This window comes from Stigmatopora nigra, chromosome 12 (genome assembly GCF_051989575.1).
Source record: "Stigmatopora nigra isolate UIUO_SnigA chromosome 12, RoL_Snig_1.1, whole genome shotgun sequence".
NCBI classification, from domain to species: Eukaryota; Metazoa; Chordata; class Actinopteri; order Syngnathiformes; family Syngnathidae; genus Stigmatopora; species Stigmatopora nigra.
In genome coordinates this window covers 2011306-2155484 of record NC_135519.1, presented here as the reverse complement: position 1 = coordinate 2155484, position 144179 = coordinate 2011306, and the positions used below count along the sequence as shown (strand labels likewise).

Here is a 144179-nt window from a genome sequence, read left to right as displayed (position 1 = left end):
AACATTTTTCTTTCCTGGAAAGAGAGACTCTAACCTCAATTAAATTATCCAGACGTAACAGAATTGGACAAATCAATCATGCTGCATTTTCCCATAAAACATCGTAATAGAATTGCCCATTTCCTGTTAGAAAACACATGCTATTAATAGTATATTTCCTTGATGCTGTCATTAATTGTTTGATTACATTCTTAATTTATCAAAAAGATGATGACATAGTGGCAGTGCTCTCCTAAAAAAAGATTTAACTATTTTCTTATAGCTTTAATTGTTGTATTTTGATCTCCTGAAAATATAACAGCAGCGTGGTATATAAATGCAAGTATAAATAAAATATTTCTCATTCAATTAACAGTATAATCTTTCATTTATCATTAGTCATTTAGTTTTCACACTGAAAAAAAAACAGTGTTTCCATTTTAATCCAGCATATGAAAGAAACATCTTCATTGACCAGGCCCTCATTTTTCTGCCCGTTTGTGTGTTGTCACTCCATGGCGGCTCGTCACTATGGCCGCTTATGATGTGACGGCCGTAAAAGCAAAGTAGACAAGTGTCATCGTTGACTTCTTTATCACAATCATTTTTTACTTCCACCTCCGAAGGTCTATTCGCTGCTTGTTTCACTCATGCGGACCTCCCTATGCGACCAAGCTTGTCTTCACCTTTTTCTCTCCTCTTCCATAGCAACAATGTATATGGCCGTGTGTGTATGTGTGTGTGTGTGCATCTTCCTCCAGCACTCTGCCACGCCCTGCCACCCTTCCACTCTCCCCCTAATCAGGGCCAGATGGAGGCAAGGATGGAGTGATGGAGGGAGGAGAGAGGAGGGGGCTCGGGTTTGGACCCGTCCTCGTCCCCCCACGGTTGGGAGCTGTCAGCCTTGCCGGGAGGGAGGAATTCTCAGCAATAAAAGCGGATTTATCACCACTGTACCAGAAAAAGAAAGGGGGGGATGAGATCAGAACGGCTGAGCCAAAAATAAACAAACAAAAAAAGAGTGACTGAAAAGAGGAGGTTGGAGATACGTTTTAGTGGGCTTGGTGGTTCCGACTGGATGGAGAGGGCCAAATGAACCTGCTCTAAAGCAGCGTGCTCAACGACGGCCAGCGTAATTGAAACCAGAATGTGCAGTATTTGATAAATTGCTTGACCCCGCAGGAATGTTCAGCCCATAAATTTTTACGGCATTTTGGACCACGCTGAGGTGTGTGCGACTCTCACAGTGTGCATGATTGTGCGCGCGTGTGGTTTATTACAACAAGAAGAAGTTGTGAGTCTCTCGTCGTTGTTATTCTCCAAAACATAATGGTCCTTAGTTGTATCTACTGCATACATGGACGTTAATAGAGAATTTTGCTCATAAATCTCACAAGAGTTATCTGACTGTATATGAAAAGGGGACTACATATTTTACACCAAGTACACTAATACACAGTACATTTTGAAAATGTTTGAAATAAAAAAACAGGAATATAATGATTGGTCTCTACTTATATGAACTTTACAGATTGTAAAATGAAACAAACATTGGATGATTTAACTAATCCTAAATATATTTTGTCCAAGTTAAAGAATTTAGATGTCAATTTTATAAATTAGAATGCATTTTTATGTAAAATTTCACATTTCTTTGTAACCTCAACTTTTTGTATTTCAACATTGAAAATTGAACATGCATTCATTTTCTGAACAATAATCCTCACTAGGGGCGTGAGGGGGGAGATGGGAGGAGGGGGTCTGGTGGTGGGGGTGCTGGAGCCTATCCCAGCTGCCTTCGGGCCTGTATCGGTGGCCAGCCGCAGGGCACAAACAGGCGGACAGCCATTCGCACTCACAACCATACTTAGGGGCTATTCAGTGTCAAATCAACCGACCATGCATGTCTTTGGAATGTGGGAGGAAACCAGAGTATCCAGAGAATACCCACGCAAGCCCGGGGAGAAATGCAAACAAAGAGGACCAACCTAGGATCGAACCCTTTGACCCAGATCTGTGAGGCCGACGCGCTAACCACTCAAACGTGGCCAGCCTAATTTTCAAATTATAACAGAAAAATAATAGAAAAATAATAGATATTAATCCAAACAAAATATAAAGAATGATTTAGATTGAAATAAATTAAAAATGAGTTGCCTCTTGTTGTAGAGGTTACCCGCTTGGCATCGGTGCAGGCAGGCTTGAGCTCGATTCCCACTGATGACAAAATGATTGTTAGTGCGAATGGCTGTTTTTCTTTCTGTGTGCCCTATGACTGACTGGCGACCAGTCTAGGGTGTAGTTTGTCTTTTGCCCAAAGTCAGCTGGGTCTAGGCTCTAGGAACCCTTTCAGCCCTTTCGGGGATGCGCTGTATGTATGTAAGATGAATGATTGAATGCAGTGTTCCCTCGCTACTTCGCGCTTCAGCTATCGCGGACTCAGAGCTCCGCGGATTTTTTTCAGGAAAAAAAAATATAAAAAATGTAAAGATATTAAGTTAAAATTATAAATTACATCATCTTACAAGAGGTGGAAACAAAATATTAAATAAGAATTAGTAATTGCATCAAAGAAATGGTCAATAACATGGTGAGAGTTCAGGAATCGCATTGATAACGTCATGGCTGTTTACAGGCGCATCTTCACCGCCCAAAAAAAACAATGTTCACAACTCCCAATAACGATGTTTCTTATGTGCAGAAAAACTGCAGAAGATCCTTCATCCGGACTACTATGATGTTTTTGCTTGGTGGAGCTTTTGTGCACGTGTTACACGTTTCTTTAAGCATTTTTGAAGGGGCACCCCTACTTTGCGGGAATGCACTTATTGCGGGGGGTTCCGGTCCCCATTAACCGCGATAAGCGAGGGAACACTGTAATTATTTATATAATATTCCATTTTAAAATAAAAATACCAAATTATTAAAAAGTATATATATACAGCATTTTAATAAAATTGAATTGAAATCAATACACAGAACAATTAAAAAAACTAGTATTGCCAGCAGAACTGGACGGCTTGAACACGCCCGTGCGAGCTCCCTATTTGGCTGTACGTGATTCCTATAAGCAGATGAGCCTGCGATGTTGAAAATATTGAGGTTGCTGAAGTTTTTTGAGCAATGTTTAGCTATCTGTTTTTCCGATTAATATATTCACTGCTCCAAAAAAGTCAAGAGAAAGACTGAAGTTTTCAAGTCTTTTCTCAATTTTTGTAAGCACCCCTCAAATCCTTGTGAATGCACGTATCCAAGTGTGAGTTAGCACACGCGTGTACGTCAACAGCTTGGCGGATCACGCCCAGAGGGCACCGCGAGGTCAGCGCAACGTAAACAGTCTGCCCCACCAGATTTACGATGTTTGCTGTCCGCTACGAGTGCGACAGCAAGAGCATTTCAGATTCTCACGTTCATAATTGCCTTTACCAGCTTTTCAATCATTCTCGCTGCAATGACATTGTGTATATCAGTTTTCAAAACAGTTTTTCAGTAACTGTTTCACGTTCACTTTAAAAGTTTAATTACTTGCTTGTCTTGGCATTTTGGGAACATTTAGAGAGATAAAATTTACTAACCATGAATTGATGGTATTTGGCAGCGTTAGTGGAAGAAAAGATGGTACCTCGAATAACAAATGCTTCTACAAACAAAATACTGAGGTTACACAAAACTAAATGTTTCCAGGGTACGAAAAGCTGTTCAAGTTATGAAACATAAAATGAAATATAAAATATTAATAAAAAATAAAGTATAATGGCACTTACTATATTATCGGTCAGGTGAGCGCAGGACACAAGAAGACGGAAAACCATGCACACTCACACCCATACCTACGGGAAATTTAGAGTATCCAATCAGCCTGCCATGCATGTTTAGGGAATGTGGGAGGAAACCGGAGTACCCGGAGGAAACATATGCAGGCCCTGGAACAACATGCAAACTCCACACAGGTTGACCGATCTAGACTTGAGCCCAGGACCACAGAGCTATGAGCCCAATGCGCTAACCACTCACGCCACTATATATTAGCGTCCTACTGGCGCGAGTGATTAGCACATCGGCCCCACAGCTTTGGGGTCCTGGGTTCAAATCCAGGTCATGTCCATCTGTGTAGAATTTGAATGTTCTCCCCGGTCCTGCGTGAGTTTCCTCTGGGTGCTCCGGTGTGCATGGTTGTCTGTCTCCTTGTGCTCTGTGATTGGCTGGCCATCGATTCAGCATGTCCCCTGCCTCTGACCTGAGTCAGCTGGGATGGGCTCAGCACCTCCCGCGACCCTAATGAAGATAAAGCGGTTCAGAAAATGAGATCAGAGGAGATATATATACATGAACATTGACTTATTCAACATATTTCGTAGTTTCATTGTTGGTTTGCAACTTCGCTTTTACACACATTTAGGTGCATGAACTTGAAATCCGACCTTATGTACTCATTAAAAAGAAAGGGAAAGGGTTAAAAGAAACAAAATACACTTCACATCTGGTCTGGCCCTCCGCAAGCTCCCACGTAGTTTCGTCACCCTGCCACGGCCTGTTGACAGTTGTTACCTATGCCCCATTGGGCCTTGGCTGCCTCGAGATAAAAACGACCTCTATCAGCACCAGACGCATAAATATTTTTCTCTCTCGTTTTCCAAAATAGCTTTTAATTGTACAAGTTTTATGAGTTGGATATTAAGTGCATATGTTTTACAAGACGTTTTGTCCTCTATTTCACCCTTATGTTTGGGCAAAGGTTTTGATTTACTCGTCTAGAACGAAGAGGAGCAAAATGTTAGTGAGTGGGGGAAAGGTACGCCAATGATGGAACATTTAAATCCGCACATCTCAGCCCTTGTTGCGCATCCACATACTACATGTCATTTTTACGAGTTGACGTTTAAAAAAGACATACTAAGCACTACAGTATGTTGTTTACCATTAATAATTGGCCAAAAATATCATAGCTGTTCAGTGAATATGAGATTGCCCTGCGATTGGCTGGCCAACAATTCAAGATGACCCCTGTCTAGTGCCCAAAGAAAGCTGGGAGAGGCTCCAGTATCTCCACGACATTTGTGAGGATAAGCATTTCAGAAAATGAATGATTGAATGATTATGAGATATCTTGGAAGAAACTGATTTGAGTTATGATCTGAAGGAGGATTGGTATTTTTGTGGTTGTTGTGGTGTCTCTTCATCAAACTGAAACTAAATACCATGTTCAAAACTAAAGATTTGAGTACTTTGGAACGTCTTTGAAGGAGAAAACAAAGTGACATAAGATAAATGGAAACACCTGCTTCGACTTTCTTAGAGTAACTGAGGATAAAGGTAATAAAATCAGATAATAACAACAATAACACCTGTTAGACCAGTGGGTTAAACAAGGACAAAATGTCAAAGGTAAAGCGAAAAAATAAAACATCTTTACAGCACTAATAAAAACCTATGACCTAGTGGTACTAAGATGGAAAAATATAATGATAATAAAAAATAATATTTTTTGTCAGTCTGGAATTTTTTGATTGACACTAACATTAACTTAGTCACAAGTCTCTCTGGGTCAATGGATACCAAAGATTTAGGCTATGGGAGGTCCCATAAACAAACAAAACAAATGTAAACAATTTCTAGATACAATTTTTAAAATACATTTCATCAAATTTAAAATGATTTGTATGTTTCTATTAAAACCGTCTTGTTTTATTGTTTTTGTGTGTGTGTTGCCCGACTCCAATTCAGGCAGCATGAGATTGATGCCCTACGACTAATTGGTGACCAGTCTGCGGTTTAGTCTTATGTGGGTCGAGGAGGGTCCTGGAGCCTATTCCAGAAAGAAGAAAATTCTGATTAGTTTACATTTTTATGTCATTATGACACATGAAGAATTTCAATTTCATGTTCTAACATAAATGTAATGTTTTCATGTGATAAGCAAAATGTTATTATTTGCGACGTCAACTGGATTGATCCAGATCAATTGGTCATTCACAATCGAATCGAAATCAATCAAAATGTAAATTATGGATCAACATTATCATCCTTCATACCCTTATTTTTGAAATGTGTCCACAATCAAAAACAAATCATTCAAATCACTTTTTATATTTATCGCTTTGTAAATATTATTTTTCATTCACTTTTTTTGTGAACCCTTTTTTCCTCATTAAGGTTGCAGGGGATGCTGGAGCCTATCCCAGCTGACTCAAGGCCAGCTGATTGCAGTGCACAAGGAGAAAAACAACCATTTACACTCATACCTACAACAAGAGGCATTTGCAATTTAGAGTGTCCAATCAGCCTACCATGCATGCTTTTGGAAAGTGGGAGGAAACCCTAGAGTACCCAGAGGAAACCCAGGCAGGCTGGGGGAGAACTTACAAACTCCACAAAGGTGGACCGACCTGGATTTGAACCCAGGCCCCTAGAGCTGTGAGGCTGACGCACTAACAACTCATCCGCTGGGCCACCTATGTAAATCTTACATTAAAATTATTCATGAATCATTGCTAAAACATTGTAGCAAAATAGTATTGTTTCTGAAGAATGAGCATTAAATCATCAAAAAGTAGGTTGATTTTACATGAGGTTTTAATGTTAAACTATTTATTAAAGCATTTCTTTTGATGTGGTAAGTTTCCCATTAGCGTGACATGCTAAATTGTTTAAGTTATTAACGATTGCATGTTGGGGATGTACAACTAGTTTTGGATTGGATGTTTATCGGTGTTCGATTATTTATTGCCTTGATCCACATAGCAAGTGTGTATCGGTATTCGATTATTGATGCCTCGTTGCACATAGCTTGAGACAGGAGATTTTTCTTCATCAGAGTAAAAGTTGGATTGAAGAAACAACAACTAATCACTGTAGTGATTATTTCTCTCTGTGTTTCAAGATCAGATGCGGGTGGCAACATTAGCACAAGAAATCTACCTCCAAAAATGATAAATTACATTTCACTTATAAATTGGAGTTGCTTGCTAATGAACTACGAAATTTTGCTCTTTTGTAAAACTGTGCAAAAATACTATGATCAATTTTATAAGAGAGCCATTAAAAGGTGAAGCAAGTGCCTGGTTTTGTTTTACTCAAAGTGGAAGTAAAACTTTACGGGGTAACATAAAACGTATCATTCATTTTGTGTTCTCATTTTTCCTGTCGTAGCAGCAATACGCTTACCATTTTAAAAAATCTTTCCGTATTAGCTTCTCCATTGCGACAAAGCGAAATCTTTCTATTCAAAATTCTTACGAGTTTTCCCCTTTTCTAATTGTTTTTCCATGTGCTCGTAGCCTCTCTGTGACCTCTTGCGCTCTTCGTTTTTTCCCGTTTCCTCTCCCGCACCCACGCCAATATCAGCCACATGTGTTTGGGTGACCAGAACTTTTCGGCAACATCGCCGTTCATCTTCATTAAAACTGACGTGACGTGGCCGGCGTGCCGCACGTTTTTGTTCCGTCGAAGACCTCTTAGATTGCTCTCTTGACTCTTCTTGTAGTTCACTCGTTCACGATGCTTTTGGATCGTCAAGTGATTTATCGGAAAATCGCATCGTTCGAGGGAAGCGCGAGTAATAACTCACAGTAAAAGATGCCAGATATCACTTTTATTTTAACTCAAGTGCTTTCAAGTGGGTTCTATAATCTTTGATTTCTGACTGCAGCCTTCAATTGCACTATTTCTTTGTTTACTGCTGAACATTGACTTTTAACGGCTTGATTTGAAATTGAGTAGTTTACAGTAAAATATATTTGTCACTACCAGTTTCTTCCAGTTCAAATGGATTGCATGCCTGTGTCGATGGCACTGAAAGAGGATCGTTCATTTTCAGCTCCTTCAGTAACTGAATAAAACAGTAAACATGTTTTCCAAGGTGATAGCCAGGGAAACGTTTTTTTCTTTTTTTCTTCTTCTTCTTTTGTTGCAACTGCAAATTTTGAGTATCACATTAATGTGTGGAGTTTGGATGTTCTCCCCGTCGGTTTTCTCTGGTCACGCCGTTTTCCGCATGGTAGGCTGATTGGACACTCTAAATTCCTTCACAGTAGGTTTGGTGTTCTTCGGATTCAATTCAGTATTCTTTGTCCTCCAAACACGAAAACCTGTGTTTCTACCAAAAGGTTATTTTTTGGCTTCATAGAATTGGATTGGATAACTTTATTCATCCCGTATTTGGGAAATTTCGTTCTCACAGTAGCAAGAGGGTGAGGATGCAAAAATAGGAAAGGCATTGAAGACGTAAATAGATAGGTAATAAGTAAGTTAATAAATAAATACATGAATAAATTTATAAATAAATAAGCATGTTGCTGATATATAAATATATAATTTCGAGACAAATTTTGAGATACGAGAAAGCCAGGTGACCAAGACATGAGAGGCTGTTTATGATTTTAGCGCTCTGTCTTTTTTGCTGCATCTCTTTCGTGTATAACAGATATCTACGAACACTGAGCGGAGCATTGCATTTTTTTTCCAGTGTTTTTTCCCCGTCACTCAGCGCAAATGGTAGAGCGATCGCGGAATAGGGCGGTCACGAGGAGTATATATTACTTCTCGTTGGGATGTGGTCGTGCGGTATTGTGAGGACATTTGTGTGAATCATGTTGGGATTATTTTGAAGGGAATACAAAAGCAAACATCTAGGTTGCATGTGAAAGTCAGTGTGGAGGCGGGGCAAATAGAGCCAACACGGGCAGGAAAGGTATCAAACTTTAATACGAAATTTGAATTAAGTTTAGTGTAAGGTTAGATTAAACTTATTTTTGAGTGAGTGCATCGTAATCCAAGTTCATCTAATTTTTTTTGGTATGACATATCGTGTTGGTTTTTTTTTCAGAGGGTTGATACAAATTAGTTTGTTTTTAGTTCATTTCAATGGGAAACATTCGTTCGAGTTACGAGAATATCGACATACGAGCTCAGTCCCGGAACGAATTAAGAATTATCTCAAGGTACCACTGTACTTGTACTTATTTTCCACTCTAATTTGGAAACAAATTATTTAAAATTATCTAATTATATCAGACAATGTGATTTTCTGTTTTTTTCCACATTCTGTCTCACATGGTTGAGGTTTACCCATGTTGACAATTACAGGTTTCTCTAATCTTTTCAATTAGAACTTGCACAATTGGTGGTTGGCTAAATAATTATTTTCCCCACTGTATCTATGTTGACTGCTAAATTATTCATTAAATTGACTACTACTTATTGATGTTGACTTCCAATCTATTTATTGATTATTTATTTCTCTGTTTGTGTGTTGTTAACTGGACACTACATGTTTTAAATCTGATTATACTTGTATAATGACAATAAAAGCATTCCATTTAATTTGAGGAAGTTGCTTTTGAGACTTTTTTGGCAGGTCAAAGTTGAAAAAAAGTAGGTATGGAAATATTTTTATGGGAGTTGCCTTTAAAAAGCATTGGGTAAAGCATTTCTGATGGAATTATGTGTTTGCAAAAACAAATAAAAGATTACATTTTGTGAACTTTAGTAGAGGAATGCGGTGTTTGATAAAGTGCAGAATAGACGATAAGCACAAGTCATAACGGAGAATCAACAAACCTTGATAGATGTGCATGCCCAAAACTTCCCACTTATAGTACATGGTTTCGTCAAGCAAACTGTTCCAATATCTAATGTCTCTTTGATGCCGTCATTTGGGGAGTTAACCATTTTTGCCAACAAAAGAAAAAAGTTCTTGCCGGTTTGGGGCTGAGAAAAAAATCCTACCATGTCATAAAATGAACAATTGGAAGGTTTTGGGGGTGCTTTTATAGTTTGTTGTAAATGGCTATATATACATAGGTTCTCACACACACACACACAAGTGTTGCAGGGGGTGTTGGAGCCTATCCCAACTAACTATGAGCAACAGGCGAGAGACACCCTGAAGTGGAGGCCAGCCAATCGCAGGGCACAACAGGGCACAAATAGCTCCCTAGCGGAGCAACCTCCAGGCACAACAACTCCTTCTAGTGCCCTTTAAACAAGCTGTTCAATCTCCCACCTCAGTGCGCCCACGATCAGGTTTCCTGGGAGAAATGTCTCCTCAGAGGCTCCATCATCCGTCAGTTCATAGAGCCTAGACAGGATATCGGGCTTAGGGTTCTTTGAACATGGGCGGTATGTGATAGTGGAGTCGAACTATGTTAGGAACATAGCCCAATGAGTCTGGCATGGGTTTAGAATTTTGGCGTCCCAAAGTTATTCAAGGTTCTTGTTGTCAGTGAGGATCTGGAAAGGTGCATCTGCTCCCTCCAGCCAGTGTCTCCTCAAGTGACGGCAAGCAGCTCCCGGTCATCAACGTGATAATTGGCCTCTGCTGAGCTGAGGCGGCGTGGGTAGACAACGCTGGGGTGCAGCCTCTGGTCGACCGTGGACGTCTGGGATACGACAGCCCCGACTCCAGAGCTTAACGCCTAGACTGCGACCACAAAAGGCAGATGAGTGTTAACATGAATAAGTACAGGAGTGCTCTTGAATGGGCATTTAAAACCAACAAATGCGGGCTTGGCCACCGCAGTCCAAAAACATGGTCGCTTGTCAGAGGTCAGCCTGGTAAGGGGCTCAGCCCTCATGCTATAGGTATGAATAAACCATCTGTAGAAATGAGCAAACCCGGGCAACCTTTAGTAAGTCACGTAGCAGTACAACCATGAAGTGTGTCCATAACTGTCTAGTTTTGTACCTATTCATCAAGTATCTGGATGCGACATTAGCATGGTACCAAGGCTGATATTTTAATGATTGACCTCAAGACCTTTGATATACCTTAAAAACTATTGGGATGTGCTGACATGGTAAACACTACGAACACATGTCTCAAGCCTACACGCATCTGGCTAGTCAGAGCACGTTTAACTCCTGCAATTGGCTGGCCACCAATTCAGAGTTTCCACCACCTCTGGCCTGAAGTCAGCTGGTATAGGCTCCAGCATCCCCCGCAACCCTAGTGAGGATAAAGCACTTCAGAAAAGGAGATAAGATGAGATGGGAATATCGCTTGTTCTTCAGTGCTGAGTGCCACCCAATTCACCTCCAAAGAAGAAGCGGAGCCCTGACTTTTGCCGTTTTTTATCCCCTTCTTCCACTTTCAGCATGAATTTCTACATTTTTATGAACTATTTTTAATAATTAATATGAAAAAATGTGAAGTACTGAAGCCACAAATGTTGAAGCTGCGAAATGGTCAGGGATCACAGTACCACGGTTTATGGCCAATCTATCTAATTCATTAAGGAAAGGGGTGATAGTGCAACTTTAAAATTATCACAGTGACTCCATTACCGAATATCAAATAGTGACCGCTATAGGATAAAACCCATTCCAGCCATACTATTGACATTCATTAACATTCATTTTCCGTACAACTTATTCTCACAAGGGTCGAAGAGGGCGATCGGGCATATCCCGGCCTACTACGGGCACAAAGAGACAGACAAGCAATAACAATATATCTAAAGGAAATTTAGAGTGTTCAAGCAGCATACTAGGCATGTTTTGGGGATGTGGGAGGGGAAAAAAACAGTGGAGCATTGGTTTTCAAATGTCCCAGACAGCGAGCAAATCGGAGTAAGAACAAACGAAAATTTCAGAGATTCAAGATTTTTTTTGCTTCTCGTTTTGAAAAAAAATCCAGAACTTGAATGCAGACAACTAGACCTGGAAAATACACAACTGTATCACTGTACCTGGTAGAAATCATTACAGGAGAATGTGCAAACTCCACACAGGAAGGTCCATGCATGGAAATCAACCCTTGATTTCAGAACTGTGAGGCCGACACTAACCACTACTCCGGCCCCAGATGTTTTTTTAAATTTAGATTAATTCGTTTTTTTCTGACAGACATTGCCATGAATGCAGTGAAGAGTCGAACTCTCCAAGAAATTCTTCAATGGGGCTTTGCCATATGCGCATTCTGAATTTCTTCCAGGTCGACACTTGATTTTTCTCCAAAGCTCAATGGCCCATAAAGCCCCTCCTCACCCAACCTACCATCTTCACGGCTCTGCCCCTGCGTGTTTTATGCAGCCTCCTTGTCTATAATACCATATAACACCAACACATTGGCTTTGATTGGTGCACATAAACATTGAATATGGCCACGGCGCACTTTTAACGGCAAGATGGGTCCAAGACTGAGCGCCACCGTTTAAGCTGCTCAAGACGTCAAGGACAGATAGAGACGCTCGCTTGGAGACTGACTAGATATTTTTTACAAGGCACGGTGAGATATAGCCGACAAAAGCTTTGTCCCATCGATCTTGTCTTATGTAATGAGAATGTGGCCTTTGACCTACTTTCATTTGAAATACAAGAAGACTGCCAGACTTGTTCCCGCACAAACAAACAACAGCTCCCCTGCAGCAAGTCCTTCAATGGTGGATTTCCCTTTTTAAAATAAAACTGACATTGAATTCCTAAACCTAAGTCTCAACCTTTGATTTAAATGTCATTCGTTCATTCATTCATTTTCTGAACTGCTTGAGCCTCACTAGGGTTGTTAGGGGTGCTGGAGCCTATCCCTGTGTGGACCGACCTGGATTTGAACCCAGGACCACAGGGCTGTTAGGCCGACTTGGTAAGCAGTCATGTGGCTGAGCCACCCAATTAAAATTTTAACCCTGGTTAAAAAAAGACATTGAAAACCAGAAGAAATATATATATATTTTATTGAAATTGATTAGAAATGCTAAGAATTTCCAACAGGGTGGAGTGCGAGTGGCAGCGGAGTGCACTGTAACATTAACTAATAAGTCGCCAGCTTTATAAGTTTTTTTTATATATTTATTTTTGAATTTCAAGAACACAACAGCATCCCTGTCAACCTCGACCAATTGGAATGGTTACTCTGGTACTTATAGGCCGTCACAATCAGTTCTCTCAGCCATACAGAGATATAATAAGTGTTGGTGAAACATTTGCTTTAACCAGCATCAGAATTAGAGTTGGTGACACCAAGGCCTTCTAGCCGGGGTACCGAAACATCACTGTTTTCACACCCTATGATTGGATAGTGAGAGAGTACTAGCCAGAGGTAGCAATTTGGAGTACAGTGCACAAGCAAATATATTTTTGTATTGATTTAACAGATGACTTGTTACCCCACAATGGATGAAAGAGGAGAAGAAATGCTGCACATCGACTGTAAAAACTATCTTTAAGAGAAGGTAGATAAAGGTTGGGCAACTTCCAAGGATTACCTGGGTTAACCTTAACTTGGTCACCCTCTCACAAAAGATTTGTCCACCGCTTTCAGTCCACTAACTACAAACTGTACCCCTGGCTCCCAGGCTCCATGGAACAAAGTAAATTCTATTGCTGTGGAGGGCTTGTTATTTGCCACAGATCAACATGTTTTTTGAAAAAAAAGTGGATTTCTCAATTTGACTTGTCTAACTAAGGCAGCAAAGCGACACCATAGCACTACAAGACAACAAATAATAGGAACAATGCTCTCCAAAACTTTTAGGGAAACCAGAATGGACCTACTGCTGTGCGAGCAAGTGAGTAAATCTAATAAATATATCAATAACAATGATAGACTGTCATTTTATTGACCAAGCAGGAACTTTCATTTCGGGGAATGACTGAAACGCACGGATAATCTGCACAACAGAGTAATTGAAATCTTCTTGAGGAAAGAAAGCAGGATGGATTTTGCGTACAAATAAAAATGATTTTATGGTGAGTCAAATTATTTTAATAAAGTATATTCCTAAAGAATATTTCAATTTTATTATGTTGTTTTTGATGTTTTTAGTACATGTCACAGCTGTAGCTCCATTAAAAGATTTATAGCCAAGAAATAGACACCGATGGTTGGATTGATTCAGACGGAGCACTATTGAAGAACTAGGTGTAAAATGCACAGCCCGCCACTGCAATTAATCCATTGATGGACAGAATCATTACCCATGACAAAGCGGCATACTGGACCTCATATTAACAAAAAGTTTTTGTTTGTTGTACTATAGTTAGTTTGATAAGTTACCTGCTTTATTTATGTATTTTGTGAATAAATTTTGTCTTTTTCTTCTCGGTGTTGGCCTTTTTTAAAAATTGTTATGAGTCCGTTTTTTAACTTTACACATAGTCTCATTCAAACACAATAGCTGCCCACTATCAATACTATATGGTGTTGGAATTGTATGAACAATCTCATCTCATTTCATCTTCTGAACCGCTTTAATCTCATTAGGATCGCAGGGGGTGCTGGAGCCTATCCCAACTGACTCCACAGGCGGGGGACACCCTGAATTGGTGGCCAGCCAATCGCAGGGCACAGGGAGACAGATAACCATGCACAGTCACATCCATACCTTGGGGCAATTTGCAGTGTCCAATCAGCCTACCATGCATGTTTTTGGAATGTGAGGAAACCGGAGTCCCAGTCGGAAACCTGGGGAGAACATGCAAACACCAGACAGGTGGACTGACCTGGAATTGAACCCAGAACCCCAAAGCTGTGAGGCCGACCTGCTAACCACTCACCCCATCTTGCCGCCCTTTATGAGCAATTGTTTTAGTTGTTAATGTTGTTTTTGGACTATATTGGGTAGTTATCGGATCAGCTTCACATATCTGAGGTCCTGGGTTCAAATGGTAGCTCCATCTCGGTGGGCGGTATAGCCTATCCCAGCTAATTACAAGCACCAGGCGAGGATACCCTGAATTGGTGTCCAGCCAAACGCAGGGCATAAGTAGACAGACAGGCTCACACTCTACTGCATAGGAGCAATTTAGAGTAGTCAACCAGCCTACCAAGTTTGATTTTTGGGGGATGGGGATGAAACCGGAGTACCCAGAGCAAATGCATACAATCCCAAAGAGAACCCCACACAGGAAAACCCGAACCTAGGATTAAAACCTCAATCTCAAAACTGTTAGGCTGAAAAAAATCTTCACCCAATTCTTAACTCATTGGCTGCCATTGATAGCACTAGACATCGAATCAATTTTAACATCCAGTCAAAATGAACTGGATATTCATTGTTGTCAATAGCATACAGAGGCAGAGTTCTTTTTATGTGGAAAAAATCTGAGGCAGCATCAGCCATCGCTACAATTTAAAGTCTTGCTGGTGAAAGGAAGGCAACCCTCACAGTCACTTGGAAGCCAAGACGTCCGTTGGTGCTCCTGCTGTTTTATGTCGCAGGGGAAACATCTTTATCAGTGTGTTATTCCACAACACAGCTTCCTTCGCTCTCATTGACTGACTACGCTAAATGCTCCATGCTCCATAAATAATGCCATGCAGAGCAGAACGCTGCTGCAGAGTCAAGTGGGCGTGACGTAAAAGAATGTAAAACCAGAAATATGTCATTGTCAAAGAAATAACCCAACGGAGATTGGAATACAAATAGTATAGCAACATATGGAGACAGATAGCTCACAAAGCTATCTTCTGTTTCTTCCACAATATTAATGACACAATATCATCTTCCCTACAGTTAATATATACTTCATATCATGTGTCTGACATGACATGACCTATTTTTTTAATACTAAGAGGGCCTCCCGGACAGGAGGCCTCGGCCCCCTCAGTGTTTACGTTCGGAGGTCTTGAGGCGGCCATGCTCAATGACGCCACTGTCAAAGCCAAAACTTTCCAAAACTTCAACCTTTAAGTCAACCTCTTTAAGACCTCGCAACATCCACTGTAAAACCGAAAATGGAAAGCCACAATTGAAACCTTACCATATTAAATTTAGAAAGCAGCTACTTTGAAATGAAAAAAAAACTTTGGGCAGACATAATAGAGGAAAGACATCTTGAATTCTGATTAAAAGTAATAATTTATTTTAGCAACATATAATTAGTATGAATAAAAAGAGAAAAAGAATGATATATATATATATATATATATATATATATATATATATATATATATATATATATATATATACTGACATATACTAATTATATGTTGCTAAAATAAATTATTATTTTTGCCTCGCAGTTCTGAGAGGGCTCAGTCCCAGGGTTTGGACCTTACTGTGTGGTGTTTGCATGTCGCCGCCTTGCATGGCTTTTCTTTGGGTACTCCCGTGCGGGAAATAGGAGTGAATAGGATTGAATAGGGTTAAAAATGAGAAAATAAATGGGCCAGTGAATGAAAGATATGTTGGAAACAAGATCAAATAGACTAGACTGCATTCTTTTGGACAGGTCCAGAGGAGAAAAAGGGACTATGCCGCTAAAGAACTGTAGAAGCAGGGCTGGCGAACAAGTTAGATACGAAAATATAAAAAAAACTTGTGAGTCAAAGAGCCACACCATAGTTACCTGCCAAAACTGACAAACACACACACACACACACACACATTTCTCTATTAAAATATTTCTAAACTATAGTCTAAATCAGGGGTGGACAAACTTTTCGGCCCGGGGGCCACATTGACTTAAAAAATTTGACAGATGGGGTCAGCACAAGATACGATACATATAGAAAAGTTGAATCCGTTAACAGCACATATAAAAGATAAACAGAAAAAAGGACTAAAGTATTAACATACTCCTCACTCATCAGTAAAGTAAAAAGTATAAAGTACTACAAAGTAGAGTAAAAAGGAATGTATCAAGAAATATTAAAATGTAATTTAAAAAAATTCTTTGGACAAGGTCGGCGGGCCGGATTAAAAAGCCTAACAGGCCGTATATGGCCCGCGGGCCGTAGTTTGCCCAAGTCAGGTCTAAATGTACGTGAAAACACTTTGTATAACAAACGGAAATACTTTTTTTTTTTTTTACCAGCAACAGTAGTCTCTCTCAATGCTTTTGATTGCAAATGCCAAATGAAGTTGGCATCCTTGCTGGTGCTAAAACACATTAGTAACCTAAAAAAAAAAAAAACTATATATATATATATATATATATATATATATATGTATATATAAAATAATGTACTTAGCATTGGTGCTGGGAGGAAAAAGGAAAAGAACAAAAAGGCTGTGAAAGCTAATACTAAGGAAGCATGTGCACCGACTTTTATGATGCATAAAGTTTGTGTGACGAGCATTGCTAGAGCTAGGTGCGTTCATGCGCCATTTAACTTGGGTCTAAACACTTGTGAATCGTGTCCGTCCTGTTTCGCGGATCTTTTGATGATGTTAAGCTTTGTTTCCATAGTAATTGCTTTTCTTTTGGCTGTACAAATATTTCTTTTTTGGGCCATCCTATTGTGAGAAACGGAGGGCAAAAAATGCAAATATACTCCTGGTGTACTAGCACGATCCACGCGTTAAGCCGAAACACTGTTGCTGGGAACTATATGGCGGAGGGGGCACGGATCTCATAAAGTCAAAATGTTATAGTTCAAGGATATTGTAATGCAATTACTAATAATAGTAATTTGTTCTAAAATGTGTTAAAGGACTTAAGTGACAACTTTTGAAGAGTTGTCCACGATAGTGACTTCATTTATTCATTTTCTGTACCGGTTATCCTCAGAAGGGTCGCGCCAAAGGTGCAAGAGAAACAGCTAACTACAGGCACTAGGCGGGAGACAACCGCAATCTTGAGAGGGTTAAATCAGCTGACAAAAAAATGTCATGATTATGATGAAGAACAACAATAACGTTCTTGAAAAAAGTAAGCCTCACCAAAGAAAAAAGGTAAAAAACAATCAAAAAATTAAAAAAAAAAACTGTAAATTTATTGAATAAAAAACAAACATTTTCCAAAACCTGAAACCTAACAATATCATGTTAATTTGAAAAAAACCCACTGTTTTTAACATGATTAAATTACAAAATGTAAGTATCAAATGATCAAAATGCAACAATCAATGTAATGCTGTCTAGTCGTCCTGTCCAACCTCTTTTGAGGTTTGCATTGAAAACATCTCAAGCAACACCGTCATCGGAAAATATTTTAATTTAAAACTATGTTGCCTATATTAACAATTACCATTCTCATTAAAGTTTTATCAGCAGGAATCACATAAACCTCCAAAATATTCCAACTTCTAATTTTTCACACTGACCTGATGTCACCAAAAATTGCTGACCCTGAACAATTTCAGGAGTGATGCAAAAACAATTAATGTAAACTTTTTTAATGCATAATTTTATGACTTTTCCCTAAATATTACAAAAATCTCCGAATGTTACACAAAAAAATGTGCTCACACAGACTTTACCTCACCATATGTTAATGCCCTAGAAACTAAACAACTTCCGCTTCATATTAGAGAAAAAAATAGCAACAAAATGACTGGGTCACAATAGAATAATCTATATTTTAACGTTCATCATTGTTTGATTTTAACCTTGTTATAGTTTAATTTAAATCTCATAATATTCATATTAATTTTTCTTTCTGAATTTTACATTGTATGACTTCTTGCATCTGACCATTGCTCACGGCACACCAGCGGTTGGGAAAAACAGGTCTTGTGTATGTTTATCGGCAGCAACGAAGGTAAACCCAACTGGAGGACGCACAGATGACGAGCGCACGTGTCGTCCAGCTTTTTGGAGACATGCCTCGCACTGTCAACCCCCGCCCCCGCCAACTCCATTGATCAGCGCCTGCCGAGATAATGCAATTAGAAACATCAATAAGGGCCGATCATTATGTGGCGACAGTGATAAATGAGCATGCGGGCGGGCGGCCTCCGCCTAGCCAACGATCTCCGCCAGGACCGGGAGGTAATCGAGTGGGGGACGTCGCCATGGAGACACCCCAAATGGCCTCGCTCCACTTTTTGGCCTTGTCCTTTTGTTTCAAAGGCAGCTGCCGTGCAGCCGCATAACCTTTGACCTCCACAGGGAATCTCTGGAAAAACTTGCTGTGATGGCGACGTGTCTATTGCTTTCCTACAAATATTTTCGCGTTAGAAAGTAAAAAAGTATAAAATTGTCGAATATTGCGTTAAAAAAATACATATTCTAGGATAGTTATAAGTTAGATTTGTTCTTTTTTTTCGAGAAAATGTATGTCTCTTCATTGAGCTATTATTAGCGCATCGGCCTCGCAGTTCAGGGGTTGTGGGTTTGAATTTTCTCCCTAAATGAAGTATACCTCTCTCTCAGTATATATATATATATATATATATATATATATATATATATATATATATATATATATATATATATATATATATATATATATATATATATATATATATATATATATATATATATATATATATATATATATATATATATATATATATATATATATATATATATATATATATATATATATATATATATATATATATATATATATGTACATACATATATATTTTTTTCTGTGAACATTTGAAGAATGTCCTCCAATGAAAAGGTTGTTTTCTTCTTTTTTTTAAATTAAAGCGTGATTAGCCCGCCTCACAGTTTTGAGACCGAGGCTCAATCTCCGGTGGGTTCCATTCTATCAGTGTGTAGTTGTTATGTGAGTGAGTTTTCTCCGGGTTCCTCATTTTCTTCCTACAACCCATCAACATGCAAGCTAGGGCTGTGGTCACCCTATTAATCTCTCCCTAGGTATGAATGTGAGCATGAATTGATGTTCGTCTCCCTGTGCCCTCCAATTGGCTGGAAACCATTTCAGGGTATACTCCGACCACTGTAGGCTCCAGCACCCTCATGACCTTTGAGTGTGAAATAAATGGCCAAAGATAGTCTTGCTCTGTATATTAATATGAATTATATGTTATAGTGGTGTAGAGGCTCACTTGCCTGACTTCGGTGCGGGCAGGGGCGGGCTCAACGGTATGATTGGGAGTGTGGATGGTTGTCTGTCTCTGTGTGCCCTATGACTGACTGGCGACCAGTCTAGGGTGAAGTCTGCCTTTCTGCTTTTCCTAACCCAAACCCTTTCGAGAATAGGCGGTATGGAAGCTGAATGAATCTCTATGTTATGGTTAAATTTGGGGTTGCTGAAGCCTATCCCAGATGACAATGGGAAAAAGGCAGATTACACCCTAGACTGGTCGCCAGTCAGCTGTAGGACATAAAGAGTGACAGACAACCATTCGAAATTATAACCATAACCCCACCCTCGGAAATCGAGCCCGCGCCAGAACCATTACACCACCAAACTATTTCACAATGGGCCTCAGTGGGTGCAGGTTTACATTCCAACCTCCACGAGAAAACGTTTCCACCAATCTGGTATTTTATAAGTGTAATCAGTGGACTGCAATCAGTTGCTTCTTGTTTCAGCACAAACCTCATTGGTTAAACTGTCTGTTAGTTTTTTCTCATCTCATCTCATTTACTGAATCGCTTTATCCTCATTAGCGTCTTGGGGTGTACTGCAGCCTATCCCAGCTGACTCCAGGCCAGAGCCGGGGTACACCCTGAATCGGTGGCCAGCCAATCACATGGCACAAGGAAACGGACAACCATGCAAACAGGCCCGGGGAGAACATGCAAAATCCACACAGGTGGATGTGACCTGGATTTGAACCAAGGATCTCAGAGCTTTGAGGCCGACTCGCCCCAACGGGTCGCTCTTTTAATTTTTTTTTTTTTAATAACCAAAAATAGTCCCTTTCCATTTAAATGGCAAATCGTAGTAATTGTAAAAAAAACTTGCTTCTTATGTTTTGAACAGTTTAATTGTGTTAGTACGTTTTCTTTCCCACTATAAATCTTCAGCGTGATCACAATTCACCGCCTAATCAAAATAATTTTAACTTATCTTATTTTTAAAATTTAAATGTCATAAAAACCACATAAATCTTAATATTTGGCGAGTACCTAATAATATGGGCACCGATCGCGCAGGCTGTATTCGTATAAACGATCACGCTATCGAACATGTGTTCAATGACAAACGGGAAAAATATTTCATACATTCATTCATTCATTTCCTGAACTGCTTCACCCCCTCTAGTGTTGCGGGGGGTGCTGGAGCCTATCAAAGCTCAACATCAGGGCAGAGGCGGTGGCCAGTCGAATGCAAGGCACACTTCATAGATGATGAGAATCCAAAACAAAAATTGCGTGTAAAATTCATTTTCACAAGTGTTGTGAGCTCCAAAGTCAATCCCATTTTGAAATGTAGGTCAGCAATGTGTGACGTAAAGAGGTTTACGACATTTCATTATGGGAAAATATTTATTCGATATTATTCAAAGACTTTATCTAACAATGAGTCAAATGCATCAAAAGCTGCATAAAAACGATCCATAAAAACCAACTACTACTCCTCATACAATTGAATTTATGGGAGTGTATTGCATTGAATTACAATAAAAAGTTATTAAAATGCTCCTGCAGAATTTATTTCACCATTTTTTGTGTCAATGACGATGCACTTTCCATCGTTTGAAATTATTTTTAATTAATTGATTTTAACTGCGAGAGTTGAATAAACGAATGGCAATTTCCCCCTCTTCAAATTAATTGAACAAATATCATTGTCAACCTAGCTAAATACTTCATTTCCAACTAATAACAAATCTAAAATATGTAGTTGATATATATAATTATACATATGAAACATTTATTATATATCTTATTCAATATTAGCTTTTTATGCAACTAAATTATTGTTTCATCATGAATCCAACGGTCAATATTAGCCTAATTCATCATATTATTACTAGATATTTTGACGACAGAGTTCGCGCTTGGATAGTGTCGTGACCCGCCTATAGAGGGCGCTCCAAGATGGCATTTTCCCTCCTCTTTGCTTCCATCCAGCACGAAATTGCTCTTTGGAGATACAAAATATGTTTGTATTAAAAAATATCAAATATTTTTTTTAATTCAGCAGGTTGCCAGAGTATTTGAATGTCTCCATGACGTTTTTTTTTCTTTTGGCCCCCTTTTTAGTCTGATAATATGATTGATACACGTTTAATGGTGCAGCCCGGCAGCTTGAGTGGTTAGCATGGTAGGTTTACAGCTCTGGGGGTCCTGGGTTAAAATCCAGGTCGGTCCACCTGTGTGGAGTTTGCATGGTCTCCCCTGGCTTGTGTGGGTTTTCTCTGGGTCCTCCAATTTCCTCCTTCATTACAAAAACATGCATGGTAGGCTGATTGGACACTTTAAATTGCCCCTATGTAAGAGTGTGAGGGTGGAATGGTTGATTGCCTCCTCATGCCCTGCAATCGTCTGGCCACCGATTCAGGGTGTCCCTCACCTCTGGCCCAAAGTCAGCTGGGATAGGTTCCAGCACTCCCAGCAAGCCTAGTGAGGATAAAACTGTTCAGAAAATGAATGAATGAATGTTTAGGGGTGGGTTTTGTGTTCTCTGAATTTATTTGGAAATATTGGAGATAAGGTGCCTTGCAGGTCTGAGATCGAGGGTTTTATCCTCGGTGGGTTTCTATCTTTCTGTGTTGAGTTTGCATGTTCTACATAGGCCTGTATGAGTTTTCTCTGGGTAATCTGATTACGTCCCAAATCCCAAAAACATGCTACATGGTAAGGCTGTTGGAATACTCTAAATTGCCCTCAGGTATGAGTGTGAGAATGAATGGTTGACTGTTCCGTGTGCCCTGCGATTGGCTGGTCACTTATTCAGGGTGTCTTCCGTCTTCTGCCTATAGATGGCTGGGATAGATTCCTTGTGAGTATAAGGGGTAATGTAATGAATGAAAGACAATGAAGAAAAAAAAATCCTAGGAAGAAATGACGTTTTGACACAAAAGTTGTTGGTTTTTCCAACAGCACAAACTACTCATGGAAGAAGGGTAATTTTATCAAAGTTGACATATTTTTTTATGTTCTTCTGGAATTATGTTGTGAAAAATATTTATAATTGTTTAATGACTCACAGTTCAATTAGGTTTTATTATTCAAGTATAACGGTTGGTTTTACGACAATTGTAGTAAACTCAGTGTGAAAGATCATTGTATGTCCCCCTAATTCCAACGGAGGGCTATTTTAGTTAGTTAGTTAAAAAGTTAGTTTGTTAAAAAATCCTATTGTGGCTAATTGCACCCGATGAGAAATTCACTGGATTTTTGGAAGGACTGCATTTTTAAATAAATAGTAGTTTTCTTAAAATACTGAAAAAAATGTTAAGCTTTTTTTGTCACTTTCGACTTTTTCAGCAATTTCTTTAAAGTAGTAATCATACAAAATTAAGTTTCTATTTTTCTAATCTACACCTTAGATTTATGTACATATATATAATCTATTTCTTTTTATTTATCCTATTTTTGAATTTGTGGTCATTATTCCAGAGCAACGTTGAGTGTGGTACAGACGTGAAGAAAGTGAGAAAAGTGTCAGGGTTGTACTTGATTCGAACTGGGACCGCTGGGGCAAAAGTATTCATAAAACACTGGTGAGATGGATGTCTTAATGACAACAAAGAATAAGAACTGTAAGATATAAGGTACAGTCACGGAGATGTAAATATTACAAATGTGAAGAGGGACAGCCAAGGACAGAGGTTTTGTCCCAAGCAGAGTACACCACCAAAATGGTGGGGCATATGTGTAAAAAAAATGTGGAAAAGAGCGTAAAGAAATCCAAAAAAGGAGAGCTTTCTTTTTTTAAAAACTCTATTAGAAACAACATAATATGCAGAACAATACAATAGCATTTACAATAGTAATTCGCAGTTCTTGTGAGAGTCCAGCATCATTTGACACATGATTTCCTCTTTTTCCGCTTGCTTCCCAAACAACTGGCTCCATATAAATTTTCATATTTTTCATGTCTTTCCCTCAGATGTGTTTAGATGGATCGTTCCTCTTTTTCAACCAGACACCAGTTTGTTTTTTTTTGGTTTCTTCTAGGTCCCGTCGGGTTACAGACATTGGCTTGACCTCGCTCGCCGTTGCCTCGCGGTCGTCCCAGAACACTTTTTAGCAGAGTGTCACAGGGAGCCTCAAAAGATTCCAAAACTGGCGGCCAAGGGGTGTTCCATTCCGTCTGGACTTTGGGGCCAAGGGTCCAGTTCACACCGGCGCCTCAAAGACCGGCCAAGTTATAATAAAGAAGTGGGAGGGGTGTCGGAAGTGCGCAGGAAGAGACGGTCGCCATGGTGGTCGGGATGGAGGGGAAACCCGTCCCCTTAAATCCGGACAGACACCGCTACGTGACGGGGACCTCCTGCTGGACCCGCCAGTCCTGAACACACAAACAAATTCAGATTAAAGGTGATTTTAAACTATTGTTTTATTCGAGGATTGGATGGTGAGGTTTCATTCAAATGATATGAGCACAAGAATAGGCTATATCCAGTTTTGTTTTCCAAAAATTTGTCATATTAACCAAAAGTTCACTTATGTGCTAAGTGCAACATTAACCTAATATTTCTACATTGAAATTAAACCTTGATAAAAAAGAAATATGAAAAAAAAAAAAAATTAACAGGAGAAAAGGTGCATTTTCCTCCGAAAATATAAACATTGTTAATAAATTGTTAATATTTTCTTATTTGTAAAATTCAAAATTTTGATTCTTACCTGAAATAGAAAACCTTGTTAAACGATTTAGTTTCAATAAAAAGAACAGTATAAATATAGTATATTCCTCCCCTTTCATCAAAATATTTTATAAGAATGGCTTTATTTCTTGAAGGTGTAGTGTAACATCAAGCTTATCAGCAAATCCCAAAAATACCAAGTGTCTACAAATTTAGTGTTTTCATTGGATGAAAAGAAAATTGGAGTTCACAGTTTTTCCCAGACAGCGACGATAACAAACATTGCATTAAACTCATTCATAAACTGCTAGTTTAAATGAATTGAACATCCATCGCGGTCACTGGCACTACAATTTCATCATTCATGCAAATTGTTCGCTGTGATGACATTACGCAGCTTTTTATTAACGAGACTTATGTATTAAAGGCACTGTCATTAAAGCTTTTTTAACAATGGAAGCCAATTTAGCGTCCAAATACACATGATCGACTTGATGCGATGTTGACTGTTTCACTTTGGAAAACCCTTTCCGTCTCCGGTGCCGAAACCTGGCATGTTATGCCACAATAAAAGAAAAAATCCATATTTTGAACACGCTTAACAAGGATCCAGTGAACGTGTTGAGTCAATGACATGAGTTGAGTTCCAATAAGGAACTCAAAGGAGCACAAATGGCTAATAAGGTTTTCCACTAATAAGTCAATCAATACACCCATTTTAAGGTATTCCGGTTTGGACTCCTATGGGGGCAATTCAACAGGAATGAGCATTCATGCGGACAATATAGGTCCCCTCCGGGACGCCCTTCATTAACAGTAAAAGTTCATCCAGCAGAAAAGGGAGAAAAGGGAAGTTGAGGGCGCGGAGGCGGGGCTTCGTCTTGACCCCTCGGCCTGGGGTCAACAATTTGTGCTTAATGATCGCGGCCTTGAATGACCGCGGAGCCTCAAAAGGATGAGATACAGAACAGAACTCCAGGGGCTTTACATACACTACTCAAGAGGCCACTACTGAACACAGAAGTAGTAAAAGAAAACAAGCAAAAACGTCATAAATTGAGCTTCAGCAAAAAAAATAATAAATAAAAAATGAAATTGCTAAATCTCCTCTCATCTAATTTTCTGAACTGCTTTATCCTCATTAGGGTCACAGAGTTGCTGACGCTTCTCCCAGCTGACTGCGGGCCAGAGGCAGGGGACAAAGGACAACCATGTACTCACACCCCTACCTCGGGGCAATTTAGAGTGTCCAATAGGCCTACCAAGCATGTTTTTGGAATGTGGAAGGAAACCAGAGTACCCAGAGGGAACCCACGGAGGCCCGGGAAAACATGCAAACTCCACACAGATGGACATGACCTGGATTTGAACCCAGGACCCCAGAGCTGTGAGGCCGACGCGCAAACTACTCGACCCACCGGGCTGCAATCACTAAATTAATAAATAAATTAAATAGCCAGCTCGGAAGTCGAGTAGTTAGTGTGTCGGCCTCACAGTTCGGAGGTCGAGGGTTCGATCACTGTGATACTGCATCCAAAAAACATGAAATGGAGGCTGGTGGAAAACTCTAAAATGCCAGTAGGTATGAGAGTGTGAATGGTTGTCCGTCTCCTTCCGTAGTACAATTGGCTGGCCACCGATTCATGGTGTCCTCCAACATTTGCCTGTAATTTAGCTGGGATAGGCTCCACCCCACGATCCTCGTGAGGATAAGCGGCACGGAAAATTAATGAAGGGTATCAGAAAATATATTACGATTGAAAAAAGTTTCAAAAAGATAAAGGAAAAATCAATTAAAATTGCATTACGACTAATTTCGCAGATGAAGAGAACCAAATTAGGTCCAGAATTGGACGCGGGCAGGGGTCGTGTGGCCGACTGCAAATGGGGCCAAAGGTGACATGCGAGTCACCTCGGCGCCATTCAAAAATTGGGGGGTGTCTGGGCTGTCGACTTCTGCTTGGTTTACTGGACTTCATGCATGCTGACAGGTGTATTGTTTCACAAGGAGGGGGATCCGAGTGGAACATCACTAAGCAACACTAATTGGCTTGAATGTCATCATGAAAAAGAAGAAGAGGAAGAAGCTAGGTCTCACAAAAAAAATGCTTCTAATACATAACGAAGCTTGTCCACCTCTCGATCATCATACACTATTAATTTAATTGCTCACAAAAGACTTTCATCGTTTAATTGACCTAGAAAAGATGTCACCAATCCAAGCTGATGAAGCTGTAAGCCCCCCCCTTTCTTCCTCCCTTTGGTCCGTTCCATCTTTCACTCCTCCTCCTCGTCATTTACTCTCGCTCTCCCTCTCCCTCCCTCCCTGCATGTTTTTTCCTCGTCTTCGCTCAGCCAGGATTCCTCTGGTGGCCCAATTACGGGATTGAGCAGGCAAATTGAGGCTGTTTAAAGCGAGGTCTACTGGGAAGGAGAGCAGCTGCTACCACCGAGGAAGAGAGGACATTCGGACACGCCCAACGCACAAAATATGACTGCCTTTCCGTAACGGCGTCTCCTCAACATCAGCTTCTTTGTTTTTCCTAAATTGCGGCACACTTGGCGTAGAGGTTAATGGCGTCCATTTTGGTAAACTGAATAAGTCAAATCCATTGGTCACACCTCCGCTGACGGCATATTTAATTTGGATCTACTCAATTAGGCCCTGCTAAGCTCCATAGCCTGCTGGCTACCTCCTCCTCATCCATTTTTTGCACTAGTTTGCGGTTCCCTCCCTGTGCCAGTAGTAATCCTATTATCACACACACGTATGTTCATATACATTGCACCCTCGCAAACATTTTATGTATCCGTATTTCCGGGACGCTCATGTGGGCCATTTCTGAAGATGAAACGGCCCTGGCGACTGCTCGCCATATGCTGTACAGTACGTCCCGGAATGACGTGGGAGTCTATTTGGCCCTGGGATGAGCGAGAAAGTGAGTAAGGGAGGGAGAAGGGATGATTTATATATATATAAAACTGACCGATTGAAGAGATCCATCAAATGGGGAAACGTTAGATAGAGGGAGAGCTAATGTCACCATCACCCACAAAACCATCAAAGTCCTCTTTTCTGTGTCCGAATTGAACAATTGTCCATCGAAAACGCTGAGTTTAATACGCTAGTCCAGGTGGCCACAATCCTTTCGCAAATAGTAGCGAGCTGGTAGCTAGCGTAACTAGCCCGGCACTGCCTGCCACTCTTCGTCATCCTGTGTTGATGTCGATGTATACAGGCCACAATCCTTTCGCAAATAGTAGCTAGCTGGTAGCTGGCGTAACTATTCTAAGGCTGTCTTCCATGGTTCGCAACTCTGTTGATGTCGATCGCCAGGCCACAACCCATTGGGTGTATTGACAAAAAAAACTATATATCCCAGCAGTCACTGCGTGGTACTTTATCTACGGGAAAATAGTAGAGTCGGGGGCTGCTTGCCGTAGTCCTATCGACTGATTTATTTTATTTTATCGTGATAAAGTTTTTTTTAGTATTGGTCCATATATAAAGCGCACTGGATTATAAGGCGCCCTGTCTATTTTGGAGAAAATGGAAGACTTTTATGTGCGCTTTATAGTCGTGAAAATGCGATAATCTATTTCATTTAAGTTAAATATAATGTTTATGTTATGTACGAACGTATTGCTGTCAAGTCTATATCCTGTCCTCTGTCTCTCTTCCTCCTCCGCGCACTCTGCACTACAGTCTGTCTGTACTGAATAATGTCCCATTTCAGTATTGAAGATCATAACGTGTAGATAGGTACATATCGGTAACTTTGACAGTAGGTGGTGAATTAGAACAAATACAATGATGTTTTTCCATGTAATATCCTGTTTTTGTCGTTTTTTTCAGAGGCTGGGAAAGGATTAATTTGTATTTAGTTATTTTATATAGCAAAAAATGATTTGAGATACGAGTAAATTGAGGTCGGTCCCGGAATGCATTAAGCGTATCTCAAGGTATTACTTAACGTTGACAGATAGAAAATTTACAAAGACACATCAATAACAATTCAGATGAATAATGAACTATAATAATAACTTATAAGCTTGTATACTTACATTCGCCTTGGTGTTGCGATTGGTTGACCCCGGGGTGGGGGCAGGGCTACATGTAGTGCCACTGACCTTCCATGCCCATGTTCATACCCATTCCGCCCATTGGTCCTGAGGAGCACAATATTCACATGTCAATGTGAAGTTACGTGTAAACAGCGAAAACCATGTTGCCGTGCTATGATATCAACATTTCGAAGTCGCCAACTCCTGACGATTGCAGCCATTATCCAATTATGTTATGTTACCACATTGTGGCGTTGTTTTACGCTTTAATTACGTAATTTTTCCAGATGTCTGTTCATATTTAAGGATCAAACCAATCACATTTGCGATATTATTTGTTGCCAGGGTCAGAAATCTGACTTGAGGCCTTCACAATCAGTTCTGCAGGCTCTGCTGCATATAACGAGCGTCGATAAAACTGTTGCTTTAACCAATCAGATTTTGAGTTGGCGACACCAATTCCTTCTCACAGGCGTAGGGATACGTCATTGCCTTCTCGTAGGTGTAGGGATACATCATCGTGTTCACAAACTATGATTGGCTAGTGATAGAGTGGACTAGCCATAGCTACCAAACTGTATCTGGAGCGAGCTGCACAAGCAAATATATTGTTGTGTTCATTTAATAGCAGTTTTGTCAACCCGTAATGGCTGAAGGAGGAGAAGAAATTGATTTGTTTGCAGATTTACTGGCAAAGCCATTTTCAAGACGGACTTTTACAAGAAAAGCTGGACATCATTAAGAAAGGCCGAACAACTCTGAAGCAAGCAAGCCTGTCACAACCGGGAACGAACATTTTCAGCACTAAATTGAATAAAAACTTGTGCCAGAAATACGAAAGGACAGGCTCGACTTTCGGAATTAGCTTTGATGGCGATAGAAAAGAAGGAGGAAAGAAAGGAGGATGGAATTTGTGTACATACAAAAAAAATTTGGTGAGTAAAATATGCGTATATTACTAAATAATATGTCAATTGTATGATGTGATAATTGATGCTTTTTTATGTGTCCCAGCTGTAGCTGAAGTAGAGGCTTTATTGTTAATAAATAGTTTTTGAGGGTTAGATTCAGACAGCACTGAAGGTGTCAGTTTGAAATTCACGGCCTGCCACTGTGTTACGCCATCATGTTCGAACAATGTCTCATAAGATTTTCGTATATAATGTCAATAGGCTTTCACATACTGTTAGCGTAAAGCACTATTAACATAAATGACAGTGCCATACGAGTATGTCATCCTGCTTTTTACGTCGTGATGAATTAGGGCTAGACTTAAAATTGGTGTCTTACACTTAAACTTCATGCTATTATGACCATCATGCCATTTCCCGAAGTTGACACCACCACCGTGCCCTTGGAGAAGTCCCCGTTTTTATAGCCAAAGCATGACGACAGGTGAATAGTGAGCATAACTAGAAAAAGATGAGCAAAAAAGCCTCACCAGGTGGTCTGATTCCCATGTGCTGTTGGCCGTCCATGACGAAGCCCCCCATTGGCTGACCATCTGGATTATAGGGAGCTCCTTGACTTACTGTGTGTGTACGAAAGAAACAAGAGAGAGGAGGGGGGGGGGGGGGGGGGGGTAGTGGTAAATTAGCACGTTTAATTAAGGCTTAGTCGCCGAAGCAGGATCATCTGTCGAACGCTGCACACACGAACAGCAGTGCCAGTGCTCCTTGTCTTCTTGACTTTTTACATCGATAAGCCCCTAGTGGGCTTTAATACATTAATGAGGTTTGACCACCACTCCACACACACTTCAGGTTCACACATTCCATTAAAAAATATATACACTGCAGGAGTTCATTAAGCGACTTTTTGTACAGTAACTGCCTGAGTAGCCGGTCTAGATTTTTTTCCAGCTTTGGACCAGAGATGCAGACATGAACAGTCGCTTTATGATAAAAGTAAAGAATTGTGGTGTGACTTTAAGAGTGTAGTTTTTCCATACATTTCTGTTATGTTCTTGTGTTTGATAATTTTTTAAAATTTCCTAACAGGTGTTAGTCTCATCTCATCTCCTTTTCTGGACTGCTTTATCCCCAATTGGGTCGCCGAGGGTGCTGAAGCCTATTTCAGTTGACATCGGGAGAGATCCAGAGTCGGGGGACACTTTGAATTTCCCAGCCAATCTCACAAGGAGACAAACAACCATTGACGCTCACACTCATACCTAGGGGCAATTTAGAGCGTCCAATCAGCCTACCAGAGGACCCGGAGAAAACCCACGCAGGCCCACTGGAGAACATGAAAACGCCACACAGGTGGACCGACCTGGATTTGAACTTAGGTCTCCCAGTGTGAGGCCGACGTGCTAACCACTCAGCCGAGCTGCTCACATCCTTGGGAAGGAGGCAGTGTACATCAATAACCGTCTGATATTGGTTGTCGGCTTTTTAATTTTCAGTTCCCAGGTTCCAACAAGTGTTATTTTAGTCTTCTGTTCGTGTGTTGTGTGGACTTTGTTTTCATGGAATTCAACTTATTTTTGGTGGGGAGTTTAGTTCGTGTTGCGGGATCCATTTGGCCAATAAGCCTTTGAAAATTCGGGCTTTGGTAGCAACCAGATAGTAAACAGCCAACTACACAAACGTGTTTTAAAATTTCAATAAGAATGAACCCTTGTTTAACCGCTTTTTAAAAGTGAAAACCTGGAACTATATTTTGATTACATGAAGTAGCATTTTCAGTGTAATACAAATTACGAGAAACTCCAAACAAAACAGTTTTGGGAGGAGTAGGAAACTCCTGACTTAATTAGTGAAAAACCTTAACATTCTGTCTCATATTAGCATTAGCAAGTAGCTGAGTACCAAGATTTATAAGAAGATAATGGCAATAATTGTGGGCTTATCTGAATGCAAAAATGACCAGAATTGTTGCTATATAATGGCAATAAGTTACAACTCAGTAAAAATACAAACAGATAATTTCAAATGCTGAAACGGAATATTCACCTTAACCCTAATATTGTTTGCATGGAATCCAGTACACTTGGATACATTTGCTGTTTCAACACTTTAACCGCCATTGCCCGCAAAAGACATCCTATCTATTGGTCTGTGAGGGGCTGGCATTGAATGATCACTACCAATTCACCCAGTTCAGATGGATTTTATGTATGTTGCATGTCATGAATTAGGGGCTGTACAAATAAGTGAAACCTGAGAATACTGGCTTCCATTGAGACGCCCTCATAGAAATCCACTTAGCTCCCACTGAGGCCGTCTGCAGGTCAACCCAAGCAGAAGCGAGAACTCAGCCCCTGTGGTTGTCTTTGAACTTTACTGCGGCCCCTAATACCGCCCTGACCTCTCACCCCTATTACAGGTTAAAAAAAATTTACAACAACCCAAACTAAGCCATGTAAAAGGGAATAACCACTCCCCAAAATAGCCCAAATGGGGGCCAGGGGGAATGTGGAAGGAGATGTGGAGCTAAAAAGACAAACAACAAAAATGTGTCAGAACCATTACTAGACTTGCCTGCACGGTTGGACTGGTCAATCATGGGCTGGACTATTCTCCTCCTGGCGTTGATGAACCTGGAGGAGGCAGAAGAAGAAGAAAGGGGGATTAAAAAACACTGCTAAAACAACCTTGAAATGCTTGTAAAAGAAAAGAAAAACATACACAGGTTGCTCTTTGAGTAAGGATCATGAAAAAATGGGACCCTAAACCCAACTAACTTGACTTCTAACCTGATTTTTAAAAAAAAAAGTCTGTTAAGCTCATTCCAAAAGAACAGGTGGTGCAGTAACTCATAACCAATAGAAAAAGAACAAAGAAACGTTTAGGGAAGGGGGAATCAGACCAATGGACTGATAGTCAAGTGGGGTTAAGCCGGGGTCTTTTAAAGGGCAAGGATTACAACATTTAGACCTTTCAATTGAGGGCATGCAATCAGTGAAAAAAGCTGAATAACATTAGTCGGTGAATAAATATCATGAAATGAAATTATAATGCAAGGATAGTATGGATTTTGAATGATGGTGGTGTACTGTTGTCATCATATACTTATATTGAATGAATGAAAAATATAAATTTTATTTTTTATTATTTTATGTTCTCGATACGTGGGTATAATTTTTGAATAATGCTTTTAAATGACCAAGTAAAACAAAAACTAGATTTCAAAAAGGTTAATATTCTTTTAACACATTTAAGTTAAAAAGGGAATGACTATAAATACTTTGGGAAAACTATCCACAGAACAGATAATTAAAAAATGCATTCATAAGGACTGAACCATTAACCATGAAAAGGGTTAATTCAACTGAAATTTAAAAAAAAATAATCATTTGACTTTTTTAAAACTCAGTTATTTTTTTTTTTGCTGTTTGCTTGTTCTTTGTCAGCTTCTTTCTAGCAAACACATGCATACACATGCATGCACACACACTGACCCGCTGTGACCTAACCCCTGGTGAATCCACCCTTTGACCAGTGTGATGACCCTGAGGAGAGCTAGGCCTCTCGGGGATTTGGGGACTTGATTTATGTGTTCCTGCTGTCGCCCCTGCCGGACTCTTGCATTTCACCTCTTTAAAGAGGTGCATTGGACAAAAATAAAGCAAACAAAAGTCCCCAAGAAAGACAACGGTTTAAAGGGCAGGACCCCCAAGAACTGCAGGAGAAGAGGCACAAAACAGGAGAAATGCATTTGACCCCTTCATTACCCGTCTCTAGTTTGGCTACAAAGTGCTGTGAGATTACAGAAATACAAACAAACAAACTAAATAAGAAACAACAACTGATGTGTTGTGAATGGTTATGCGTCACTTTTCCAAATCAGTAAGAAATCCTTTGGATATGGCACTTTGAATTATTGAGTTAATACAGTTTTTTTTTGTTTTATGCAATGAAATCAAACTTGGCTACTGCATTCCGCCCTCACAGAATGACAAAAACAAAAACATTATGGCAAGTTAGTGTCACCCATTTGTCTAGTATTTATAAATCAAATTCGGTAACAACTGTAACAATATTAAGTAATGTCAAGTTTATCTTCAAAAGACTCAAACAAATGTAGGAAATAACCTTAAAACGGCTGCTTTAACCCAAATCACACACTTGCTGAATCTTTTTTTAACATTTTTGTCGGTCTACCAACGATAAACATACCTGTCAAATTTCATGCATTTATGTAAAGTTGGCCTCTTGGGCTGAATTTTCAGACTAAAAGCTAGTTTCTATTCGAGAAATTAAGAAAATGATTTAAAATTAGTTTCAAAACAAAATGACAGACCTCATAAATTTCACGTTACTAATATATCACCTGCATGAGTTGTTGCAAATTAAACTGGGGAATTCTCTCTTGTTTTGGGTGTTTGAAGACAGCGAGAGAAGAATACAAAAATGCACTGACATGGCAGCGCACCATCAAATGAGAGAATGTCTGGAGTTTTATCACCAACACCCTCCTCCCCTCAACCAGACCTCCCTGGTGGGGGCCTGTTTCACTGGGGGTGATATGGGAGCGTTGAGGAGCATTCCTCCAACTCCTCTCCTCTGCAGGCCCTTTACAGAAGGTCAACCACAGGCCAACGATTGCTAACTGTTGACCCCGCCCCTCCAGCCCTCTCTCTGTATTTGTGTGTGTGTGTGTGTGCGTATACATTCGCTCATTCATTTTCTGACCCCGCTTATCTTCACAAGGGTTCAGGGGTGCTGGAGCCTATCCCAGCTGACTTTGGGAACCAGGGAGGAGACACCATCAATTGGTGGACAGCCAATAACAGGACACGAGGAGACAGAAAACCATTCACTATCATACTCATACCTAGAGAAAATTTAGAGTGTTCAACCAGCCTAGAATGCATTTTTTTGGAATGTAGGAGGAAACTGTGGTAACCGGAGAAAACCCATGCAAGTACGAGGAGAACACGCAAACTGCACATAGGAGGACTGACCTGGGATCGAACACAGGACCCTTAGAACTGTGATATGATTATTTTTGACCTCATACGATTTACTACAATGAACATATTATTATATTCGCTTGACTCCTCTAAGATAATTATATTTGCAGAAATGAGTGTAAAAATTGGGTAAAGATTTGGGAGGTAATCCAATGATTACAGTATAAATAAATGGAATCATATCTGATTTGACATTGGCTTCCGTCAGTTGGCAGAGCAATTCAACATATACATGTTTTTGTTGGCAAAAAACAGCTAGCGTGCCCAGTGATTTGCAAGTACAGTAACTTTAAACCTTATAAACAATGCATATGCTTTCAGGGGCGAACACGAATTGCATTATGAACCTATCTACACGTTTCTAATATGTCAAAAGTGCTTTGCATTAGCACCTATTCACCTACACATTCACAGAGCATTGGTGCTGCTGCCCTGGATTGCATTGTCAACCCATTGGGGGCAACTTAGGGTGCACTGCCTTGTCCAACAGCACTTCGACAATGGGTGGTGATGTCATATGTGGTGGTTTCATAAAGAGGACATTGTTGTCAGCAACATTATGTATTGGCACAGCCTTACTGGAGAGTACTTTTAGTATGTCACAACATTTCATCTTTGATCCTATGGCCATTTTTCTATAATTTTTGTAACATATTTTTCCAATGAAATGACAGCATTGAAATATTCAGCCAAAATTACATTTCTTTTAAAAATAATTTAAACCGCCTCATAGTTTAGGGATTTTCTCACCTGCCTTCGGTGTGGGCAAGTGTGGGATCGATTCCTGCATGTTGATGGTATGATTGGGCATGTATATGGTTGTCTCTCTCTGTGCTCTTTGGCTAACTTTTGCCCAATGTCTGCCGGGATAGGCACCAGCAACCCCCCGCAACTCTTGCGGTGCAGAAGATGAATGAATGAATTTGCCTTTCATATATTTAGCATCATATTTATTTGCCAGAAATTGCTGTCCTATCACTGATATTGAGATCTTCACGAACCTGAGAAAACAATTCAGAAAGTATCATACTAATAATTTACTAATATACAGTTCGTGATTTAATACTTTCTCAATGAGAATGGCTCGGCACATATTTAACATCTGAGCACAATATTTCTCCAGCCGATGGACTTCATTTCAGCTGAATAAAACCACATTTTACCAAATAGATAATACCATGATAGCATTAGAACATCACTATCCCTCATAATACTAACATGTCAATGAGAAATCCCCCTCCTTACATAAATCATCTCGTTTTAGACTCCACCATTACATCCCCTTTCCTTCCGGCATTTATTTGCTTCTTAGCTTTTATCACTCCTTATCGCACTCCCCTTCTCTGGTGGAAAGTGGCGACTCATACTGGACAACCAGCCACCTGAAACCCTCCCACTCCCCCATAACTCCCGTCCTCACTTCTCCTGCCAGCTTTCTGTCCCTGAGGTACCCATATCTGAGGCCAGATGCACCATGGGGCTTGGAACAAAAGAGAAAATGCCTCTCATAATAGCAGTCAGGGCACAGAGAAGCAGAATGGAAAGAAGAGGACGAAAGAGAAGGGAAAGGGAAAGCAGATGCTCTCACTGAGAGCGTTAGCAAGGCGAGAAACACTGAGAAGGCGAGGGGTAAATGGTAAGCTCCTCTTCACCTTCGCACGACCCCCCGGACACCATACATACCCAGTGTTAACAGCCTCCCAAAAGGCAACACGATGAGGCTCACTCATTTGGCCGTGCTATTTTGGGCAAGAATGGGGCAAGAGGGACACATATATGGGGTGATCCCAAATAAAAATGAAGCCCCATCGGTTCGCCATGGGAGCCAAGGGCCTGGCGTTTGGAGTCCCAGCGGGAGCACAGAAACACATATAGATACACATGCATGCACACACATGTCGTCCATGTGTTGCGCCACAACTGAGGATGGGAGACATTCTTTGTAGAAGGGCCTTCAGAACACAGAGAGACCTCAACGATTCAAGACTTTTAATTTGTGTACAAATTGAAGTCCACTTTTTTTGGGGGTGTGCGGGCGGAAGGCACGGACTGGGAGATTTTACTAGAAGTTAATTTTCAAGGCATGTACATTGGCATATCTTCATAAGTGTCTTCATCTATTTATTTTGGTAGCACAAATAAAAATGGAAAAATAGCAAAGCGAGTCATGGCTGTATCGATAGTTAAAATAAAACGACCACTCGGTTCTGAGGCATAGAGAAGCCAGGAAGTTCCAATTAGAAAGCCTCGGTGGAATATATTAATATATTTGCCTCGGTTTTTGTACAAGGAGGTTTGAATTTAGTCTAAGGGAATATTAAAACATATTTTTAAGTGTTTGGATAGTAATCTATGTTCATTTAAGTTTTCATTTAGTTTATGTTATGTTATGAGCAAATTGCCATGGAGTCTCTCTCCTGTCCTTTCTCTCTCTCTCGTCCACGCTACCGTCTGTCTGAATAATGTCACATTTTAGTATTAATGATCATAACATCTAGATAGGTATTTGTGAATTGTGAGTAGGCAGTGAATTAGAACAAATGAAAAGATGTCTTTCCATTGTAACATCCTGTTTTTGGTGTTTTTTTTCAGAGGGTGGGAACGGATTAATTTGTATTTAGTTCATTTCTATGGGAAATTTGATTTGAGATACGAGTAAATTGACATCTAAGCTCGATTCTGGAACACATTAAGCTCGTATCTCAAAGTATTACTGTAGGCCAAAAGATTTTTTATATGGCTTAATTTATTCACTTTAACATGATGGCGCTTAAATGATGGAAGTCCTCTCACCGTTCCATTTCTAATAAGCTATTTCACCAATCATCTTCCCACCTTTATTAAAGAGTGATACACAATATTATGGATTTGACCTAGTTAACTTTTTCCACACTGATAGATCCACAATCCATTTGGAGGGAGTGGGTTTGGCACCAATCAAATCAGATGGTTTGGTATAAGATTTTCAAAACAGATTGAACACCAAGGCCATCGCTGGCACTGAAACATGATCACTCAATACGATCCCTAACAGTTAGAGTGTTTTGGACATCTATCGCCATCAGTGGCGCTGAATGAGATAGAGTAAATGACATTATAGGTGGCGAAAACAACCACCTAATATTGACATAAGTCTGCTGAACTAGCACAATGTAATGAGACACTATAGATTTTCCAATGTCACAACACAAAGAAGTGATATTTGAACACAAAATCACAAAAAAGTTACGTGTCATGACTGTATCTTTCTTGAATTAAAGTTCATTCATTCATTTTCTGAAGCGCTTTTCTCACAAGGTTCACGGGTGGTGCTGAAGCCTATCCCAGCAAACTATGGGGACCTGACGGGGGACACCCTGAATTGGTGGCCAGCCAATCACAGGAAATAATTCATCTAAAATACAGTGATATTTTTATATTATTAACATTTATTGTTATTTCCTGGGGCATTTGAAACATGTAATAGAATTATTAGAGGTGTGATATTGAAGGAACAGTTGCTTTTCAATCCAGACCGATTTTAAAGCGATTTTTCACATCTGGTGTACAAAAAGACTGGAACTGATTTTGACTGCCGAGCTAATATCCTACTCTCATTACAAGACACATATAGTCTTCACTCACACACACATACGTACACTCAGGTGTACGCGCAACACACGTGAAATGGCCAATTAAAAGCAAGAAATTGTCTTTTTCATCAGCTGCCTCGTTGCTGTGACCGATCGGGAGGTAATTTAATAACGAGCTGGTGGAAAGATGCGGCTTGGAGATACAAAAGGTTACAAGGCAAGCTTTCATTTGAATTCAGCGTAGACACACACAAACACATTTAGCAAAACTTCTCTGGCCTATTTGGGGCGCACACCAACAGAGAGGCGCACTACGCATATTCAAAATCCAGAAGAGCAGGAATTAACTGGTCACTGCCAAGCACATGCCAGCTGTCAGTCAAGATGATTTAAGAGTATAGGTTGGGATATAGATTCTGAGTTATCATCGTCTTGTCAGCGCGTTGGTGACATGCATTGTTTGTTCCTCGAAACGCAATTAATTCCTTGCCTACAGGTCCTTCCAGTTCAACACACACACTTGATACATAAAAACTAACTTGTTAAACTTACGGAGAAAAAAGATGATTCATCAGCAGCATAACATGGTACATGGCATAATTTAAATCAAAGAGTTAAAAAGAAAAGCTTAGCTGTCACACTTAAATGGAAATAAATATGAACTGATATCAAACGTCAAAATCTGGGCTTGCACTGAATGATTATGTTTCAGTGCAATTGACAGCAATAAATATTCAATTCATTTAACGAGGAGGGCTAGGAGTCATGGTTTGCTCTCAATGGCACTGAATAAGTTAATTAAATGATCAGACAGTTTTGATCAAGACACTGATGGCGTTGTATTTGTTTTGCCACAGTAGTGACACTACCAACTCAGTGCTCCAAAAATGTAAATAGTACCGTATTTTCATGACTATAAGGCGCACCGCATTATAAGGCGCACCCTCAATGAATGACATTTTTTCCATATATAAGGCACACTGTATTATAAGGCGTACTGTCTATTTTGGAGAAAATTTAAGACTTTTAAGTGTGCCTTATAGTTGTGAAAATACGGTAATTGCTATTGACTTCCAGGTATGAAGCACTCACTACAAAGTCACCTCTAGAGCCAGCCATTGTTGATGTTTTGGATTTTTTTTAAATAAAATCTTGCAGTGGGGGAGAAGCTATATGATGGAAGATTTTGTAAACTAAGATGACATCTGCATCTTTAACCGTATTGTTTCAGTTCAGGCGTTTGTGTTTTTTTAATATCCGACAGTGGTGGTTTTTCGTTTTTGGTTTTCTGTTTTTTCCATATATAAAGCGCACTGAATTTTAAGGCGCACTGTCTATTTTGGAGAAAATTGAAGACTTTTAAGTGTGCCTTATAGTCGTGAAAATACGGTACCATGCAATTCAGCCAAACATACCAAAAGTTTTGTAAAAGTTTGTGAGGTTATGCAGTTTCTGGGTATGATGAAGGGTTAGGGTTAGGCTTTTGTCCCCAAAACTTTGAGGCCGACGCGCTAGCCACTCATCTGTCGGGCCGCTGCCTAGTAAATAGCTATTATTTATTTAGACAACTCGTCAGATAAACAAAATGACAAAAATGATAAGAACATGTAAATTGTTCAAGCTGCACACACAAAAACTCAAATATGAAAACATATCTTTTTTTGCACATTCTTTAACTTGTGTCGACATGCTTTCTGTGCTCTTAAACAATCAGGCGTTTGCCTTGCAGCGCCCCTTGAACAATCCCTCTATTGTAATTGGGGTACAACTGCTTTTCTCTATACCTGCCACCACCTATTTTGTCTCCTATATAATATAGTGTGTGCGAGTGTTGAATAAAAAAACCTCCCAAAAAGTTGCAACCAACATGTTGATGGTGTGTATGTGTATACAGTATGACAGTGACATAATGTTGTGGGTTTGTTTTCCGTGTAACCAAGACGACCCACGTTGGGCACTTGCCTAAATGCAATCAAGACGCATGTGTGTTTGCATGCGTTTCATGTGACAGCGGGCTGACATTTTCGGGGCGGCACATTCATTTGTTTAGCTTCCTGTTTGTTTTACAGAATATTTTCAAAACTCCTGGACATTTTTTTTGCCAATCCAAATGTATCAGCAAATGTCGTGGACAACGTAGTTTAAATGAATATACTATTTTTATAATATTATTTAAACAACATTTTTCAGAGTGGCAATTCTAATAAGAAAATAATAATGATTTATTAGTTCATTTATTTAATATTTTTACTAAATTATGTTTAATCTCCGTGCAGTTTATGGCTCAAGAGACAAGTGCCGAGGCCTCTAATAATTGCTTCACTTCTCTGAGGTCTCAGACACTCATGTCAACGGTCCCAAACTTACAGCCCCAAAGATTGAATCTTCTTTCTTTTTTTCATTATATTAATCAATACACTTCAGTCTAAGTACATACTACTCAATAACATATTCATCTTAAAGGAAAAGCATGTTAGGTGAAGGAACGTCAATTCTTGGAAAAATCCACTTGTCACTAACCTTTGCCATTTTGGAAAATATATCGGAATTATATAATATATATTCACTTTATGATTTAGCATGACCTTTGTGGCAGTGATCGATTGATTTTAACACTTTAAGGACGATTAAAGATTAGGTGCATTTGTAAATTATTTTGACGTTTTAACAACCGCTGATCAAATATGTTACAAAAATTTCAAATCACAGTATTTTCATGTTAAATAATGGTGTAAATAATATAACAGTTTCCCAATGGAAACAGTCCGACCCTCAAATTGATAATATCCTAATATTTTCATTATTCCCTATATTTTGAAGAAAATAATCTTTCAACATTTTGTGTTAGACCTTAAAGAGCCATATTTACTTTTTGTCTACAGCTGGTTGTTATGGACAGTGTTAGACAGAAAAGTGTCTGTGAATGTATGCAGTTGCCTAACTTCTCTCCTTCATATTGAAAACTAGCTTAGCTTTAATTTACTTGAATTCATTTGGACGATGGACTATTGCATCGGGGCACAAAGGACCAGTCGGTGGGTGTCGATGCATGTGTGTAAAATGGGGTGTGGGGGCGGGCAAAGGGATTAGGTGACCCCCACAGCAACTCTCACTTTTAAGCCCCTTTTAAATTTCACACTTTTCTTCTGTTTCTCTGCGCCGCATACAAGTAGTAATCCTCTGCTTCCAGTTAGCAGGAGTGCGATCCAACAGTGTGAAAGTTTGTGTGAGATGCTGTTCGCATGTCTAAACAAAGCCAGCAAGGCCTCTTTGACTAATAACAGCCTGGCATGAGCCCAGCCAGGTGACCCCCACCTCACCTCGCGACAAGTCTGCTTGTTAAATGTGTGCACTTTTATGTGTGTGCGTGTGTTAGAGGTTTACAAGCAACACACCGAAGTAGTTGACAACAAGCGTGATGATCTGCAGTAGTGGCATTGCTCATAACTCTAAAGATTGATGTAGAAACATTACTCACAGAGGGCCTGCTAAACAGTGCAGTTATTAATAGTGTAAGAAAAATGACAGTATTGGTATTAATACGCGGCTATGAATTGATATTCTTCACTTCATGGCTAGGCCATGAGCCGGCGGCTGGCTGGCAGTGAAAATGGAGGTAATTTATGAGCAGTGAGGCGAAGAATACATAAGAAACACACACACACACATACACACACACACACACATACACACACACACATACACACACACACACACACACACACACACACACACACTACAACATGGCATAGATGAAGAGCAATAAAATGAGTAAAGGTTTTAGGATAGAGATGGCAATTTGTTTAGGGTTGTTACATCTGGGTGTATGTGTTTTCCTTATATTTGTCAACACATATGGTTTTCCTATATTTTGAACAGGATTTTCATTTTTTTCAAATGATGTGGCATCCAAAAAAACAAAAACAAACAAACCAAAAAATAACATTGTAGCGTCTACAAATATAAGGCCAATTTCAGTAGTGATTTCAATGGATTATTGGGAAACGAGAGCATGAACACGACTACTGTAAGCCGTAGCCAACGGAAACATAACAAAAATGATGTGATCACACTTCCGCAAAATCATCTACCCCTCCCTCTCGATCTCCAGTGAGCCAAGTGGTACATTTAGGGATAGCATATAAAATCAGAAACTTTACAGATCAATGATGTTTCAAAACAAAAAAAGTGTATTGGTACGCATACATTTTTCATTTTCCATACCTTTTTTTGCAGGAAATTATGTATTAATTAAGTATTTTTAAATTTAAAAAATTGCCCATACACAGGCGTGTATATCCACCCCAACAAATGCACAAAATTAAACTAGTGCATTTTTTTCTGGTCTTTCTATCATAATGTATCACAAAACTATTGTTTGATCTTTCTTTTCTCCGTTTATGTGGCGCCACCCTTGACACCCAACCAATTATGATGTGGCCAATTGTAATTTTCGATTATCCATGCACGAAAAGGCAAGCACGCACAATGGAAAATATTCTAGTGTCAGTTCTCGTGTTTCTTAGTATTCGAAGCAGTTTTTCGCTCATTTTCACACTCAGGCAGTCCTCGTCTTCCTAGACACAACACGATACAAACGTTTGCAAAATTTACAATTTGTGGTTAAGCAAAAAGAATATTATACAGGATGACCCAAAAGATGCGTATCCATTAGTTTCGAAAACGTTTCCATTGGTGCGCATCTTTTTGGGTCACCTTGTATTACTTATTTTCATGTGGTCCAAGCTTTTATGTCCAGCTTCATGGCATGGACATTTTGAGGCCCCTTAAGGCCTGGTTGATACAACGGAACTTGTTATCACGATAATTGAAAAAAAAATCAGTCGATATTTATAATTATCACGATAACTATCACATCTTTTCCTTTGAATTTTTAAATTTCAAATGTCTGTGAATATGTAGATAAAATACTATCCTTGTTTTTTAATTAAAAATTTAACTGCATTACTTCAATATAAAATAAAAGAGAATATAGAATATGATGATTTAATAATTTAGTATTGTTGTTGTTCTGTTGTGCAATAAAGACAATACAACTCCCTAATTAGAATATATGAATCCTCCATGTGCACCTCTCTCTTGGTAACACTGCAAATTGATTAGCTGGTCATCATCATCATCTTCTTTATCTACTGAATGTTGGTCTAGAACTAGTGTTCACGTCGCATAAGCGACCCCCGTCGTTCTGATGTTCGGGTGGTGTAATTGTAGTTTAAATGTATCAAAAAATATTTGTATTATTATTGTTGACAAAAAAATTGATGATAATTAGCGTTATGGTTTTATTGGCCATATCTAGGCTCCACCCACAATTGTTGGAGGATAAGTGTGCGTGTGTATGTGTGTGCTTGTATGCTCAAGCGACCAAACTGAAAATAGTCCTACTCTCATTCCATGGCGCACAGAAACGTAGACGAAAGACCGAACCCAATGACCAGACTCACTGAACCAGTTGTTCTCGCATCGGTCTTGACAAACATTTCACGGTTTGCTACAATCATTGTTAGTTGTGGCCTGATAGTATCAGACAATTAGCATGGGATTCCCCGGGAGCTGATGTCAAATCCGGATAAGCCAGAAAAGACACGGTTGATTTAATGCAGTAAGATAGCAGAAATGTAAAAAAAAAAAAAAAAAAAAAAACAGCTCTGATTCTCTGTTGTGACGTCAATCTCATACAAGTCATTTACTGTCAACAGATCCTTAGTAAGCCGCCTGATGGTGTATAGCAAGGGCAGAAAACATGAGGCTTTCGAGCCGCATCTGGCTCTCGGCCAAGATGAATGAGGCCCTTTGCTTCTTATCATATTTTGTATATATTGTTCCTCTTTGCCTAGTTCCATGTTTTTCGTTTCATACAACTCTGGCCAAGTTGCATTTGACATGTTGAGGGCGGACACTTACCTTGAAATTAACATATTTTTGTTTCGTAAAAAGATGTGTTATGGTGAAGAATGTGGTTTTAATGGTGTGTTTTTTGGGTGTGTTTTGGCAGGTTTCTAAGTGGTTTGGGTCTTTGACTCTCACACCCTGGTATAGGTATAGAGGTTCACTCGCCTGACTTTGGTGTGGGCAGGCGTGAGCTCGATTCCTGCTGGTGACAATATGATTGTGACTGCAAATGGTTGTCTGTCTCTCTATGTGCCCTATGGTTGAATGGCAAGCAGTCTAGGGTGTAGTCTGCACGGTATGGAAGAAACATTAATTGAAAAGATCCTTGGTATGCAAAATTGATAAAATAAAAAAAAACATAAAATGAAGACCAATCAGTGAAGTACTGTTGTCCCTTACTGCTATTGAGCACACCATAATTTGAAAGACTGATGATGTGCGCCTTAAGTAGCCTCCGGTCGTTTTCTACTGGCTTTTTAGACGTTGCTAAAAGTGGCCTTATTGACCAAACAATGGCTCAAACGCCGCCTTTTAAAGGGCCATGATTAAATTGCGCACAGGAAGGAGAAACCCGATGACCCTTGTATTGATTTTTACATGCGTGTAGTGTTTTAGCACAACTTAAGGAAAATCTCTTCTGGTTGTATATGAGTATATGAGTGTGTGTTACTGTACAAATATCACTTTTTAGTGTGTGACTATGTTCTCGTCTGACGTTTCTTATAATTACTATAAAAAAGCAACAAACCACCAAGAGACAATGACAGTCAGAAATTCCCGACATGATAGACGGAATACCGGTATGAGTTGGGGATTGTTAATTAGACAATGCACAATTTGATCATGTAAGATCATGAAAGAATTCAGAGTGACGAGAACAACATTGGTCCTTTGCACGGCAAAAAAACTCTCAGTCAAGAGGGAAGTTCCCTCTATCATGTGCCAGGACTCTACAATTGCCATATTTTTTAAGGATCACTAAATAGATTTTACACTTACAGTATTCTCCACTGTAAAAAGAAAAAAATAGGTCAGCAATAAAACTCCGCCAAAAAATAAAACATAAAGCTCAGGAGTGATGTGAGAGGCATTTCTAATGGCTTTCAGTAGACGATGGGATCTTTTTAAGGGAAGTTACCCCTTTTGCATATATTGCAAGAAGAAAAAATAGAAATAAAAAGCATGGAATTAATTGAGAAGCTCATTTGACTGCCATTTACAGGGAAAGACGTCCCATCTATTTTGGCTAGGAGGGGGCGAATGAACAAATGTTCTGGGATCGGAAATGGATTGGATTTCAAATGAGTAAATGGCAGTGAAACTAGGACTTTAATGATTAAATACATAACTGATTAGCAAATGAATTGCCATCTATTTTGATAGTCAATAAACCATTTTGGGACATTGTCCACCTCAAAATTGCCCAATCCGGTTTTTTCTCCATTTTTATTTGCCTTTTAAAGCAGTGTATGTTCTAGTTTTAAGATTTATTTTACATTTTCAAAAATTCGAAATGAAACATGTAAATATTTTCTTTTACAATGTTACTGAATTATTTTTAAAGATATTTTATTCAATTCTTAATTAAGAAAAAACAGGGATTTGATAGTGAATCAAATAAACAAAAAATACTAAACGAAGGCCCGTTGGTTAAGTGATTAGCACGTCGCCCACACAGTTCTGGGATTGAGGGTCGATCCCAGGTGGGTCCTCACTGTGTAGAGTTTGCATGTTCTCCCCGGGATTGCGTGGGTCTCCTTTGGGTGCTCTGGTTTCCTCCCACATTCCAAAAACCTGCAGAGTAGGCTGGTATAACACTCTAAACTGCCCCTAGGTATGAGTGTGAGTGTGAATGGTTGTCTATCTCCTTGTGCCCTGTGGTTGACTGGCCACCAATTCAGAGTGTCTCTCATCTGGTGTTTGAATTCAGCTGGGATAGGCACCAGCACCCCCTTTGTGAGGATGAGCAGTCAGGAAAATGAATGAATATACTGTATCTCAGTCATTGCCATTGATTTCATTTGAAAATATTTTTTTCAACTAATTGGAAACATGATAATTATTTCATTAACTTTCTTTTTGTGGTCTTTTTTGAAGGCCCACCTATTCAGAGTTTGTGACAGAATTTAACAATGGATTGGACGTCTATCGCTGTCAGTGGCAGCTATTATTAAGGACATGGCAGTTAAATGTACCTCTCTTCCCTCCCTTCAAAGGAGGAACCTCCCCAGTGTGGCATCATACCGCCAATAATTCATGAGTGATCCTCGCCCCTCGCCGGCCTTTAGCATTTTTTATTTAATCCGCCGAGCTCCACTACTGCTGCTGGCTTATCAATAATGAATGTCGACGTGTGTTAACACGGACATGAGGAGCAAGAGTGCATGTGAGGGACATAGTGGGCCACCATGTGTCATTGCTAGAGTTCAAATTACTTAAAAAAATATTTGGAATATCATAATAAGCGCATATATATTTAGGTGTTCTCTATCTAGTGTTCCAACTCATGTTGATAATGATCTCATTTTTTTGTACTGTATTGTCATGACTTATTATCCCGGTAAACTGATTTCCAGGATGAGATAGTTCACTACAATTAAAGAGTACACGTGATAAATGTGGTTGTGTAAATGTGTAGAAAATGTATTCTTATTAAATTACAACATATGACAGTAATTCCAATCATTTCAACTGGGAAAATGAATTGAGAGACAAAATGAATATCCATTTCAATAGAGAAGGTTGGTAGTTAATGATCATGTCTACTCAGTCAGGGATGGTAATATATTTCTAATTCACTGAAACTTTGCATGTAGCAACCATTTTTCCGCCAAAGGCAGTTGACATTAAAGCACCACTGTATCCATAAATGTACTGGTTATCTTCACAAGGATTGCAGCAAAACAATTCTTATCTCCTTTTCTGAACCGCTTTATCCTCACTAAGGCCGCTGGGGGTGCTGGAGCCTATCCCTGCTAAATGGTAGCCAGCCAATCACACGGCACAAGGAGACAAACTACGATTCACGCACACACTCATACCCAGGGGCAATTTAGAGTGTCCAATCATGCTACCATGCATGTCTTTGGAATGTGGGAGGAAACCGAAGTGCAAAATAATTTATTATAAGGAACAAAAGAAATTGTCAAAAGTGTAATATTGTTATCTTGAGCATTTGTTCGAAAACACCAGTAAAAATAAGAGATGGGTCCAAAATAGTCTTCAAGCTTATCTATCAGTCATTCACTAATCCCAAGAAAGGCAAGGTTTTTATGGCAAATATTATGAAATAATGTATTGAAATTGAATTTATGATTCAAAACAATTTCCATCAGATATCCTGATCAAGGAAAATGTCACTGTGTCTTTTCTACATTGTGTGTTAGTGTGTATGAGTGGCAGCTAGGCAAATTGACACCAAATCAGTGGGTCAGGAGGTAACGTCGCCGGTGGGTTGCTATGGCAACACCCAATGGCAATAGAGTTTCCAGGACAGTGCAACAACATGACAGCGAAATGGCAGCTCTCTTTCCCCTCATGTAACCTCCTCACTCTACCGATGTTATTGTTTCGTTCAGCAGAGGAAAAATACGAACACAATTACAGCAACACATACATGTACTTCATCCAAAATATGTGGGGGCAGCAGGATCCGAGTGTGCTGGTTTTAACAGCTAATGCCTTATAGATTAACCACCCCTGCCCTCGCTCTGTCTCACACAAACACACACACGCACAAGCACCCCCCTTCTCCCAAAAGAACAGAGATTAACCTCCCACAAGTATGTTTAGGAGACACCCCCCCCCCCCCCCCCAAAAAAAAAAAAACAATACAAATAAAATACTGCAACATAAAAATAAGCATACCTGTCTGGGTTTTGGTGACAATTGAATTATTGGGTGGAGAACCATAGAGACAAAACATGAACTTTGCACCAAAATGGGTAGTTCAGTTTCATTTTTGATTCATTGAGACGTGATGATTGGCCCATCTTAAATTTTTATGTCAAGGTCCTTTTGTATAGATCTTGTTATGGTATGGTATATCATCCAGAGTCCAATGTCTATAGAAGAAAATTGGTGTTGTGGGCAGTTTGTGCCCTGACTTTTCAAAAATCTTTCCAAATAATTTCCAATTTAATAAATCACGGTTAGTCAATATTTCAATTAAGAGGCAATTTACCACCTGTTGGATCTGTAGGACACCTGATTCTGATTGGCAAATCTTTGGATGAATTGCATTGTAAGAGTCATTTTTTACTCTTTCAAAACAAAATGTGGAAACCCACAGTAACTCATGACTTTCCACTCATGGCAAAATAATTGTTGCCAACCCCTTGCAATTCAAATGGATGCATCTTTCTGACAGAAGAAGTAAAACATGATCTTTTTGGACAACTAAAATACAAAGATTCCCACCAGGATATTTGTTTTAATCAATATTTATGACGTTTATGGCATGTTCAGGCCCCAAAGAGGCAATTTAGGCAACCCAGATACTAGCTTTTAACTGTGCTAAAAGAATTGATCCCTGATTGATTTCAGTGAGGTCACCTGATGCCACAACCTCCCTGCGGTCCTTATTCCACCCCTTTGTGCGCGTGTGTGCATTGAATTCTCCATAGACTGCCAGGCATGTTAATCTGCTGCCTGTCTGTGGAACGTTTCCCGTTGAACAATGGTGGGCATCATGTTAACATCATTAGATGGAATAATCTGCTCTCCTCTCTCTTTATCTTCTCTTCATTTTTTTTTTCCGTCTCAATTTGGCTCTGCCTCTCTTTTTCCAGGATTCATTTTTACAGATCAAACAGGGGGCCACTCTTAGGCCAACCATGCTGGCCCTTTAATTATCTTTGGCTAATAACGTGGAGTATGTGCTGATAGGCATCTTTCTGATAAGACCGCACTAAGTAGAACCTCTTTCTACCTTTTCCCTCAATGCTACCTCAGGTTAAAAGCGTAATTTTGAGTTTGGCTTTGCACCCAATTAAAATAGAGGTTGCTTCAAGCTAAGCTAACCAGCTAGTGAGGAATCTTATGAATAATACGTAAATTTTCATGCAGAAGACTGCAAATCTTCAAAGAAACGTTGTGAACTGTCAACAAAATGAATGTGTAAGGTGGGGGGAAATGCAGCAATAACTTGGAAAAACACAAATTATATTCCCTTAAAAATGTGTAAAATTTTAAAAATCTGGGTAATTAGTTGATTAGGATTGGTGATCACAGAAAATACGACCAATCTCATATTCTATTGGTCAAATTTATTGCAAATATGTTTTTCCTGGTTGATAACACAACAATTTTAGTAACAGTGACTTTAACAGCTAAATGTAAAATGTGTACAATCAAGGATGTCTTAATTTTCTACAATCTTGGTGTCCTAGATATTTTGATTAAATATTTACATTGATGACTCAAAGTGTTGCATTTCATGTTTATTCTATGTAATTGGCCTCCACCCAAGGAAATGACCGTTGATGAATCATCTGTCCTACCAACCAGTGTTAAGAGACAACCTCTATCAATCTTTACCATTTCCCTAATGTCACAATGCTTATTTCTGTGGTTACTGTAAATGGTACCTGAGTATACATTATAGAATGCTTGGATCGGAGAAGGTGAACAAGCAGTGAACGTCCAAAATAGTAAAGTGATGTGCAGGACAAGAGTGTGACTAGTCCACATTTTCTTAAATTATCTTGTAACTTGTATGCTTTTGGTGAACCGCTTATGCTCACAAGGGTCACGAGGGGTGCTGGAGCCTATTCCAGCTAACTCCTGGAACCAGGCATGAAAAACCCTGAATCGGTGGCCGGCCAATTGCAAGGGCCCAAAGACACAGACAACCATTCACTCATACCTAGGGGATATTTAGAGTGTCCAACAAACCTACAATGATTTTTTTAGACGTGGGAGGAAACCACAGTACCCGAAGAAAACCAACACAAGGTCATGGATAACCTGCAAACTCCATACAGTGAGGACCGACCTGGAATTGAACACTCGACCCCAGAACTGTGAGGCCAACGTACTAACCACTTGGTGGCCGGGTCGCCTGCTTTTGCTGTGATGGCTGTAATTTCCCTTTAGCTACAAATGGTTATTTTGTGACTAGCCCTCCACTGCATACAGCAAGCAACTCTGACTCGATCTGGTATATTGGGTTGGTATTGCTTCAAAACAAATCACTAACAAAGCCTGGTGTACACTTCACTCTCATAGATTTTACCAATGGAGTCACAAAGCTTGAAGGAGCAGTAACAGTATATGAGTGGAGTAGAGTCAGATAGGAAATAAAAAATGGGAACATTTTTAGACATTTTAAGGCTGTGAATTCAAATTATTTAATTGCTTATTTTATAGACTTTTTTTAGGTCCCACGAATACCATAATGTAAAGAAAAAAAAAAGAAAAAAGTCATAATCTACGGCTACATTTTCCTGGATTAGCAAATGGCACAATTAAACATGGCAAAGAAAACATGAAATTGAATTTCCTCAGTTTAGAATATTCAGAAAATATAGGGGAATATGAAATATAAAAATAATCACCATCCTTACATTAAATGTAATTCTCCTAAATTGGACAATTTTGGTATGGTGTGGCCAGAAATTAGCTTCAACCTTTCAGAATAATGTATTTTTTGTATTTGGGAGAAATACAATCTAAAATCCAACAGTATGACAATTCCTTACCACCAATTAAAAGTTACTCATGAAAACATCAGATAAATTTAGGAAAAAGAAATGAAAAAGTGATTGGAACTCATTCTCGGCTATGATGCCAATCATTCGTATCCAACTCTCCTAGTTAAAAACAGATTGAATGTTGGTTAGCGTTAACATTGATTTCTAAATAATATAAAATCTGTGTGCTAATTACCACTGCTGACTGAGTACATGCCTGCTATTTTTTAAGGAATAATTTCAATTAGTTGTACAACTGTTAATTAATGCTAGTATTTGGAAAATGACTGCGGGCCATATCTGTTTAGATTGATCCACAGCAGTGTGAATCAGTAAATGCAGTGTTTCTGTGTCTGGGATAGGGTGGAGTCTGAGGTTTTATGAGTTGCATGCTGGAGTGGCAGCGTTAATTTCGATCACTGGGAGCCGGCATGGCCTGAGGGAAGGATACGATCCGCTAGTACGCGTGCAATGCTGAGCTTCACTTACCAGTTGTTGACTTGTAGGATAGTGAGGCCCGTATCTTGTGCCAGTTGCTTCTTTTGTTCCTCTGATGGGTACGGATGCTAAAAGAGAGAGAAAAGAAGCACAGTTAAGGCGACATCCTCTCAGGGGAATTACTAATTTGATATTAAAGCAAGAGTAGCCTTGCGTAGTAAGGCTTTTCATATTCATAGTTCAAGCAAATACATAAAAGCAGACTGGTAATTTACGCTCGTTAAAAGCTCTAGGTGAACACATGCATACGCATTGAGGCCCTGCCGTATAGATCATTCTTGATTAGAGAAAATCCATAATAAATTCCAACTTGTTTTTTCTCGGTTTTAGAAAAATCATTGAAGATGTTCGTTGTATAATCATCTTACCCTACGGTTGAAATCAATTATTAAAAGACTAAAATTAGTACGGTATTCACACCCATGATGAGTGTATGTAAATGGCTGCATGATTGGCTTTGGAGTATGAATGGACTCTGCCCTACCTAAAAAGTCATGAACTGATTTACGAAATTATAAATCACATTTATTTAAACTCAACTTTGAAATCAAGTTGATTAACTAATTCTTGAAATAAATTAGAATAGAATTACCAGTACTGAAGGAAAAATATTTCATATTATTACTTATTATATTAATTGTTCAAATGGACGAAAGTAAATGTAATTAATTATGGAATTGTACAATAGAAATGAGGAGAAATGGAAATATACACATGTAAATAAATAAAATACATGCAAACATTTTCAATGATATCGAATTATTTGATAAACTATGTACTAATTTCTTTAGTTTTGGGACTTCTGGCATATACTACAGATGAATCTTCCCTGTAAAAATGGAATGGGCTCCAATAACCGAAAATGGTGAATAATGAGTTAAAAAAGTGAAAACAAATGTGCTTCTCACAACAAAAAAATGATTTAATGTCTAGAATACTTTTAGTGATATTCTTTGTTCCTCTTTTAATGAGGGAATTAAGCGTATTCCGGGCAAAACTTGAGAAGTTGAACCGTCTACAAGAACCACGTTGCATTCTGCCATAGTATTCTGGGAAATAGTAGTCACTTCCTGGTCACGGCTGCATCTATCACCCCTTTCCCCTGATTGGCTCGCCATCAGAAGGCAGTGATTCCACATTAAGCCAGTTTTTCGTATTGACTCATGGAAGAGCAAATTCCTTGTTTCTCATTAAAAAAAAAGTTTTTCATGACATACTTGCTTTTCTTTTATTGAAGAAGTCACGTGTATTTCTGACTAAACTTGACAAGAAATGCTTTGCACTTCCATATTGCTTGCAACCAATTGGTCATCTCTTAATACTCTTGATTATCTCTTTATCATCAGATGGCCGAAAAAGTGGTTAGACTATGAGGTTGCCAAGACAGGCACTGTATGATGAATTTATTAAATTTAAATTACACAGGAGGTTCTTGCTTGAAAAGTTTGAAGTGTTCATATCCAACTAAAGTTTTTGAGTTTTTGTTTAACTGCTTCTATCCACAAAAAAAAAAAAAAACTGTGTCCAGGCACAATGTGAGCCGAACGCGACAATCAGACGTGTAAAATTGATGTGGCGCCAGCATGTATATTTCTATTCCTTTTACTCCTCCATGCCGCATAAAGAACAGCACTGTGTTTTTTTTGAAGGGAGGCAGACGCAGCAGAGGGGAGCTTCACTCCTTTCCCCCCCTTTTCTCCCAGCATTCCCCTTGTCCATGTGATGGGCTGTGGGGGAAGGAGGAAAGGGGGCAACACAGGGTGGCTAGTTCCATGTAGTAAGTTATAATTACATAGTTGTTTCTGGCCAAACTGCTGTCCCTTGTGTGTTTTCATACAAGAAAAATACATCATCATAGTTTGCCAACAAAAAAAAACAAATGCACCAGATGCAGAATAATAAGTCAGTAACAGAAACCCGTCTAGATCAGGGGTGGCGAACATGTGGCTCTTGAGCCTCATGCAGCTCGCGGCCAAAATGAATGCAGCTCTTTGATTTTTATCATATTTTGTATAGACTGTGCCTTTTTACCTTGTTTCATGTTTTTCGTATATATTATTTATTCTCTCTTAAAACATACTCAAATTCATCGAGGCACATTCAAACAAATAATAAATTGTATTTAAAAAATAGTTTAGCAGATTGGATTTTTATTATGCTGCTTTGTGGCTCTTTGACTCGCAGTTTAAAAATTTTGTTCTTTTTGTCTAACTTGTTCGCCACCCCTGTCTAGTTCATAACGAAGTGAATGATTATGTTTTGGTGGTACTGGTAGCGATATATGTCTTTGAAATATCACTACCAGCCCCCACAGTTCAAATAGAATTGCAGATTTAACAGATTTGCGAATGTTGCATGTGCAGACGATACTTTCAAAGTCATTAGCGAGTTTATAGAGACAAGTGCTTGCTTTCGAAAACTGTTAACCCAGAGAGGGTAATCAGATTTAAAAAATAGAATATATGAATGAGTGTACCTGGACTTCTGATTGTGTTTGCATGACCATAGCCCCAGTTTAGGGGTTTGAGGGTTTTTGGAAACGTGCCCAAGGACACTGCTTTAATTTTGAGATAGCTCTGTGTCCTGTTTACTTTTCTCATTAGATTATATGTATATGTATATCCTCACAGTGAGGGTCCACTTGTGTGGAGTTTGCATGTTTGCCTGCGTGGGTTTTTGGATAAGAAATTCTCCCTAGGTATGAGTGTGAGCATAAATGGTCCTTGTGCTCGCGATTGTCTGGCGACCACTTCAGGGTGTCCCTCGTCTTTGGCCCAAAGTCAGCTGGGATAGGCTCCAGCACCCCTGCGACCCTAGTAAGGACAAAGTGGTCCAGAAAATGAGATGAGATGAACCAGAAGCAAACTGTGCAGATAACATTAATCAATCTTAATTATTATATTTGAAATTATTATTTAAAATATATTATCATCGTCATTATCATCATCTTTATTATTAATGTTATTATGCATAATGTTGCAATGCCAAAAGTGCATCACTTGCCACAACGTCTGGTAGCCAGAGGGTGAAATGCACGAGTTAAATGTTCTGTATTCCCCTTTTCAACATAGCTCGTGGACCGGAAAATTGGAAAAAAACCAACAAACAAAAAAGTCTGACAGATTTGACCACAAAGTTATGTAATGACGTCAGATGTATCATTAGTCATAAAACAGTATTGTTTGAGCGTTTGCTGCACATCAACCCAATCCTACGCCAGCACAGAGACATTTCGCCACTAGCATGAAGGAGCTCGTCATGTGAGTCTGATACGACGTTCAGTCGGCAAGACAACGGGCGTCCAAGGCCCATGCGGAAGACTCGTGATTTATGGACAGTGAATTATGTTTATGGTGCTATTGACGGCAGTAGGCGTCCAATTCACTTTGACTGGGAGACACTGGTCAACAATTAATCTTTTGCCGCTGACATTCAGAAAGTCAAGTCAATATCGATTGGCTATCGACAGTGAAAAGATAAAAAAGCGGATAAAAAAGGAGAAAAAAGACACTAATTTGTGCACAAAAACAACTTGGCTTCCCTTTTGCTTTTGTAGAATGAACACCAATCTGTCACAACTGTGAAGTTTTAATAAGGTGTGTGATACTGTGTCTCCTAATGGCCTTTGGCTGGGATTCAGGGTGCCGAGAGAGTGAGAATCGGTTCTTGAAAGGAGCAGATGGAAAGTTTCTTCGCATCCTCCCCTCCTCCTCCTTACTCCCTCTGCTCTATCTTAATGATATGTCTTCTCCAAATATACAAGTGTTTTCATGAGAACTCGCAGCCTGCTTTCTGCGAGCATGTGTCTGCCAGGACAGAGAGGAGAGACGTGAGGGAGGGTTGTTTTCCCTCATCTTATCAGTCCCACTCGGTGCTGTTTTACGTGTTAATATAAGTAAGTCAGTCTTTACCAAACCCAACTACAACAGTGTTAAGCACGAACTTGGCAGATCCGGGAAAAACGATAAAGGGAAGGAAGACAAAATCTGCCGTTATTATTAGAAGTACAGACCCACATTGGGAGCCTAAATCCTGATTTCCTGCAAATTCAATGCATTATCCCCATTGAATTGTCTTTTTGTAGAATTTCTTCTGGAGGGAAAACTTTTTGGATGGATTTTGGTGTTAAGGTGAGGGATGTCCCGGTGCAAATTATTATTATTTTTTTTACTTCTGATCTGATTTTTTTCAAGATATGTTATGCCAATGCTGATCAGATGCCAGCATTTTCCATCCACTAAAATTCATGCCGAAAATAATGTAATCCTTAAATGATAAATAGTATTTTTAGTATATTTTTAGTATTTGAATTGCTGTTTACAATATGCTCTGTTACCATCATTATTTTCTAAAAAGACATTTTTCCTCTCAGTAGTCATCTTTGGCTAATGGTTTGATCTACTGCAGCCGAAAATCTTGATGGTAATGAAAATACACCCAACTAATGGATTGGATTCGGTCTTGTAACAAAATCCGATACGGTCTGATACTATAAAAATAATATTGAGCACCAATCCTGAGTATCGGTTCAGGACATGACTAGTTTATATGATGCTATCCTAATCTAATTTGTCCATATCCAGGATTAGACTCTGCAGTGCTGGCCCACATAATTTAAATATTCAGACAATTCCAATTCAAACATTCAGAAAATCCAATTAACCCTCCACTGATTGGTCAGTCAGAGCAAAATTATATATGAACAAAATCTGCAGTCACAAATATAATGAATAAGTCGACATTTTGGTGCATGTGATTGACTTGATTTAAATATATTTTCTCATGTTAGCTCCTATATACAGTGGTTATAAACTGCATAATGCAACAAATGTACATAAAGAAATTTCTGACTATTTCACTTAAACCATTGTTGCAGTTGACCTTAATGTATGAGAAACAATTCTGGCCACCAATGTTAAAAAGAATCACGATTCCACTGTCAGGAATTAGAGAGAGATCAGGCAAAACAACAATGAATGTACAATTAATCCAACAGGAAACAAATGTGAAACAAATGCAAAATACAAATTGTTTTGTTTGGGTCATGGCAGAGATAGCCCTCTCTTTAAAAAATACACAATCCCACTGTGTAAACATTCTAAAAGAAAAAAGAAAGCACACAACATTTAAATCTTACTGTAATAATTAAAACCAAGCAAAGGCGGCCATTTCTATAACAGTGCAATAAAACATGTTTCTCCCTGGAGGAAAGTATAACTCCCAAATAGTTCAGTAACTTTTTTGGTTGCAGTTCTAGTTCATAGTTTGAAGGATTATGTGACACATGTCTTCATGTGTTAGAGCAAACCCCACCTCCCTATCCAAGGTGCACTAAAAATACAAATTGACAAGAAACATGAGTGCTGATATTGCCAACGCCAGTCGACTTCACAAGGACATGTGATGTTGAAAATGGTGTACATGAACACCTTTTTATTTGCCAAATGCTATTTCCTAGGTTTTGAAGCTTCATCTTCATTTTGCTTTCTGGCTTATAAGTATTGTGAAAATATAAGACTGCATCTTTTCTATTTATAGCTCCTGTGGTGTGTGTGTGCTGGCTTAACATGGGACATTCGTTTTTTAAATTGTACGGGGACACTTGGTCATCTGATGTGATTTGCCCCCCAAAACAGAGATACTACACATTTATAAACAGGACAAGACATTGTGCTGCTTAGTGATGGTGTTCCTAAATTGCTTAGAAGGGGACAACAAAGACTAGGAAAGTTGAAAAATATTATAAAAACACCTGTAAAGTAACTTTACTTTCCACAGGTAAAAAAAAAAGTTAATTGTTTGAGTGCCATTGACAAAGAAGACATCCTTGAACTGGAATGTATGTATCTGTCCTTCTACTTAAGTACAATGTGTAAGTACTCTCCACACCTCTGTTAGTTGACAATGCTTAACTTCCTTATTATTTATGCGCATCACTCTTAACATGGCATGTTCGGGCCTGCGTGGGTTTCCTCCGGGTACTCCAGTTCCCTCCCACATTCCAAAAACATGAATGGTAGGCTGATTGGACACTCTAAATTTCCCCTAGGTATTGATGTGAGTGTGCCTGGTTGTCCATCTCCTTGTGCCCTGTGATCGGCTCGCCACCGATTCAGGGTGTTCCTAGCCTCTGACCCGCAGTCAGCTGGGATAGGCTCCAGCCCGCCCCTGCGACCCAAATGAGGATAAAGCGGTTCAGAAAATGAGATGAGACTCTTACTGTGCCATGGGTCTCACCCCTTTTACACAAGGCTGCCCCCGGAGTATCACCGTTGTGTTGACAAGAGCTAGCATGCTGCTAATGGGCGCCTTGGAAAAGCTTTTGTAAACAATCCACAAGCGGGACGTTGATTCCTGCTTGTTGACTTGGCAGGTGAGCGACAAGGGGAGCAGCGGGCCCGCTCCCAGACGGCTAATCCAGGGGGCCTTTTTTTGGCCCGAGGGTTAGATACACACACATACATACATGCACGCATTGAGAAACACACTGTTTACTGCAAGCGCTGCCAGGCCAGTATGAGGTTGACTTAAATATTTGGGGAGGTGAGCACATTGTTATGCCAAAACCTTGAGCAAGTGCAGACTTTCAAACACAAGCCAAGCACATTCCCCATTTGTTTCCTGTTCAGGCATTGTTGAGTGCTGCATGCTCTGTTAAGTAGTGCTGGGCGATTTTATAATTGAGACTGCAGATTAAGAAATTTAGTTAATCAGCTATCACGAATTAAATTGATAAAATATGGTGAAGATTGACCTTAGTCCTTTAGGAACCTTTTGTTCCTGAAAACCTGTTAGCAAAATGTTAATACACAATAGAAGGCTCCATTGATGTGCAAACAACAAGTAGAACCGTGTGACTACATTTAACTTTCCGGACAATCAATATTGACATACAAATGCTCCCACTTAGAAATCATGGTAAATGTCCACTGTGAGAGGCATAGTCTAGGAATAAAAACCAAGAAATCACAATCTACAATATTTTCTCACATATAATCAGTTTGAGCTACCTTCGAAGATTTTCTACTGGATCTAAGTCTAGAGCCAGAACCTTGATATGCCTCTTACAGAGCCACTCATTGGTTTTTCTGGCTGTGTTTTGGGTCATTGTCCTGTTGGAAGACCGAGTCATGACCAATGTTCAATGCTTTGAAACAGGGAAGAAGGTTGTCCACCAAAATCTCATACTTCATGGCCCCGGTCATCTTCTCCTTAATACAGTGTAGTTGTCCTCTTGCATGTGGTGAAAAACACCCCCGAAGCATGACGCTACCACCCCTATGTTTCAAAATAGGGATGGAGTTTTTGAGATGGTACTCGTCATTCTTCTTCCTCCAAACACAATAAGTGAGACTATGAAGCAAAAGTTATTTTAATTGGTCCCATCTGACTGCAAAACTTTCTTCCAAGACTTCTCTGTATCATCTAAATCAGCGATCTCAAACCGGTTCTTAAAAGGCTGCAGGGGGTGAAGGTTTTCATTCAAAACGAACAAGCGGACACCTTTTGCAAATGTAATCGGTTGATTGCAGCCAGGTGCTAATTATTTTAGAAAATTCCACATTGATCAAACTGGATCGGTTGAAACAAAGACCAGGACCCACTGAGGCCCTTTGCCGAATCGGTTCGAGACCCCTGAGCTAAATGGTCATTGGAAAATTTAAAACTGAACTTGACATGAGCTGGTTTAAGAAGGGGAAACTTTAGCGCCATGCATGATTTCAAACCATGATGTATTAGCGCACGTGTCAAAGTGGCGGCCCGGGGGCCAAATCTGGCCTTCGGCATCATTTTGTGTGGCCCGGGAAAGTAAATCATGTGTGCCGACTTTGGGTTTTAGGATCAAATAAAAATGAAGAGTATAGATGTATATCAAATTTCCTGATTTTGCCCTTTTTAAATCAATAATTGTAATTATAGTGGTTCATCCGCCTGACTTTGGTGCAGGCAGTCTGTGGCTCGTGGTTGTAAGAGTGAGTGATTGTCTGTCTTTCTGTGTGCCCTACGGCTGAATGGCGACCATTCGAGGGTGTAATGTGCCTTTCACCCGAAGACAGCTGGGTTAGACTCCAGCTATACCATCATCAATTTCGAGGATGGGCGGTACGTAAGATGAACGAAAAAATGCTCCAACAGTGGAACTTTTTTCACCACGCTGCTTGGAAATTTCTCTGTAGCACTTTCCAGCCTTGTAGAAGTTTACAATTTTGTCTCTGGTGTCTTTGGACAGATCTTTGGTCTTGGCCATGTTATAAGTTTGCATCTTACTGATTGTATGGAGTGGACAGGTTTCTTTAAGCAGCAAACACCCTTAAACAGGTGTGCATTTGATTCAGGATAATACAGGGAGTGGAGGCGGACTTTTAAAGGCAGACAAACAGATATTTGAGGGTCAGAGTTCTAGCTGATAGACGGGTGTTGAAATACTTATTTGTGGCTGTATCACACATTAAAATCATACATTGTGATTTCAGTTTTATTTATCTCTCTCACAGTGGACATACACCTACAATAAAAATATCAGTCCTTCTAAGTGGCATAGATTGCGATATAACAGGAGAAATGCAGCAGCATTTATATACCCTGCTACAATCATCATATTTGCTGCTCGATCACCCAGCCCTAGTTGTAAGACACTGAAGTAATAATTACAAGTTAGTACAAAATAAAATCTGAAGATAATTAAAAACTTGCTCTCAAGTAAAATTTGGGTGTCTAACTTCCAACAGACAGTATTTTACATTAGGATACATGTACTTTCACCTAAGTATTGGTTTTTGGCACTTTATACGAGGCTGGTAGCACGTGGCCACATCAATGGAACGAGGCAACCCAACAAATAAAGCAAAAGGAAAAGTGGCAATTAAAGAAAAAGAAAAGAGAGCAAACAAAACAAAATCTCAACCAACCTAATTTCCTCTGATTGGTGCCTGCTCCAATGGAGTATAACAAAAGAGATTTTAAAAAAAAAGAGCTTAAACGTCTCAGAGCTTGTAGCATGAATAATTCAACAATTGGCATTTTGTCTGAGTGTCTCTATCTCCTGGAGATAAAGGGAAAAACAGATGTTTTCATGCATTAATGAGGGCTTTTCCAATGAAAGAAGAAAAAAACCTGTTGGTTTAGGAAATTCTCTCTATGCTGCAGCCTTTTGGGAAACTAATGGTGTTAGCGGCATGTTTGAAGCGTAGCTCATTTTTGGGGAATTCATCATCATTGGATGCATTAGTCTTTTTGGAATCCTTGCTGATAAATATCATGCTTCATAATAGAAGGCTGGAAACAAGTACAAATACTCAACATACTGCAAATGGAAGTTCCAGCAGCATCCCAAAACCCCTACCAAAATGTTGTGATGTGTTGTTAAAAAGGAAAAAAGCAAACTTAATTTAATAAAAAAATATATAGGAGAATAAATAATATGTGTGAGAAGACAACACTGTACAGTTAACCTTGAATTTAATGGACTGCATGTTTTGTATAACAACAAAAGTAAACCCATTGGCAAAGAATGAGGTAAATTGAGCTTCACTTCTACAAGTACACAATGTACACAGCATAAGTATGTATTAAAGTACGGAGCGGATTCTAGCATGTACGCCAAGTCAAGTCAGCTTCCAAGACAAAAAAGTCAAGTCAAGTCTTGACAAAGCTCAACATTGGTTAGCGCTAGAAACGAGGGCGTGCTTCGTTAGCCGGGGCCAATACAAGTATATTGTCAGAGGCTGTCCGAATGTTTGGCGACAACTGCTGCCTCTTTATGGCGCGTCGGTGGGCCGCTCATTGGAGTTGCGCCTGATGAGCCGGGGCTAATTCAAGGGGTGATTATGTAGTTTGCTGGACCACTAAACCTCTTTAAGCCTTAATTACTGCCTATTTGAGCGAGGGGAGGCACTCCAAAAGGCATCGGTGAACAGCAGACACAGCTGTAGGTGTGCCGTTTCCACGGCCTCGGGGGGCCGGACTGCATGAAGGTGGGGGGGCTGGTAGGCAGCGATAAACAGCAGGATGTCACACAGAACAGCAGCCATCACTATGCTTAAAAAAATAAAATAACAAAGATCCCTTTGTGGCACCTCCTTTACATGGCGATTGCCAAACTGGATAATATATGTTCGCCTTGCCAGTTGGGTATAGAATCAAATTGTTGGAAGAGGTAATACCATTTTGATGGTTTACACAGGTGCAACAAAGAATAAAAAATGGACTTGCTGGATACATGTTACATTTAGTACTATATTGTTCAGGTTTATCTTGAGAATTGCATCAAGATATTTTAAGATCATGTAAAATATAATTTAACGTAATTTTTGGGGAAAACATTCAAATCAAACTTTCTATTAAAATGTTTTAAAAATTCAGTAACAAATAAAGTTGCAAAATGTCATGCAATGGACTGGAATTAAAAATCCAAGTGATATAAATATTACCACAATGAATTGAATGCCTCTTTAAGACAGTTTATCAAGTTTAGTCATTTTAAGACTGAGACCCAAAGGGGAACTCTGGAACAAAAGTTTATATGGCAATGATGCCAGAGCATTCAAAGTGTCATTAGTGTTATACAAACACCCTTTTTGTCAAAGTGTTAAATATAAATATATAATTGACAGGAGTACAATGGTAAAATGATTGCTGAAAAATGAAATAATCTTATAAAAAAACTCTACAGCCCAATCTTGGACATTCATTCATCTTCCGAATCGCTTAGACTCACAGAGGTCATGCAGGATGCTTAAGCCTATCCCAGTTGGACTACACCACAGTAGTACACTACACTACAGAAAGGTGGACTATACACTAGATTGGTCCCCAGTTAGTCAAAAGGCACACATAGAGACAGAGAACCATCTGCACTGACAATCACACTTCCCCCGAAAGGGAATCGATACTATGCTTCCCCACACCAAAGGCAGGCGAGTAAACCACTAGACCCTCAGTTATACAAATCACCATCAATTATTAAGGAACCTTCAATTTTGAAGTGATGCGTAGTTGGCAAAATTTCAACCTCTTTTAAATGTTCAACACATTGGCAAACATTCGCTGTTTGGCCTCCCAGGCTGGATGTCTCTTACTGTCAATGGCACTAAAAGAAGATGGTTTATTGCCATATTTTCCTGACTTCTGTCTTATTTGTAAGCAATTGTAGTGAAACGAAGCTGCCAGTGAAAGCTGATCCGCAGAGGAAGCAATTTGGGCGCTCTTTAATAACCTTGGTGATATTATTACGTTATTAGCATAATTACCCATTTGCCCCTGACGTTTTAATTAGAAACTCGGCTTTAGGGAAACCCTGAAAAGTAGGTGAGGTAATTTCACAATTGCTCCCTGATGCTCCAGAGGGCGAAGACATCCAAGTAGATCTTCTCACCTACCCCGGCCCTCTTTCATCTGTCTGTCTATATTTAGCTTTTAGCGAAGCTTTCTCACGCTACAACCTCCCTCTTTTATTTTCCTTCCATTTGCCTCCTCCTCTTGCTAAGTTTACGTTAAGTGCCCGAGCTCGGCCTTTCCTCTCGCTCTCTCTCCTCCTCATCTTCTCCATCAGTGCACCACTATGACAAATCAATGAGCTAATCCGCCGTAACAAACAAGTGAGCAGCATTTGCTTCACCTCCCAATTGCTGGGTGGAGGTGAAGCATGTGTGGCACATACAATAAGAATCAGGAAACGAGACAACTCGATTAAGCCAGAAAAATCAAAATAATAAGATCCGGATGAGGGCAAAGGAAGAAAATGATTTCCCTTTACGTTGGTTGCCTCTGAATTCCATCGTCATGACTTGGTGTTCATCTACATCTACTTCCTGCTTGACTGGAATTCTCTAACAACACTGAACAAACCAACAGAGAGTAATTTGTAAAAAGTACTGACAGAAAAATCTTGTAAAATAGGACAACCCTTCAACTGGAGCGCATGATCAAATATATAATTTTCAATCAAAAATAAAATTAGCCTGTAACGTGAGCTCTTAGCAGTCTCCATTTCATGAAACGAAATTAAATCAAGCTAAACAGCTTTGATTTTCAACTTTCAATCTGATGCTGGTATTGAAAAATGAAATTTAAAAGCTCAAATAGGGATTGTATCATTTTCTCATATCACCAACAGGACTTTGTCGGTGTAGATTATTGTCTGGGGTGTACTTGGAAACAATTTGAAGGAGTTGAGTGTTTCTGGTGTGCAATTTCAATTGTTTTACGGAGCAGTAAACATACAACAAATCACAGTGTGTGTTTTCCTGATTGGAGTGAATAGCTGATTTAAACATTAAAATGTTTTGAATAGCTTCACAAGTATAACTCAGATGACAATAGGATGATGAAACAACTTCCTTAAGGCAGAAGCAGTTTAGCAATGATTACACAGGGATTTATTATGATTGAACACATGCTGATAATTTTCCTTTTTTACTGTTTCCTCTAAACATTTGTTAAAGTTTATGAAATCGCACAGTAATCATGCTAAACTGCGTCAACTTTTTCTAAAGAGTAACCTGGATAAAAATATTTTTAAAAAACACAACAAAATCATGTTAGTCAAGTGAATAAAATTGATCGTAATTTTTCAACCCTTTTTGCGTGGTTTAAATTTAAAGTGTGCAATGAAGAGTTCATGTATGTGGCACATTCTGATTTTGACATGAATTATAGTGATTGTAGTGGACTAATGTATGCACAATTGCCTTTACAATTCATGGGGTAAAACAAACTAATAAAAAAACAACAACATTTAGCATGACGAGGAGGTTACACTGGTTAAAAGTTAGCAATTGAACGTAATGGCAATGCAACACAATCATTCACCGCCTAATCTTCCAGTTTAAATGGATTAGGCACCTGCCACTAGGGCATGACAAACACTCGCAAACACATAGTATACTAAGAGTGGGGCAGTGGCCTTATAAGTACAAGGTGCTGACTGCAGCCAGAAAAGAGATCCGACAAGCTCGCGGATCACCAAAACAGCCATAATGGATAGTGGCGAACAGCTAGCGTTAATGTGATTTCACACTAAAGCAGAGTTAATATATTGCTGGCTGAACACAACCACACACACACATACGCTAAGGCTATGATAAACTTTCTTCAAAGCCGCTGAACTTAATTTAAGCAGTTTAAATATAAAAATGCTGAGTTGATGAACAAAAGAAGCAAGAAAGTACAACATCCATCTTTTAATCAACTATGTTGTCGGTCAAAAAGAAAAGGGGTAAAATATCGGCAGGGATTTAGGATTTTTTGCAATCTTATTAATGCAATTCACACAATAGAAAACTCATTAATTTGATCTAATCTAATCTCATTTTATCATCTCATCAGATCTCAATTTCTGAACAACTTTATCCTCACTACTGTCATGGGGGTGCTGGAGCCTATCCCAGCTGTCATATAGGTGTGAAAATGCGGTACTGTCTGTACAGCGCATCTTTGAATAGTATTCTACAATCATTTGAATAGTGCTCAAAATTCCATAAAAAAAATATTAAGATTTCTCATCTCACGTTCTGAACTGCTTTATCCTCATTAGGGTTACAGGGGGTGCTGGAGCCAATCCCATGTGTCTCCGGGCCGGAGGCGGGGAATACCCTGAATCAGTGGCCAGCCAATTGCAAGGCAAAAGGAGACAGACCACCATGCACACTCCCACCCATACCTAGGGGCAATTTAGAGTATCCAATCAGCCTACTTTGCATGTTTTTGTGGAATGTGGGACAAAACCAGAGTACCCAGAGGAAACCCACACAGGCCCAAATAGAACATCCAAACTCTACACAGGTGGACAACGAATGTCCAACCTGGACATGAATCCAGGACCCCAGTGCTATGATGCCGACACACTTACCACTGCCATCGGGCCACCATCAGCATTTGCTTAACTAAATTACAAGAATTATTTGTCCGTCGTAGAGTTCTACCAGGATTGCTATGGTGGATGTTTTGATAGAACTTGTGACTTTATTTTCCATTTTTGGATTTGCCACTCACTCTCCAATAAATACCACAGTGTGGTGGGGAACTCCACATCACACAAATGCACTGATGTCAGTGTATCCAAGTATGTGTGAATATTCTGTAATGCAAGAATGATTTATCATTTTAGAGTTATTAGTCTTTCTCTACAGGCAGGCAAGCATATTCATAACACATAGTTGCAAATGAAAGCGAGGAAGAGTGCGAAAGAGCACATGATGTTGAGACTATCTAATTACAATGTTGATGTTAAATATACATATACGCGTGCGAGTGGACACATTTTACCCGCAATTAAAAGATAAAAGAGGTATGAAATTAAATTGTAAACTAAATTTTAATCTACCACATCCATTTATGGTCCTCTACCATCTATTTCCTGAATATGTTTATTAGTTACTTCTGATATGGTGTGGGAGAGGTCAAACAGTGCTTTATATTCTGGGTCCATTCTGACCTCCAGCTCGGGTTACCAAATATGCTTCCTTACTCAATGTGAAAAAAAAGTACTAAAAGAAAAAAATCCATCCATCATTTTGTCCATCAATCAGGGAACAGATGGCCTTTCATGTAATCCTGCCATTTTGGGACCGCTGGCTACCCCTCTGCTTTGGTCATGCTATTACACCCCTCACCCCTGTCCCTCAACATCACTACCATTAAGACCCCATGCAACACCCTGAATTGTTGAGTTGCCTACTCACTCCCAAGGGTCACTACTGGGAAGGAAGGCTCATGATGCTACTTTTTTTTATATAAAAATAAAGACAAGTGTGTGTATATGTATGTATGTGTGTGTGTCTATATATATATGTGTGTGTATGTGTGTGTGTCTATAAATGTTTGAGTGTGTGTGTGTGTGTGTTTGTGTGAGGGGTGTGTATGAGGGTCAGTCAGCTAAAAGACGCCTCCCTTGTCTGCTTTTGGTCTCTGGGGGCTGTCACGACAGATAATTGATGATGTTTTCATTACAAGGTGTGGGCTAATGTGGGGGTTAGGGGCCATTGAATGCGTGCACATACACACGTATGTGTTTGTGTGAAGGTTGACTCAGCTGCTTTCCCAACTTGACACCAAGTGGTTTCGAACGCTGGGTGATTAGGTCTTAACTTGTTCACTGCCATTGACAACGATTGTTCAATTTACTTTGGATTGGAGCAAATGGTTGCGGCCAACCCTCCCTGTTTAAAGTACTTGGGTGCCTACTGCTGCCAGTGGGACTGAAATATACATTCAAATGTTGTCCCGGCAGCAACGGCAGAGCTCGTTTGGTCCACAGTTCGGAAATTGAGGGTTCAATCCCTGGTGGGTTCTTTCATTCCTGTGTGATGTTTGCATGTTCCCCCGTGCCCATGAGGTATTTTCCGGGTACGCCAGTTTCCTACTATGTCTCAAAGATCATTCATAGTAGGTCATTTGAACTCTCCAAATTGTCCCTAGGTGTGACTGTGAGAGTGAAAGGCTGTTCTCATTGTGGTCTTAAACCAATGGCAACAAAGTCATGTTGTCCTCTAGCACCCCCACAACCTTTGGAGATAAGCGGTACGAAAAATGAATGAATGAATGAATGAATGTTTGCCCTCACAGTAAATGTTAGATTCCTGCTTTTCCACAAAATATAAAATATCATATTTTCAAACAATGTTCAGTGTGATTAACATGCCAAATCTTTCTACAGTTCTGCTTCTGTTGATTAGTGAGAATTAAAGGGCAGAAAAGTGGATTAAGGAACTTTTATGCTATTGTGGTATGAAAAAGTCAGCAATCCTGACTAAAATGGGGGAAATGTAAGACTTTGTCTTGCTTCTCTGCCTTTTATATTATTCGGCTTTTTCTTCCTTTATGGTGAAATCATGCTTCTTCTTTGACGCTGTGTTGGGTGGGAGTGCCCTGCCGTCCGCAATTTTGCATCTCCTGTCTTCCGCTTGCTAGTTTTAGCGTGATTTTTGAAATTTTAATGAATATTTTTGATTTGCATACTTAATATAAAAAACTGCAATGTTTCGAAGCTGCCAATGTTGAAACCTTGAAGTGGTGAAGGATGACAGTGTATAAAACTCAGACTTATAGTCTGGCAAATACGGTAATAAGTTGAAATGTCAAAATGTTGTTATAAATTCACATTTTAGATTGATATTAGTTGCAATGACAATGATGATTTGAAATCAGGACATCTTATTATGCAAGTACCTGCCCACATTAGGGTTGCCAAACGCCCACTTATCTCAGGAGAGCTGACTTGATGACAAGGTGCCCCACTGATGTATTCATGATCTTCAAAGCTGCCAAAGTCAGCCCACCCGAATAAAGTTTGGTATCAACTAATTTTTCGGAGCAGTCCCAAAGCATTTCAGAGATCAGGATTTTTGTGAAGATCTAATATTTACACATTGTGAAAATATCCTGGTTCTTTGTGCGTGAGCTACCAAGCAGTCGCTGAGCAAAATAGATAATGATCAGCATTTAATATCATCTTATTATAAGCGATTGTGGACTGAAATCTTGCCAACGGCCAATTAGAGAAAGGTATTAAAATGTTATGCATTACATTTGATCAAGTCAGCCGCATATTAATTAGAATCCGACTGTTTGCAAAGACATTACAATGATGACTCGTATTTAAGAAGAAAAAAGCTGACTTTTTACATTTTATACTGTGGAAAGCCCCATTGAAATAAAATCAGTTGTTTGAAAGTATAAATAATAAAAGTAACCACTAAATACACCGAATTTGTTTTGGCCAAAATATTGGCAGGAATTTAAAGATGAATGAATGCAGTAATTCTATTCAACAAACAATACAACAATTCATTAGAAATAATTTTGTTTAAAACTAAACTATTACTTGACTAGTTTAAGAACTGTCGCTTTGATCTACTCAAACAGAAAAAGATCTTGAATTAAAACTACCAGTTAAACGCGTGAACAACATGTGCATGCAATCCTTAATTAACGCAAAATATTTTAAGGCCCTCTGCAACCTGTAATTCAGAATTTAAGGCAACGCTAAAACTGCTAAAACCTAATTTGGGGTTTTAATGGCAGAAATGAGTGACATGGAGGAAGCGTGATGAGCACGGACTCGCTTTATAGTACCCATTATTGTTGTTTTCAATGTTTGGATGAAGAACAGTGTTGCACCTTATGGCGCTCTGTCCAGCTATCATGGTCGCCTGAGATTCACTTTATGCAAGCACAAGGAAGACAGGCATTTCAAGTGAAATCTAATTTGAGCTTTTTTGGCTAAAATGTGAGGTGGATTGTGGCATTATTTGAGCTGCAATGCACAGATGAACTGAGAATGAACGCGTGGAATGAAAAATGTGAACATTTTTGAGCACTTTAAGAACTTCCAGCTTTGACGCTGCGGGAATTTAGTGTTTTTCTCCCGGTCCCAAAGTTCACCATTTTGGGGCTCAACCACACGAAGGAATATATCCCCAAAATTTGAAGAATCAGCCTGTTTGAAAATCAATTAATCTCATGAGGCTCCACGCCATGGCAATGACACAAACATTGTGACAAACAAACAGATATTGTAAGACCCAAACACAGCCGAGAGGCAAATTCATTGACTCAAATAAAGCAACTTTGAGCATGAGCATGGTCTTGTTCTCTGACAGCCCAACCACACTGGAGCCTCCAATTCTGACGGCAACATAAGGCTAGATTAAAATCGTGAACACGTGAGGAGGGGGAGACAAGTCGGCACAGCACGTGGCGAGATGGACGTTGCATCTTTGTTTGTCTTTGTTGGGGAGCTAAAGACAGATGGTCAGCTGATGTTGCGCTGTCTTGTTTCCCCCTTCCTAGCTTTAAAGAGCAATGAAATCATGCGCTAAGCATCACTGGACACGTGGCCAGTGAACTGCGTACACCAATACCCGTTTAACAAAGTCTTGGAGCATTTTTATTTATTTTTTATTTATTTCTTATTTTAAACATTCCAGAGCGTCAACATGTTCAAAACTCACCAAATTAAGCAGTGTAGGGATGACAGTTAAAGATTAAGTTTTACTGCCTCTGCCAGCAATAGATGTAAAAAATATTGATACTAGGAAGGTTGGCAGCGATAATTAATGGCACTCAAACAAGATAATTTAATGCTGTATATGCACGGCGAATGTGTGGAGCGAGTGGAGAGTTTTAAATTCCTAGGGTCCATAATCCCTGCTCATGTCACTTGGGAAATAAAGACCACGGCACTCGTCAAGAAGGTGCAGCAGGGGCTACATTTCCTGAGACTGCTCAGGAAAGGGCAACTAAACACCAACCTGCTAGTGACCTTTTACCAGTCAGCCACTAAGAGCATGCTAACCTATGCTGCGTCAGTGTGGCACTCAAACTACACAGAAGCCGACAGGAATAGACAGCCGAGGATGATCAACACAGCCCAAAAGATCACCAACTGCCCCCTCCCGACCTCATCCAGCATCGATAAATCCCGGTGCCTTAGAAGGGCAGAGAGCATCATAAAAGACAATACGCATTCCGGCTTCCATCACTTAACCTGCTGGACTCTGGAAAGCGCTACAGGCCCATAACAGCCAAGACAAACAGACTTGAGGAAAGTTTCTTCCCAAGAGCTGTCACTATACTCAACTTGAGTTCTGCACCTAGGACATAATCAAGACTAATTGCTAGCCACTTTAGTCACTTTGTAACAGTTACCTATATTGACTGCTAATTAACTACGTTTTTATTATGTTGACCACTTATTTATCTAGTTGCTGTTATTGACTGATATTTTAGTGTCATTTTTTACTTGTAAGTTGAACATTTGGGACTTTCCAACATTGTGGAATGCAACATTCCAAATCTCTTTGTGAAATCAAGCATTAAGATTGAGGAGACAAACTAAAGGGGTGAGTGATGAAGAAGACTTTTGTCCACAAGGTCAGCCATGTAAATAGAGAAGCAAAAACTACAAAGTGATGCTCCTTCAGGAGCGCACTGATGATTTAGCCGGAGGTGATCATGATAATGACATGTTCAATAAAAATCCTCAGACCGGCACCAATGTCAGCCTCTCGCGGCATGCAGAGAAACTGGCAAATCTGCTGCAATTGGAAAGATTACAGGCAAACATTGGCACTGTTTTGCAAATTGTGATGAGATGTAAGGAAGAGTGACCAATTTCTAACAATATCTCGTATGACAAAGGATGCTTAATTATTGTTAAGTGGTGCGTTTCTTTGAAAGTGCTGAATGCAAATAAAAATAAAAAAGTGTTTCAAATAAGATTCACACGGCCTAATTTCTTTTCAGATTTTGAGGGTTCGCGATACGTATCATGTTTGAGTACCATTTGAAATGGGTGGCCTGGCAGTAAATGCTCACTGTCAGCCCTCGCATTGCAAATTGATCGGATGGCTTAGACAATTTATTTCGAAATAATTTAAATATATTTGAAGACATTTGCCAAAAACGCGAGCACAAGGTGAACAATGTCTTGCTCATTCGCCTAATTATTTAAAGAAACTCTTCTTCAGCTTCTTAGATTGTTTTGGGTAGGACTAAACATGGACCCAGGTGACGTTACACAGAATTGCTACACCCTGATGTACCTCAGCACCAAGCTCTGCCACCTTGTTATAACCCCCTCTCTTTTGAATCTCACATGTTGTATATTATGTTATTTGGGCTTGCATAAAAATGCACAAACCAATGTTCCCCAGCTTGGAGTCTTGTTTTTTTTCCCAGATGCCAGGGCATGAGAATGCAGCAGCTTCAAGCTCTCCCTACTTCAATTCAATTAAATTCAGCAATTGTCCACAGTAGGTGTGTTTCAATAGGTAGCAATTCTGGAAAGGGCCTGCTGAATTTCCAGCGTTGGGTCAGAGGTATCAGTGCATAAATTAGAACCACTATACCCCTTGTCACCCGAATAAAGATTCTGCTCTATTTCTATCAAAATGATCAGACATAAGATGAAGTGTGGTAATATTGCGGCCTTTGCCCACATTGCACTTATAGTATGCATAAGTGATTACCTAGGTTGGTTGAAACGGGCATTATCCGAACAGTTACTATGTTATTACCTTGTCAAATGTCCAGAACTTTCCTGTGTCTGAAATAAGTTTTCTATGAGAACTTGGCACTTGAATGAGGCGCAGTTTGAGCACAATCAGCAGACTTGCCTGCAGCGTGTGAGACCTGACAGAACAGTCTTATTTTCCTCCACATTTTGAGGCCTTATTACTTAGTTATATTTTAATTACCATTTTTTGAGTATACGGCATGACTTTTTTTCCACAGCATTTGAATTCTGACTTTTATAAAGAAGTGTCTTATTTGTGAAACGAGCTTCACATATTCTCATTTAAAAAAATGTTGATTTCTGATCATGATGCTGTTGTTACATAGAGTGCGTTCAAAGTCTTTAATCAATAAGGTGAGCGTTACATTAGGACACTTGATTCCCTATGTGTATTCAGACACGTGACCGGACGTTTGGTCTTTTGGTCGCCGTTATGGTTAGAGTTAAGTTTTAATCGCTAAGTACATTTGACAACTCTAACGGCGACCAAAAGGCCAGCGACCAAACGTGTGAGCACCATTCAGACAGGGTTGGTGTATCCTCTAAATGTCCCCTTATCTAGTGATAGCTTAATTGGCTCCCTTTATGATAAAAAAAACTGTTTATTTTAGCCACATGTCAAGTTATTGTCACTTGTTTCTGTTATTACAGAGGAACCATTTAACTCTAACCATAGATAAATCATCTTGCCTTCAAATACTCTGGGAAAGATGATCCATATTGCATGCGCATTGGTAATTATCAGCGTTCACATGCTTTTTTGCTGTCATAGCAAAACAAAAACATGGCAGACACTGACTTGGTTTGTTGTGTAGGCAAAGCTTCAATATTCATTATCATTTATTAATTTATCATATTTTTATATTAATATTACATATTTTTCTTGATTAGGACACACTCACTGTATACATTTAGAGTAACATATTTTTTAAATGTTTTTATCAATATTGATAATTCATTTAAACCACTTAACGTACTCTGTCTTTCCCAGCACCAATAACCTACTCTGTCGTATTTCTGAAAGAATCACATAGCTCTTCTATTCAAATACCTGATAGAGTGAGCGTGCTTTGAGCTGGCAAGAGGGTACATGTGCGCCCGTGAGCGGTTAAATTAGCCTGTAATTGTATTAACATCGGATTATGCCTTCCAGTTGGATGTTATATGCGCTCTCAGTGCATTTTATTCATTTTAAAGGGGAGAAAAGGTGGTGGTGGCTGTGAAAAGACAGCGATTGCCAGTGTGCACTGGGCTTGGATTGTCCTAAGCGTTCTTATCAAAACTATAATCTCATTTCACCGAACTTTCGTACAAATAGGGAAAAGGGAGCAAAGCCAACAACAGGAGTGTTAAGCGATAATGTTTATGAGTTTGTGTCCCGGTCTGCCAGCTAACACTACCGCCTGCCCCTCCCTTTTCAAGGCAGGCAACCATGAATGGGAATAAGAGTCGAGGGAGGTGCAGTGATGTGAGGCGCACACTTATGAATTCCATCTAATTACTCCATCACATAATTTCACAAATTGCCTTTTCAGAGGAGAGCGGCGCACGGGGCGCGTTGGGGGATTGGAGGCCCGAGCTTTCATTTACTTCTCATTTCTTGTTAAATTAAACAAGAAAATACCATTTGGATCAAAGCTAAAGGGGGTAAAGGGGTATAAATTCCAATGGCATGATGGGAGGTTTTGAAAAAGTATGACCATGTTTGCTTTGCAGAGGTCAGTCAGCACTGCATCTCTGGCACTTCCTGCATGCTGTGGATTTATTTCCATTCAACTACTTCGCTGTATTTACAAATATTTTTAGCCTTTTATTGTACCTTTTACTGTAATGGTGCATTAATCTTGATGTATTGATAAAGTAATGATCAAATCAACTTGATTGAAACCCATTAAACATCCCCATATTTTAGAAATGTCATTTTGTTTACATTCAGGGTTTTCTCTCAAATGTGTAAAATATTTCAGAAACAAAAGTGTACAAAGGGTCAATTAATTTATAACATTGGTTCAATGTAAGTAATTTTGTGGACATATTTTATACAATCATTCAAAGGCCCTTAAATCGAGTCGTGAAAAACTGAATTATCGGCAAATATGCCATTTTCGTCTAAACAGTTGATATTGTACTGTGATTTAATTTTACATTTGTAAACCTATTAATAAGATATTGTACCCCGCCTGGTATCCAGGCTAGGATAGCACCCAGCACCCCACATGACCCTCAGGAGGATAAGCAGTTTGGAAAATTAATGAATGTAGGAGCACGGCTGCAAGGGCTAGCAGTAATTATTCACCGGCAAAATGGATTTGACGTCTATCATTGTGATTGCTACCAACTGACACTTTTTCTCCTAGTATTAGTCCTAACATACATTATAAAATATGCCCAAAAAACATCAAATAAGATGCAGAAACGCAGCTTGATACTGGTTGAATGCCTCCTACAACTTGCTACTACATCTAGTGACAGCTTCATCCCAACACCCACCTTCCCTTCCCACTCAGGCACAATAGTGACTCCCTTGAGAAATCAAATGAAAGCGGAGGGGTCTACTGCCCTAGTCTAGTTTTGCTGTATCAACATCTTCCTTGGCATGAGCGCTCAATTATTAAATACACTTGAAAGATAATAGGGGGATTTGTTTGTGTGCATGTGTTCAATTGGTGTGACACTGATACAGCTGGTAAGTGAGGCATTAACTCGAAAGTAGTGCGATTAAAATGATGGTGATAGAGTAAAAATGATGCAATAAAAGTAGGCTGCTGCAGTCATTCAGAAATTACAGCCAGATTGCTTTGCTTTTTTGAAGGAGTACAGTAAAAAAAAAGTAGGATGCAAATAGGCAGTTGAAATAGTCAAATTACACAAGAGGAATTCAGCAAGTTGAAAAACTTTTATGGGTATGGACCTCGATAGCAAAATGCCCCTCACTTACTCAGAATATGTGCCACCTAAGAGTGGCTTCAGGTTGTGCATGTTTGCTGACGCAGGCCATTTAAACTGTGGATCTTTTTATCAACAACCAAAGCAAAAGAGTGCAGGCTTATTTGAATGATTTCTTGCAGAGGAACTTCGAATTAGAGACATTTGCTGATACAAGCTCTTTCAAATATGTTTACCTTTTTCATGTCTACAGTTCTGCGATTGCTAAAGGTGGGGCTTTTTATCTGACTCACACAAGGTGGGCTCCTGTTTCGAGTTCACTCAGACAGTTACCTGCTCAAGAGGTATCTGTTTTTTTCTGGCCAAAAATTTGAAAAACTGGCTTCTTTTGCTGCCTCATTTAGTGTTTTACTATGTGACAAAGGTCAGTAATTACAAAGCAAGTACTTTTTAGAATCTATAGACTACATAGTGCCCTGTAATCTTTTCAGTTATCAGTGTGCATAACACAGCATGGACAGTAATTTGACTATATATTTCTTGGGCATTTAGGTGGTTAGGTAGACCACCCTCTACTTTTATATGTCGAGGGACTGAAGCTAGCCCCAATGTCAGTGAATGTTGGATGAGTTCAAGTGTAAAGTTGAACTCCCATCAAGCCCTCTCTCTGTGAGGAAGTGCCCTGGTGTGAACTTGCGTCTGTTGCATGTTGTCTTGTATCAAGCAAAATCACAAGCTGTGTTCACCATTTGAGGTCTCTTGAAAGAATGGCATATTTGTATTTAATAAGTGCTGCGTCAAAGCATCTCCAGAATTTGTTAGCCGGGGGGCGTGCCTGGCTTGGAGCGAGTGACAACACAAGTGTGTGTTTGTAAGAGGTGCAGCGTGATAGTAGAAGATGAAGAAGAATGGGAGTGACTGTGGTCAGGCAAGCATTGATGTGTTGTTAGGCGTGATAAAAACCAGGTGGTTGTGGTCTTCGAGAGAAGTTTTCACATGAAATGTGAGGGTGAGAGCGACTGAGGTCCCATCTCATCTCATCTCATTGTTTGAATCGCTTCATCCTCATTAGGGTCGCAAGGTGTCCTGGAGCCTATCCAAACTGACTCCAGACCAGAGGCGAGGGACACCCTGAATCGGTGGATAGCTGATAACGGCACAAAGAGAGCCAAAGATAAGGGCAATTTAGAGTGTCCAATCAGCCTACCATACATGTCTTTGGAATGTGCGAGGAAACCAGAGTACTCGGAGGAAACCCACGCAGGCCAAGGGAGAACATGCAAACCTCAAAAAGGTGGACGTGACCTGGATTTGAAACCAGGACCCCAGAGCCGTGAGGCCGACGCGCTAATCACTTGCGCAACCGGTCTGCCCTGACTGAGGTTCAAAATTTTTATTTTTCTCACGATTGCCACGAGAACGTAAAAACTAGAATTCCAAGATTGCTTTAAAGTAGGGCAGCTAAAACCAGTTATTTGTCTCACTGTGCCTTATGCCTTAAATTTATTCTCTACCATCCACGACTACTAGGGTTCATTGGATTTAAAAAATGTTTTTAATACGATTCCGGATAATAAGAAACCAATTCATAGAACTTGAAGTAAAAGTTTCCGTCTGTGTGAAATTAACAGTAATTTACCACAGGGAAGAAAATGAGAACTCACTGTTAGATGCTGGAAGAGCCATGCTCGCATAATGTTGGTGGCCACCTTAGGGAAGATGCCCCTTTTCTTGTTCCGCTTCTTTTCTTTATCAGGGTCGTCGTCGTCACCCGTGCTTGGTGAGGCCACACTGTTGTCCAAACCGTCTCCTGCAAAAAATAAAATCAAAAGCCAAGACATTAAATGCACCGTTTGTTGACGTCGAGCACCTCAAAGGAGGATAAAATACCGAGCAGTTCCTGAGCGGCCGATGGTGTGCTTTGTATGCCAATGCAACAATAGCCCAAAGTGAATAGCGCATCATAAACACATTCATTTTTAATACTTTTATAAATATCCCTGCCTTTCATAACCCCCACAGTCAAAACACAACTCGCATCCTAGCACAAAGGACTTGTAAGGTCGCATTTCCCCACTCAGCCATCCTAGCCCGCACAGAATTGAAACTGACAGAGAGATTTAGTCTTTATTATCCTAAATGTGGAGAAGAAGGGGGGTGGTTATTCCACATTTGACTCGCACTGGGAAAGAGTAACACATTGGTACAAAAGGAGTGGCTGCCAAATAAAAGGTAGCGCTAACAAAGATAGCTGCTTTTCATAACAATGCCGTTACGGATGCTTACAGCAACCTGTAGGGTTTCGATAAGGCTCCATATTTAGGCCAGTTCACCGCACCTGAAGAGGAACGGTTTATGATAGGGAGGGCGTATTTCAAAGGCTTTTTCTATGCATTCACATATATGTACTGTATCTCCATATGTACATCTCACCAATTACTGAAGGTGCAGCATAAGAGCCTAATTGTTGTTATGAGTACGTATTCTAAGAAGGCAGATGGCGGAAGGAGCTGTAAACAAGCAACCGAGCTGAGATTCGAATGCGGAGAGAAGGAAAATATAAATAAAAAGTGCAGCAAGAATCAGTTGCAGTTATTTATTGATTACACACAAAGCACTTCTAAAGCTCTCTCGGCTTCCAGCGGTGCCGGAGCGACACCTCGCTAAACCCTGAGCGCATTGATAATTAATGGAGATATTGGCGCTAATCCGACTGGATATGACTTTTTTTCCATGCCAGTTGCCATCAGCGAAATAATCAGCGGCCTAAAACCCGGGGCCTTTGCTCCCCATTACCTCAGGCAAAAGAATTCCTGAAAGTGCGCCTGCGGGGCACCTGAATTATAAACACTATTAGGATAGGGAGAGCGCCCATATCTGCGCTGCCAGCTCCCGCAACACAGAGATGCATATGCGCACATATGGAGAGCTTTTTAATGAAGTCACGGGGTTAAAAACAAGGTTCCAGATATGCAGGTGGGTACATTCATTCGTTAATTTTCTGAAACGCGTATCCTCACAAGGGTTGCAGGTTTGCTGGAGCCTATCCCAGTTAACAGCAGACACATGAACTGGTTGCCAACCAATCAGGTGCAAACATTAAGCAAAACACTAAATAATTGACAGGGAATTGAAATTCTTTAAACTCTGAGCCTCAGAAAAGAAATACTACATTTGTATGAATTGGCATCACATTTATATGTTAGTGCTGGTTTTATCAGGGAAAAATCAAACTGTTCAAAATTCATGTGTCAAATTTGATGTTTGGCCATATCAGGTTAATAATGGACATAAGCACAGTAAGACGGCAGATCAGTCGAACGTAACGCTTTTAACCAAAAGTCATCTTCAAGAATAAAAGTCTCTGTGAGAGGGTTACAGCTTTCACATTGTCCAGAGAATTTTGAGCAAACTCTGCACCTCGAAGTATAGCTGACTTCCTAAGACTAATATGAACTACAATTACAATGTCTTAATAAACAGGAATAGAAACCCACAACTAAGAATTCCACAAAAGCATTTGCTGCCCGGCACCCCAGAGTATAGTAAACTGTTTAAATATCAAAATGTATTTACAGCTACTAGAAAACTGGAAAAAAATATACATATATGGTCGCACATCAACAAATGAAATATGGCTGAAAATACTTTTTTACATTTAAAAACAGATAATCCTCATGATTTAATGGGGAATATGATGCCCAGAATGCAATAGCTGCTGTGTAGTCACATAGGCCATAGAACAGTGGTTCTTAACCTTGTTGGAGCTACCGAACCCCACCAGTTTTACATGCGCATTCACCTAACCCTACTTTACTGTAAAAAAATATATATATGTATATATTTTTTTCAAATTCAAGATAAATAAATTCCTCACAGCACTGATTGGCCAATAAATGTCACGTGAACATCTGCAGCCATTAATGGTCAAGCGGGGCATATTATCGTGTATAGATAGACATGACCCCTGAGACCGACTCACCAAACTCAGGTTAAGAACCACTGCCATATAAAATGTAAACAGTACAGTACAGTTCTTCCTCTGGTATCATCTTGGTATCATTTTTTTTTTGAAAGTTTTGTGATCTTACTGTAAATGGTCATAAAGTACAGAAATGTTCAACTGTCAATGGTGATTTCAAAACAAAGCTTAGTTTCTGGAGATTGAGCACCCAAAAAGTTCACACATTGTGTGCGTGTTTTTGGCAGGTTTGTCCATGCAGACAAGCCGTTTGTAATCCAATATCAGATTTTCATTGGAAGCAAATGCTCTGAATCCATGGTGAAGACCAGCTCATGTTCACTAAAGCCTATAAAAACAAACCCAGGGGCTCGCCCCGTGCAAGTTGGGAAAACAGAAGCAAATGTTGTGTCTGTATATCTGTGATCTGGTGGGTTTGCGTATTACGCATATAAGTTAAACGATGATTGGCTTACTTATATTGCCTCCTCCATAATCACACAAATAAAGTACTTCCCATCCAGACAAACAAACAGAAATCACCGGCATACCGTTGAAATATGTGTAATATGTTTTCAAAACCAATAAAAAAACGTTAGAGAATGGGCCTTGACTGTCATAGTGGGGTGAGTGTTTCAAACAAGTATCTAAAATTTTATTAAGAGCGCGTTATTCAAGTGAGGGTTCAGAAAAAATACTGTGTCTCATTATCTTGATTAAGGTGTGCAAGCAAAGTTTTAGAGATCAATTTTAATTTAGGTTTGGTGTTAACTTTTCAATGTGATTTAGATGTCAGTGTGGGTTTCAAGCTATGGTTTCAAAAGTATTAGAGGTTGAGACAAATGTAACATTTTCCACAATTTGTCTTTTTGGGAATAAAGCATACTTTTTGCTCTGGCTTTTTTTTATTTTGGTCCTACTCTCATTTGTTATTACCTATCATTAGGGCTATAAAGGAAGTGCTATAAATTTTATCAGCCTTTCCATTCACCGTGGGATTTGATGTCAATCGCCTCGGCAAATTCTGGAATCGAATACTGTTAGAGGACGAAGAGGAAGTATTCCTTCACATAAGACAAGAAAGAAAGAGGAATGCCAAAAAGATTTCCAGCCAAGTTTGGGGTTTGCAATGAGATTCCAAGAAGCATGCGGTCATCTCATGACATAGTAAAGCTTCAAGTGACCACATTCAAGATGGTCCAGCTTGCATCTAAACACAAAAAGAATGAAGATGCCAAAGACATGACAACAGCAAGAAAACAAGGTTTAAGAAGGGGTGAATCAATGAAGGATGGTACTTGGCCATGGGGGTGCGAGGCTCAATGCTTGCCGTGTATGTGTGTGCGTAAGATGCATGCATGCATGCATGCATGCATGTGCATTGGTCTGTGTGAGTGTGTGCGTGCGGCCTTTTCTTTATGCATGTGTGTTTCCAAGCGCGGCAGTACATGTGTGTGTGTGTGTGTGTGTGTGTGTGTGTGTGTGTGTGTGTGTGTGTGTGTGTGGCAATTAAGGAGCAGGCCAGTGACTGGAAGGAGCCAGGGGCAATTGAAATGCCCCGGGGCCAAGCAAGGGAAAGAATATTTTATCAGTCGCCTCATACGCCGAGTACACGCATACTCACCCACCCACACACACACACACACACACACACACACCCTTGTGTACCCGCACACCCCCACACAGGGAGCAAACAGATAATGACGTAAAAAGTAGGTTAGCCTTGGCTATGCAGTTCCTCTAGCGTCATTAGCATTAGCCATGTCAATGCTTATTTGGCAAGGGTGACTTTCATTCTTAGTTTTGTATTTCTCTGATAGGAATTGGGGGATGACATTTAAATATGTTAGGAAAATGAACAAAAAATACTGTTATTCTGCTGTTAAATTTCTCTGTTTAAAATTTATATTTTTGTTTTCCTGTCCAATTATTTGATTGTAATTATTGAGCCTGAAAAATCTAAGGTTTTAGGTCATTGGCCATGGCATATTTAATCGTCCAAATAAGGTGGAAATGTGCCAGCTCATCATATTAAAAGGGTAGTACTTGCTATTTGAGATGGTAATATTTTTCAAACAAACCAAATTTAATGAGGATATAAAAGCATGATTGTTTTATGAAGTCCTTCCGTTGTTGATTGATTTTTTTATTTATTTCTAAAATTATCTAGTTTCTGTTTTGCTTATCCTTACAATAATCACTGTTTCTCAAAAAGTAACTTAAAGTATGTTGTTATTGTTTTTTGTTTGTTTTTTACCTTGAATTCTATAATATTATTGAGTTTACAATAGCAAATTTTAACTATTTGAAGTGCAGATGTCAGCCAGCCACTCACAGTTCAAACAGGTTGAACTTCTCTTGTGGTCACTGGAACTGAAACATCATTTACTGCCAACCATCACAGTTCAGATTTACATATTTGGAAGGTTCAACAATACGTCACTATGAAGACAGCTAACTACGCTTCATCTGTGTTACGTCTCAAGGCAAATGCTGACATTATTGAGCGCTATCTAGGCTAATCTGTTATGATCTGATTACAAGTTGCCACGTCGGAGGTGTTGGCCGTTTTTCTACCGCCTGAAAAAATAAACGGCTGCCAATATTTGCCAATCTCTCACAAGCGAAACTGTGCCTTTTACCTTCTGGCACAATGTGGGAGAATTATGACATTTAAGCTTTCTAATAAATCCATCTCCAAACCACTCACCCCCCCTGTGCCAAGAGCACAAAGGGTGATGAAAATTAGCCTTGTGCCGGAGTTCATGAGCACAGCGATCATTTGCAGATGGCTAAACACTTTTTTAGAAGATTTTATGGAGCTGGCCGGAAAGAGAAAAGAAGTGCTTAGTGGTGATGTCACATGAATGTTTGTTTCTGCTTTGTCTCCCATCGGCCAGCTCCTTAATATAAAGTTTCACAACTAAAGCATCTCACATAACATCGGACGCTCCGCACCAGGCGAGACCCAGGCCTCGGGGCCTTGCTATCGTGTTCCGCGCAGGCGACGCGCCAAGCTCTAGTGTAGCAGGTGAGAAAGACATAAAATCTAGGTGCCATACACAGAGGCAACATAAGGGGGTTGAGGAGTCAGGCTTTTTTTCTTTCTATAACTCTGTTATTGAAAAAAGCAGCGACTTTATTCACTAAACTGTTCAAGTTACAATGCAAAAGACATCTTTAGTATTGTGATTTTCAATTAGGTGCTGATTTGGATGAAATCAATGAAAGACTATATCTACAAAGATCATTTGATATCTAACAGTTGAGTTTGTAGCTGCAATCCAAACCACCATTTACATTATTTTTGACTCGAGCCAGTGGCACATAAATGCTCCGGCTTCCGTTAGAGGGTGGACGTATATTGTTGACTCATTAACTCCTTCAGTGACAGTGGTCACTAAAGCTGATATCTATTCAAAAGTTATCATTAGACTCAAGGACAGTTTCTTCCCAAGGGCTGTCACCATACTCAAGTCTAGTTCTGCACCTAGGACCTAATCATAACGTAATACTACTGCTTATACTACTTATTTATTATGTTGACCACTTATATATCTATTACTTCTCATGGATTGTTTATTTATCATTAATATACATTGGTTATCTATCTGTTTGTATGTTGTTGAGTCCATAGACTCAGGGAGTGGTGCGCTCTCAACAACTTGGCGCAAAATGTCTAAAGTTTAAAATACATTTTGTCCTGAAAATTCTCAAAAATGATTTTTACAAGATTGTTTTAGATGGAATGTTTTTCTGATCTCCCTTAATATGTGACTGACTGAATAAGACTCAATGTTTGAATTCTTACAATTTTATCTCATTGCCTTTTAGCAAGTGGGTGTGTCAGTTCGCTATGTTATACAGCATTAAGACTTAACACGGCCACTGGCAATCACAAAGTGGGCAGGTAATTCAATTTCATAATTAAGGTCATTTTTTTGGCGCACCTTCACCTTTTACAAATGTTTTTTTTATTTTGCAGATTGGTTTGACTCATAAAATTAACTGCAATGAAATCACAAAAAATCCCCATATGTCACACTTCTCTTTTGACCTATCTTTATGCATAAAAATGTTCACAATTTTGTTCGTTCTAAAAGGGGCAACAGATAGAGAATAAGTCTTGTAATAGTGACAACAATCTGTAACTTTGCTAATTTACCAAAAAACTAAAACGATGCAAAATATTTGCTATTGCTGGCTACAAAAAAAGAATGTGGTCAAGAGGAATTGAATTTGAACATGTGATATTTAACCCCTTAGACGTCTGATCTATTTGGACTAGGATGGTTTGAACTGAATGCAATGTGAAAAGAAAGAAACACAAAATCGTTCCACACGGACACAAACTGCATTCCCAGCAATCCTTGCTGGCTTATGCTCCCCCGCCCCCTCCACAAAAAAACAAGGGGAGGTGGGGAACAAAAAAGTAGTAGATAGCGCTTATTGAAATCGACCCATTCATGAGCACTAAGGGGGGTGTGGGAGGGGTGGAGGTGTATGCAGGGAGGGGGCCTTCAGGACCCTCCCATCGCCCAAATATTGTGAACATTTAGGAATTCCAGGAAGATTCCAAAGCAGGAGTATACTTTTAAAAGCATCTCTCCCTTTAAGGCGCCGAAAATGAAACACCAGCACCGTTTTTTTTCTTCCTCGGGATGTTCCACGGGGCGTCATTCCAAAAATGGCTTCTTAAAGTATTCCAAACAACACACTATATACACAAAACATTCACTGTGGCCAAAGTTTTTTTCTTCACTTGTGTGGAAGAGAAGGCAGGATTCAGCGCATAAATGCATGAGTTGTGGACAAAACAAGGCGAGTCGGCGCATCTAGACTTTCCCCGCCTGCCCGTGCCGGAGAGCAACACCACTATTTTGGGATCGCAATGAGGTCGGATCGCATCCCTCTGTCAGGGTAGATTTCATTTAGTGGAACATAAAAACAAACAAGATGGAGCACAGTTGTCCTGACAAAAAAAGTGTAATTGGGTCAACTTTACTTGGCTGCTGAGGCACACAAGGCATGTTATTGTGAAAAATAACATTTGATATTCTACAAATGACACTGGGAAAAGACAGATTTGCAGAAAGTCTGGCTGTCAAATTGTGTGTTTATTTATTTGAGAAGATATGAACATCATTGTGAATTCCCTGCTTTAGAGTGCACCTGAAATTGGTATAAGACGGACAAAAGAATTATCTAAAGTTTCAAAAGAAAAAAGAAACTGACATACACGTGAATGCAGTACTTAACTATAAGTGCCAGGTGTTAATACTGTTACAAACGACCATACAGTGGTACCTTGACCTACGATCGGCTCTACCTACGAGATGCTGGCGATACGATGAAATTTTCAATCGAATAATTCGCCCTAGCTAGGATCAGAATTTCGAGATGTGACCAAGCCAGGTCGCCATGGCACTGTCTTGCCGCATCTCTTTCGTGCATAAAATATATCTACGAGCATGGGGCAGAGCTTTGCATACCCAAAGAGATAGGCTCAAGCACCCCCCACAATCTTCGTGAGGATAGGTGATAAAGAAGATGAATGAATTAAATGTATATGCTGGTTATTGCATTAGTACTTAAAACACTTAAGACTAACTAGTATTTGTATTTCAAATTTCTAGTCAATTTAAGGTAAACATTTAAGAGACGGTTTTGTAACTTGTTTACACAAACAACAGCAAAATGTCCTCTATTTTACACAAAGCACGACTTTTAAGATGACTTAGAATACACAATGAGTGGAAGGCAGCGGATGAGTTTTATGTGTGTAGCAAAAGGTCAGCTGATGTGTGTTATAGCTGAATGTAGGTCAACACTATTTCAGTAACGCATGTCGTCATAATGACTTGAAAAGACTGTTAACTCACTGGCTGCCATTGATTTCGATACAGGTCCAATTTATTTGTAGTAGGAGGATGACAACTATGATTCACTGCCAACCTCCAGTCGTCCATTCAAATTGGACGTCCATTGTGTGTATTTGTAAGGGGTGGAGTCTAGGAGGGTGGGAGAGGACTCCTGTTGACATCGCCATAGGTGACGGCGAAAAATGTCAGCATTAATGTGACTGCTCTCTCAGTGCCATTTTCCACCACTGTAAAGGGTCAACACCACGGGCTTGCCTTGACACGCCACAAAACGGCCCCGAGCGCCGGTCGGCGACACAACATTAAACCCGTGATGCACACACAAACATTCAGCTACACACTTGAACACAGTCACTGGCTTTTATTCCCACTTCCGGGAGAAAGGGGCCAACGGTACAAGCAAAGACGAAATTGTCGGGTGATGAGTTCACCCTTTCATGTTGGGCACTCTTGCCATGTCGCTATTGATTTCTGTAACGGTTTCTTGCCTTTGTGCTAGTGGGATGGCTGCCATTTCACACAATTAAAAAAAAAGAAGTCCAGCAAATCCACTTGGTTAAAAGTCTATGTCATATTGAACTCACACAGTACCATAAACTTGTTTTTGTTCAATATCCAAGAAGGTTAAAGATTTTCAAGATTGTAGAAAAGGTTGATCCATTTAGGAGGGCTGTCAATACCATTGACTGTGACAGGCATTCAAGCCATTGTTGTCAATAGCAGTCAATGATTTAATGAAACTGCTTCTTGAGCTTACTATTTAGCATTGAGCTACTGTGCCGTTTAAAGTGGAAGAGTATCTAGTGCAAGTTTTATTACACATCAACAAGCATTGCAGATTTTTGAGTTTTTCATTTTCAGGAATTGCCTCAGTTTCGTAAAAAAATATTTATTTATTTCTATTGTACAGTAATCCCTTGAATATCACGGATAATGTAGACGAGACATAGCCGCGATAATCAAAAAAACTGTGAAGCACGATTATTATTAGTACCATACTACATATTTTTGCACCTACAGAAAATTACAAGTACACAAGTACAGTTATAAAGAAGCATATTTATTAATATTAGAGGTATATTTAAATGAAAATACTGTAATGTACTAATATCTAAATATAATCTATGAAAAAATATGTAAAAACGTTAAGTACTGAACTCACTGAAAATACTTCTGATACGCTTGACAGGTTATTGGGAGCTTTAGTCCAAGTCCTCTTTGTCAGATTCAAGAGGCATTGGATCATTGACAGAATCTTCAAGGGGTGCCGTAGGGGCAAACATGGCAACCCCCGTTTCTTTTCCTGTACAAATATGCTGTTGTAGAAGGACGTGACTCCAGCTGAACCCTTCAAAGCAAGTCACGGCTGGTTCGATAATTTAAAAAAAACGACTTGGGTTGTGAGGCACAGTAAAGCAGAAAGTTCCGACTGGAAAGCCACGGTGGAATACATTAAAAAAGTTTATGTTATTGTTACAAGTATGTTGCCATCCGTCGAGTCTCTCTCCCTCTCTCTCTCTCTCTTTGTCCCACTCTCCGTCCCTCTTTCTTTCCCTCCCTCCCTCTCTTCCTCGCTCCCTCTCTCCATCCCTCCCTCAACAACTAAAAAGATTAGTAATTGTAATTACTTTGCATTTAGTTATTATCTATGGGGAACGTTGATTTGAGATGCGAGTAAATTGATCTACGAGCTTGGTGCCGGAACGCATTTAGCTCGTATTTCAAGGTCTGACCGTAGTCAACTTATTACCGTATTTGCCGGACTATAAGTCCTGAGTTTTATATATACATCTCAAGGTATTACTGTACGCATAAGTAATAAAACAAAAAAGGTAAAAAAAGTACTTTATAATTATATAAATGAAGATAATAATAACATGATAAGATTATAACTAACAATACGGAAAAAAAACATGTCACTTTAGTAGAATCAGTTCAGCTGACCAAAGATTCCTCTTACAAGCACTAATAGGGGTAAAACTGGCTGACTCAAAATAAAGTGCATTACAGTTATCCCGGCAGCATAAATTACTTTCTAAAAATTCCAAGAGAAAATGACAAGTCATCAACCGAGGGAAATAATTAAATTATTTGATGACCAATGAATTTAGCAAAAATTTATAAATGTTCAGCACTTCAAAATTTGGAGGATGGCCTTCGTATTGCACGTCGCTACGGAACCCTTTCACAATGGGCTGCCGCTTGCGTAAAAATGCCTTCAGTGAATGTGGTATTATTAGCCTGGAGTGCTATTATTTATTTGATTGGCAAACAGGTGGGTTAAAATCCACAACTCTCCCTGGATAAATACCCTTAAACTGCCAGGCTTAATTCCAGCTGACTATCAGAAATATGTTTAATTTTCTAATCTTTCTCACACTTCGTTCACAAAACTGAATCGGGGAAGAACAGGATGGTTTCTCCCCCTTTATTTTAGTTAAGCCCGAAGGGTCTCCATCTTTGTCCTGTGTCCGCATTCAAGGACTTTGTCAGCTGACTTTTGGAAAAAGGCCTGCCGTTGTGCCATTGTGCCGCTAAGTGCTCTTGGTTTTGTATGGCCTCCCGACCCCCTTTTCCGTTTGACCCCTATGCTCTCGCTCTACCTACTACTCTTTGCTCAGAAGCTAGGAGGTGTCAAAAGCCACCTAAGAGGCAGCCAAACAATTGCGAGTTAAATGTGACAAAGCACCAACATTCATCAATATATCTTCACACCAGATTTTCAGAAAAGTACCAAACTTGATCAAGATTAAGTCATCATTTTTATACTCTCCGGCTTTGACTGTTCTTGCTTTTGTTGTTAAATATGCCAGTCATAATTTACTCATTCCCTGCTGTTGATAGGGGTAGACATCTATTTCTTTTGAAATGAGAAGGTTGATAGTAAACTATGTTTCAGGAACAGACAAGCAATTTTCAGTTCAAATGAATTAGACATATCTTACCATCAATAGTGGCAAATGAGTTAAATATATTACTCTTATGTCTCTTCCATTAGTGAATACAGTTTTTAAGCCTTCAAAAGAACTTTCTCAGTCACAGAATTCAAAACATTTGGAATCAAAGTCACTGTTCAACTTTATGATTATTTTCCACAAAATAATACAACTTAGTATTATTATTTCATAATATACTTTAATACAATGATATCCAAATTATGACGGATGGACTAACTCCTGCCCGTTGCCCAGTTTATTTGGCCCAAAGCAAACCTTGAAAACATCATTGAATAAAGCCTGTTTAAAATCAGCCAATATTGCACTTTTTAGCTTTAATATTAGATGGAGCTAATCACTTAAATCATGTTTCACCATTAGCTAAGGGTTTAAAACCTGATAATTCACTCACTCAATTTCCCTAACACGTATCCTCACAATGTTGACAGGGGGTGCTGGAGCATATTCCAGCCAACTATGGGCACCAGGCGAGGGACAACCTGGATTGGCGGCAAGCCAATTGCAGGGCACCAAGAGATGAAGAAACATTCTTTCTCACACTCATACCTAGGGGCAATTTAGAGTGTTCAAACATCTTACCATGGATGATTTTTGGGATGTGGGAGGAAACCCATAGTACCCATATAAAACCCATGCAAGTCCGAGATCGAAGTTTCAATCTCATGACTGTGAGGCTGACATATTGCTGACACAACATGTTGAAACAAATAGTAGAAAAATGTGTTATGAATATAAATCTATATATTTTTGGAATATCTGTTGTTTTAGTGAAAATTGATTCTCTATTACGTACCGTCAATGGAAGCTGATGAGTTAATTTTAAAAAATATGTACATTTGAAAAACTGCTTCTCTATCTGATTTCTATCTTCAAGTTAACAAATAAAAGTAGAATGATTTGAAGTTAGGCCCTTAAATTATTTTTTTTTTTTTCGAAAGCAGTCCTCAGACATAAAAAAATTCAATATCCTGTTTTTAATGCTATAATATACTAGCATATTTAAATAATATGTTTGAAACATATAACACATATTTAAAATACATTTAGAAGGTATTTTTTCCTGGGTGAAATCAACACGTTCTACAGATGACCAAAAAAAGAATGGAATGTATGGAAAAAACTTTTACAGAGAGAAAGAAGAGCTTTCTTCTTGGTTGCATGCTTATAATGTAAAATAAATATGGCCCTCTAAAGATGAGTAAATGTCAAAACTGGGGAACTACTTGCAACTTTGCATGATTTCAATTATTTTTTCTGCTTTTCTAAATAAGTGGTTCAGTTCTTGTGCAAAAAGTTAGCTAAAATATAGTGGCGGTTGGAGGTTTAAGTGTGGGAAGTGAGACTGACAAACAAGTCAACCCTGTTAAGCTGCTTTATATCTTGTTGTTTCATTTACTTTTAAGCCACACTGTTTGGATTAAATATAACATGTCAACTTCCTCCTTGCTGTCAACACGTCCTTGACGGGCGCAGGATGCGTCATGATGTGGGAGGGATTTGTAGTCCTATCACGTCCTCCCATGCCGACTAGATAAGGACTCACCGAGAGACAGGAAGTGAGTGTTTTTTGGTTTTGTTTTGTTTTTTTACAGGCATACATCCTCCGGGTGGATAGAGTGATAATACCAATTGAACAGCACTCTGGAGTGACACACATTTTTGAAGGATCATTGTCTCTACATTGATAGTTCTAGTGCAATTCATCAATGTTAGAAGATGAACCTGTTAGCTCGGTTGGCTGCCATTTGCAGCAGCTCTCCTGTTTGAAATGGATTTAGACATCCACTTTCTGAAAAAGTCAGAGGAACATAAGTGCAAAGTTTCTCTGAGAATAAGGAACTTTAGGAGCTTTACTATGTGTTTGCCCCATTAGTTAGTCTGTTCCAAAAAGAGCTCACCAAGGGTCCTGGTTCTGCTATCTTATAGACAATTTGCAGCACTGGAAAGAGGTGTTTTTAGTCGTTTTTAAAGCTCAATAACAATAGCTATTGGATCTTTGAACGGCATATTGAAGATGGACTAGGACATTTGAGACCACTTTATATTTAAAACTATCTACTAAATTTAGTCTCGAGTTCAAAGTGGGTAGAACCATGGTAAGAGGGTAATACTCAGTAGTACTGTGCCGTTGTATGGACCACAATTCTTCTTCATCTAACAATTCATTAGATATTTTATCCATTGGACTCGTGAAAATAATTCATTTGTATAACACTCAATAATCATCAAATTTGACTCAGGAGTAATTAATTAACACCAGACTTATTGTTACTGGTAGGCTGCAGGTTTGACAGTTCAGGGCATGCACACTCATCATGTATCAAGTCTGATGATAGCTTTTTTTTCTATAGAGCCAGACTTATGTTGTTTCTTTCAACTTGTTCCAGCCAAGGCTCTGATTTACATCTGCAGCTTTATCGAGAAGCAGGAACCAGGATGGCTTTTTTGGCGTATTTCCTCTGTGTCGACTGAGTGATATGACCCCAGGAAATGCTCTGTGGAGTGACTTCCTGGAGGTTGCAGGGTCACTTCCTGTAAGAGAATGACCCCAGTGTGCATATGTGTGTCAGGGGGTTATCTCAGGTGAGTATCTCTATCTCTCTGAGTTTTACTGACTTGGAGTGGCAACGGATGATCGGGTTACGTCTTAATGTGTGTACCACAAGCCACAAGTCTCCAGCCTTGTGTTGCTTTGCAAACATAAAAACATAAGACTCCCAAGACCCCACCAGCACCATGAATACCCTCCTGTGTGTGCGTGTGTTTACCTACAGGTATTTGTTATCTGTCCCTGGTTTTGCTCTAAACACACAACTCTCACAGGTCTTTATCTGACACTTAAAGCTCGAAAGCTGCTATCCATGTCAAAGGGAACATGAGGGGAGGGTGCAGGCCTTAGGGGATGTAATGGATGGTGAGGATGGGATTGGTGGCAAGGGAGGAGGTGCGGGGCAGTCAGCCTCCAACTTGAGCTTGTGCCCCGCTGACACGAAAACACTCTTACCATCAGTGAGTGGCACGCAACCTGGGCCGCCGTATTGTAAATGGCTTTAGCCCATCTCAATTAACCACGGGTACCAGGCGGGGGACAGTCAGAATTGGTGGCCAGCCAATCGCAGGGCACAAGGATACGGACAGCCATTTATGCTCAAACTCATACTGGGGAAAATCTAGGGTGTCCAAACAGCCGGCCAATCACTAGGCACAAGTAGACTGACAACCATTCACTCTGACACTCATACTTAGGGGCAGTGTTGAAGCAGCTTTCCATTAATGTTTGTGGAACGTGGGAGGAAATTGGAGTATCCGGGAAAAAACCCACGCAAGCCAGGGAGAACATGCAAACTCCCGAAAGGAAGGTCTGGACCTGGAATCGAATTCTCCATCTCAGAACTGTGTGGCCGACAGGCACCAGGCCACCGGCCACCTAACTATATTACTTTGAACACAGACCGGTCCTCCTGTGTGGAGTTGCATGTTCCTCCTGGGCTTGCGTGGGTTTTCTCCAGGTCCTCTGGTTTCCTCCCACAGTCCAAAAACATTAATGGTAGGCTGGTTGAACCCTCTAAATTGCCCCTAAGTATGAGTGTCAGAGTGAATGGTTGTCAGTCTCCTTGTGCCTTGTGATTGGCCGGCCATCAATTCAGGGTGTCCTACAGTTGGGATATGCTCCAGCACTTTCTGCGAGCCTTGTGAGGATAAGTGGTTCAGAAAATTAATGAATTAGTATTATTACACTTTTAGCTTCCTCGTGAGGAGTGGCCAGAGAAGCTCAACATTTTCACCGTAAACCCATACTATCGCTCACAAGTACTTTTCTTTTTGGTCTTGCATAAACTACCTTCTCCCAAGACTTCATTTTATGACTGATTATTTTTATGTATTAATCAAAATATAATTTGTTATTAATTCATGTCTTTTTGTTGAAACATTTTAGATCATACTGTTAAAATGTATCAAATTTAGCGACTCTCCATTATATGTCAATATAAAACAATTATTTTTTAAATGAATGTAAAGTACACAAATTTAACTATTTCTGATCATCAAACTGCTATATAGGACATCAGAATTTCTAAGACATCTGAATGACTCAAGTGACTATTTTTCTGACTAATTACTACCTTTTTACACAATCTTTGCACCTTTTAGGTGTCAGGTTCCACTTAACTATAAAACATCAGGTGATTATTGAGAGACTGAAACTGACGACATCATAGCGGAACCCTTTCAATGTGGCAAAGTGAGGTGATAAAATAATCCATGATTTTAAGCGCTATCGACTCACATCAGATGATAAAAACAACCCTGCAGGGAAATGAGGGTGCAATTGGGGGGCTAAAATGGCGCCTCTCTCAGGTTTTGTGGGCTGGCATGAAATCGGCTTTGCGTGGGTGTCGTTTTGGAGAGCCCACTGGTAAATTCTCCTGTTCTTTTGTTAGAATGAGGGGAGGGGCAGTGGGAAGGGTGGCGAGCCTTGGAGGGTGTGTGTGTATGTGTGTGTGTGTGTGTGTGTGTGTGTGTGTGTGTGTGTGTGTGTGTGTGTGTGTGTGTGTGTGTGTGTGTTGGGGGGCGGGGGTATGAATAATGGTCTTAGACGGGGAGGTCTGGAACTGTGTCCATAAATTGAATTATTTCAATTTGAGGGTGAGCATGTGAGAGAATAATGCAGAGAGCGAAAAGGAGAGCGAGAGAGGGAGTGCACCTCTCTATTCGACTCCAGGCTCACATTTACAAGTGGGAATATCAAGTAAGTTGCTGGAGATTACAGATGGGGGGCTACCTTACCTTGCAGCTGGAAGCGATAGTGGAAGAAATGGAACTGCTGCTGCTTTCGTAAAATTCCACTTTGAGCGAGGAAAAAACAACCTTTTTCGTTCTTTAACAATGACATTGCAAGACTATTTTGTGTTGAGACTATGAAGACTGTCATCAACATTTAATTTAGGAGGAATCTAGAAGACATTGTTAGTGGAGGAAGTACTTTCAAGACTTACAGGAACCTATGGGCCAGAGATTTCGGATCTGACATCAAATGTTTCAGTAGCACAGAAAAAGTAACAACATTTTAGGTAGAATTGAAACTGGAAAGTGTGACCCAGGCACTTCAAACAATCCAAACACAGTTATCAACTAAAGATACATTAATCTGGCTCGTGACAACTCTTGTTTCAGCAATGATCCAATCATTTTTTTTTCAGATCATCAAAATGCATTGGACATCTATTATCGACAATGGCACTGAAACATGATCATTTATTGCAACCCCATACAGTGAGATGGAGGAGGTGCAAATATCCTTGGAGACGATATAATAGGAAGAGCACCATATGCTACAGTAGTAGGCAGCAGGCTATTTATCCTCATCATCCTCTTTGGAGGTTAAAATTAGCCCGTTGTACCTTTAAGCCACACAACTGTTATAGGCCTATAAATAAACAACACCACTTCCTTTTTCTTCACTCACTTTTACCAGGACATGATAGACTGGTCATTAGGATCAGAGTGGATGTAATGCAAGCATAGTGGTTTGCCATCTGAGACCCCCGCGTGTGAGGAAATCCTGGATTTCCTCGACATGGGCCCTCCCTACATCCTGGCTTGCTTTAAAACCGTAGGATGATAACGGCGTTAATCTCCTCAATAAACAGCTAAATAAACGTGCATGAGTGTCAGAGCTGAAAGTATTGAGACGAGACAGTTAGTCTATAAATCAAGGGCCTGACGAGGAAAACTTTGGATTCTGTGTCAAGACTCAACATTTTGATTGATATTAAACGTTCAAAACCATTCGAATACTTTTTCCTCATCTGGGAAATCGGGGTGAATTATGGAGACCCAGCCTTACATTTCTAAGATTAAGAGTCCTCCATATGTGAAGTTTGCTTGTTCTCCCCTGGGTACTCCGGTTTCCCCCTAAATCCCGAAAACATGCAGCGTAGGCTGGTTGAAGACTCTAAATTACACCTTGGTATCAGTGTGAGAGGGAGTGGTTGTCTGTCTCTTTGTGCCCTGCGATTGGCTGGCTACCAATTCAGGGTGTCCGCAGCCTGGTGTTTTAAATCAGCTTGGATTAGCTCCATTACCCTCCAGAACCCTTGTAAAGATAAGCAGTACAGAAAGTGAATGAAACGAATGAATAGTTAACTTTCATTTTCTTTGAAATAGTGTATTTTTTTTCTAAGGTGGCGCGTCATGCGGAAGCCAGTGGCAGTAGCTCTGACCACTCTTCTTTGTTTTTTTGTGTTTTACAGCCCTTCTATCTTCTTTTAATTACTTTTTATTATTTTTTTAATACATTCCTTTTTACTTTACTTTGAACTTTAAACTTTTTAATTTAATGTTTTTACAACTTTCTTTGTTCTGTTAGCCTGGCTTCTCTCTGCTACGTCATTTTTGGAACCAGCCATGCTTACGCTATCATTCACATGGGACTAGCTGTTAAAATACGCAGGAGAAGGAGCAACACCTCAATACCTCTGGAAATTTGAAGCTGGACAAAAGTGCTGGGAGAAGAAGCAATGCTTCATATCAACCATTCCCTCATGGGATAAGATGGAAGAGATGTCAGGGCTTTCCAGGCCGGAAACGGAGTCGAGCGGTTCTACTCTGCTACTGTTGTCTTCAGCCCCAGACTACTGAGGAACTGTGCAGATAAGCTTGGAAGAGTGACTCTGCAAATTCTCTATCTCGGTCCCAGTCTGCAGAAGTTCCCCATCTTGTGGAAGACTTCCTGTGTGTGGTTCCAGTTTTATCCAACATTAAGTCTTTTTCTTGAGTCTGTATCTGTTTCTGCTACCGCAACAAAGATGGCGCCGTTCAAGTGGCAGCCGGTGACGGTAGCTCCGTCCACTCTTGTTCGTTTTGTGTTTTTGCTGCTTTTCTGTCTTAATGATTTGATTTGTTGATTATTAGGAATCCCATTTACTTTGCTTTGTACTTTGTGCTTTTGCTTTGTTGTTCCACGGCCTTTGCAACTATACTGTCTAACTTATAACTATGTTTTTTTTCTGTATCTGCATTTCCCCCTTCTTGCTACTGTCGCAATGAAATTTCCCGAATACAGGATATGGGATAAATAAAGTTATCCAATCCAATCCAAAATTTGAAATAATCTTCTTGCAAGCATATATAGAAATTTGACAAACATAACCATTTTGCTTGACTATAATCAGATAGAGTAATGAAACATATCGCAAATGTTAACTTGTATCTTTTTACTATATCTCGCTATGCCAATACTTTCACCCAAAAAAGACATTGTACAAATATTTCGGATGAAGGCACGAGTTTCCCTCTCATTCCCAAAGCATTATGTATTTTTTTAACCACGTATTAGAGGTGAGGTTTCCAAACTATGGCCTGTGGGCCAACATTTTTATTGGCCCTTGTGTATGTTGAAGATAAACGATGGGACACACACAGAGACACACAAGTAACACAGTTTTAGACAACATTGTGATCGCAATTTTGTTCAACTAACAGTCAAGCTTTAAGTTGATTGGCGAAGAGGATCAAATACACGAGTTCACATATGATAATTGGTATTGAGTTCCAGATACGTGAGGCATGGACGGACAAGGTGCTTTAGGGAACTACACAGTCACCTCTAGAGCCAGCCCTTGTTGATGTGTTGGGTTTTTTTTTTTGTAAAAAATCTTGCAGTGGAGGAGGTGCTTTGTAATGTAAGATTTTGTACACTAAGGTTGCATCTGCATATTTAACAGCACATACTAACAGCACTAACTGACATTGGTGATGCGTTTTTTGGTTTTCTGTCCAATGCTTTTAGAGCTCACTTATAAATGATTTCAATTGGTTTTAGAGTCGTTTTGTAGGCCAATGACCAACTTGTTACGCAGCAAGTCATGTGTATTAGGATCATTGTGTCAAAATGCAGTTTTCAGGCATTAGATTGTTTCTAATGAACCGAAAATTGGACAAATTGAATTTAATTTTATTCAGTGTTTTTAATGTCGATTAAATACAAGTTGACAGTCAATAATGATTTCTAGGTATTTAAATTCTTGACCTACATTGATTTGTTTTCTCTTTGGAGAAAAACATTGGGTCACTGTTATTTGTCTTTTTTTTAGAAATACATACAGATAGTTTTAGATATGTTTAGGTGTGTGGACAATGTGTTCAACACTCTTCTATTACTATTCGCTCAGGAAGGTCAGACGCCACCAGTGTTTGAACCCTCGATCTTAGAATTGTGAGGCAGACGTGGTCATCTTTTTTTTTTAATAATCACTCCTAAAGCAGGAGTGACCTCGGGAGCCCCTATCCGGTCTGTTTTCCACAGCTACGTCCACTTACACACCTGACTCAAATAATCTGGATCAGTAGCAAGCTTCTGGACAGATTGCTGATGAGTTGATCATTTGATTCAGGTGTGGTAGAGGAGAGAGATATGGAAAACAGACTGGATAGGGGCTCTCGAAGACTGGAGTTGACCACCGCTGTCCTAAAGCAATTAAATAGAAGAGCGACTTTGATATTTTTGACAATTGTTTCCAAGACATGTCAGAGATTTGAGTGAAACTAAATCTTCTGAACAAAGTACATCAAATACAGAGAATATGACAACATTGATTAATTTTAATTTCAATCAATTTGATTGGATTGTTGCTATAATAATCGATGTATCACTCTGGTTCATACATTGTTGTCATCTTATGTTATTCATAGAATAGTACAAAAGAGTTTAAAACATTGCACAAAATTGGAATACATTAGTCAAATGATTGAAACATTGGCTGCCAGTGATACTGAAATGTTTCATATTCATCTGATCGAGTTCTTGCTGCTATCACCTGCCTGTTCGAATGCATTGGACATCTATTGCCATCGATACCACTGTAACATGGTCATTTCACAAGACCTTTCGTCCAACACTCAAATGTTCCAACCTTCTAAACTCCACGTTAACTTTTACATTTGGACACGGCGTTCAAATTGAGGATTATATTTCCCAAATCAAAAACTTCACACGCAGTCACTTGGCTAAAGACTCCCTCTAATTATGGTCCTGCTTCCACTGAAGATGAAATCAAAGAACACAGTTTTCGCGCAACACTTTTGTGGAAACTGTCAAATTCCACAATGGGCTTTGCTGTGTGTTGAATTCTGCCGTGTGTAAATTGTATCTTTGAGGAAAACACCAGCAGTTAGATATAGGCTTGGTACTCTCAAATTAAAGATTGTCGCTTCCTGTAAACAAACGAGCGAGTATGCACGTACATCATTAGTGGGCCCACAATTACAACATAGGAGCTAAAGATACGCTTTATACTGAGCAACCCCCAAACACCACAACCCCCCGCTGAACTGTCCTTTTTTTGAGCGTCGCTTGGGTAGGGTAAATCAAATATAACCCCGTTTGATTTGAGTCCTTTACATAAATGCAGGAGCTAAATAATTGAAAAGGCAATGAATAGCAACTTCATTAGGTACACCAAATACAAACACAACACTTGGGATTTGCCGATTCGAAATTTAACGCCCAAAGTAGGATGACTACTCATCATTCATTCATCCTCCATAACGCCCATCCTCGAAAGGGTTGCAGGGGTTGCTGGAGTCTAACTTAGCTATCTTTGGGCAAAATGCAGACTATACCCTAGACTGGTCGCCAGTCAGCCGTAGGGCACACAGTGGGACAATTGGTTTCCTGCTAGTTGCATGGCACATATAGACAAAAATCTAATCAAACTCACAATAGCATCTAATGGGAATTTTTAGAGTGATCAATCAGCATATCATGGAAGTCAGTCAGTGCCCAAAGAAAACACACACTGGCCCGAGGAGAACATGCAACCTCTACACAATAAGGGCGGAGAACGACTGGACCTTTAATCTCAGAATTCTGGCGTGGTCGTGCTAAACACTCATCCAAACTTATTTTTCAACAGCACTTCTTGCTTCTCACAGCAGTTTCTCAAAATTTGGTGACTGAGCTAAATTTAATGCAAAATGAAACACTTCGATAAATTGAAAGTGGACTCCCTCCAGTACTTCTGATACAAACAGCACGTAGGCCGGTATCCTCTCATCTGTCAAATATGCCGATCGTCTTCAGAAAGGAGAATTTATGTTGCTTTATTCGTGTGAATTGGTGCCGTTCGCCCCCTACATGAGAACCTGAGCCCTCCACCCTTACTTCCTCTTTCACACTTCACTTTTACAACTGCACTGTCATGTGAAAATTCATCAGAGCTGCTCCACATTCATAGACTTTTACTAGACAAATCATTAGGTACGCCTTATGCACATATTGTCCTCTTGTTCCCACATTCCCACCAAGCAAGTCATCTTATTACTCTGTTCGCCATATAAAAAATATAATACTGTTTATCATTTCCCAGTGTTGACAAAGAATTTATAGATTTTTTTCCCACAGGTGAGCTTATCAACAGCGCTTGCCAGGCACTAAATTCCATACAAACAATGTGATGAGCTGCCAGCAGCTTCCTCAAAAGTTTTGATATCTTTGCAAACACACTTGTTTTTTTGCCTTTATTTGCCCATGTTTTAAGACAATATTAACATAACCAGACAACGAGTAGACATATATCTGTTAATATTACAGAGACCTACGCCAAGGCCAAACAATCAAATAGGTGTAGTGCTTATGTACGATATATTTACATTTTGTCACTAATATTCACAAAGTGGTTCAAATGTTTGAGAGGCTTTGCATGCGTCACACAGGTAAAATGCATAGTACTAGTCATAACATTTCATGGCAGCTTTCTCAAAATCATTAGCTGGTCTTGGCATCTAGGGCTGCCAATATTTTTAGACATCGCAATAGCTAATCTTTTTTTTTAAGTCCTGTTACCTCTATAAGTGCAACACTGTTTGCTTTGAAAGCATGGGTGTCAGCCAAAGCTACGCTTGAGTGCGGGCCAAGCAAGACCTATCCCTGTGTTCTTTCTACACTGATGGTCTGTTAAAGTGGAGCTAATTCCACACGCTTTGATTCCAAAAGAGAGGAGAGAGTGGGGCCCACGGGGAGCTCCGGAGAGATAGAGAAAGAGACACTCAGTTCTTTCTTCCAGTCTGCTGGACAACGGCACCCATTAACTGACTGCTTTCAAGAGGTTACACCATTGGACGAGCTTGATTCGACCACGGCCGACCTTGGCGTAGGTCAGAGGGTATGGATCTGAAATTGCCCGAACAGATCGATGGGAGGGTAAAGCTGGGAAGTTTTTAATAGTGTTTTACAGCTTTAACTTGGTTAATGCTAATCTATCTCATTGGCTGCCAATGACGGCGATAGACCTGCAATTTACTGGCATGGGGGGGGGGGGGGACTTAGTAAATTATCATGTTTCAGTTCCATTAACAGTGATAAACATTCAATCTCTTTTGAACTAACTCGACAGTGAATGACCAGCTCTCAATGCCTATATCAATCCATTAATGATAAAAAAATTAGACTATCAGCATGGTAGTGTACTTTTTGAACTTTAATCTTTTAACTCATTCATTTATTTATTTTCTACATCGCACTTCAGAAGGCCGCAAGGGGTGCTGGAGCCTATCTCAGCCAACTATGGGCTCCAGGCGGGGTCACCCTGAATCGATGGCCAGACAATTGTAGGGCACATGGACACAGACAACCATTCACGCTCACACTCATACCTAGGGGAAATTCAACCAGCCTACCATGCATGTTTTTGGGACATGGGAGGAAACCGGAGCACCAAGAGAAAACCCACACAAGTCCCGGACAACTGCACTCAGTAGGATCGAACCCTCTACCCCAGAACCGAGCCGTCTCATCTTTGATGTATCTTTGAAAAAATATAGAGGAATGGTAGCGAATTATGATGTTTGACTGCGAATGACGTCTATTGAGAATGGTTGATGACAGCCAATAAGAAAAGTCTGGTGGTGTGTGCGCTCGTTGTGTCGCATGGGAACTCTGCACTCCCTTCAATGCTTATCCCAGCTTTGAAGCAGTCAAACCGCAGCGTGAGTAACCGCACCCCTGCTAACTGGACTTTCTATCAAATCTGAGCATTAACAAGGATTTTTACACACAGCACAGTCAATGTCTTGCTGTGAGCAATTAGGAGTACCAGATTTTCTTTCTTTTTTTTTTTGTGGCTCCTGCTCTGCATTCCCAGCCCGGGTGTTTATGCCTTGACCACAGGCCCACTTGTGCCATGTCCCCCCTTACTTCTTTCAAGCCTGAATTCCATTGGCATACGTAGACCAAGAAATAACACGTTTGGCACGTCATTAAAATGGAACATCTTCGAAAAACCTCCTTCTTTTACCCCTCATTGCCAGCAGCAGCGATGGCGGTCAGTGATGGTGGCGTTAATTAGTCCCTCTCTATTAGCCCAGCTGTTTGCCAGACAGCCACTGCCAACATGGCCCCCTTTGTTTAGCAGCCAGGAGCGCTCGTCAAATCTAACATCACATAAGAAGGGAGTGATGGAATAAAGTGTTTCTTCTTTATTGGTTTACATGGACACTACCAAGCAAAGGTTTTTACACACTTTACTATGATCTTATATTAAACAGTTGTGGTACCAAAGCCTGTGGGATTTTGTGATCGTGATGATGGAACCAAGAGTTATGAGTTCGATTTTGTTGATTAAACATGGCATCTAACCAATTGAATGTGGTTGCCATAATGATTGACTATACAATCCCACAAAATGATTATAACATGTATAGTTTTATTTATTTATTAGGCTCTTTTGAGCTCAGCTGTAAACCCATCACAGAATGTGATACATTGAAATACGAATTCCACTTTGCATTGCTTTGTTTTCCTGAAAATATACGTACAATGGAAGATGTTATTCATGTACTCCAATAATTAGCATATTATTATAGTAATTAACTCTCCAGACAAGATATACGCCTTCACAAATGCTTATTCGTAGATAAAAAAAAGACCAACAGTCACAGTCATATGCTCTTTATATGTTGCCAAAAAGAAGTAGTTGCAACATTTTGATTCAAAGATTAAGTGAACGTGCGGATCATCACCATGTGTGGGAATGCTGCTGCCTGGCTTCATGGTAAAGCCACCTTCAATCAACAAGTTCCACCATTCTCATGCTTTAAAAAACAAGTACAAAGGCTATGTTTTAACTGATTCGTTCAGAACAGACAATGATGTTTTTAGGTTGTTTTGTTATCTGACATGTTTCTCACCCACACTTAGGTAAGTACAGTAAACCCTCGAATATAGCAGACAATGAAGACAAAGGACTTGGACTAAAACTCCCATTAATCTGGCTTTTGGGATTTATATCAAGCAGAGAGAAACTATTTTCACTGATCTCATTTTCTGAACCGCTTTATCCTCATTAGGGTCGAGGGGGATGTTGGAGCCTATCCCAGCTGAGTTCGGGCCAGAGGCGGCGACACCCTGAATCGGTGGCCAGCCGATCGCAGGGCACAGGGAGACAGACAACCATGCACACAACGCATTCACTATATAGAAATATAGCGCGCCAGGACGCAAAGAACCCAGACAGTCAAACTGTCAGCGATATACAGTGACATCGACAGAATCTTGAATTTGTTCTGTTTGGGCACACTGTCTACTTTGGGGAACATTTTAGACTTTTAAATGCGCCCTATGTGAGTAAATATGTGCTGTGTTGTGTTTTTACGATGTATTATCGCACAATGAGGGGAATTGCAATCATTAATGAGGGGAACAAGTGGCAGGGGTTGACAGGTATGCAGATATAAACACTTATATAAACTCTGATAACAGAATTATCAAATCAGATCATGTTTGCGTACTTGCCGAGTGAATAAAGAGTCCCTTCTTGCTTGGCGTGCAAATGGGAAACGGAATAACACAGTGCAGAGTTTCTGCTCTGTATTTTTTTTTCAAAACGCCACACAGCTTTTCTTTTTCCCTTACTCGTTCCTCCTCAGCCTGTCAGAAGCATCCAGGGAGTGAGGCGTTGACTGGTCGTATTAGATATGTATCACCAATTACCCAAAGCATTTGTAAAAGTGGAGAGCGCGGGCGAGCCTAAGCCAAAGCAAACAGCTCCCTGTGAGGCTTGCTGTTACACTCAAGTGTGTGAGTGAGTGTGTGACACTGAAGATGTCAGTGTGACACTTTAGAGTGCAGTTAAACTCAAGATGAATTGGCTTTTTGCGAAGTTTGATTGACGTAATGAAGTGTATTCTTTTAATCATTTCTAGCCACATATCATTTATTTGTACCATTAAAAGCAGGCTCCTATGGTAAAGAGGACAATATGCAAAATCCTACAGTAAACACATAGTACCCATATATCTTTGCACCAGAGAGGTGGATGATGTTTCCATTGGTGTCCAGTGAGGCGTTCAGGGAGAAAGAAAAAACGCTGGAAGCGCTTGGGCAGTCGACATCTTCCCCCGGAGGAAGAGAGAGTGAAGGGGGAGGGGTTCACAAAGGTGGGAGAGGGAAAAGGTCAGGCAGAACGCAATCAGAGGCAGAGTGGAAGAGTGGAAGGAAGAGAAAACACAACAACAAGAGGAAGGAGGAGATATGAAGAGAATGTGAGGAGGAGGGAGAAAGTTGTGAGGTGAAGAGAAACAAAAGGCGAATGAGTGGGAAGCCAAAACAATCGACGATGAACACGATTGAGACACTGTCGAGTAGGTGGAAGATGAAAGTGTTTAGGGTGCGGAGGGGGAATGCCACAAACAGATAAATAACCATCTTAGCGGGATTAAAGAGTGACTGACAGAAGCAAATATGAGAGTGCGGGAGTGAGTGAGCGCTCTTAACCCACATAAATACTGAAACACGTCCAACATGGCCTCCAGTACTTACTATTTTCTTAATGTGCGTTTGTATGTGTAATGCATACCACCCCATGTCTCATTAACAAATGCAACATGAACCCTGAGAAGACAATACACATTGCTAGATGCATGTTAACAGCCTATAATCCAATTGAGGAAGTAGTAATCATGTTATTGCATGTTGGATGCATGTCTCTTGTAGTAACATGTTCATTATTAAATGCAAGAAAGGAGTTGAATTGCATATTGAATAAAATATCTCCAAAATATTAAAAAATATTTATATTATTTTTTTAAATACTTTGAAAACTAATGCAAAAATACACAGCTATATAAATAATATTCTAAATGCAGAAACGTTTTTACATGTAAACCAAAAAAAAAGGGCATAAGTAATTTAAAGATTTTTTTAAATTGTAGAGCATGTTCTTGGGCTTTTTAAATCTTGTAACACATGAGGGAGGATAAGCGTCATGCCACAGAACCACAACAGTTTAGAATAAAAACACAGCAAATATAGCCAAGTATATGATTAAAATCTGCAAAGTAGAAGGATGTATATGAATATACTTGAATTCCATAATTGAAAGAGGCTTCAAATGAGGACATGCCAGATGTCCAAAAATATTTGGACAGTGGCCCACAACATGCTTTTGAACTCCCTGTACATCATAATTATATAACATGAAGGCTCAAAACACTACATATAATAAGTTACTGAATGTTTCAATGACATTTACACCGATGGACGTGTATCTCCGCACTGAGTGAGTTCAAGCAAAGCCAAAACAAGACAAGGGGGAGTGTTTCTCCAAACATATCTGCCAGGAACGACAACACACAAACTGTCCATGTCTGACGCAAGAGCCATTGTGGTGGTAACGGCATCTACTCCCTGCCACTGGCCAACCCTGCTGACTCGCCTTTAATAATATATGAATTCGCATTTTTCTACCTAGTAGAGCCAAAAATTGGCCATTTTATTAGGTGCACCCGATCAACCACTGAAGAAATGCAGAAGCCTTACTGAGCAGCAACTCTTGCAAAGAACCTGCAAGCCACTTGCTGTCCTTGGTGCAGCTGATGTAATAATGCCAGTACGATACGCAACAAAGCATTTGCCTTTACCTTGCTCGCTGCTGTTGTCGCCGCTGTGCGACGTGTGGCCGCCGCTGGATGGGCCTGGCGTGCCCCCCGAACGTGTGGATGCCGTGTCGTCATGGTCGCGGTTCCAGGACGTCTGGAACAACACAAAATGGATATTTTGTTAGTCATATCCAATTAACTCAGTGGCAGTCAGTGAAGATGGCAGACGTCAAATCCAATTTGAATGGGAGGATGATCAGTCCTTCCCAGTCAAAATATATGTGTATGTCTATTGTCTTCAGTTGCAGTAAAACATCACCCACTCCCAGCCATGAAGCCACTATTTAAAAATTAATTCACGAGCGTTATTACCCTGCAGTACTGAAGATTGTCACTGGAGGCTAAACAGAGTACAGTGGTCCCTCTACTTACTAAAGCTCCTACATTCTAAATATTCAAATTACGAAACCATTGGATACGAAAATTAGTGTTCCAATTTACGAAAACAAGATCTAAGTTACGAAATTCCCCCCAAAGCGTAAATAGATTTCCTGTATCCATTATTTTATTTCGAAATCTCATGTGTCTCATTGAGTTGAATTTGTATTTGTTTCCTTATTTGATTCTATTTATTTTAAAATAAAAATGCTGACAAAGAAGCATTAGAACTTTCTACAGGACTGGAGTGGAAGGATCCACTACAATGTTGATCCATTTGACATGTATTCATTTTTTAAATTAGTTTTTTGATCATTTACAAATTCTACTTTGAAAAAAATAAAACACTATTACTTGTTTTCCCCTTAATTAAAATGTATGTTTTACTTTTTTTATTGCATGTTACCATTGTCTCTCCGGTTCCATTTTTTTTCTCATTCTTAAGTGACAGCAAATTATTTGCATTAACACATTGCTACCACCCACAGTACCGGGTTAGAAAAGTGTCAGTGATCACTAAAAGTGGATGGATTTTTGGTATCTTTTTAAAAATTTCCTTATTTGCCTCAGGTTTAAAAAAAATAAATAGACAGCCTTTTTAATGGAAGAGGATTGGCTGAACTGCCCCCAAAATGCAATACACATCTATACAAGTTATTCCAGAACTAACAAGCGTATTGAAATAAAACAAACCATAACACTTTATGTCACCATCATTCAGCCTTGTCGGGGTTTACACTCGACTTCAATTGCTGGCATGACTTTTTTTTCTGCATTCAACACAAGTAGCGCGCTCATATAAGGGCATGCAGGCACAAGCGAGAATGCATGACACCATCATATGGAATGAGGGCTGAGAAAAAGAGGAAAAGAAAAAAGAAAAAGGAGCCAACAGCAAGCCAACATGTTGCAATAGTTCCCAGCTTTGTGAAGCATGCGATCCACGTCTGTCTCTATTTGGGACAAACCGCTTGCAGATGACAACAAGCACTACAGCGAGCACTCAGTGAAAGTGATGTCATCTAAAAACAAATACATCCAATTGTATGCAGCATCAAATACGGTAAATACAGCTCTGAGAGATTTAAAAAGTATGAATACAAAGACTTAACAGTAACTCATTCACTTGCATTGACAGGGACAAACGCCCAATCCATTTGGATGGAGTAAAATGAGTTAAAAGTCAAATGTCAGGTAAATTTCAAAGTGGATAAGATAAAGGCTAACAATGGAAAAACCATTGAACCTCAAAAATAAACAAAGGATAACCTATCACATACAATTGCATTTACACCTGCCATCATTCAGCATGTCTAAGAAACTCCTCTCCCTCCAAAAAAAGAGTTTTAATTGTATAAGTAGGGTTTTCTAGATATTTTTTTACTATCTTATGCAGTTTCACATATTTGTGTAAAAAAGAGGAAAAAGTACAAATTCACTAAAGCATGCTGAGGAGTCACATTACTTACATAAGTCAAATTCTATAACCAAAGTTCTAATGTTTCCAATCTCTGCAGGGCTGTATGAATCATTTTATTGTCTTTAGTGCAAACCTTTAAAGGGGGGAAAAAAAGCTTGGTGCGGTCTAAATGTATTCCTTCGAGCCAGACCCAAAGTGAGGGAGTCCTTCACAAACAGAACCAGAACTATTTGTGACAAAACTGAAGAGAGGTTTTGATGCATATCCTGCCAATGTGTGACCGAACTCAGGGGAACCTCTCATTGACCGTGTTATTTTCAGACACACACGGAAAAGTCTCATAACAAACGAAGGACTTCTCCAATGTGGCTGCCTCACACTGCAACTGAAACAGATGTTACCTCTTATTCAGGTTCTAAGAGGAACGACTTGACTTCAAACAGGATCTTTCATGACATCCCTCACACACAAACATACACAGTAGAGTACACACACCACCTTTGAGAGCCAGATTTTAGACAATTCTTTCTTGCTGTCGGGCTTCATGTGACAAAATGAGTGATGGACGACCTGCTAGAGGCTAAGAGGAAGGGTAGAAGGACACACAAAAAAGGCCACAAAAAAACACAAGTGGTTCCAATCTAGCTAGCTCTGTTCATGCCAACTGGTTCCAATCTAGCTAGCCCTGCTCATGCCATACGACTAGAGACAGTTGGAGGAAAATAGGGGGGGAAAGGACATTATTCTAGACCAGGGTGGACCAAACTGCATAAGGTGATGCAAATTCACCACAATCCATCCTGCCAGTGTCATATCCATGCCTTAACCAGACAACTATACCTTTGTTTCCAATTACAAACATCTCCCACATTCATTTCCATATACAGCAATTGCATTATGTCCATCTTTCCAGTCTTGATCGTAAATACTGACATAACTCCTTCAGAACATTTTAGTTTTCCACCTTTAAAATACTTTTTTTGCTGTATTTGGGCTTCCAATTGAGTTTGAGTTTGATTTATATAATAAGGGACAGCACATATTAATGAACATATTTATATTCATGTAAATATGTAAGATTGTACCCAAGAGCTAATTTGCATCTTTAGTCCCGTGTGTAGGTTGAAGATAAATGATGACACATACTAGACACGCACACACGTGGCACGGTTTTAGACATCGTTATGATCGCAATTTTGTTCGTCTAACACACAGGCTTTAAGATGAACGGCGAAGAAATTCAGAGATGGGAGTTCACGTGTGTTAACCCCCTAAGGCCCAGACTCTTGAAAGGCATGCATTTTTATTTTCTCTTTGATATTTAGGCTAATAGGGACAGGATGAGTGTAAAAACAAAAAAAAATATTTTTAAATGATGTAGTTTCTGATAAAAAAAATTATGTCCTTATCATAAGTGGACATATGACCCTACTACTCCAAAATTTAACATTGTAGTCTAGTGACAAACAAAAATGTGATGTCCACACATGTGGACACCATGAGGTTAATTGGTATTGAGTTCCAGGTATTGCTGCATGGACAGAGAATATGATTTGGCTAAATGCCCTCTTTTGAAGGGAACTACAGTCACCTCTAGAGCCAAGCCCCTGTTGATGTGTTGGACTTTTTTGTACAAAATCTTGCAGTGAAGGTGGGGCTTTGTGTTGGAAGATTTTGTAAACTACGGTGGCATCTGCATGTTTAACAGTAATGTACCAGTTCAATTCACCATTCTTACATAATTTCCAATTTGAACGCACGTATACATCTTCAATTCCATCGGGTCCCTCTCCATTGAAAATATTTCATCCCAGCGAGTTCCATTTTGATTTTTGGCCATTCATCAATTTTCTTCATTGCGGGTCAATCAGATGGGACTAGTACTTGTTTTCATTTTCTAGTGTCAAAAGAAGCAAACTGATGTTTCTGCCAAGAAAGTAGTCAGATTCACACAGTAAACATCTAACAGCAAGGCAGACATGCTAATCGCAAACATGAGATGTGGCTTTGTCTAAATTCTTTGTGTTTTCATTTGAAAATATAATTACGACACGGAGGATGGAGTGCGGGGACGCGAAGTTGTGCATTAAATGTAATTGAACAAAAGAGCACGGTGCCTGCTGGGAGTTGGCCACCCAGGCCCCATGGGAAAGGGGGCGGGGGAGAGAGCCGGTTGCGATGGTGGGCCGGCTGGCATCTCCGCAGGGACAGGGGCAGGAGGGGGGTTATTTATAATCACAGAGACCGCCCTTAGATGCAAGCACTGATCTGACGTGCAATTAATGCTGAGAGTGCACACATAAACTAAAATGCTAACACACCCAGCATGTGCTCACACACGCATTGGCAACAGACTATACTATTGGCTCCTCAATACAATAGAGTAGAATTGTGCGCACATATATAAACGAATATGATTCAACAAACCTACACCACAAAGTAACACAGTAAGTCACATATATATACATTTATACACCCTGAAAAATAAAAAGAATTTCAGCCAGGCAAACATTTTAAAATTATTATATTTAAATTCAATACTAAAATTATTTCACTTGAAAATCATAAAATAAAATATATGTATTCGAGCTTCCAAAAAACTACATCTGACTTCATCAAAAACTTTGGGGATTTATTTTATTGATGAATATGAATCTATGTAATACTATTTACCGCTACAAAAGAATGACTTTAAAGGGATAGAATTCCACTATTTACAACGCCATGCAGACTCCAAGCTAAAACTCATTATCCAGCACTCAGAGGACTTTTTTTGCCCAGGGAATCTCCATCCAATGTTTCAAAAACAAAGCTGCTATAATAAAGGCTAGCCATTTTACCTAGGGCAGGGAGCCGCCATCTTACCTAGAGCGCTGGCGTCTTATCTAGTTAAATGTGTTCTGACATCTCATTTTCTAAACCGCTATATCCAAAGTTGCGGGAGGTAGGGTGCTGGAGCCTGTTCCAGCTGACTGGGCCAGAGGCCGTGGATACCCTGAATCAGTGGCCAGCCGATCACAGGGAGACAGACAACCATGCACACACAAATGCCTACGGGCAATTTAGAGTGTCCAATCAGCCCACCATGCATGTTTTTGGAAATGTGGGAGGAAAGTGGAGTACCCGGAGGAACCCCACGCACCTCCGGGGAGAAAATGCAAAGTCCACACAGGTGGACGTGACCTGGATTTGAACCCAGGACCCCGGACTGTGAGGCTGACGCCCTAAAGACTCGCTCCACAGGGCTGCCCCGCCTTGATTTTGAAATAAAACAATATTCCACTTTGTTTTTTGTTTTGTTTTATTTATTGTTAGAAAGTGGCAACTATTGCAGTAATATGAGCCATTGAAATATTAGAGATATTTTGGTATTAGAACCAATATGGCGGCCATAGCATTTTAAACTTCTGGTAAGAACATTGTAATTTTTCATTAGAAAGCATCAGGTTCTCATCAAGAGACTATTTTTTAAAATTGAATAATTCGGTATTTTTCATTTACATAGACAGGCATACAGTGGGGCAAATAAGTATTTAGTCAACTGTCAATTGTGCAAGTTATCCTACTTGAAAAGATTAGAGAAGCCTGTAATTGTGAACATGGGTAAACCTCAATCATGAGCGACAGAATGTGGAAAAAAAAAGAAAATCAAAGTTGTTTGATTTTTAAAGAGTTTATTTGCAAATCATGGTGGAAAATACGTATTTGGTCAATACCAAAAGTTCATGTCAATACTTGGTTATGCACCCTTTGATGGCAATAATGGAGGCCAAACGTTTTCTGTAAGTCTTCACAAGCTATTCACACACTGGTGCTGGTATTTTGGCCCATTCCTCCATGCAGATGTCCTTGAGAGCAGTGATGTTTTGGGGCGGTCGTTGGGCAACACGGACTTTCAACTCCACAGATTTTCTATGGGGTTGAGATCTGGAGACTGGCTAGGCAAATTCAGGACCTTGACATGCTTCTTACGAAGCCACTCCTTAGTTGCCGTGGCTGTGTGTTTGGGATCATTGTAATGCTGAAAGACCCAGCCACGTCTCATCTTCAGTGTCTTTGCTGATGGAAGGAAATTTTCAGTCAAAATCTCTCGATACATGGCCCCATTCATTCTTTCCTTTACACAGATCAGGCGTCCTTGTCCAGAAAAACAGCCCCAAAGCATCATGTTTCCACCCCCATGCACAGTGGGTATGATGTTCTTCAGATGCAATTCAGTATTATTTCTCCTCCAAACACGAGAACCTGTGTTTCTACCAAAAAGTTCCATTTTGGTTTAATCTAACCATAACACATTCTCCCAGTCCTCTTCTGGATCATCCAAATGCTCTGTAGTGAACCGCAGACCGTGACCGTACGTTTTGTCGACGGACGTTTTGTCGACGGATGTTTGGTCGACGGACACTTGGTCCCCGGACGTTTCGTCGAACGGACTTTTGGTCGCCGGATTCGCTTGCTCTCAAAATTATAATCATGAGAGAGAGAGTGTTTACTGTTGAAAGTGATTGATCAGGTAATCTCTCGCTCTCAAAATTATAGTCATGAGAAAGAGAGAACTGTCCGTCGACCAAATGTCCGTCGACCAAACGTCCGTCGACCAAACGTCCGTCGACCAAACGTCCGTCGACCAAACGTCCGTCGACCAAACGTCCGTCGACCAAACGTCCGTCGACCAAACGTCCGTCGACCAAACGTCCGTCGACCAAACGTCCGTCGACCAAACGTCCGTCGACCAAACGTCCGTCGACCAAACGTCCGTCGACCAAACGTCCGTCGACCAAACGTCCGTCGACCAAACGTCCGTCGACCAAACGTCCGTCGACCAAACGTCCGTCGACCAAACGTCCGTCGACCAAACGTCCGTCGACCAAACGTCCGTCGACCAAACGTCCGTCGACCAAACGTCCGTCGACCAAACGTCCGTCGACCAAACGTCCGTCGACCAAACGTCCGTCGACCAAACGTCCGTCGACCAAACGTCCGTCGACCAAACGTCCGTCGACCAAACGTCCGTCGACCAAACGTCCGTCGACCAAACGTCCGTCAACCAAACGTCCGTCGACCAAACGTCCGTCGACCAAACGTCCGTCGACCAAACGTCCGTCGACCAAACGACCGTCGACCAAACGTCTGTCGACCAGATATCCGGGTACCACCGCAGACGGGCCTGGATAAGGACTGGCTTGAGCAGGGGGACACATCTGGCAGTCCAGGATTTGAGTCCCTGGCGGCACATTGTGTACCTGATAGTAGCCTTTGTTACTGTGGTCCCAGCTCTCTGTAGATCCTTCACTAGGTTTCCCCGTGTGGCTCTGGGATTTTTCCTCATGGTTCTTGTTATAATTTTGACGCAATGGAGTGAGATCTTGCATGGAGCCCCATATCAAGGGAGGTTATCAGTGGTCTTGTATGTCTTCCATTTTGTAATAATTACTCCCACAGTTGATTTCTTTACACCAAGCATTTTACCAATTGCAGATTCAGTCATCCCAGCCAAGTGCAGGTCTACAATTTTGTTCCTGGTGTCCTTCGACAGCTCTTTGGTCTTGGCCATAGTGGAGTTTGGAGTGTGAGAGACGGGTGAGAGAGGTTGTGGAAAGGTGTCTTTTATGCCAATAATGTGTTTTATCAGATGCTATTAATACAGGTAATGAGTGGAGACCTCGTTAGACCTCATAAGAAGAAGTTAGACCTCTTTGACAGCCAGAAATCTTGCTTGTTTGGAGGTGACCAAATACTTATATTCCTCCATGATTTGCAAATAAATTCTTTAAAAATCAAACAATGTGACTAAATACTTATTTGCTCCACTGTATTTACTTCCTTATGATTTTGATCCTAATAATGTGCTTTTGATTCATGCAGTATCTCAGAAATACCAGGTGTGATGGTTTTTTTTGTAAAATTCTTATGATTTTCCTTTCAAAGTAACACATCTGTACTCCGTATTGAAACCAAGAATATGGAGGTGAAAATTGTGAATGGCGGCTTATTTGCGAGAAATTCATCAATTTTAAGGCAATTTTAAGGGTGCCGCTTGTACGCGTGTGTGGCTTATATGCGAGTAAATACAGTATGTGCTGTATGCATCTGGCATGAATAACATCACATTCCTTACACAGAGGCTGTGGTTGGAATTAATGTTATTCATTTGTTTTAACATTTGGTTCGGTATTAGGGGTCAAAGAAATGTGCGATTTGCATACTTAAATATTCTGTGTAACCAAATTTCACATGGGGTCTTCTAAGCTAGGTGTTGTCTATTGCTTTAAGTTTAACCATACCCAGCTCTTTTTTCTTGTCTATTCGAACAAAAGGTAAATATCAAAGTTACAATAAGCCTAAACGTAGAATAACCAGAAAAACGCAATGAGCACAACAATGTGACACACTTGATTTATTCTGCGTTCTTCTAATGAGCTCCCCTTCCTATTCGCTCTGCAAATTCTGCAAATCCCTGCATCCATCTCTCTCACTCTTCTGCTCCCTTTGCTGCATGTGCACAAGGTTTTATTCCAACGCTTAATTGTGAAGTAAATTCAATTTTCCTGCGTCTGTTCTGCCTGGCTTTTTGCTAAACTTCTTAAATCTGCCTCCCAGAGAAGAGCACCAACGCGAGCAAATGCTCCGCCGCCTCCCATATCCTTGACGATTTTCCCCACTTTTTTATGATCATTTTTTATTCCCTTAATTCACGCTGAAAAGAGTCCTCTTGCTGGATTCAGCATTCCGATCCAGTGCATGCACATTTGTGTCTGTGTGCGTGGGAGGCGGGGAGTTTCCTCATGTAAGCAAGCACTCATGCAAGAAAAACCATCTCCTTGCCAATTGATTTGCAATAATAATAATGATAAGAGTTAAGTTTCAGATGCTTAAATCTCCTTTTTGGAAACGTTCCGCTTATTTACAGGCGGCTATGGTGCTGGAAACATATGTGCATATTTAAGAGGTGCAGGGATAAATATACATAATCCCACCACCAACTTGCGCATATACATATCAACTCTTCAACAGCAACACAAGTGATTCAAAGATGACAGGCACAAAACTACATCTACCAGAATGCTTTGCAGCTGTCGTTCATTCTATACTATGGTGGCACCATCACATAATTAACTAATCAATTCATAGGTGGGATCAGACAGCATATCCCTGACATGAATGAAATATTGTTTTTATCTGTTTAAATTTCTATTTAAAAAACCTGATAGAGTTTTGACCTCCTACTACATTTAGACATATTCTTGAATTTTGTTCCCGTTTAATGCCATGGCTGGTGAAAGATGTCCAATCCGTCTTGGGATGGATTGGACGTCTATCACTGTTGATGGCAGCAAAGTTCATATTCATAAGTCATGAAAGTTTAAAAATAGGGTCTGGTCGTGTTTGAAAAGGATTGGTGCATCTTCCAAATTACACGTCTCCCTGTGTATAATCTTTGCTTCCTTGTGAGGTTAGACTGCGGGAAAGAAAGACCCCGCCGTAAAAGGAAACTTGGGGTGCTCAGTCAATTTTTGAATTTGTCGCTGTTTATTTACATTTTGGGAAGCCCAAAAAATCCCATCCTTCCTCATAGGTGCACTACCTTCAACCCCCTTCATTTGCATGGAAAACGACTGGTTTGTGAATGACATGTTGTCATGCTGCCCGTTTTCTGATTAGCTTACCCTAACTCATGTTTGCAACAACAATCATTGCAGGAGGCCAACGGCAAAGAGGGGGCAAAAGCGGATTCCATTAGCTAAGTACACACGCAACATTATTGTTTGAACCAACTTCAAACATGGCTGCACATCAGTCATCATAACTTTAGAAGTACAAAATGGACTTTTCCATTTTTCCTCATCCGGGAAGAGGTTGACTATTAGGACCCCCTCTTTTGAATGTGCCTACTTGCTATTCCAGAAGGCTAAGACGCACACAAGTCACGTGGTCGTCTCTCTTTTGTGCCACTTGTTGAATCCTCCACGCCGAAAGGCAGGGGGAGGGCGAGGATAGCGGGGGTCAAACCACCCCTTTATGCCGCCACAAAAGCCACCATTACTGAAACCCCTGCCCCCGTGCACCGCCCGCCCCCTCCTACTGCGACTCAGAAGTTTACTTTGAGGGGAGCCGTTTGAGGCGTACAAAAAACAACTCCAAAGGGGACAAACTAATAGATTAGCGATAACAGGGCTTGCCCGATTAGGAAAACGGTGGATGACGCACCCCCTCTCCCTTCTCCACTCAGGGAGGTTGGGGGTCAACCTTTTACCAGTGCCGTTACCTAAACCAACACTGCTGACCTGGAAAGACGCATTGGATACCCACACAGCAGAATGTTGCCAAAAGATAGCCCGAAAGTTAACTTTTCCGGATGCACCCCGAACAGATTCATCCCATGTGCACCCAATCACTCCTAATAGACCAATACAAGTAACATGTTTGGAATTGAAAACAAAAGTAAACTGATTAAAATAATTACCCAAATGAAGACAGCAGACTAGATACTAGAAAAACTTGAACTACATCTCTGAAAATGTATATAAAATATGAGTTCCTACAGAAACTAAAATATATAATTTTTTAAAATTACATGAAAGGATAGTTATAAAAATACTATAATGAAATATATATTCAATTTTATGTATCAGTTACTTTCAGCATTATATTTCATTTCAAATTGATCAACGAACTACTGAAAAATTAGGCTTATGCTAATAACTCAGCACGCTCCTAATACAGTCTGGGGTACCCCCGATGTTTATGTGGTGGCCCACAAACCAAACTAAATGTGGTAACGTGTTAATGAATAGAATCATGCCTCCCATGGGTCCACAAATCAAGTAGAACCTTGTCAGCACCTGCGCAATAACATTTGGAAGTTAATGCAATGAACTAACAGGTAAACTGTGACATTTAATGATTTTACAAGGCTTTAGCATTTATGGTTAACTGTACAAACTGTACGAAAGTAATCATCAAATTAAAAACAAACAGATAAAACGTATTTTATTATGAATATAGCTTTGTATAGATTTAGAAGGGAGAAATATAATGAGTGGTGTTGCTGCCAAAATATAATGTAGAACAGTTTCAGATTGAATTAAGCTCAGAGTTGATCTGAAAAGGGGCTTTAGGTCGGATAGCCGCACTCATACTCTGCCAACCTGGACGACTCACATTCGCCTAGAACGCCTCGTTTTTGGGTCAGGCAGGTACTGTGCTCCCCTGTCACACACGGTGGCCACTACGCTGCTCAGCCGTCTCTTACGTGCACCTACAGCGCGCTAACACTCGGTTTGGGTATCATGGAGACGAACCTGACTTCTAGTCAACGGGAAGCCACCAAGGTGTTGGTGTTGGAAAAGCAACTCTACCATGAGAAGAAAAAAAAGGACCTAGGGTGTGTATTTATGTTTTGTGGGATGTCTGATTTAATTAGATGTTTTATAACCAAAGATCGTTCCACCTGTATGGAGTTTGCATGTTCTCCAGGCTTGCGTGGGTTTCCTCCGGGTACTCCGCTTTCCTCCCACAGGCAAAAGACATGCATGGTAGGCTGATTGGACACTATATTTCCCCTAGGTATGAGTGTGAGCGTGAATGGTTGTTTGTCTCCTTGTGCCCTGCAATTGGCTGGCCAGCAATTCAACGTTTCCCCCGCCTCTGGCCTGAAGTCAGCTGGGATATGCTCCAGCAACCCCCGCGACCCTAGTGAGGATAAAGCAGTTCAGAAAATGAAATGAGATGGGATACTAATACACCCTTTTTGCGGACTCAGACACTATAGAATCGTTTCCCTTACATCTGCATTCAGTTAGATTTTTTTACTAATTTCTGAGATGGAAAAAAGCTTGCCAAAAGAGGTAATTAAAATGAACAAAATGCAACATTTGACAGATTTAAAGAAATGTTTACATTTTTACATAAAAATGCTGTCATTATGACCAATCAATTTAAATTAGTAAAGAAATGCCACTGAGAGACTACAAAAGTTAATACAAAAACCACAGGTGGAAGCATATTAAATTAGGATTGAATCCCTTTCCAATACTGAATTTTAAGCATTTTAAGCATTTTCAAGGCAACAGGTAGCAACACGAGCGCCTTGAGACCGTGTTGGGAATTTCTCTAGGAGTAAAAGCAAAATCACCAGGAAAAGGGTTAACTCAGTCCAACCAGTGCTAACTACTCGCTACACTCAACACAGCACCCAAGGGGGTTTATCAGTCCAGTCTCAATGCACACGCATAACCAGATACCCTACGCCCCAAACACACACATTTGTGGCAAACTGGCTTGGTGGCATTCAGCAGCCCTTCTGACTTTTTCACCTCCACACACTGGCCTGCTCAGGCAGGCAAAGAACAACACAACTTAAATATTCTGAGTATTAACTGCATGACACATGCACTTCGGACGCATAATTCCCCAACACATGTCAAGCCTCGTAAAAAAGAAAAAAGTTGAATACATTCAGTCTTTTTTTTGCTCTCCCTGACATTTTCTTTTCTCTGCTACACTTGCCTCACGCCGGAATAAATTGCTTTATGAATAAATGTGTCTTCTTGTTAACATTGCTGCTTTTGTGCAAATTTGTGGACCGCTCTTGCTCTTCAACTTTATGCCCAGGGGCATATATTTAAAATACATACGCAGAGGGGGGTGAGATAATGCGCGCACACACACTAGGCCAATTTGTTAGGGATGTCACCAGTGCGGATAAGATGTCACGCAAAAATAGAGTACAAAAATGAATGCACAGACACTTACATATGAAATGTATCCAGACCCTTTTTTTGATTATTTAGCCCTGGAAACTCACATTTTTTAGAGTAGCAATAATAGTACTAAACTCAATTTTCTCCGAAAAGATAGAAGTTAACATTTGTGATGTGTCATCACTGTTTAAAATCAAATTGCCAAGTAAAAGAGTATGATTGTTGATTTGCAACTGTATACGCTTTCAAACAGATTATTTACACTTTCTTAAAGAAAATGAAAGTTAACTATGCATTCATTTCATTCATTTTCTGTACTGCTTATCCTCACAGGAGTTGCGGGGAGTACTGGAGCATATCCCAGCCAACTATACGCACCAGGCGGGGAATATCTTGGTTTGGTGGACACCCAATTGAAGGGCATAAGGAGAAAAACAATCATTCCCGCTCACACTCATTCCTATGGGGAATTGGGAGTGTTCAACAAGCCTACCATGCATGTTTTTGGGATGATGGAGAAATCCCCCGCAAGCCCGTGGAAAGCATGGGAAAACCATACAGGAGGTCCGAAACTGGGATTGCAGCAACGATATCAGAACAGTGAGGCTGACGCCCTAACCACTCATCCACCGGCCACCGCTTTATTTTTTAAAGTTTTTATTCTATGTACTTTATAAGAAAAAAATTAATAAAATGTAAATATTTCCAGACTTCTTTATTCCTCTGACATATACAATGAAAAGATAATTCCAAACATTTGCTTTGTTTTTTATATTTGAGATGATTCATCAAATAATCGCCAAAGTAACTAGTATATAATCAACTAACAGAATAATTGTATTACCACAAGGGGCACACATTCTTAAGGGTTCAACATACAGAAGGCCAATTTGACCCAGGGGAATTTCAAATAAATAAGCAAGCACAACGGGAGGGTTAAAACGCAAATTCACCCATGTCAATATTTTTATATTCATGTTCTTCTCTTACCTATATGGGGATGTGCAGTAAGAAAGATAAATGAATAAATGTTCTTCTCTTATTTTTGTTTTTCTAATTTTTATAAAATATTTGGCTTGGCAGAAATGGCACATTGAAAGAAATATATTCTTAAAGGTGGTCATATTGACCCATGAACATTTTTTGATATACTAAACAAAGCAAACATGGTAGGAGTATCTACAACATCATTTTTTCATTACAACTTGAAACGTCAAGGAGTCTTCCACCTTGGGTCAATTTGACCCAGTGCCTGTTTGATTACTCAAAAGAGTCAGAAAATAACACGTGAATTTGTGAAATGAACATTGCCACTGGAGGACTATAAATGAAAGATCATATTTCAGTACCATTAATCACTGCCAACCTTCCCTTTCAAAATAGATTGGACTTATATCACTGTCAATGGCAGCAAATGAGTTAAAGTGAGTCAATTTGACCCATGACACAACAACAGGGGTAACATATCTCCAGCTGACCTGCATCATCTGTAGAAAAAAAGGAGCAAAAAAAAGAATCCTCGAGAGGCTACATGAAGCCCCCTCAAAGAGACACTTAGTGTGTTATTTCATTCTCCTTTTGGATTAAAAAGCGTTGTGTTATCTTTGCTGCCTGATCTTCATTTCCATAATCACACACACACACACACACACACACACACACACACACACACACACACACGATCCCCCTCCAGTCAATCCCTCACCCCTCTCCAACACACAAAACACACACGCTGCCCCACCCTCCCTGAAGCCTTTGCTGCCAGCTCCGCCATGCAGCCTATCCCAGCCACTTATCCATATGGAAGCTGCACGGATTTAAATTATTTAGCCCTGTGACTTTTTCATGTCGCACGAGCCTTTAATTTCATTTACTTGCAACCACATTGAAGAATTCTACCAATCTCATGCCCTATTACTTAGCTATATTTTTTACTTACAAATAAGGATACCAAAATTAATTGACAGCTATTCATTCATTCACTAATTTTCCATACTGATAATCATCATAGGGTTTGTGGGGGGTGCTGGAGCCTATCCGAGCCAACTGTGGAACTAGGCAGGGGCAACCCTGAATTTGTGCCCAGCCAACAGCAGGGCACAAGAAGAACAACTATTCACATGCACACCTATACGCAATTTAGAGTGTTCGATCAGCCTATGACACGTGCTTTTGAGATGTGGGAGGAAACAGGATTATGCAGAGAAAACCCAGATAAATCCAGAGAGAATATGCAAACTTCACAAAGAGAGGTGGGAACCTCACAAGTACTGAATCTCCGATCCTATAATTGCCAAGCCGACAAGCTAATAAAATAGCCCCACTGTTTTTAGTTTCTGTACCTGTTGAATGTGTCTATGCCTTTTTTCTTTCTCCGTCTGAGACTCAGACTAAGCCCACTTCATTTCTTGGCTTCGTTAAAACTTGATTCCATCATTGACACACATAGCACAACAATCTGGGATGCTTTTGTTTGAGTGGCATTAATAGTACTGACTGACATTAATAGATCTGACCACTGCTATGTCACCATGTTCCAGAAAATATTGGATTTAATATGCCCTTTTCCCTAGTCTTTCAGGTCTCAAAAATGATATTCTTTGTTTTTTCACGTGATTAAACAAGATTCTTTTTACTAAGATGCACATGAACGGGGTAATGTCTGTCACATTAAACTCAGAATATAACACAAAAAAACATGATTTATAAAATGATTAATTGATTAATCAATCGTAAACATAATCAATTATTGTTTCAATACTAAAATAATAATTTGTGGGAGAGCTACTCTTAGATGTGCTGCGCAGTGGGGGAAAAAAGACAAAAGATCAAATTTGGGTCTGCAAAGGTGTGGGGAAGGAGAGCTGCAGCGAAATTTCATTAACAGAAAATGAAAGTATTTGTAAAAAGTCACTGAAATGAAGACTACTTGGCCTGTTGATGTTGTCTCTCATTAGGCTAGCCCCTTAAAGGCGCATGTCCAACTCACATATAATATACATTTACAATATAGTCTTTAAAAGGGGGTTTATCAATTTAATTCCTTTTATTATGCTTTCACACCAAAAAGTAGTCACTTTATTCACCGCATGACTGACTGACACATTGATCCCCTGAATCGAAGTAAAAGGGTTACAGTAAGTACTAAATAAGTGTATTTTTGCTACCTCTACTTGCTGCACAATGCAAATAAAGAGCCTGTGATGTGGTGGGAGAATGGGAGGGGGGTCTCTTGATAAGCAATGTGCACTCATGTCTGAGGAGAAACACTGAAAAGACGCCTAATGAAGTGTGCACTCAGGGAAGGAGGAGGAAGAAAGGGGGGAAAAAACTGCAGGGGTGGAACGGGATCACCAACGGGGAGAGCTCAGGCCTTGCAGCCTACGACCAACGCGCTCTACTAGGCTTGACTGAGCCAAGTGCTAGGCATGGAAGTTGGAGGGTAAAAGATGGCCACCGTAAATTAAAATGGACAGGAAAGCGGGTCAAGTCTTAACAAGCCAATGAAAGCATTTAGGCGGAAAATGTCTGATTCTGATGGTGGAGATGAATGGAGGGAAAGAGGAGGGTGTACCTGGTCGAGGGCCACCGAAGAGCGCGTGATCTCTTCACTGTCTGACTTGGAGCCCCCCTCGCGGTCATCTATGACCAGGTCGATGGGCATTTTGCCCTTCAAGCAGCTGATGTAGCGGTGGCAGAAGTTGTCGCACAACTCATGAACCTGTGTAGGCCAAAAGAGAAGCGTCAAACATGCAGGTACAAAAATGAGATGCACTTTTGTACATTACATCTGGCATATTAGAGAGAAGATTAAACAAAATAGATCAGAAAAATGATCAACATTGGTCAAAAAATTATTTACACATGCCCTGTATTTCAAGAAGCAAAAGAAATGAAAAAACTAATTTAGACTTCCTTAGTTTTGGGAGAATATATTTAAGTTAAGCAAACTTTTTAAGATGATTCAAAGAAAATATGGGTCAAAAGATTAGGCGAACCTGCACTGTGTAGTAGGTGACCTAAAATGCAATTTGTTTGACCTACAGTAAAACTAAAAAAAAATAGGAATAAAAATTATTTGAAAAATGTGAATAAAATGGTAATGATAAAATAATATATTTCAAAAAGGCAACTAAATCAAATTCAACTATGTGCTTTATAAATGTCCTAAAAAAATGTTCAAAACAGGTCAAAATACTTGGTAAAAAAAAGACTGATCTTAATCAAATTAACCAATTAATATTTTTCTTTTTTTTAAGTAATAATAATACAACCTAACCCTAACCCTAATACAACAAGATATGTAGAAATAAATACAACCTGTATTGTATCTCAAGAGCTAAAAATAAATCTTATGAAATATTGGAACAAAAATTAGCTGAAGGAAATGACTAATTTCATTTAGGTTAACCATGAGAGTAGATAATGTTCAAGCAACATTTTTTGCCACACTACACAAATGATCACAGGACAAACTCCACTGCAACTCATGAGCCAAAAATCAATCAAATGCCACAAACCACAATATTAGGAACGGACATCAAACCATCAAACAAGTAATTCCTCATCAAAATGTATCTTAAAGATCAAGGAGAGTGGTTATGCAAATGAGATATCTGAATGTATAATGAGAGTGATAATAAGTAATAGCAATATTAATAATACCACATACTGGTCAGAATATTGTTTATGACAGCTAAGAATAAAAACATCTTGGACCGGACAGCCCTGAAATGCCATAGATTATTTGGGCGGCAATAAATTACTAAAATATTATCGAGTATGTAATCGAGGGTAGATTATATTCCGCAATCCAACTCTTTCACTCACCCCATAAAATCAATCATAAAAAAATAGCTAACAACTGAGATACTGATCTTTTCTGAACTTCATCTCATTACTTTCAACCCTATTTTTAAGAAAATCACTTGATACCAAAGAAAATAAAACAAGCCACACAATAGACTCATACAATACATTTTGATACAAGAGTAAAAAAAATTCTAAGAAATCAGTTTTCTAGATCATAAAAAAATGTGAGTATATCATCAATTTTTTGCACATCTTTCAGTTTTTATGTGCTCAAATAAATTTACAAAGCATTGCAGTTTCAGTGATTTCTCTCGCATTGACCAAAATATTAAAAATGCCAAAGACCGTTTTAAAACCTAACAATATGAAATGTTCTCATAAGTCAAAATATTGTGCACATTCTTCACTATTTTTCTAAGTTTAACATAGATTAACCTTGATCAAGTGCATAAAATTTGCACTAATGTTCTTTGTCAGAGATAGACTAAATATTAGGAACTGCTGTCCACATTGTATGTGCACGTTTCCTGGGGGTACATGTACCTAATGAGGTGACCAAAGCAGTGCATGACGAATGTATCTTCACCACCCGCCCCCCATCTCCCCCTGAGGATGGAGATATCCCTGAAAATTGGCAGTGACACGAGGGCTCACACGGGCCACGACGCACTCAACACGCGTGTTTAAAAAGCAACAAAAAAAAGGAGAGAGCAACCACCACAACGTGAGTGACGCCCAGTTTTTGTGCACTGTTTGATGTTTTTCTCCATTTTAAATGTTATTTCAATAATACATTCACAACACTGCAAGCAGACATGGAGCAACATCGCTCATAACCGGTCCGCTAATATAGATTAACACACACAATGATGGAAAAATAAAGGCATGTGATTGATTTAAACATTAATTAAAAGGGAAAAACTAAAATAAATTCTTGTAGATTAAGAATAATCAGATATAAGTCTTAACAACACAATACAATATCTATTTTTTGTAGTTGTTTGTTTACCTTTTCCAGCTCCAGTAGATGAAATCGTAACACCTGAATGGCTTGAATCATCTACAGAAATACAAAAAAACAATGTTGTTGCTTATATGCATTTTATTTTGGAAATCGACAGTGCAGACTTTATAGATAATCATGACAAGTGACGTCATATGCACTATACAGACACTTTTCATTAACATTTCTAATGATGCAAACAAATACTTCACAACTAAATAACTTAAAATGACTTACCAGATTGTCCAATTCTGGATTTGATGAAAATAAAGGTTTTTCTGCACGAATCTAAAAAAAAATGACATGTGTGATGATTTTATAAAATGTCAGTCACCCACAAAAAATAATTTCAGAATAAATCTTCCCATTTTCCCATAGTTAATGTGTTTTTTATTTTTTTGCTCGCTGACCTGTTTGGCAAACACAGCGATGTCCTCGTTAAAGGACTCCGACGAGCACACGTCCCCTCCCGCCACGCCGGGCTCTCTCGGGGTGCATGTTGCTAATTCACATTTCTCGAAAATCAGTGCAAGCAGTGGGAACAGGGGGTGCCTGCATGACAACACACACACATACATTTAGATATAAGCACACAATAGTAAATGTCAGTCCCGGGGTCAGGACGACTGCAGGCTGGATTTAGGCAGCCACGTTCCAGTCTTTTTTTCCCAGCGACTCGCCCTTGGGGAGCTTCCCTGCATGGATGCATGCAAGCATGCATTGAGGCTGAAGAGTGCAACACAATTATGCAAGTTGTGTACACATACAGTGTGTCTATTAAAGACTGTACAGGAGGCAAGGCAAACAGGTTGAGTTGCTCTCTCAAGTATTCATTTTATAAAATCAGTTACTCCATGTAAAAAAATAAAATAAATATATATATGTATGTATATATATTTTTAAAAAAATATTAAAAAGTTGTACAATGTTGTATCCTTTAGCAGCAACAGTCTAACACGACACTTTTTTCATTATTAATTAGCTACAATTCATTAAATTACCAATTGATTGTAATTATTTCCACCCCATTATTTATTTATTTATTTACTATAAAACTGCGCATTACTCCTAATAATAAAATTTGAATAGCTGTCAGGGTTCAAAGCAAACGGAGCTCCCCACTCGGACTCGGTGAGCGCCGTTTGAGTCGAGCCCGGTAAGCCTCCGCTGTCCCCGGGTCAATCGAGCCATGGACCCCCGCTAAAATTCACGGAACTCCATTCCCATAACTCCGCAGTTCCTACCCGTATATGGCGTCCTTGTCCCTCTTGAGCGCGTCGTTGACCGACGAGCCCATGCTAGGGGGCATGGAGTTGGTGTGCGCCGTGTGCGGGTACTGGTGCGAGTGCAGCTGGGGCCCGTGGTTAAGGTGCACGGCCTGCATGGAGCGCGCACCGTGCGGGTCTCCGTACATGGTGGTCGGGATGCCCACCCCGTCCATCCCGTAGTGGGGCAAGTCTTCGTACTGCACCGAGACACACACACAGACAGGCGCTGTTTACACAGACGGCACTCCTCACAAATACAAATATAGTTTAATTGATATTTATTCCAATGAGAAACAATTAGTGGCGTATATCTGAAATAGTCCTACTTTTTCGGTATTTAAAAGCTCTGGATAAAAATAATTTGCAAACTGAAATCGCTGGCACATAGTGACACCTGCTTTTAATGCGTAATGAAATGTACATTATAGAAGATTATTTCAAAAGTTTAACGTTTCAAACGCAGTATTAAACGCTAATGCAGGAACTTCAAACGAGCAATTTGTGAAATTATGAGTGAACTAAAAAAAGTGATCATATTTTTTTCTATATATTTCTTTGCAAAATGCTTAGGCTTTAAATTTTGACTCGTTGCGTTTATAGACACCACCTTTGTTTGAATTATACAGTGTTGCTTCGTATAGAAATAATAGTGTTCCAATACTAATTGCGAAGTTATTTTGGAAAACAAAAGTGGCAAAGCCTCCAGCGACGAAATGCAAAAAAATAACAAGTCAGTGCGCCAGATTTTAGCGCACAATGCATGAATCAAATATTAATGTCGTAACCTCGCTAGACAATAGGGTTTTTTGTACGAGTCAAGAGACAAACGTTCGTGTTTGTCACCCATAGAATCCACGCAGTGCTGTCATAAGTCAACGGGAAAAAATACGTCCAATAAATTAAATAAATGTATGTGATTTTATGTGTTGAAGGGGGGAATACCAAAGCAGCTCGTCCGTGCGTAATGCGGGTGCAGCAAAAGTAACTTTTTTCTCCAAAAAGTTCACGCGTTTAGCTGCTTGTTTTGCATGTACGTACCCTTTGCGCCATAAGCCTCCTGGCTGTCCGAGGTTCGTGATTCAAGTCCTTAAATCCGCTCGGAAGCCAGCCTTGCACGGCAAATTAGCAATTCCAAACAAAAAAATAAAACGAATCGTTTACATTTAAAAAAAAGAGAGATATAGAGAGAGGGAGAAATGACAAATAACAGCAAAGGAAAATCCTTCGAATTTGTTCTTTCGGGGCTCTTATCCCCTCGGGCCAGCCGCGATGCCGGCCAAGTTGACCCGGCAAAGGAGAGACGATCCTCGGCGCTCCTTCTCTCTCTTTCGCTCCGAGTCCCTCCACCCCAACAAAAATAAATTCAACGCCTTAAAAGACACCCTGTGGCTTTCATGGCTCGTTTTACGGTTCCCCGTGTGCCCGACGTTGCTCACTCGTCTGCGGGGTTCCTCTTCTGACTTTGGTCCTTTGGAACGCACACCGGCTCGGTGCTCCTACTCACGGCCGGGAATAAAGCGTCTCTCCCTGGCTACGGTGGCTGCTGGCTGCCCGCTCTCCCGCGGCTTGATTTACTTATGCAAAGACGTGTGGAAGAGCTCAAGAGGAGAAGGAGGAGGAAGAAGAGGAGGAGGAGGTGGAGGAGGAGGAGAAGGAGGAGGAGGGTTCATCATTCCGGCTTGGGGTTTTTCTTAAAGGAGACGTGCCGGCGTGAATGGGAGGGAGATGACCGAACGTGTGTGTGATCGAACCCGGAAGTACTGCTGGCCATAAACAGGTTGAGAAGGACCGCAACAAGTGATCTCGAAACCCAGGGGTACCAGTGAAGTGAAAGACCGGAGTCCCTTTAAAACTCTTGCAATTGTAATACCCCCCAAATTAGCTAATTTGCGCCCAAAGCACTAAAACATCGTCGGGTCTATAACTGAACTTTACGCTGCATTTCTCAACGTTGCCAAATAATTTAAAGAATGACTGCTTTGTCGTAAACCCCTGCTGTGTAAAAGATGCATTCGTGACATTCTCGCCACCTAAACCGTCCTGTCCGGCCGTTTACGGGGGTCCTTGTTCTCGCGGGACAAAGTTTTCTTTCGTGTGTAAGTGTCAGGGTGTAGACATTTTGTACGACAGCAATTGTAGGAAGGTCACAGGAAGTGTTTTGATGTCCTCATTTGTTGTTAAATGACAACTGTTAATTAGCTTGCCAACTGGCTCTTCTTCTTTCACCCCTTGCTGGTGAGCCTAATGGGTCAGTCCAGTCAGTGCCGCTGGGTGGCCAATGGCGACCGGTTTCAGACGGGGGCTATTGGAGGGAGGCTCTCTTATTGGCCGGCTTCAGCAATCGATCTTCGGAATGATTGATTGATTTGTGCGAGGCCACGTTGGCGATAAGGTGCGAAAGCAAACACATCATTATCGTCAGGCCACACTTTAAATGTAGTTACAGCATTGTGCGGCTTGTTTCTGGGCAGGTTGAGGCTTAAAAATGCACAAAATAAAGTTTTGAGAAAGATTATCCAGCCAATTATATTGCATTCATTCTCATTTATATTGTATATAAATTATAAGTATCGTGTCTGTTGTGTATATTAAGGCCACTGGACTAATTTCTGTTAACAGTGAAGTGATATTTAGGGCGTCAGATGTTGACATATCTAAAATATGTATTTGTGAAATGTTGACATTGCAAGGTAAAATTCTGTGCATGTGATGCGTAAGTGTAAATTCAGTAAAACTTTCAAAATTGGGAGGTCGTCACTGTTTTAAGTGTTGGCAAAAAGATGAAGCCGTAAATGTACAACAAAAACAGGATTTATAAAGTGCTAGAACCAAAAAAAATGTTATCTCATATGCATTCATATAAAGTAGTGTTGGAGTAGAACAAAATATATATGAGTTCCGAATCATTTAGTTTTGTACTAATCAGAGATGTCATCAAATTTGTAATTGGCACTAATGTATTGTAGCCAAGAGATATGATTTTAACAAGCGGGGTCTTCAAATTTCCTAGTATGCAGTATTAATATATTATAATATAACGAGGTACAGGTAAAGTTTAAAAACCTAATTATCATTAGAACGACGTGAAATTGACATTTTAATCGTGCTCAGTTTTGCTTCAACCTAATTCTTATAGATACTATATGTATTGATGATGATAATTATGCTGATATTATTAATGTGGGGGCGGGGGCCTGAGTTGTTAGTTGCTGCGTCGGTGACTGGAAGTCTTCTGTCACATTCAAAGGGACTCCGGCGGTGATCGGGCCGGGCTGGGGGGCGCAGACGCGGTGAAAAGGCGCCAGAGGGTCCTTCTTTTTCTTCTCCCTACCTCACTCTCCCTTTCGGAGCCGAGCGTACGCGGACGTCATCGCACAACCAAAGCGTTCTTCTGTGAGTTTGAATAATTTGGTGAGTGTGATTGATCTTTTTTTTTTTTAATTTATTTAATTTATTTTTATTTTTTTATGTATTCATGTATTTTTTAATTTTTCTTTTTTGGCATTGTTAAATGTGTATAACCTGTTTAAATGTATCTTGGGTGTATTATATTGTGCGTTATAGGGAGGTTTAGCGATACGTGAACACAAATGAGGTCCAATGAGCAACTGGCAATGCAGTAAAATAACGCCAAAGGCATTCGAAATTCATTACGTGGCTTCAATTAGCGTCTATAAATGTTAAGATCCACTTTTTCATGCTTCGATTAGGGCGTTAACATGAGGGCATTACCTTCCATAAAAAAATCGAGTTGGATGACAGTTAAAAAAAAGTATTATCAATATGGTGTGTTCAACATGTTTTTTTTATTTTTTATTTATTTATATGCTTTTTTACCTGGTGTAATTTTAGTTTTAATAAATAAAGTGACATTTTTCACGAGGTTTGTATGCGTGTCTTAAATACACGAACGGTCGCCAGCAGGAGTCAAACTGAGGTCAAACGTATTGAGATCTTCAAACTACAAACATGCTACACGACCCTCACACTAAAGCTCCCAGTTGTTATCTAAAAAAAGGAAAATAAAAAGCATTAATGTTTATGAACAGTTTACTATTAAACACGGTTTATTTTTAAATACTCTTTAAAACCAGTAAAAAAAAACAGTTGTTCAAGTCACAATGAAAAAGGAATTGGTTAATTTTCCATCTTATTTTTAATTCAGTGACAGTGGGCAATTTTTAAGTAAAGAAACTGTTTTAATTGTAAATAATTGAAATAAAAATATCAGTTTAATATCTGTGAATTTATCAATACTGTAGTGTTATAAATGAATACATTTTTGTTTCTGAGTTTTATTTGTGAGTCTTGTTGGAGTCCTCGAAGTGTTAAGTCTCCTCTCGTTTCTCACATATATGAATAGTTGATCGAGCGCGACCCCTTGCGCAGACTTTGAGAATGACAACCACTGTGTACACAACTAATCCTGCTGCAATGGAAACATAAACGGGCGTTATAAATATGAAATAAAACATGTTATTTGTGTATACAATAAAAATGAAATATTAAGACTAATTTTAAAATCAATGAAATAAAAGTGCAATATTATGTTCCTAATATTTTGATTATTGCCTACATTGTATTTTGGGGCCAAAGTTGTTGAGCGAGGAGGCATGCAGATTGAGTGGTAAGCACATCTGCCTCACAGTTTTGAGATCAAGGAGCCTTTCTGTGTGGAGTTTGAACGTTCTCCCCGTGCATAGTGGGTTTCCTACAGGTACTCAGGTTTACTGCCAGATTCTAAGAACATGCATGGAAGCTTATTTTAACATTTTCAATTCAGTGTGGATGTGTGAATGGTTGTTTGACCAAATGTGCCCTGCAATTGATTGGCAGTGTGCTGAGATGGGCTACTGTAAACCTGTGGCCCTTGTAAGGATGAGTGGTACAGAATGAATGAATGAATAAATATTATATAAAAGTTTTAAGCAATTAAACTGTGCAGTTTTACACTTCACATTTTCTTGATTGCAATTTTATTTTCATTACTTTGAGGACGGCAAGGTGGAACGAGTGGATACCACATCTCCTTCACAGTTTTTAGAAAAGGGATCCATCCCGGTCTTTGGCCTTCCTACATGAAGTTTGCAGGTGATTTTGCATGAATAGCGCATGTCTTTTTCTGCCCTGTAATGGGCTGGATACCAATTCAGTCTATGCCATGCCTAGTGCCCACAGTTTGCTGGGATAAGCTCCTGCACCCCAGCAACCCTTGTAAGCATAAGTGGTTTGGAAAACAAATGAATTAAACCAATCACTCAGATATCAATGATGTGGAAAACAGCAACAAATTATATTCTCATCTTTATAAAAGCCGCAAGCTTTTGTGTACCTTATTGAATGTCTGAGTTGTGCCAATAAACTTTCTTTTGTTCTTAAGTACAAATAAAATGAATCTTAAAAGTGTTTTGTAGCATTTTTGTGTTTGTCTTTTCATCACAAATATTAAGCGTGCTTACTAGTTCAAAATGCTGACTCTTACAAAAAACAACATTTATTAACAGTCTTTCACACACAAAAATGTTAATGTACCTATATATTTGAATGCCAATTCCAAATTAATATCCAAGTGGGAGCCGTTAAACACACTGTAAGAGGTGCGGCTTCATTAATGATTATAAATTACAAGACATCACTGTGCCACACTTACACACACTATATAGACCTCTCATCTGTACTGTATGCATACTGCATGCAATCAAAGTAGGTATGGTGTGCAATTATTTCCCTAGCAATGTTTTCAATATGTTTAGGTGTAATTAAAGTGATAGGGTAACAAACTGATTGTGCAGGCCTTCGTAGCACAACGTTACCATCGCTTGATATCATAATTGGAGTGAATTGCATCACTCATAAAAGCTAGTGAATTGTAACACATTACACTACAGTGCATTCGGAACATATACTAGTGTATTTATGGGACTTGAACAGTCAAATAATGAACACAGACACACATTTTAACTGCAAGTGTGACACAACACACATTATTGATGCAGACACACTCGTGACCTAAAACACAGATTTTCCCTGATTTGTAAATACTCTATTTTCCCGCATATAAGCCGCATCTGCGTATAATCCGAACCCTAAAAATTGTTGAATTTTACAATTTCGCACGTATAAGGCGCCCCCTGAATTGTAAATACTGTATTTTCACGCATATAAACCGCATCTGCGTATAAGCCGAACCCTTAAAATCGTTGAATTTTACAATTTTACACCCAAAAGGCGCCCCCTGATTCACAATTTTCACCTTCATCTTCATGGTTTTAATAGAGAGTACTAATCCGTCATTTTGGAGGAAAAAATCATCGCACGTGGTATTTCTGAGTTACTGTATAAATCCAAAGGGTCGTCTGCTGAATCACACATTACGAAAGGGTGTTGCCTGCATGTAGACAAATTTTAAAAGGAAGTCATTATAAGAAGGGGGGGGACATGGAAAACTAATATGTTCATTCAGATATGGATTTTCAGAAAAATCATATAGGCACAAAAAACAAATTAGGATACAAACAGAAAAAAAACAGTTCTATACTAATTCATCTAGTAATGGTTGTTTTTTTACTGCAAAACATAAAATATCATCAAATAGTAAATTTCAATTTGCCGACATCTACCGGTAAAAGAAAAATAGTATAGCAACGCTGTATGTCTTGTGCGCAAATAAGCCGTACCCTTGATTCAATCATCTTTTTTTGTTTCAAATACGGCTTATATGCGAGAAAATACGGTAACAGAGGCATTCAACAAATGTATGCCAATACTGTCATATGTGAAATCCATACTTAAGACTGTGAGGATCTTTTTAGACTCATCTTGGACAACCTATAAATTCACTTGGATTATTGTCTAAACAAAGCCCATCTGCACTCAATACAATGTTTCTCTCCTTTATAGCCAATCACACAGGCTGGGATTTTGTTTAACGCCTGGTGTGCGCCTTCAACAGGAGAAATAGTGTTGGCGAGAACAGGTTGTTCTAGCTCTATATGGAGGTAGAACAAGCTCTGAGAGCAAAGTTTTTCATGAGTGCACACAGGTGCATTGAGGAAACCTCCCTCTTTTAGCCCAGCACAGGGGTGCCCAACTGAACACAGGAGGAACGACCTGGATTTGAACCCAGGTCCCACACTCTAAGGCCAAAGCGCTAACCACTCATCTGCTGGGCCGCCCTGTACTAAAGTTCTCAGATCAAAGTCCAATGTCTTTGAAAATAATTTGACCGACACCATAAACTCTGTCAATCAAGTCCGGTCGGCATGAGATGATTAAATTGCCGCAATTTACATTGTTTTAAACGTTACTGATGAGGGACCTCACGAACGTACTATAGATAGCTTAGATAAACAATGTGTGTCAATTCAAACAAGGTCTATGTATATGATTTGTGTCACGTTTACAAATCCCAAAATGTGTGTTTTGCGTTACGTGAAAGTGCATCGAAAATGTATGTTTCATGGCAAATGTGATTGTAAATCACAAAATGCAAATGTGTTTCTCAACTGAGCAAGATAGTTGAGTCTGAAAAAGAGCCATATATTTGTAAGTGCCGATTTCAAATGCAATGTAAGTTACACATGCACGTAAGACAATTTTCACAAACGTTACACATTGTTGAGTGTTTCATGTCAGATGGGTTTACAATTCCCCAAATCTGTGTCTTTCGTTTCAAAAGTGTGCATCGAAAAAGGGGGGTTTTATGTCTTTTGTGTACATCGAAAATATGTGTTTTATATCTTGTGTGTACATCGAAAATGTGTTCTCAAAAGTGTGCATCGAAAATGTGTGTTTTGTGTCTTGTGTGTACATCGAAAATGTGTTCATTGAGTTCTAACCCCATATGTATTGCATGTATTGCGACATTTAATTGGAGTGAAACATAAAGTCGGTTTGGATCATGTCGTATCTTAATATGGTTGAAAAGGTGATATCGCGTATCATAGCGTATTATATGAAATATTAAGTTGTGTAAATCACAATATATCATAGGTGGAAGAAATTATATAATAATACATCGCAAGGTAATTAGTCTATGATAAGAAATTGTATAAGAGCATTTTTGGGGGTAATTACAATCACGGCATTCAATTTAATTCAATAAAGTTGCACATTTGAGTCAATTGTACTGTAATACATTTTCACTAGATTGAATCATGTTGTAACATAAAATCAATGAATTTGGCGTGACTTGTATTGCGCATCATATCATAAATGTTCAACTTGGATTTTTTTTTATGTCAAATTGTGTATACATAGTATTTCATCTGGAGTGAAGTGAACTATATAATCGTATCATATCATACAAAATCATACTTGACTTGGATCGAATGTTAAACACACGATCATTGGCAGGCTCAAAAGATGGACCTCCACTAGTGCAGTTTTATGAAAATACCTATTGTACATATTATTCCCACATTTTAGCAAACATCTAGTATTTCAGAGGTGTCTCACTCCAGTCCTGAAGTTGGGCACACCTGATCTAAACTGGGTCAGAGCAGACTGATAAAATAACCTCACCATCCTCCACAACCCAAACTGGTCACTGCAGCTTTTGTTTCAGGTGTGCTAATGGCCTTAGGTGCAAAAAATTATCTCTTTGTCTCTTGTTCACAAATAAGATGAGATGAGAAGGAATGTTGTCATATTCTTATCTTTTTTTCTTTTTTATTGCATACATATTTAATACAAAATTGGTATTTTTTTATCATTTTTAAAGGGTTTACGGAGTAGTACTAAAGATAGTGGAACGAATTCTGCTAATTCAACGTAATATATACCTCTACTTATGAAAAATCCAAGTGTTGAAACTACTTCTGGAACCAATTACCTTCCTTTGTAGAGGTACCACCTATGTGAAGTGTCATACCAGAGGAGATAAAACACTAGACCATGTTTATTTTAATATCAAACATACTTATAGAGCCACACCCCTCCCTCACCTAGCTGTATCCGACCATCTCTGCCCGTCCTTCACCCCGGCATACAATCCACTCCAGAGGCTAGCAAGGCACATTTCTTACATATTTTTTATTTTAGGGAATTATTATTTTAAAAAAATAAAAATAAATGTTTGTGGTCTTTCAAGATTGTTTTTTTTCCTTCAACAATTCTTTTTATTAATATTTAGCATTTAAAATGGCGCCTCGTGGTATACAGGTTCCCTCGCCTAATTTGGGTGCGGGCAGGGAGAGCTCGATTCCCGCTGCTGGTGGTATGATTGTAAATGTGTATGGTCATTTGTCTTTCTTTCAAGGAGATGCGTTATGGAAGATAAATGAAGGAATATTTAAAATTTAAAATATTAGATTTTTTTTATTGAACATTAAGTGAATGATTACAAAATCTCTAATAATGTGCAATGGTGTAGTGACAAGATCTTCAGAAATAAAAAATATTTTTAAGCGTGTGTGAAGACAGCTCAGCATCTGAGTTTAGGCGGTTCACCAATGTTGCGTGGCAACAGTCAAACATCCCCAGGATTGGTATGTTCATCCCGTTAATTATGCCAAATGTCATTAACAGCCTTAATCTTGAAGTCATTTGTATAGTTGTGCACCTGCGTGACTTTAATAACACTGTCATCTTTCTATCCTTGAAACAGCGTGGGCACGCTTGAAGAAAAGAAAATCACAAGTTGTCAATGAGAACACCTGCGAAATCTTTACAGTCTTTGTTTTACTCCCAGCTGTTACCCATTTTCATGTTCATTTTGGAAATGAAAGTCACATAATAAGTAAAAACATGAATAGAATATTAAATAAGTTGCAAATTCAAAGGACAGAAATAAACAATTTTAAGATATGATACAATAATGATTCTTTTTGGACAACAAGGTATGTGTTGTTACTCCAAAGCCTGCTATAATTCAAGGCCCTCAATCGCTTGAATACAATATTTTGTAAACATTTAATTTAATCAGTTACATTTCACCTATTAGCGGACCAGTGTAAGAGTAAGTAATTGAGGGTTAGATCCCAGGCCCAGACGTTCCTGTGCGGAGTATTTTCTCCCCAGTCTTGCGTTTTAGTCCAAGTCCTCCTGCGCAATCCCTTTCAGTGAGGTACAGCTTTTGTGATCCAGGTTTTCCTGTTGCTCATCCGGTAGCCGGGCAGCAAGGATTTGTTCTTGTTTTTTAAAGCATGAGATGGTCTAACTTGTAGATTAAGGTTGGCTTTTCCAGCAGTATTCCCACCCAAGATGATGGTGCGGATGATCCGCACTTTCAGTTTTTGAACAAAAATGTCCAGGAAGGCATTCTCTTCCCAAAAATGGCCAGTCTCGCAATTCATTCATTCATTCATCTTCCATACCAACCATCCTCAAAGGGTTGTGGGGGTTGCTGGAGCCTGACCCAGCTGTCTTAGGGCAAAATGCAAACTATACCCAACACTGGTTGCCAGTCAGTCATAGGGCACACAGAGAGACAAACAACCATCCCCACTGCCAGTCATAATGCCACCAGTGGGTATTGTACCCACGCCTCCCCACATCAGAGTTAGGCAAGTGAACCTCTACACCAGGCGACTAAGGCCAGTCTCAACCATGCCAAAAATGTGCTACAGAAGATAACCAACCATTCTCTTGAATTATGTGAGGGAACTCTTCCTCGACATACCATTTGACTGTCTCTTAGTTTGCCTTGCAGGTTTCCCCATAACACTTTGTTTAATTTAGGAAGAGGCATGGCCTACATGCCTCTTCTTAAACTTTTCAAACCAGCCCTTCCTTGCAATAAAACCACAAGGTTCACTTGCAGCACTGGAACGAGGCTGAGGTTCATCCTTATTGTCTAAGCTATCGTAAAAGATCTTGGCTTCGGTTCTAATCATGTTGGTATCCAGATGAATCTTCTCCCTAAAGTCTGAGATCCAGACCGATTGGGCATTCTCCATTTTAACGATGACTTTATTTTATTCCTGAGGGTTATCACTTGATTGGTGTCCTTGGAAAATGATATCATTGCCATCTTCCGAATGTTCCGCTTTCTTCTTTCTTGATGTAACAGATGATAGATGAATTAATGACGCCTTTGATGACCCAGGACGCTTAGAAGGCATTTCAAAGCCAAACAATGCTGCAGATAAGACCGGTGTAGTCTTTCTGCTCGCATTGCGAAATGTAATGCGAAGAAAATAAAAAATATTGCAAGACGACGTCCTTCTAAACTGATTATATTATTCTGCACGTCATTCTTCTACAGTAAAAAATAATTCTACGCTGACTGCCACCCATTTGAGCACTGAAGTAGAAGTGTGCCCTGACTTCCATAAGTTTTCATCTCCTGTTTTCCGTTTGCAGGTTTTAGAGTGAATTTGGACATTTTTATGAACTTTTATACAGTAGATGGACTATGTTTACCAATATTTTGAATGGATCCAGATCACTATACACTGTTACGCCCCTAAAAAATACGCTTCATTTGTTATAAATTCATTAATGATGGTAAAGTAAATACTGAAGAGGCAAAAAGGCAGCCCAATGGTTAGTGCATCGGGTCAGCCTCACAGTTCTGGGGTCGAGGGTTTGATTCCAGGTGGGTCCTTACTGTGTCGAGTTTACACGTTCTCCCAGGCCTCTAAATTACCCCTAGGTATGAGTGTCAGTGTGTATGGTTGTCTGTGTCCTTGTGCCCTACAATTGGCTGGCCACTGATTCAGTGCCTGGTGCCCATAGTTACCTGTGGTATGCTCCAGCACCCCATGCAACCCTTGTGAGGATGAGCTGTTCAAAAAATAAATGAATGCAACAATTATAAAAATTATGTTCATTAGAACATTAAAGAAAAAATCCATTCACACGTGATTAACCGGTACCTGTGATGATCCACAGACTCCAATTTGCATTTGACTTGCTCTCAATTTCTACTCCTTAGTTGTATCTCAAGGAGCTGTTTATCTCTCTTTTTTGTATTTTCCACCATCTGAAAAATGAAAGCGAACTTGTGTGCTTTGTCGTAAACGACCCTCCCTCTTCTCATTATTCTGCCGTCCCTTTGGCCCCCCCGGCAGAGCATCTGTGTCGCTGCAGAAATGGGATGATAAATCGGAGGAGGTCAATAGCTGATCCATAGTCTCTGTGTTGCTTGCTTTCACTTGAGCATAATTTATATGCTGGTTGATCAATAACTAATCTCGGGCCCGTCATCTGGGCTGAAATAAAGACCAGAGTGATGATGATGGCCCAGGGAGACCAGGCTGTGCCGGAATGTGAAGGGAATTGATACAACACTGCCACAACCTCAACTCATGCACACGCACACACAAGTATTCCGGTTCACACAGTTTGCAAAGTTTAGGGAAAAAGATGTGGACTTTAATATCCTGTCCTACATTCTATTAGTTTTTTTTTCATATATATATATATATATATATATATATATATATATATATATATATATATATATATATATATATATATATATATATATATATATATATATATATATATATATATATATATATATATATATATATATATATATATATATATATATATATATATATATATATATATATATATATATATATATATATATATATATATATATATATGAAAAAACTGGATATTATCAGCCACCTTATGGTGTAGAGGTTCACTTGCCTGACGGGGCAGTCCCTATAGTATAGGTCGGGAACCTATGGCCAGTTGTGGCTCCTTTGGTGACTGCATCTGGCTCCCGGACAAATATGACATTTTTTTGCAGTCGGTCGAAAATAATTTTGTAGGCATATATTATCTCATCTCATCTCCTTTTCTGAACTGCTTTATCTTCATTAGGGTAGCGGGGCATGCTGGAGCCTATCCCAGCTGACTCTGAGCCAGAGGTGGGGGACACCCTGAATCGGTGGCCAGACGATCGCCGGGCACAAGAAGATGGACAACCATGCACACTCTCACCCATACCTAGGGACAATTTAGTGTCCAATCAGCCTACTATGCATGTTTTTGGAATGTGGGAGGAAACCGGAGTGCCCGGAGGAAACCTTCGCAGGCCCGGGGTGAACATGCAAACTTCACACAGATTGACTTGACATGGATTATAACCCAGGATCCCAGAGCTGTGAGGCCGACTTGCTAACCACTTGCTTCACCGGGCCGCGTTTTGCTATACATTCCATCTGTTTTTTTTCCTCACCGCTGAAGTTCACGGGTGCGTCTGATCAGCCAATCAGCTGTGTATTGAACAGATAAGGTGATTTCAATTTAGCTGGAACGGAAAGCCATTTACTACTGGCGAGTTTGCCAAGACATTAATGCTCGATGTGGCTCATGAACTTTTTGACGACTTCATTTATAAAGAAAAAAACCATCCACGTGCAGACGAACTGATTCTGAAAACATAAAAAGCGCTTCAAGTCACATACCACACACAGCGTGCGAGCGTTGCTGTATGACCATGTTCGAATCTACGTATATATGTGAGCAGTCCTTCTCCCATCTAAAACACTGCATATCAGCCAGGTTACAGGCAGGCGCGGGCTCGATTCATGTTGGTGGCGGTATGATTGTGAGTGTGAATTGTCGTCTTTCTCTCTTTGTGCCCTACGGCTGACTGGCGACCAGTCTAGGGTGTAGTTTTCCTTTCAGCCGAGGTCAGCTCCGACATTCCTGGCAATCCTTACGAGGATGCGCAGTACGGAAGATCAATGAATGTTGTTTGAGTTTCTGGAGGTTTCTGTAGATATGCGTGCATATAATATAAGGGGTCGTCGTCCAGTGGAGCTCAAGGGCTGAACCCCCTGGCCTCAGATTAGCCCCTACTTGATAGGATTAGGCTCTAATGACTGCGACTTGGAAGACAAAGGGAGTTTGTGCAAAGAGGCTTAGATATGGAAGAATTAGCAGCAACCTTCCGTGGCAATGCGCTGGCCTTTGCTCGCTCTTTTTCAGGACCCCTTTTGGCTCATCGTCGACATTCCTCCTACCCCACACGGTCATCTCATTTGTGCAACCGACAAATACGAGTCAACTTTCTTAGTAGTTTGGCAAGAATAATAAGATCAACAAGGAGACAGTAAACTCATGGCTTCCATTGATGGCATTAGACATCCAATCCATTTGAACTGGGAAAACTGCAAGTCTGTCACACACACATTCTCAGACTTTTTGTCAATTTTTTTATTTATATTTATTTATTTTTAACTGTGATAACCCTACTTACCATTAACCCTCTTCTTATTTGGTAACAGACGCAATAGATGAAATTCATGAATATTTCAGTGGAACATTTTTTATTGATATGAGCCTTAAATGGCCACTTCAAACCCAAAAGGCAGACTTCATTATCTTTCTGGGTATGGGTATTGTTACTCTACCTTTAATGGACATTAATTCATTCATTTTCTGAACCGCTTTATCCTCACTAGAGATGTGGGGGTGCTGGAGCCTATCCCAGCTGACTTTGGGCATGAAGCGCTGCACACCCTGAATTAATGGCCAGCCAATAATATGCACCGTAAATTGAAATTATAAAAAAAATAGAGCAGGCTATTGTGGCAAACGCATATTGATTCAACACAGCACAGGAAGCTAAGGATTGGGATACTGTCTGTTGACAAAATGTTACTTATAAAATATAAACAAAAGAAGTTCAAGATCAGGCAGTGAGAATTCCTCTGCACTGTTCTGCCATCATCCAGCAATCAAGTCATGCAAGTTAGCTGTGGCTCAACACTAACCTGCTCTTAATCCCTTCTTATCCACCAGAACCCATATATATCCCTCTGCAGTCACTTCTTAGCACCCAGATTGTTTGAGTCAGATCCATCTTTCCAACCTAAAAGCCAGCACCATTTGACTTACCTGTCTTTCTCGGAATGAAACTTATTTACTGACAACAAAACCCTTCTCCTAGAGATCACGGCAAATTGTTGTATGTCATATGCAGTAATCTGGGTATGATGAAAATTAGGCTTTTGTCGAGTCAATGATGATGACAAAGCCTAAGTCCGATTATTATTACTATTATTATTATTACATGTGTATTCTGTTGTGCTGTGCTGTGACAACAATGAGGAATATCTAGCAGTCCTTGCAGACGCCGTGCAGGCTTTGGCAGTCCAAGAGGGCCGAAACGAGTCGGCCGTTCAAGAACAGATGGAAAGGCGGCACTGCCCCCCTATTCCTGCCACCGATCCGCCCTCTCCAGATCACAGCAAGATGTAGCTACCTTCCATGGAGCACTGCTCTGGAGCCACACAAACCTGCCTTTCAGAGTGGAGTCAAAGGATCTGGCACCCGGTTCATTGCTCGTTCCCTGTATCCACAGTCATCAGTCACTTATCTATCCACCTCTGCCTGCCTCAGTCCATGCACATCCACCCCACATTTCACATTTCAAGGATTAAGATGGTCATCGAGAGCCCGCTCCAGCCTGCCTCAAGACGGTAGATAGAACAAGCTGTAAACGAAGACATGAAGTTGACTGGCGACAGGGGTACTTCTGCAAATTAAATATTCAGGTTCCAAGATACAAAAAACTATTGACAAAGTTGCGAAACATTAAACGAAAACAAATATTCCCCAAATTATAAATACACATCCTGTATTAGTATTTTTACTTTAAAAATGTTTTGGCTAGAGTGGCTTTGTTCATGATGCCGACACAGAGTTTAGCGTCCTGTAGAAGAGACCCATCTTATGCAGGAGAGTGGACATCGTGCATGTCCTCAACACCTGAATAACAGAAGCAGCCTAAAATGGGAAAGCGGCTACCGGTAGAGTACCATAAGTTCTATTTCAGGGCACTTTTTCATCTTTTTCCGGGACCACGCTGTTCAGCTCCGATCGGCGATGAGTTTATGATTTATGTCCCTTCGACCCTCGTTCAATATGGAATTTTTCTGAGTGTGCGTAAGGTCATTAGTTTAAGTTTTGTGTTTATATGCGTTCGTATTTCAGCGAATCGGATTCCAATGCTGAGGTTCAATGTACATGTTGTCATATGACCTCTCTCTCAAGATTTGGACGTAATGCTATCAGTTTGATTATTTTGTGTTCGGCTTTGGCGTCGGTGGACAATGGCTGTATTTTGTTTTTTTAATTCCAAAGCAAATGTTTAAAAATCTTTAAAAAGCTGACAAATTATTTGACAATGTTATAGTATGTTTAATTCACTGCCATTCACTATTTCACCCCAGTGCAAAATGTCTGCATTTTTAAATGAATTTTATTTGTTTACGTTTGTTGTCATATTGGATGTGTGGTTAGTGCGTTGGCCTCACAGCTCTGGGGTCCTGGGTGCAAATCCAGGTCTGTGGACCTGTGTGGAGTTGGCATGTTCTGCCCGGGCCTGTGTGGGTTTTCTCCGGGCACTCTGATTTCCTCCCACATTCCAAGCACATGCATGGTAGGGTGATTCAACACTCTAAATTGCACCTAGGCATAGGAGTCATTGTGCATGTTTGTCCTTATCCTTGCGCCCTGCAATCGGCTGGCCAGAGATTCAGGGTGTCCCACCTCTGGCCCGTCATCTAGGATGGGCTCTAGCACATTTTCCCGACCCTAATGAGGATAAAATGGTTCACAAATAAGATGAGATGAGAAGGAATGTTGTCATATTCTTATCTTTTTTTCTTTTTTATTGCATACATATTTAATACAAAATTGGTATTTTTTTATCATTTTTAAAGGGTTTACGGAGTAGTACTAAAGATAGTGGAACGAATTCTGCTAATTCAACGTAATATATACCTCTACTTATGAAAAATCCAAGTGTTGAAACTACTTCTGGAACCAATTACCTTCCTTTGTAGAGGTACCACCATATATATAGCTGATGAAATAGCTATACTTAAATGTTATAGTGATAACATCCTCGTAACATATATTATTTGATGACTATAACTATTTCCACACTATCTAATTTAATGGATGGTTTGCCTCTACTAAAATAAGCAGTCAAACTAGTTACCTCTGGTGTTATCTTAATATTACCTAAGAGAACACCTGTGTTTTCTAATTTTATTAGACATTTACTTGGAAGTGTGGCCGTCAACACTGATTTATCCATTGAAGGGACCAGTCCAATTTTGTTTTTGTCTTTGGGAGTCTAATGAACCACAGTCCTCCAGATTCAACTCTAAGTTCCTCGGGCCCGTCTTACATAAACCATAGGCACAATGCTTCACTTTTTTGGACACCCACAGCTTGTTTATCTTTTCCGGTTAGTTCCGGTTTAGTACAATTGTGTGGCATTGGCAGTCAGATAACACTTACAGTAAACACCAAAATAATTGGAGTCACTAGCAGGACACTGAATTTGTCTGATGATGCTCACACAACAAAACGTATGACTGATCAATGGCAATTTTGGAGGTGATGTTTATGAACAGTATACAAACTGATTGGCTGTTATTGACGCTGAAGGTCCACTGGTCAGTTCAGATGGATTGGTTTTCCATCACTATCCATGGCACCAAAACACAATCATATTCTTTGTGTGTGAATAATATAAGTTTGCAAAAGGAAAACACACAGTGTCCTCAAATGGGCACAGCATAAATCAGTATACAGTATCATTCATATTGACCTAAGCCCTTGTTATGAGTAAATACAGCCATGGGCTTGCTGAGCTGGAAGCAAACTTCCAGGATGTGTATGTGTGCGTGTACTTAGAGGGGCTAAGGAGAGGATAAGGAGCTCAGCAAACGGGGGATATCACGCCTCTTAAGCATGTATACACTTGCTAACTTTTACTTTTTCAGAGGGGCCCGGAATAAATCCTCCACTCATCAAAGCATGATGGACTCTTTTCACTGCGCCCTAATTTAACCTCCTCCCTCAGTTTTACAAATCTACAAGTAACAGTTGAGTTGTTTTGAGAAGGGAAGGGCCGGGGGGCTAAGTGACTTTTAACGTGATTATGAGTTGCCTATTCTTTGGCTATTTCTAAGGGAAAGTGCGAAAAGGGAGAAGATGGAAAAGAGTTTCATGCTAGCCCCCAACTTTTTAGAAGAGAAGGACAACTTTTCTATTTCCATCTCAGGCTGGCGTCCTGGCTACCGCGTTCTGGAGGGCCATGCTGGTCGCCATCCTGAACCCGTAAATTGGATATTAAGCCGGTTTGAGGGGAGGGGAGGCTAATATAAAGGGGCCAGTGTGCACTCCCGTCATTGGGGAATTATTAGCGACCCACCAATGCTGAACCCCCACCACTCAAAGCCAGCATACATGTTTGGGCTGCATAGATGCTCATCTCATAGAATAGATCCGTCGCTCCCCGAGCTGCACAATGGGATTTTCCAGCTGCAAGCTCCGGTTTGAATACAAGCATTTCAAATTGTTAAGTGGCATTCTTCTGCTTTTCTTCTCTTATAAACACACTTTTCCTGTCTCGCTCCCCCCATGGATCTTTGCTTTGAATATACACATATTTTCTCATCTCTCTTCCAGGGAACAACAAGAAAGTTTCTTCCTTTTGGAAAAGTTCTCCAATGACAACGAGAACAAACACTGTTCACATCGGGCTTGAAAGAGAAGCATGTAATGTGCATGCCACATCAGTAGTTTTGGCCCTTGTCATTACAAAACTGGGCAGCTTTGAGATACAGTCCTACCTTGAAATACGAGCTTAATGCATTCCGGGACCGAGCTCGTATGTCGATGTATTCGTATCTCAAATCAACGTTTCCCATAGAAATGAACTAAATACAAAATATTTTTCCCCACCCTCTGAAAAACACCCACCAAAAAACAGGATATTACAATGGAAAACGTATTTTTGTTGGTTGTACTTCACCATATACTAACAGAGTAACAAATCACTAGTGGTTATAATGTTTAATACTAAAATGACACATTATTCAGTACAACACAGAGTTCGCGGTAGGGAGAGAGAAAGAGAGAGAGAGAGAGAGAGAGAGAGAGAGAGAGAGAGAGAGAGAGAGAGAGAGAGAGAGAGAGAGAGAGAGAGAGAGAGAGAGAGAGAGAGAGAGAGAGAGAGAGAGAGAGAGAGAGAGAGAGAGAGAGAGAGAGAGAGAGAGAGAGAGAGAGTTGACGGATGCGCTCGTAACATAACATAACCTTTAAATTTTGCTTAAATGAACTTAAATGAAAAAGTTCAAATCTTACATTACACTAAATTTTCCGGAATTTATCTCAGCTGTGTTTGGGCGAAAGGCAGACTACACCCTAGACTAGTCACCAGTCAGCCGTAGGGGCCACAGGGAGACAGACAACCATTCGCATTCACAATCATACCACGCGCCTGCCTGCACTGGTGAGTGAACCTCTGCACTATCAGGTGGGAAAGATGACTGGGTAAGATGTAGCCTAATGGTCCTCTTCCGTACCACGCATCCTCGCAGTGGTAGTGGGGGTTGCTGGAGCCTATACCAGCAGTGAAAGCCAACTACAGTAATCCCTCGAATATCGTAGTTAATGTAGACCAGACATGGCTGTGATAATCGAAAAATCCCTGTTATGTCCCAGTAGCAAGAGTAGCTTCTGCTAGCGAGTATATCAACATGGATTTTCACATTGTTATGAACTTTACAAAAAAATTATAATTAATAGCAGAAGAAAAATCAAGAAATGAATTTGCGATAAGTGAAGTCATGATAATCGAGGGAAGACTGTAGTATACCCTAATAAGCCCTAAGGGACAAAGAGAGAAAGGAAACCATTTGCATGCATAATCATACTACCACCAAGCGGGAATTGATCCCAGGTTTGCCTGCACCAAAGTATTATGAGTGAACCCTTACACCATGAGGTGGCTAAATCCAATGAATCAGGAGAAACCTTCGGTAGTAAGAAATGAATCAACACTTTACTTTTCAGATATGTTATTCTAATTCTAGTCCTAGAATCCACCATTCGTTCTAAAAAATGTGTATGGTTGCACATTGGCATGTGTGTACCCACTCTTGCCTGAAAATTAAAATGCTTGAAGAAGCCTTTGAGTAGGCCACAAACAGAGGAGGAAGTTGGCAAAAAAGGGTCCTTCGAAATGCAGTCCTAATGGATGAAACATCAACAATGTCACTAAACCAGGGCGGTCACCCAGCACATCTGAGATGCCGCCAATCAAAGTTCGGGAATAGGATGAAGAGAAACTGAATCACCCCTACCTGAAATTAATTGGTTCCAGAACTTGTTTTGTAACGAGGATTTTTGTAAAAGGAGCACTATTTTATATGTAAATTTCCTAATTTGTTAAACAGTCCTCAGAAAAAATACCAACTGAACTCTGTAAAAAATCAGTGTCCCAATTTTGATGAGAGAAACACAAAATTGAGAGAAAATTAGAATAAAGTTATTTACTAATGTAACAAACTGAACAACAAAAATGCAAAAGAATTTTCTATTTGTGCAAATGCACAAGTTTAAGCAGAAAAGCTAAAATTAGTCAGCCAACAAAACATGAAGATTTGCACATAAACCATTAGAAACAACTACAAATTGTGAATTCCAAACAACTTAGCATTAAATATAACTTATCTCTTTTGTTAATGTTTTTCTGTTGTATGGTTTTTTTATACATTTAATTTTTCACCCATTTTTTTAGTTGCCACTGTATCTTATATGTTTTGGTTTAGGTTACCCTTACTACTGCTCCTTCAGCTTCTGCAATTAGTTCCTTCTCTATCGAAAAGAGTAACAGTCCTTCCAGGTCATCGTTCAGTGAAAATTTTTGGGGAGAAATCACAGAGAGGCCAATAAAAATTGAATTGTCCCCTTTTTGTTGTTGTTCTGCTTAAGTATCGCAGCGATGGTAGCTGGTTTACGGGCGTATTGCTTTGCAACATCAGTCTTCTGTTTTTCTTCACAGAGCAAGGCTCGCTTCCAGTCATTTTTAATGAAAATCAAAGTTGGTTTATCCACACCTCATCTCATTTTCTGAACCGCTTTATCCTGATTAGGCTTACAGGGGATGCTGGAGCCTGTCCCAGCTGACTCCAAGCCAGAGACGGGGGACACCCTGAATTGGTGGCCAGCCGATCGCAGGGCTCAAGGACATGGAGAACCATGCACACCCACAACCATACCTAGGAGCAATTTAGAGCGTTCAATCAACCTACCGTGCATGTTTTTGGAATGTGGGCAGGAACCGGAGTACCCGGAGAAAACCCACGCAGACCCGGGGAGAACATGCATACTCCACAAAGATGGACATGACCTGGATTTGGTCCCCAGAGCTGTGAGGCAGACGTGCTGACCACTCCTTCCAACAGGCCACCCGGTTTATCCACACTCGAACACCGTTTTCAAAATGTATTGGATGTCTAATGCTCACAATGGAACCAAAATGTGATAATTCACTGCCATTCCTCCGAACTAAATCAGATTGGACTTCCATCACTATCAACAGCACTAATTTGAGCAAGTTAAATTGTTCTTAATTTTTCGTGCTTCCCCTGGCCTCTTCTGTGTCCTTGTCCGTGGGCCCACAGCACCCCCCAAACATCCCCCACCCCTCCCAAGGGTAATCCTAAAAGGGGCAAGAGAGGGTGTGAAATTAAATACATTACAGCATTGCAGATTAAAGTGCTCAGTAGGCAGTTGCTCATCCACATCAGAATCGTTGCTCCTTAAAGGGACGAACACTTGATCCTGGCTTGAAAGTGGCAGGTTGAGGGTGGATGGGGTTGAGACACTTGCAAGGGATTGGAAGCAGTTCTGTCCCAAGTTGGTGGGTACTGATGGACGTGGCATCATAGGGGCGAAAGCAGGTAATGGTGCCGTACCTCTTTCACAAGTCGTAAAGCTTAGAGCACTGTATCTCAGCGTGCCACTAATACTTACACAGCATTCATCATGGCCACCGACATGCGAGCCATGTGGAGCATGAGTGAAGCAACAACTCTGCAACAGTTTTCTGCATATTCCCTTTAAACATTTTGAAAATGTAACTGTGTGTTATATTACGCTGCTAATTTTCATTATTGCGGAGTGGCATCCTCCATCGCTAATTCGCTTTGAGCCCATATTTAAAAAATTACATATTTATATTTTGGTTTTTA

General features: G+C 39.8%; 1 protein-coding gene and 1 long non-coding RNA gene across 2 annotated transcripts; one reads left to right on the top strand and one right to left on the bottom strand.

Annotated features, from left to right (window-relative positions):
• Positions 1–23146: 23146 nt before the first annotated feature.
• meis1b (Meis homeobox 1 b) lies at positions 23147–124129 on the bottom strand. The gene is made up of 13 exons (XM_077729494.1): positions 123247–124129; positions 122185–122405; positions 121351–121492; positions 121178–121228; positions 120947–120997; positions 118700–118846; positions 102607–102718; positions 75553–75698; positions 50977–51053; positions 31876–31934; positions 29832–29921; positions 28391–28495; positions 23147–24027 (listed from the first exon to the last, which is right to left on the bottom strand). The coding sequence occupies exons 1-12, from the start codon at positions 123256–123258 to the stop codon at positions 28437–28439; spliced, it is 1167 nt and encodes a 388-aa protein (XP_077585620.1). The 5' UTR covers positions 123259–124129; the 3' UTR covers positions 23147–24027; positions 28391–28436.
• Positions 88124–94963, top strand: LOC144205256 (uncharacterized). The gene is made up of 3 exons (XR_013328039.1): positions 88124–88244; positions 89076–89271; positions 93059–94963. It is a non-coding gene; the product is annotated as an uncharacterized LOC144205256 (long non-coding RNA).
• Positions 124130–144179: the final 20050 nt, after the last annotated feature.

Bases quoted from the DNA above. Each gene is read 5' to 3' on its own strand.
- meis1b (XM_077729494.1), bottom strand. The intron at 31,935-50,976 runs GTAAGTGAAGCT...TGCCTCCTCCAG, and splicing joins ATCCTACAAGTCAACAACTG to GTTCATCAACGCCAGGAGGA. The intron at 28,496-29,831 runs GTGAGGCTTTTT...TGTGCTCCTCAG, and splicing joins CATGGGAATCAGACCACCTG to GACCAATGGGCGGAATGGGT.